The sequence below is a fragment of the Dermacentor andersoni genome, chromosome 3 (assembly GCF_023375885.2).
Source record: "Dermacentor andersoni chromosome 3, qqDerAnde1_hic_scaffold, whole genome shotgun sequence".
NCBI lineage: Eukaryota > Metazoa > Arthropoda > Arachnida > Ixodida > Ixodidae > Dermacentor > Dermacentor andersoni.
The window spans coordinates 205,800,909-205,925,800 of NC_092816.1; the positions used below are offsets into that span (position 1 = coordinate 205,800,909).

General features: G+C 47.8%; 2 protein-coding genes across 8 annotated transcripts; one reads left to right on the top strand and one right to left on the bottom strand.

The window, feature by feature from the left end:
* Positions 1-5,424: 5,424 nt before the first annotated feature.
* Positions 5,425-73,127, top strand: LOC126524342 (uncharacterized). 7 transcript variants are annotated; one of them, XM_050172672.3, is made up of 8 exons: positions 5,425-5,495; positions 16,641-16,785; positions 17,814-17,972; positions 28,469-28,689; positions 39,002-39,201; positions 43,988-44,094; positions 61,935-62,020; positions 73,037-73,127. In XM_050172672.3, the coding sequence occupies exons 1-7, from the start codon at positions 5,491-5,493 to the stop codon at positions 62,010-62,012; spliced, it is 915 nt and encodes a 304-aa protein (XP_050028629.2). In that variant the 5' UTR covers positions 5,425-5,490; the 3' UTR covers positions 62,013-62,020; positions 73,037-73,127. The 7 variants fall into 7 exon arrangements, 5 of the variants coding, with proteins under 5 accessions (XP_050028629.2, XP_072143504.1, XP_072143506.1 ...); XM_072287403.1 differs by lacking the exon at positions 61,935-62,020 and adding an exon at positions 66,321-66,421; XM_072287405.1 differs by lacking the exon at positions 73,037-73,127 and adding an exon at positions 66,321-66,410.
* LOC126524343 (uncharacterized) lies at positions 72,862-97,639 on the bottom strand. The gene is made up of 4 exons (XM_050172673.3): positions 97,431-97,639; positions 93,735-94,103; positions 74,269-74,437; positions 72,862-73,178 (listed from the first exon to the last, which is right to left on the bottom strand). Exons 1-3 carry the CDS (start codon positions 97,560-97,562, stop codon positions 74,333-74,335), a joined length of 606 nt encoding a protein of 201 aa, XP_050028630.2. The 5' UTR covers positions 97,563-97,639; the 3' UTR covers positions 72,862-73,178; positions 74,269-74,332.
* Between the last annotated feature and the right edge of the window lie 27,253 nt (positions 97,640-124,892).

The window sequence follows — 124,892 nt, forward strand, 5'->3', positions numbered from 1 at the left end:
ACCCACGGTGTGTGACCCTTGCCCAGTTGCCACACTTACTGGGCTTCTGCTTGCTCATAGTGGCGCGAAATGCACGTCTGAAATTTGTTCATCGTCAAAAGGCGCCCCTATTTTGCAAAGTCCCTTGGTTGCAAAAGAATTGCGAGGAATTCTTCTATGCATGCTACGTCGATCGTCAATGCTGGCGCGCATCACTTCTGCGTTTACGAGCAATTCTTTGTGAGTAGTGTCTCGACGTGGTGTTCAAGGCCAAATAGGCATCGACCTTTATGTATATATTATAGGGATATTACTCAATTTCGCGCGTGCGCACCTGACCCTTCTCTGGATCGCACAGCGCCGGCCGAGCGGCAGTGGCTCGCCAGCACCTTCGCAGCAGCCCATCAGTGTGACCCCTAACCCGCGGTTCGCAGTGAGTTGCGACCACGGCGGGTTCAGGCCAGGGGGACAGGGTGAGTCTTGATTTAAGGTGTTTATTCACCTTAAGATACATACACCAACAGAACAACAACAGCAAGTACAAATACAAAACAAAACCACAGCGGTGGAGCGTTACGCACTTCTGAGGCGAAAGAAACCGCACAATGTTGGAAACCACAAAAAAGGCTGATAAGGGTTCAGCTCACACAGAGTGGATCCAGGCTCGGGCCCTGCGGCTGATAGTCGCTCACGAAGGCTGAGTGCTGCAGGGGGACGGCGTATGGCGGTCTCGGCGGCTGAATTGAAATGCGGCCAGTCGCAAGCTCCTCAGCCGAAAGACAAAAACGAATCGGGGGAATGGTGCTTTTTCCCGAGCGGCGGAGAGGGAGTCTCCCTAGTCTCCCCGATTCCAAGAAAGGGAAAGGAGGGAACGGGCTGTCCTGGCCGCGGCGTCGCGGCCAGGCGCGAAGAGCAGCGGGAATGACGAACGTGCCCTCTCCCCGTTACCCTCCGCGAGGGAGCGCGTGATTATCGCGGGTAACCGCGTGGCCGCTCCGGAGATATCGGGATGCGCGTGCGATCCCACATCATCATCATCATCATCATCATCATCAGCCTGGTTACGCCCACTGCAGGGCAAAGGCCTCTCCCATACTTCTCCAACTAGCCCGGTCATGTACTAATTGTGGCCATGTTGTCCCTGCAAACTTCTTAATCTCATCCGCCCACCTAACTTTCTGCCGCCCTCTGCTACGCTTCCCTTCCCTTGGAATCCATTCCGTAACTCTTAATGGCCATCGGTTATCTTCCCTCCTCATTACGTGTCCTGCCCATGCCCCATTTCTTTTTCTTAATTTCAACTAAGATATCATTAACTCGCGTTTGTTCCCCCACCCAATCTCCTCTTTTCTTATCCCTTAACGTTACACACCTATCCTTCTTTCCATAGCTCGTTGCATCGTCCTCAATTTAAGTAGAACCCTTTTCGTAAGCCTCCAGGTTTCTGCCCCGTACGTGAGTACTGGTAAGACACAGCTGTTATAAACTTTTCTCTTGAGGGATAATGGTAACCTGCTGTTCATGATCTGAGAATGCCTGCCAAACGCACCCCAGCCCATTCTTATTCTTCTGATTATTTCAGTCTCATGATTCGGATCGACAGTCACTATCTGTCCTAAGTAAATGTATTCCCTTACCACTTCCAGTGCCTCACTACCTATCGTAAACTGCTGTTCTCTTCCGAGACTGTTAAACATTACTTTAGTTTTCTGCAGATTAATTTTTAGACCCACCCTTCTGCTTTGCCTCTCCAGGTCAATGAGCATGCATTGCAGTTGATCCCCTGAGTTACTAAGCAAGGCAATATCATCAGCGAATCGCAAGTTACTAAGGTATTCTCCATTAACTCTTATCCCCAATTCTTCTCAATCGAGGTCTCTGAATACCTCCTGTAAGCACGCTGTGAATAACATTGGAGAGATCGTATCTCCCTGCCTGACGCCTTTCTTTATAGGGATTTTGTTGCTTTCTTTCTGGAGGACTACGGTGGCTGTGGAGCCGCTGTAGATATCTTTCAGTATTTTTACATACGGCTCGTCTACACCCTGATTCCGCAATGCCTCCATGACTGCTGAGGTTTCGACTGAATCAAACGCTTTCTCGTAATAAATGAAAGCTATATATAAAGGTTGGCTATACTCCGCACATTTTTCTATCACCTGATTGATAGTGTGAATGTGGTCTATTGTTGAGTAGCCTTTACGGAATCCTGCCTGGTCCTTTGGTTGACGGAAGTCTAAGGTGTTCCTGATTCTATTTGCAATTACCTTAGTAAATACTTTGTAGGCAACGGACAGTAAGCTGATCGGTCTATAATTTTTCAAGTCTTTGGCGTCCCCTTTCTTATGGATTAGGATTATGTTAGCCTTTTTCCAAGATTCCGGTACGCTCGAAGTCATGAGGCATTGCGTATACAGGGTGGCTAGCTTTTCTAGAACAATCTGCCCGCCATCCCTCAACAAATCTGCTGTTACCTGATCCTCCCTAGCTGCCTTCCCCCTTTGCATAGCTCCCAAGGCTTTCTTTACTTCTTCCGGCGTTACCTGTGGGATTTCGAACTCCTCTAGACTATTCTCTCTTCCATTATCGTCGTGGGTGCCACTGGTACTGTGTAAATCTCTATAGAACTCCTCAGCCACTTGAACTATCTCATCCATATTAGTAATGATATTGCCGGCTTTGTCTCTTAATGCATACATCTGATTCTTGCGAATTTCTAGTTTCTTCTTCACTGCTTTTAGGCTTCCTCCGTTCCTGAGAGCATGTTCAATTCTATCCATATTATACTTCCTTGAGTGAGCTGTCTTACGCTTGTTGATTAACTTCGAAAGTTCTGCCAGTTCTATTCTAGCTGTAGGGTTAGAGGATTTCATACATTGGCGTTTCTTGATCAGATCTTTCGTGTCCTGCGATAGCTTACTGGTATCCGGTCTAGCGGAGTTACCACCGACTTCTATTGCACACTCCTTAATGATGCCCACAAGATTGTCATTCATTGCTTCAACACTAAGGTCCTCTTCCTGAGGTAAAGCCGAATACCTGTTCTGTAGCTTGATCTGAAATTCCTCTATTTTCCCTCTTACCGCTAACTCATTTATCGGCTTCTTATGTACCAGTTTCTTCCGTTCCCTCCGCAGGTCTAGGCGAATTCGAGTTCTTACCATCCTATGGTCACTGTAGCGCACCTTGCTGAGCACGTCCACATCTTGTATGATGCCAGGGTTAGCGCAGAGTATGAAGTCTATTTCATTTCTAGTCTTGCCGTTCGGGCTCCTCCACGTCCACTTCCGACTATCCCGCTTGCGGAAGAAGGTATTCATTATCCGCATATTATTCTGTTCCGCAAACTCTACTACTAGCTCTCCCCTGCTATTCCTAGTGCCTATGCCATATTCCCCCACTGCCTTGTCTCCAGACTGCTTCTTGCCTACCTTGGCATTGAAGTCGCCCATCAGTACAGTGTATTTTGTCTTTACTTTACCCATCCCCGATTCCACGTCTTGATAGAAGCTTTCGACTTCCTGGTCATCATGACTGGATGTAGGGGCGTAGACCTGTACAACATTCATTTTGTACCTCTTGTTAAGTTTCACAAGACCTGCCACCCTCTCGTTAATGCTATAGAATTCCTGTATGTTACCAGCTATATTCTTATTAATCAGGAATCCGACTCCTAATTCTCGTCTCTCCGCTAAGCCCCGGTAGCACAGGACGTGCCTGCTTTTTAGCACTGTATATACTTCTTTTGGCCTCCTAACTTCACTGAGCCCTATTATATCCCATTTACTGCCCTCTAATTCCTCCAATAGCACTGCTAGACTCGCCTCACTAGATAACGTTCTAGCGTTAAACGTTGCCAGGTTCATATTCTAATGGCGCCCTGTCCGGATACATTGTAATATACGGGCCTCAATATGGGCCTCCAAACAATATATACATAAAGAAAACGCTGTCACGACTGAAACGAGCACCAGTGTATGACGCGCGCTGCTATACACGTATCCATGTCGGCACCATGCTGTCGGTGCAGTGCCACCACGACTCTTCGAAACCGCCAATCTATAGCAGGCGACATGTGGTGCCGTTTCGTGGATGCAGTACAGTTACTTGAAGTCTCTGTATCGTCGTAACGGCAACGTTATTCGTACTCGTTGATATCACACAGTACTACACTGCACACCAGACGGCCACAAGGAACCACAGTGGTCCACCCGCTGCCTGCAGGCGCGTGTAAGCGCCGACAGTGGTTTTCGAAATTAAAACGTGGGTCTAAATCAAATGCCCTATCTACATAGACGTAGTGTATATAACATGAAAACGATATTAGGATTTGATGTCTTTTCTATTAAGCAGCTTTTCTTTTTGTGGTAACGTCATCCTGCGTGGCAGCAACGGAATAAACTTGGATACTTCCGCTGACATGTGAATGCACCCAGATTCGGCCTTCATATTAATGATGAAAACGAGTGCTTATTATTTGAAAAGTATTTAATATTCAATTCAGTTGAATTTTACTATACGGCACTATACGATTCGGTCTCGAAAACAACTGTCCGCATATCCCTAGAGAAGAGAAAGCAAGGAGAGCAAAGGCAGGGAGGTCAACCACACGAGCGTCCGGTTTGCTATCCTACACGGGGGTTAAGGGAAAGGGGGCGTGCCACGCGATAGCTTCGCTTAAGGTCTGTTGTGAAAACCTTCTTAAGCCCACGTCACGAAGTCATCAGGCCGGTTCTTGCAGAGGCCAGTCATCCTAAGCAAGATCTACCGGAAGTATTGTGCCTATGGGGAAGCCCATGACAAGCGATACACATCCACGTTATGTGAAAGCGTCGTACACTGGAGCGAAGCTATATCGTCGTCCTGGCTAAAGCTCTTCCACTTGCAAGTGACAGCAGGTGTGATGGCTGCTGCAGCCCGAATCTCCTTGACGGAAACTCTGCGCATTCTTGAGGCTACGGGTCACGAGCTTGGTGAGTGTGAATGAGCGCTGGAGAACAACGCCCCGCAGATATACAATGCGGGACACAAGGGTCTGTCGCATCATACGTCACACCTTCGATGCTGTCCGAAGTCGAATTCAGCGCAAGCATCTCGCTTTCCGAACGTTCGCTTCGCCTGCTCCGCCACTGAGTGGGCCGTGTTCAGTTCGCGCTTTCGTCTCACTGTGCTGACAACCGCTGGGCGAACGTTCGGAAAGCGAAATGCTTGCGCGATCTCGTCCCAGAAGCACGTGCCTGCGCCCTCGGCTATTCTCGGGGCTCCCATACATGGTCGGCACTCCGCGCTGTCTTGGCGGCAGTTGGGCTTCCCTCCAGTTTGCCGCGTCTTTAAGGGAACGGGAGTGTACCGTGCATAAAAGAGAAAGAGCTCTTTGTCGAGAGGCTATTTCACCCTCAACTCTTATCTGCGCTTATGAACGCGCCTCGTCTTGCAGCCGCTATCAGCCTTTGACCGCGTGTCGCCGGGAGCAGAGACTCTAGAAACAAGCGCCCAGTGCAGCGGACCTTCATGCTGTGAGTAGAGCCGCCTCGTTCCAGTACGTTCTACTCGATCGCGCCGCGCGTGGTGGCTACCAAACGCCTGAGAGACATTAGCCGCGATTTTCATCGACAGCCTCGGACGGAAAATTTCCGTACGATCCGTAGCCGCTAGAAAACTCGTTGCAGGATCGAGCATTATGCGGTAAAATAAAATAGAATGCTTAGCACTATATTGATAAGCGTGGCAAGTGATGAGCTTTGTGGACAACGTAGCACGGAAACGACCAAGAAGAATGTTACGCAGTGCTGTCATGGACGGCGTATAGAGAGCTTGAGGAAACAGTGATAAGTGCCCTTCAAAAGGCGCGCAAGGCCTCTCGGATTCTCCCTCCAAGTCGGTTCATCTTCTGTCTTTGCGATTGTGAGGAAACAGGTTACTTTGAGGCACAAGGGAAGGAGGGCGCATAGAAAGGCTTTGTTCGACGAGCCCCTGTTGTGTTTTATGAACGGCTACTGACTACGGAAATGCATAAGCGGAACAGGAAAATGGCCTGACGCGCGCGCGCGTGCTTGAAAAGAGGAACGATGAAATTAGATTCTGGGGTTTTGCGAGCCATAAACACGATCATTATGAGGCACACCGTAGTGCTGGAGTTCGGATTAATTTCGACCAAGTGGGGCTCTTCGATGTGTACACAGGTACATGGGCGTTTTCTTGCATTTCGCCCCCATGGCGCATAATGCGGCCGCCGTGGCCTGGATTTTAACCCTCAGCAGCGCAACGCCAAAGCCATCACGGCGGAGAGTAGGAACGACGAGACAATGTTGTCGGTGCTATGGGAACGTCCAGCCAGTATATAGGAACATCTAGCCAATAACCAGCATGAAAAAGCGCCAAGATTTTAATACGCGCTTTTTAAGCATCACATAGTTTCAGTTATCGTCTAATGTTCTTTATATCGCGTGCATTTATGGTCGTAAGAATAAATATGACATTCACGGCACAGCAAGTACAGCTACAAAATCTGCTTTACGTGGCCACACTATCAGGAGCAGCTGAATGTTTCGAGCAACTCCTAAAAGCAAAATGAAAGTCACTTGTTTGGGAGCCTTATCACTGCAAGTGTAGTACTCACGGACGTTTCCACCCTCTTCCGTATTCGTTTCTTTGTTTTCGTGCCTCTGCTTTATCTCTCCGCTATTCTTTCCGTCTTTTATTTCCCCTTGCACTTTTCCCAGTGCGGGGTAGCAAACCAGAATCTCCCTGCCTATCCAACCACGTTTATAAATAAATAAATATATATATATATATATATATATATATATATATATATATATATATACGGGTCATAGAAAAGGAAATATTTGTGCAAAGATTCAATGAACTAAATTTGGTACTTGCGTATAAGTTCTCGGAGAAGTGTTAACGCAAAGATAAAAAAAAATGCAATGCCCTCATGAGAACGCCCACCGCATACACTAAAACGAAATAGGATGTAGATTCTGACGTTCCAATTTCAATACGGGCCTCCGGTTTATCACGTCGCATTATGTTTTATTTGGCGAGCGCAATAATTATAGCCTTACATTTTATTTGAATGTAGCTTTTGGAGTGGGAAGATATAATAATAACGCAGTTATATCAATAACGGGGGCAACAGGACCCCTTACTGCCTTTCAGAGGGGAGTCCATCATGTATTAAGAAGAGGCAGGAACGTACATGCAGGCGGAGCGTGACAGAGGTGCGCATAAGTTGACTTTTCAGTCGGCAGGCGAGCGAAGTCAGTGGAAGAAGGAGAAGGTGCGGAGGCGTCTGTCGGGGTGTGCGCGAGCAGCTGTGCACTCCCGTGGATCAGGGCTCAGCAGCGAACCGCGAGGATGGCAAGTTGAGAAGCGGGGCGGCCCCCCGCCGAAATGCATGGAAACGGATAAGTCGTTATTCTCGGCAACCACTACAACGTGTTGCAGTTCATTGTTGCAGTTTAAGGGAAAAGTTAAACTAGTGACTGCTCGAAGCGGAATTCTCATTTAGGCAGTAAATTTTTTAAATAAAAATTGCTAAATATTGCAACATTTCGAAAAACAATCTTATCAGGTGTACAAACTTGTAACTAAGGGACGAAAAATGAAATCACAATTTTGTAAACTGCAGCTAATATTACATCTAAAGCGGACAAAATTGATGTACCATACACCACTATGAAGTATATGATTATGTTGTGAGCATGAGTTTAGCAACGCACTTGCAAACATTGTAACGAGTTCACGTAAGCTGTATAGTGTCACGTAGTAGTAACAGTGAATAATACAGTGGCAAATCTATAGATGACGGAACTTTTGTTGGACGGACTTGTGCCCACAGAAGCAAGTTTCACTCAAAGCACAGCGATAGCGGTGAACACGGTCGGTAATTGTCGAAATCTGATCTGCCAGTCAACCGCATCGGCTTTTATACATTAGACATCGAAGGCTCCAAAGTAATCGCTGATTACCACTTGTGTTCCAGAAAGTTCTGCACAATTCGCGTCGCACATGTAATCAGATAACACAAGATTCGGTGACAACAGACAGCAGATAGAACCATCGGTAACGTTTGAGAAACTTCCAAATAGCGGCGCGTTCCGCGCTAAGCGATAACATTTGTTAGACGGTGAAAAGCAGTCACCCGGAAAAGATAAACAAGTGCACGTGTCAATGGCCCCTCTCAGAAAGCATCGTCCCGATGCTGCAAACATAACAGCAGAACTAAAAAGAAAAGGACACTTGTTAAACAAAAGTAAAAATAATAATAAAGACGACATAGTAATAAAACAACAAAGAAACAGAGCCCGAAGTGACACAGTGCAAAAAGGAAAGTCCAAAATTTAGCTATGCAAAGTCCCAAAGTTCGTCAGCACTGGTAGAACGGCTTAAGTCGCACAACATGGACTATTTCAGGTCGTGAGCGGCGCCGCTGTGATAGCGAAATGCCGTCTGGCACGACCTTATAGTCCAGTGCGCCGGGTCGGATGATCTTGTAGGGTGCGAAAGAGCGGCGCAAAAGCTTCACACTAAGTCCTCGTCGGCGTATCGGAGTCCCAACCCAAACACGGTCCCCAGGTTCGTATTCCACGTATCGTCGTCGAATATTGTGGTGCCGGCTATTGGTCCTCTGCTGATTCTTGATGCGCAGCCGGGCGAGTGGTCGGGCTTCTTCGGCGTGCTGGAGACAGGCGGCGACGTCGAGATTCTCTTCGTCAATGACGTGTGGCAGCATGGCGTCGAGAGTCGTCGCGGGGTTCCTGCCGCACACCAGCTTGAACGGCGCCATTTGAGTTTTCTTGCAGTGCTGTGTTGTACGTGAAGGTTAGGTACGGCAGAACGGCATCCCACGTCTTGTGCTCGCCGTCGACGTACATCGCTAGCATGTCGGCGAGGGTTTTGTTCAGGCGCTCCATAAGACCATTCGTCGGCGGGTGGTAGGCAGTCGTCCTGCTGTGGCTTGTCTGGCTCTATTGCAGGCTGCCTTTGCGTAGCAGAGCTCAGCAAAGGCAGCCTGGCGACGTGCATTCACCTTTAAATTACAGGCCAATTTCTCTAAGTGTGCCATGCAAAATTCTAGAGCATATAATATACTCTAATCTCAACTTCCTAGAAACAAATTCATTTTTTTCATCTCGTCAGCATGGGTTCCGTAAATCGTTTTCCTGTGATACTCAACTTATTTCATTTACACATGACATCTGTGCCGCGTTGGATAATGGATTTCACATTGACACCATCTTCTTAGACTTTTATAAAGCATTTGATCTCGTCTCTCACCAATTAGATTGTCTAAAATTAAATACACTTAACATTGACCGTAACATTATCTCATGGATTGAACACTTCTTATCCAATAGAACACAATTTGTCTCAGCTAACAATTTTGACGGTTTACGTTGTCCTGTCAGTTCCGGGGTGCCGCAAGGTTCCGTTTTCGGACCCTTGCTTTTTCTCATTTATATTAATGATTTGTCTAACTGTGTAGCGTCCTCCATAAGGTTATTTTTAGACGATTGTGTCATTTACACAGTAATATCATCAAATTCTGACACTCTAAAACTACAGTCTGATCTACACAAGGTAACTAACTGGTGCGACACTTGGAAAATGCGACTTAACAGCCAAAAGTGCAAACTAATGAGGAATTCCTGCAATACTGCTTCGTCTAACCTATCTAACTATCACTTGAAGAACTCTGTATTCGAAGTCATTTCCTATAAATACTTAGGCGTCCACATAACATCTAATTTTTCCTAGCAAACACACATAAACCACATCACTAACAATGCTAACCGTACGCTTGGTTACCTCCGTCGCAATTTCTCTATGGCACCCGCTAACTTAAAGCTACTTCTATACAAAACACTAATACGTCCTAAGCTTGAATATGCCTCTTCTGTATGGGACCCTGGCTTGGATTACTTAACAAATGCAATAGAATCTATACAAAATCGTAGCGCGCGTTTCATTCTTACTAACTATTCTCGGACATCAAGCGTAACGTCTATGAAGGCTACTTTAAACCTCCCTCTCCTCTCATCCCGTCGGAAGTTAGCACGCTTATCACTGCTGCACAAAATTTATTATTACAATCCGGAATTAAAAAGTGAACTTTTGTCCGAACATGCATATATATCATCTCGTACTGACCATCGGCATAAATTGAGCGTTCCACACTGTCGCACGAACCGATTTTTTTTTATTCATTTATTCCTAAAATGTAGCAATGAATGGAATCATCTGCCCGCCTCAATTGTTAACATAACCGATGCATCTGCTTTTAGAACTACTATTGAAGAATACTTCTGTTAATCTGCACTTTCTAATATTTTTCTTGTTATTATTATACCCTGTTTTCTGCACGTGCTCCACCCGCCGTGGTTGCTCAGTGGCTATGGTGTTGGGCTGCTGAGCACGAGGTCGCGGGATCGAATCCCGGCCGCGGCGGCCGCATTTCGATGGGGGCGAAATGCGAAAACACCCGTGTGCTTAGATTTAGGTGCACGTTAAAGAACCTCAGGTGGTCGAAATTTCCGGAGTCCTCCACTACGGCGTGCCTCATAATCAGAAAGTGGTTTTGGCGCGTAAAACCGTATAATTTAATTTTTAATCTGCACATGCTCTGTATTTAGTTCCACTCCCTTCTGTAACGCCTTCGGGCCTTGAAGGTACAATAAATGAAATGAAATGAAAGGCGATTCCTCTGTTGGTGATGAGGACTTCTGGGTCACCACGTCGCAGCAGGATGTACTCGACAAATAATTTCCCCACTTCGGCTGCGCTACCTTCGGCAGAGCTTTCGTTTCAGTGAACCGGAGGAGGTAGTCCGTCGGCACGACGATCTACTTATTTCCGGATGTTGACGTCGGAAAGGGTCCCAACAAGTCCATCCCGATCGGCTATAATGGTCGGTAAGGAGGCTCGATCGGCTGTAGTAATCCCGCTGGCCTTTTCGGTGGTGTCTTGCATCGCTGACACTCTCGACATGTCTTGACGTAACGGGCGACGTCAGCGGTCAGGCGCGGCCAATAACACTTTCCTTGTATCCTCAATAGCATCCTGGAGAATCCGAGGTGCCGAGCTGTGGAATCGTCATGTAGGGAGTACAGTACTTATGGACGTAGTGCTGAGGGAACAACAACGAGGTAGTTGGCGCGGACTGGTGAGAAGTTCTTCTTTAGGAATAGATTGTTTTGGAGCAAGAACGAAGATGATCCTCGCTTAAATGCCTTATGGACAACGTTAGTGTTCCCTCCCAAATACTCGCCGAGGCCTTTTAGCTCCGGGTCTGCTCGTTGCTGTTCAGCGAAGTCGCGTGCATATTATTCCAAGGAAGGCGTCGTAATCCTCGTTGTTTTGTGGCGGCGGATCAATGGGGTCACGTGATAGTCAGTCGGCATCAGAATGCTTTCGTCCGGACTTGAATATTACAGTGATGTCATATTCTTGCAGTCTGAAGCTCCACCGCACCAGGCGGCCTGAAGGGTCTGTAGGAAAGGACATTTCTGTCAGATTTATTGTCGCAGAGCGTTCAGCCGTCCTAACCTGGCGCACTCAAGGTGACAAGCCTAACATCCGTATTCTCCCGGTCGCGAGCCCATCTGCCTCTGCCTCTTCATCGATGCGCCGCACGAGCACGATTTCCGACATTATCCCCGGCCAACAATTTCACTTGCACAGTTACAGAGGACAAAAAGTTGAACAGGTCTCGTGAGCTCTGTGTTGTCTGCTAGACGGACTTTGCATGCTGGGGCGTACCCATCGCTCCCCTTAAAGATTTTAACAACTTTACCTAATTTCCGAAACGTAATGAGTACTTTGTTATCTCTAACAATGACAAGGTCATCATTCTTTGGCAGGTGGAAACACCTTGTACAGGACCTGAATAAAGTCTTTTACTCCTCCTCCTCCTCCATCCTCCTCCTCCAGCAGTGGGGAGTGCGTGGGCGTTAGCGGTGGCGGTGACCTCAAGCACACCCTTACCTTTTATCTTCACGCCCGTCTCCCCGAACGCTCCCACTCAGCTCGGGCCGTCTTCCCTTTTGTTCCTTGCGAGGGTTCAGACTTGGCGGCTCTTCTATGGCGCACCCACTAAGCCGCACTTCTTTCCACGCCTGGGTGTCTCCTGTGCCCGCTCATCACGGAACCGACTCGCGTCCTTCGTTTCCGGTCATTGGCCGATACAGCAGCCTGTGAAATTCCTGCGCTTTGCGGTACTCGCATAAACTGGAAAACACAACAACTGCAACTCCATAACCTCAAGCTGACTCTTAGATTTAAATATGTGCCGTAAAGTAAATCATTGAAAAGTGAATTAGCGTAAATATTTTAAATATCTAATGAATCATTTTGATTTCTCGTAGAACTCTTGCTAATACCCATGGTTCTTCTGTTACTGAATCCGAATGTGCTGAGTTATTAAATGATTCATTCTCAACAGTTTTTACTCTTGAGGATATTACTACATGCCCTAACATTGATGTTGTTTTCCGTGTAAATGTGACTGAAATAATAATTGACGAAGCTCGCATTTTATCTTTACTTGGAAAATTTAAAACTTAATCTGCATCTGATCATAATGCCTTCAACAACAAAATACTTAAACATATTTCTTCTGGTATCTATCGTTGCCTGGTAGCCATCTTTTCTCTATCATTATCGTCAGGCACCATTCCTCAGGACTGGCTAATAGCAAAAGTAGCGCCCATATTTAAATCAGGGGATCACTCGTCCGCACTTAACTACAGACCTATATCTTTAACCAGTACCATCTGTAAACTTTTGGAACACAATATACACTCACAAGTGATTAAATATTTAGAGGAACACAATATCATCTACAAATACCAGCACGGATTTCGTAAGGGCTTCTCATATGAAACAACTTGCAGGATTTACTCAGGATTTACACTCATCATTGGACGCCGGCATCCAAACTGACGCCATACTCTTTGACTTCTCAAAAGCATTCCATCGAGTTCCTCACCACCGGCTCTTACTACAGCTTAGACAGCTTAATATTCACCCACTTGTTCTGGCGTGGGTACAAGCGTTCCTCTCTAGTAGACAACAGTTCACGTCGGTCAATAACTTTGACTCTCCTTTCGTCCCAGTCTCATCCGGTGTTCCTCAAGGAAGTGTGCTCGTTCCATTGCTTTTCCTAATTTATATTGTTACGTAGGAAGACGCCGACGAAACGTTATATACAAGAATATTTACAAGGCAATACGCTGCACTTGGCCTAGAGGCAACAGCTCGCGCTAGCCTCTAATCGTCGTCGTCGTCTTCACCCTGCTCTCCTCTTTGTCATCGCGAATACTGTTCCGTAGCAATATTAATGACTTACCCTCCTGCGTCAAATCTAGAGTTAGGCTATTCGCTGACGTTTGTGTTATGTACAGCAACATCTCCTCTGAAGCTCGCCGCCAATCTCTGCAATCTGACCTTGACTCCTTAACCTCGTGGTGCACAACGTTGCTAATGATACTAAATCCTTCAAAAACTAAGTTGATGTCTTTCGCTAAAAAAGCTTCTCTCATTCCAACGCCTTACTTGCTAAATAATACTGCAATGGAACTTACGACCACGTACAAATCTTTTGGAGTTAATATCTTGGAGTTCTCTTGGAGTTAACTTTTAGTGTGGCCTGTATTGGCATTACCATATTAATGTCACCCTTGCTTCAGCAAACCGCTCACTTGGGTTTCTTAAACGTAACCTGAAACAGACCCCATCACACTTACCTAAACTGGCTGATATCACTTTGATCCGTCCTAAAATACAATATTCCTCAGCCATTTGAGATCCCGATCATGACTACTATATTAAAAACATACATCGAAGCCCTGCAGAACCGTGCTGTGCGTTTTATTTTTTCGGATTGCTCACGTCACACCAGCGCCACTTCATTGAAAAATCGTGCTGAAGTGCATGTGTTATCATGTCGCCGTAAAATAGCTCGCTTATCACTTCTTCATAAGCTCTACCATCACGCATCACTTCGCGAAGACTTCTTTGGGCCACCCCCTGCCATCACACTTTTAAAATCGAATGCTTCACGTGTCGCACACTAACCTATGCCAGATCGTTCATACCGCGCACCATAACCGAGTGCAATAACTTCCCATGACACATCGTAACCGTCACCGACATACATGAATTCCAGAAACTTCTAATCATTAATGAAAGTGCGTAAACCTTTCATGTGTCATGTCACCCCCCTCCCCTTTTTTTACGCTACAAATGGCGTTAAAAATGTTCTTGTCTTCTGAAGAACATGCATATCTTTATGGTTTTTGTTTCTATTTTTATTGCGGTGTTTGACCTTTACGTTTTAAGTAGACGTGTTGTGTTGTTTTCTGATTTGTTATACATTAAGGGCCTGAGTGCTTTATATGAACCAATTACCCTCCATTCTTGTGTGCTTGTGATTCGTATTCTCTTTTTGTACACTTCTGATTATTATTAGTACTACGACAATCTTATTGGCCTTGTATGATTACTATTTGTGATTATAGTTTATCTGTTCCCGTTTTTTTTCGCTTTTTCTTGACCTATTACTCATTTATTACATCTGTATGCGTTACTGCACGCCCCACTCCTCCCTAAGTAGTGCCCTCCTGCGAGAGGACCTTTAGGGGTATTCTGAATAAATAAACAAATAAATATATAAATAAATAAATGAATAAATAAACTAATGGCTGCCTTATCGAGCAATTTAGATCAAGGGTTAGAATTTTGCTATCTGCCAGAGGCAACAGAGGCAATTTTTTTAAAATTTTGGACCTTCTAAAGAGAAACACCCGGTACATTGGGTCGTAAGCCACTTAATCACGATACCCTGCTGACCTATACACAACGCCTAATGGTGGAATAGATAGTCCATTGAAATCGAGTGGTATAGACTGAACCGGCAGGTGTTGTCTAGGTAAAAGTTGTTACCCACGCAGAAGAATATTCGTACACTTTCCTTTAGCACGATTGTCTACAAGATGACTCATGTGACGATTATTCGCTCCGTTCATTAAGTGTATAATGTTTCACGCAGGGCATTGGTTCGAGTAGTCCACGTGATTTTCGTGTCAATGATAGTACGTGATATCATTGAACATCGCTTTTCTTGCATATGCCATCCTACTGACGTGCCGCTTCGCATTATGGTCAAGGTTACCGTCCGTCGCACGCATGCATTTGCTCACATAAACTGCAGGTTAAGCAAACACGCCAGCGATGACAGTACGTCGCTTCGACTTAGTGCTGAATGGAGAATATGAGCAATATAGTATGATATAATATGACATAATGCTGAGGCTAACAGTCCGGGAGATAACGGAGAAGTGTCCAACAGTCAAAACTTGAGCTAATTAGAAACGTTTAGGGATTTTTCGTTGTTTCATCTCGCATGGAGAATTATAGCCTCAAAAATGCTTGTAAACATAATAATCCACAGTCCTATGAACGAAGGAAAGCTGAAACTAGAAAAATTAACCACATCAATAAAAAACTTGGCAGTTGTCAGGGGCGGAAAACCACACTTTTATCTGCTAGCACCCAATAGATTGTCATGACGAGTATCAGGCTATTGCGCGCACAGAGAAACATAACCTCGCAGACGTTAAGTTCGCAGCATAGCACCCTATTGCACAACAGCAGCGCGCGCCCAATACAACGATGCACTAAAACTTCTCAATGCACTTTGACATGACAAATCAGAGCGCCCGCCAAAGATGGAATCACGCGCCAACCTCGGCTATTAGTTGTGTCTTCGGGCCGATCAACCGCAACTGCACGATCCAACGCTTACCCGCGCCAGCTCGAGCGGCGCAGATAGACATAACTACATTTGTAAGGCTGTCCCTTTATCGTAAAAATGTCTTCTTATGCCGACAGCCGCGACGGTTGCGTAAGTTTTGTGTACCGACTTACGTTTACTATTGGCACGAGTACTCAAGTTTGCACCTGTGTTACCATTATATATACGTCTTTGTCGACTACAGCGCTCGTCTTTGCAGCGGAGGGTATCGCCACCTTTCTGACCTTACGAACGGTGTTATCTTTGTAAATACACCCTTTTCGTAAAATCATTCTTACGCCGAAATTTGTTCGTAAGTTCACATAATAAGTTCCGCCCTCAGTTTTTTCCATTTATTCCAGCGCAGAGAAAGCAGAAAAAGGAAACAAGACACATTAAAATTTCTACATACAGTTACCCTTACCATTCTCTACTATGCAGCGTACGATTCTAGAAGCGACAATGACGATGACAAGAAGACGGCAGCACAGTTTTTGGCCAATCCACCAGAGTGGGTTCTGGCTGGTCCTCCCCCCCCCCCCCCCCCCACACACACACACACTACAGTGTGCCTCACCTGATATCGTGGTTCTGGCACGTAAAACCCCATCCTTTTTTAAAGCTGTTGTGCTCGAGTCCATCTCCGCTGTAATACCTTGTGCAATGCAAGCGGTCGCCTCGTGGACACGGTGGGAGAGTGCACAGAGGGAACGTTGCTACGCAGCAAGGTGGGGCAAATTTGAGTGGGAATAGCTCAGCAGATAATAAATTTAAGGTTTTGAAGCTCCAACGTTCCTACATTTCTTGCAACACTCGGTAGCCTCGCACACTGCGGTTCACGTTATTTCCTCTTCCCTCGCAGACGACATGGACCTGGCCGGCTGGGCCATGGGGAAGGCAGGATAGTGCTGGTCTTCGAGAGCACCGATGACTCTGAGCCTGAGAGAAGTGGCGACGATGCCCCATTCACTTGGAGCGAGGCAACCAAGAGCGTCTGCTGCTATCCGGTGAGGTTGCTAATGAGACATATTTAGCGACATCGGGAATCATCGGCCCGCAGGCCGTCAATTTGTACTAATCGTTTTTACATAGAAAATACCGAAGCTTATTGCGTGGAGTCGGATGTGTTTCGATGCTGTGGTAGCGGTTGGTTGGATTTTGGAGAGGAGATGGCGAGTGGCGAGCAGGGGGAAGCGAGGAGAGGATGAAGGGAGTGGAAGACGCACTAACGCTCGCCGACTGGTTGGAGCACGCCATGACGTTTCACGGTTACAGAGCGACGCTTTTTGTACATGTTGGCGAATGCGGCGGCGTCGTGAAACCTCAGCGTTGTCATCCAATCAGCGAGTGGACACAGCAGACAGCACGAACACTCGGCGGGTGGCGCGAAGCAATGGCTGATGGTCGGCTGCGGTGAAGGAATGGAAGCGAATGCTTTGCCTACAGCGATTGCCACAGTGCGTGGGAGCTCAGGGACATTTAGTATATAATGGAAAGCAATAGAATTTCAATAGTTTCCGACCCTCCAGCCGACGAAGCTTTCAAATACGGTTGACCTCACGCCGCGGTGACTTGCGGGTACGTCACTGCGCTGCTGAACACGAGGTCACGGTTCGATGCCCAGCGGCGGCGACCGCGTTCCGATGGGGGCGAAATGCAAGAACGCTCGTGTACCGCGCAGTGGATGCACGTTAAAGAACGCCAGCTGTTCAAACTCAATCTCGAGTCCCCCTCAGCGGCTTGTTGCTTAATCAGACCGTGGTTATGGCTCGTAAAGCTCCAGAATTTGTAATTCTTTTTGAAGTACGGTTAGCATAAGTTACACGATAAATACATCCCTCCGTTTAAATTGAAGTTAGGACATCTACAGTACACTAATATAGAGTCTTCCAAACAACACGAAATTGTGATGTGTCCCTAAAATATGATAGAACACCATAACGCTCTCTTTGCATTCTTAGAAATAAGAGAGAGCCTATCGCTTTCCACTATGTGAGGGAAACAGGGTCTCTGACAAACGGCACTCTTGTGACAGCTGAAGGTCTTCCTGCCGAGGGAAGCTGGCCGGCCGAGCTGCCGCTGGGTCTACCCGGTCGTGTTTGGCGGTGGCCTAGTGAGTGGAGACGCCACCCACATTGACGTCACTGCGACCGTCGGAACATGCGTGCTGCTCACGAGCCAGTCGTATCCTAAGGTGAGATCGCCAGGCGTTCGTTCGTGGACTTCATATAGGGACAATGGTGTCCCGACTGGAAGGACATTGAGGGAATCGATTTTCATCACTCCCCAAGCTAGGGCAAGCATTGATGGTGCTTTAACTTTATTTGACAATGTTATGAGGAATGTGCAGGAAAGCCAGACGCTGTACTTAGAGAAATGTACTATGCAGTCAGTGAAAGCGCTTTGTGACACAGCATAATTTATAGGGCAGCGCGGTCTGTAGTATACATATCGCTTTCACTCTGGGTGAAATGTGTGAATAAATCGTGCAATGTGTGCGACTGATTCATGTGTGAGTCGTTCTCATCTTTGTCTATGGTGTATGGTGCAGCCAGCTTTCACATTTTGTATCCGTATGTGAGAATTATCCACTCTGTGTATCTTACATGTGCGCGTGTGCTCCACAAACAATGTGGGAAATGTACGTCTTCAGGTAATTGAGACGCGATGTCTGTTTACTAGCGCTTTGTTAGACTATAAACAATTTTCAAAATTGTCTGTGGCAGGTAGCATAATGGCATCCTTGATGTGGAATGCTCAAGAAAGGTGGGCATTACTTCCACGAGAAATTGAAATGCGCAGTTTGACTAACTAGCCAAAAATCACTCATTTGCCTTTTTTTAATAACTCCTTTACGGCGCATGTGAGACTTTACGAATTCTAGCCGGCGAGTTCGGAAGACGTATCCACTTAGAAGGAATTTGAGGATGACATCACTTTCGAGACATTCATTCCCAAAGTGTTGGATGAAATATACGGGCGTTCCATTTACTAATATGCTTCAATGCATGAAAGGGCGTTTTGTGAAAGACGTAGGTGAAACAATGGTGCCTGTTTACCAAAACTCTGCTAGCTCACCACCTTGAGACCAGTGCCATTCTCATAATTTATGCTTTGCGAACTCACTGGCTACCATACTGAGATGGTTGGTGCTCCTGCGCTTGCGCTCCTTGTGGAAACGGACACGTTTTGCCATGGTCATAGTGGTTGGAAATCCCTTTGTCTTGCTTCCCGAATCATCACGTCATTTATTTACCCTATACATGTCGAATGCAATGGTGCCGTAGCCGAGCAAGCATAAAGCTTCTGCAAAATATTGCAAGCTTGTAGACCTCATAGCTCTTGATTAGCACCAATATGAGTTTTATACATCATATCTACTATGCCATAGTAACCGCTCTCAAAAACAACTATCCCAGCTCGGGTGAACAAACGTACTGCCGATGTACGGCTACCTGAACGCCATGCGCGACGCTAACGTTAGCTTCGATTGGGTCATTCGTGGCGCGCGCACAGCGCCATGCGCAACGCGACACAAGCATGATAAAGCAATGGCTTCTTTCCTCCGACCAACGATACGAAAATATGGGGCGTGGACAGCACGGTTACGAAGGTATAAGCGATATATAAGTAGGTAATGTCGGAAGATTTGCGAGCCTTACCTGTCGAAGAGGGTAGCATGTAGAACATGCGAAATAAATGTACTTACAGTCAGCATTATTAATAGCAGCCTGCATAATATTATCAACTTTATTGCTGAGCACTCTTTACCCCCAGATCGTGGTAAATATGCGTGAAGGAATCATCATATTCACCTGTCATAGAAAATATATTGTAAAAAGACGGGTACAAACAAAAGAGCAAGTGCCGATTGTTTGTAAGGATTGTTCAGAAAGGTGCACAAAAGTCTATATTTGACGCCCAAACTTACAACTGAAAAATAAATTACACTTTTAAGATTGGAATTTAATGCTAGACGACAGCCACACTGCTGGCTTACAAGGCACGAGGACTACGAAATGCAGCATTTTGATTACGGTCACTGAAATGAGGTATTGCTATGGCATATGTGTCACCTAGGCAGTCAAACGATACTGCCAGCAAGCCGTATCAGAAAGCGTCGAACAAAAGGTAAGCAATCTGAAAAATAGCGGATACCCTGACAGCATGCAAGCACATACTCGTACATTTGAAAAAAAAAAGTCCCGGTTACGACCCAGAGGCGAAGCATCATTTGCAATAACAAATTAGTGGACAGCTATAAGAAGTAAGGATAGTAGTTTTATCGGCCATATAAACTTGTAAGCATAGGCGTACTATGCTGGCGGATAACTTTCTGTGGTAATGAAGGGAAAGCTACGGGCGCGTGGCTCCTGCAAATGCGCTAGGGCGCCAGGTAGTCCGGCAGCGTTTGAGACTGATTTTGGTCGCTCGGAAATGGACGAAGCTTCCATATGCGATGGTTTCGCCTTTTTCCAGACGTGGAATGAAAAAGCCGCAAAATAAGTAAACCTTTACACTCATTGGTGTGTTCTATGTTGTAGAACTGTTGCTAATATCGCGTTTATGTTTTGTCTTCCCCAACCTAAATTAACGCGGACTAAAACGTTTAACTATCTTCAGAAGCGCTCTCACTTGAGCGAGCTTTGCCTACGTAGCTTTCCCTTGATGGTTACAGAAAGTTGTCCTCGAGTATAACTAAATCAACAAGCATGGTGTGGCGCGTGCACAAACCATCATAAATACAGGGCACTTGATGACCGCGAAAACGCTGCAGAGAGAAAACGGGGCAGCAGCAGCGGGCTAATTGACCTTTGTGCTGGCATCAACGAGCACTGCGCCTTGAAAACACAGCGCGGCGCGGACTCTGTACCCGTCCTAGATGGCTTTCAAAATACAGTGGCCCGGCCGGGCGCCAGCGGCCGCCTGGGCCACCAGGAGTTGTACTCCGGGTGGCCCAGGCCTCCCCCTCCGGATCCTCCCCCCGAAGCCTTGCGCGCGACGGAGGGCGGCGGGATTATTCCCTGCTTTCCGCCATTACGTGCGCGACATTGAGCCGCCACCCTCGCACGCTTTAACTCGCACGTACAGCATATGGCGCCCGGCTACGCTTTTATCGCCCGTGGAATTTATACGGAACCTCACGGCGTCGCCGACGACAAGAAAGCTCCTGGAGTGTCCATATAATTGCTTTCTCACTAAAATACTGCAGGAAAATACTATTAATACTATTGCGATACGAAATATGTAGACACTTCTAGCGTATTTTCACCATCGTTATCGCTGTTTCCGTGAGGCTCCGCATATATCTAGGGATATGTATGCTATATGCCATGCTATGCTATATAACATGGTGTATATACGGGTTATATTGCCACACTATTGTACCACTAAGGATGCTGATACCAGGTCTTACATTCTTACCAAAATTATTACTCATAATTTTGAGAATGGTGGCCTGAAGACAAACGTCGTGAAAGACAACACTGGTAGCGCATTCCGTTTATCTAAGATCACGCGCCCAATCTGAGTATACAAGGAAGAATGCTGCGCGGGATTTCACATTCTTTAGAGCAGCCAAATATTTTTATGAAGAAAAGGAACGGACGCAGCACACCCTACGAATTAAAATGGGGCGTACCGCAAGGAAACGTGCTAAGGCCGACACATTTCACCTTAGTCTGTGAAGTATATTGCCTTCAAATGTTAATGTTTCTATTTATGCAGACATTTGCGTTTGGGCATCAGGCATGACCTGTCCTTAACAACAAGGAATACTCCAAGAAGGTATCGACATTACGACACGTTCGCCAGAGCAGCATGGATCTGTCGGATGAGAGTTTGCTCTTCACAAGAAACTGTGTTGACATTGTTCTCCTCAACGTCGACCAGACCTCTATTTCGGTTAGAAATCGTAGTTTTCTTGGAAAAATACTTGACAGATCACTATCGTGGAATGGTCACATACGGTCCTTTGAGAAGCGTGTTACCTTCGCATTAAATCTGCTTTGATGTATAACCAGTATCTAATGGGAAGGCAGGTCTGCATCTCGGATGAGATTGCATGTTGCACTTATTCGCCAAGCTATTGCCGACTCCTTGCCTGTCGCTCATAATCTGCCTAATTCTCATGAACGCCCACCAAGAAATATAATAGCCACAAGTCTCAGGATATGCTTTGGAGTGCCTTGTTCGACGTTGCATAGCAGAAGATTGGACGATGGCATAGCAGAAGCGAGGGAACTACCTACCCAGGCTCTTCGCGTACAAGATACGTGTTGCCATTTTATCTGTCTGCATTCACGACAGGAAAATTATGTACTCAGAGGCAATCCTATACTGAGCCATGGCAGTAACTGTTATGTGGTGCGAGCCCTACAGAGTTAATTTCCCCAAGATACCATACAATATGAGTAGGCGTCATTCATCTTTTTCGGAGGCTGACAACGAACGGCAGATGACGCCTTCAGTGATACTGAAAGTTCCTGCCATATAAAGGAAACCACCTAATACATTAGAGGCAACATTTCTGACGCTACTGCAGATGAGTGGATTGCAAGAAAACCATACATTTTAGTCGCAGATGCGTCAGCGACCGGTGACAGTTCGAACGCTTCATTTACATCCCGGCATGTGAGGTAAAGAAATGCTACCATCTGTCCCAGTAAGCCTCATCTACATCAGCAGAACAATTTGGAATCTAGAACCTGTGGCATTTCTGGCCGAAAGTACACGCACTCAAAATTCGGTAATCTGTTCAGACTACAAAGAAGCCCTGGATACACTATTACAATGCTATTTTTATGGTTATAACCCCTCGCTTTGTTGCGAAATTAAGAAAGCATTAGCCCTTGCTTCTTATCCCGGTCATCAGATTCGTTTGCAATGGATTACAAGCCGCACTGAAATAACGGTAAGTGAAGTAGCGGACCGATTGGCTGCTGTGGGGCATATGTTGAATCAACCCCCAACTATATAATTCGCTGTGTCCGACGCCGAAACAGTGCTTCAGGCACTTAGATGCAGATTATCAAAGAGCACGTGGTTTGGTGAATCGAGAAAATTATATTTTTTTGTACAACATTCACTATTTATTACGCTTTTCAAGAAATCTTAAGGTAGAGCGGGCTTTAGACACACTCTTGCATCATGTACGTCTCAGTATGGCATACACACCCCGTTCTTTTTATGTTGCATACGGTAAAGACCCTCTTGAGACTGCGTACATTCTGGCACTCCGGAAAACATTGTAGGATATGTCATCATCTAATGTAGACAGTTACACCAAAATTCGGAGACACTTCGTGATGGTCATCACGCCTTAGACAGACGTCCTTTATCAGTAATAATATTGGTTTGTTTCCTGGCGCTTGCCTATAAACAAAGACAAGCTATAAAAGCCCTGAGCGATTATCTTGTAGGCTGTCATCTCATTAGTTCCTTGTGAATACTGCTATTGTGTGACAGACATTATTAAAAAATTATGGGGTTTTACGTGCCAAAACCACTTTCTGATTATGAGGCACGCCGTAGTGGAGGACTCCGGAAATTTCGACCACGCGGGGTTCTTTAACGTCCACCTAAATCTAAGCATACGCGTATTTTCTCATTTGACATACATTATGCCTTGCAACAGTGTCATGGTGACTTTGTAGTACCATATGACATTTCTTGTGCTTTGTTTTGCTTTCTGTTATTTTATGTCATTTTATTATCCTGGCAACCCTATCGCGCCACAGGCTTCTTGTGCACTCTGCTTTGAACTGGTGCATTTAGTCAGAGGCAGTGAAATTGTGCTTGTAACAGGACATACGCCGAGTCTGTATTATGCATGACTATGTATTCCATCTGTCGTAGCGGCCGGGATTTGATGCAAGAATTTTCTATATTTGTGGTGTATTTAGGGAGTCTCACTTTGTGCGATGGTGAAATTATTATTATTTTCTGAATTGCATTGAATTGCGGGGTTTTACGAGCGAAAACCACTTTTTCATTATGAGGCATGCCGCAGTGGCGGACTCCGGAATAATTTTGACCAGCAGGGGATCATTAACGTGCTCCCAATGCATGGGACGTGGTGGCCGCGGCCGGGATTGGATCTACCAACGTCGTGCTTAGCAGCGCAACACCATAGCCGCTAATCCACCGTGGCGGGTTACTGTTTTCTGGTGTAGTTCTTTATTATATGTGTGTTTTAGCTACGATTTCGGGATAGCGGGCTCATCAGTGGCCAAACTTACCACATTGTCGCAGTTTTCATAAAAAAAAAAAAAACGGTAAATATCTCATTCATGGCCGTTCATTGTAAGGCATTTCATTACCCGGGGCCCTATAACGTAATACCATTCCAACATGTTTTTATTCCAATCTCCTGACGTCAAATTTGCGTAACCACCGACGCAAGCCTAGGTCCGTGACCCGCAGTGTTGTCTGAACAGACCGATCAAATCCTCTCCTCGTTTACAAGAGGTCACTTTTGTTTGCTTTAAGAACGAATAACTTTGCCTACAGTGAGCGGCTTGCCTTATCTAATTCGCTGACAAGAGGCAAGGAGCACACTCAAGTGGAGAGGGAGTCGATGGGGCCGAGCCAGTGAATTGAAAATTGATAACCGAATGAAAAGTGTGGGGCCGGCGTCTGCGATTGGTACGTTTTCCCTCACTTGGCTTGAGGTGGCTGGTAGAAAATCGCGGCGGCATGCAAAGGAAGTTTAAGAATATCGCTAAAACGGATCCTCAGCAAAGAAGAGTTGGCAGAGCGAGATTGCAAACATGCCGAAAGTGCTTGAAAACGTTACATGGTCACGCGAAAAGGCTTATTGTACGCAAATGAGCCCATGCAGGTGCGAGTGGCCAGTGCCTCAAGAATCGGTGGCAGCTATCTTTTATTCCTTTCGGAACGGGTGAGCCTGCGGCTATTGAGAAAAAGAAACCAGTTTTGTTCGCCATATTAACGCATTTTTAACGCGTACACATTACTTTGACGCGTTGAGTTTTTGCGGTCTTGTGACGTCGCGTGACAGGCAGGTGAAATGGCTGCAGCCCGAAAACTTTTGACCAATAGCCAAGGGACCATGGCTAAAAGGGGCCGATTCAGAAATAACAGTTCTTTTCTTTGGTCCAATGATGCATATTCAGTGTGTACGCGTCATATTAGATGGGAAGCTATCGCGGTTTTCGTGACGTCGCGTGAAAGAAAGGCGAAGTGTGGGTGATTAAAAATTTTTTGACGAATCGCGGAGGGCTGATTGCCAAACTGGAATAGAAAAGTTTGGAATAGATTTACGTTATAGTGCCCCTGCTATACTAAAGGTTCGTTTAGCTTACAACATATGCGTATTGCCTGCATATTCGTTTTTGTTTTATTGCGATAGCAATTTAAGGACGTTCGAGGCGCATTTGCGTCGCCGCTGTTGTCGTATACCCTCCTGCCAGTGACGGCGCATGCGCGGTTCACGCGTGCGAGATTAGAAGGCCTCCAGAAACTCGAAGTGCGTTTGACTACAAAAGCGGACGAGCCAAGTGGAGTAACCGTTACGCTGCGCTCCCCGGAGCCTGAGCGACCTCAAATTGAACTAGTCTAAAACACGATATCACGTTCTGGTCTCCGCTGCTTTAATGATTCAATAAACTTCATTGCAAGATCGTGAAGGCCAGTTGTGCCTCGAAAGTGGAGCCCTTATTCCGGGGCTCCCACAGGCCGCAGCCTCCGCCTCGACATGGTCGACCAGTTATTGCTAGACAGCCGCTCCTCCCAGGAAGTGAGGGTGTGCTTCGGAAAGGGAGGGACGTCGGGAATGTCTTGGCAAAGCTAGAGCACATGCAGTAGGGCGAGGCGGTCGCCGCAGTACTCGGTTGGACCATTCATCTGGACCACGGGAGGGGTAAAATAGGAGTAGAAAAGGGGTGTGGGGAAATTATTCTTCTGTAGTTGTCGCCAACAGACAGCCTGTCGGCGAATAAGGGATGGTGAGGGGTAGTGTAGCCGAGTTGAACGTAGCTCAGCAAGCTGGGATGTCTACAAGACCTCCACGCCGGACGTATTTCTCGATGGTGGAAGCTGCTTTCTGCTGCCGGGTTCCGATGTGCTCGAGGGAGCCTGTCGTTCGAACGACTATGGTCTCTTTGCGCTCTTTTGGTAGGGTGCCGGATTCCTATACTTCAATAGAGTAAGTCTTAAGTTGATTGGTGCCAGAATCAGAGAGGTTACAGAGCAACGAATACCGGATCCGATCGGGAACAGGGAGTATGTTACGATGAATTTAGGCGAGCACTGCGCGAATCTCAGTGACAGTGATAGGCATGTAAGATAAGCCATTGTGTTGGGAGGACCCGTATAGTCCGCGTAACGTGGCGTGCCTGGTGGTGGGAAATAACGCTGTCCTAACTGTGCAAGGCACTCGGAGTCTGGAGTGTTAGTTGTGTGGAGAAGTTTTCTTATGATTCTGGATTTCTCGGAATTTGCTTAGCTGGTCTTTGCCACATGAACGAGTAGAGAATAGGTACGCACAGTACTGAGTTTGCCATTTATTTGGTTACAAAGTGAGTGCGAAGTTTTGACTGGTGAGTATCTCAGCGCAACGGGCTGCCTTAGCAGAGAGCTGTGCGTGCACAACCTCGGCATCCTGTTATAGCGATGGCTGCGCCATCGTTCATTTAAGCTACGGCGTGCAGCCCATGAGTGAACAAGGGGGCATCTATGTCTGGTACATTCGGAGTTGTGGTGATAGCGCGTAAGTGAACATCTAGCCGGGGTTTGCTGTGTCTGTACGCAATAGGTGAGCCTGTTGGGTGCGGAAGTGGCGCAAGAGGATGCGCGGAAGGAAGGCCAGTCCGATAGTCGAATCTGGCACGCCGCTGTCGCAAAGTCGGCTAATGTATTAAGTATAGTATTAATGCAGTTAGACATGACTGAGTGGTCACTACCTAACTGCTCGTCAAAGTTGTGCCAGGTGCAGGAGTGGCGACCATGATAAAGGCTAAGATCTGGGCACGCATCCAGGAGAAACGTTTGGGCCAAGACGAGTTGGTGTCGATGGATCAGTAGGTAGTGAGATTGTGCTCCTGGATCAAAGTGCGGAGCTTGCGGCCTTTGGGTGTTTCATGAGGATATCCCCAAGTGGTATGAGGGCGTTGAAATTACACTCAGTAAGTGTGGCTCTACCCTTACACCACGCTGCTTCAAACAATGTGTCGAAATGTGTATGGCGTTTTTGAGGGCGGCCATAGACATTGAGCAGGCGGAAAGGTTGTGTGTTGCGTTTGCGGGCGCTGGTGTGAAGAAGTCCAAGCATGACACGTGGAAGGTCTTGGTGATCCAATGTAAAGTCGACCACCGCATGTATACGCCTACTAGCGTAGCCACGAGGTGGTCCTGATTGGGATCTTTATGTGCAGCATAAAGTGGATACGGAGGAAAACTAGGAAGGGTGTGGGGTTCCTGAATAGATGCTTGCATGGATGCTGTGCGCACACACATTATCTTTCCCGCTGAGCAGCTGTGCACATATCACACCGTGGTGAAAGTAAAGCTAAATATATGCATTCTTTGGACTCTGACCGACGGGTTTCCTTGCCTATCATCTCGTGCACTGTGGATTGTAAATGATCCGAGCGCTGTTTTAAGAAAGAACTGGCATACAGTCTCCCTGTCGTGAACCTTCCAGGTATGACCGGGACATCCTTGGGTGCGGCACCTGCTACGCCGCTGGCACGTTCCACATAGCACCAACGTTCTGACACCATTAAATACAGCGCTAGACCTTGCTATGGCGTTCAATGCTTCGCCTATGGGCGAAACTGACCATTTTCTTCTGCTAGAAGTTCTACGCTAACTTTCTATTTCAAAGTGTGAAAAATAAAATATACAATATTCCGAGGCAGTTTTTCTCGAACATTCTCGTTCGATTTGATTCGTATATTTTAGTATCCAAAGCGCCTACTAGGAAGTAAAATAACACTGAAGAAGTAAAATAAATTTATCACAATAAAGACGCGTGCATAAACGTTCAATCAATACTGTTCGCAAACATTGACATACAGTTCGCTAAAGATTATGTGTGCTTGAAAACCACCATAGACGTCCGGTTCGTTCGCCACTACCGATGTTGTCAACGATTATTATTTGGCATGGCGTTCAATGCTGTTATATTTTTACATTTTTTTACCGTCTTCACAAGACCAGGTCATTCTTCTTGACTTGGAATATTTGCGACGCTTCTGACATCACCTACTTATCGGCATATAGTTATGCTCTTGCCTCGAACACAATAGTTGTTAGATTGCGCTTTCGTGCCTTTGTCTGTGTCCGTTGTTCCTCTTGTTTTTCGATGTGAAAACCAAAACTTTAAACTATTAAAAAAAGAAAGAAAATACGTTTGAGTGATGAGTATGCAGTGGTCACATGGACTCACAAATTACTTATGTGTGGTGGAGAAGAATCAGGGGAATCAAAAGGGCTCTACCATAACTGGAACATGAACTCGGTATGTGTAACAGTGCACATTCAGGTAGAACTTCAGTGCAACCTCTTACCAGTGCCTGCGCTCTCAACGTTTTGGCTGTGTCAATTTCGCCCCACTCACGGTTGCAATGACTTATTCAGCTCTAGTCTGTCAGTAAACGCAGGCGGTAATTGTAAACGGTGCCCGATGTCATGCGTTACTGGCGTTACACACTCGTTCGCCACCAGGTCTACCAGTCGAAGCCCGGGGAGTCGTCGGTGCAGCACTGTACCTACACTGTGCAAGATGGCGCTTTGCTCTGTGTGCTACCCGACATCACGGCGTGCTTTGCGGACGCCTGCTTTGACCAAACACAAACAGCGCATCTCTCGGCCGCGGCCAACGTCGTCCTGCTCGACTGGTACCTCGCTGGACGCGTGGCCAACGGCGAACGGTGGGCACTGACCAGGTACGTTCACCCGCTTCGAAGCGGTGCAGAGGTGGCACACACGGCACGTGAAATGGGTCGCTGCAATGATTGAAGTAGGGCAGTATTCGTAAGGAACATTTGAGCCCAGCCCGAGTTTTACTAGTCGGTATGTAAATGGAACTTCCTGCTCGGTTTATTTGTTGTATCGTGTGCGCCAGGCTTTTAATATCCAAATGTGTTATATGTATATGTATATATATATATATATATAAGGACATAGCGTCGAATTTCTGTGGTGACACCCATCCTGTAGTTCTAGCACTCGCAGTGACTAGCAGAGTGTATATAGTCGTGTTGCACTACTTTGACAATAACGGCGCAAAGAATCGCAAGGCCAAAGGAAGGTTTTCGTGACGCGTACACGTCAAAAACGCCTGGCCCTAGAAAATGGTTGACAGGGCTATGCCCTTGGACACGCGTTGGAATCCGCAACACGAAGGCAGGGATGCCCGCAAAGGACTCTGCAATGAGCTTGATTATGGTTTTATTCTCAGCGTGTCCACTAAAGAAACCGGAAATGAATGTTGTTCGTATGTGGGCATGTACGATACTAAGACATCATAGTCATGATCTATTCGAGGCGATCATCTCAAAGAGGGACTTGGTCCACAATATTTACCGCGCTCTACTTGGCCAAACCCCCGTTACGGATACGAGCCATACTTTGGAAATCCTAATCATCATTAACACGCGGCCATCATCTAAAACAGCTAGTTGGTAGTTGGTGGCAGGATATACACCGCCGGCTTCTTGGTCAGTTATCTGTAGTGAATAGGAGCCATAGCTTGGAAATCATGATCCTCATCTACAGTTGACGGCCATCCGAAAGAGTAGTTGGTGTTGGCACGAGCGTAGTACTGTGCGTCTTTGGCTTAATCCATGGTTTCACGTTTCTTAGAGACAAAGGGAGGATGTGGAGGGCCGTACCCTTGACAGCACTGAAGGAATCCGAAGAGAGAGAGAGAGAAAGGTGCAAGGAAAGGCAGGGAAGTTAACTAGACTGACTGGCTTATCTGGCTTATCTAACTAACTTGTCTGCCCTGTGCATTACCTGGCCGGCCAACCCGTATCTTTTTTTCTCTCAACGTAAACTTACAGGCAACCCCCGTTTGCTTTCTTAGCGATCGCGGCTCAATCTCGCGCGTGCAAGGCAGGAAAGTGTAAGCACGCCGTTTTAACGCGACAGCGTTAAGGAGCTTGTGTCGCAGAAAAGCCGGTGTCGTCGGCGTCGGCATCAGCGGCGTTGGACGTGAGCGATAAATCCCAGAAGGCACTTCATAAATAAAAAACATCTTGCAAGATGGGCTGGTGGGAATCGAACCAGGGTCTCCGGAGTGTGAGAAGGAGACGCTACCACTCAGCCACGAGTTCGTTCCTTCAAAACGGGACAAAATCGCCTCTGGTGAATGCGGTGTTGCCTTAGAAACGGGCCGTAGAAAGTTATACTGCGGTGTATATCGGTAATTATGACCATGTAACTTACCGAAGTCGCAGTTTCACGAGTAGCGAAGTACGTTTACGCTACATTTCTTCTGTGCTCTGCACACACGCAGAGCCATCTTGCGGCAAACACGGAAGACCCCCTCCTCGCAATGTACGGCGCTGCCCCGATACGTGGCGCGCCCCTCGCCCCATGATTGCGTCCGCCTTCATGGCGCGTCGGGGCCCGGCTCTCTGGGCCGATCGCGACGTTTGGCTGGCGTAGCGCGTTTGAGTAGGCGGTGCGAACTGGGTGCGATAACGCTATCGCGTTCCACTCTTGAAGGTGAAGCTTAAGCGTCCTCCAATTTTTCCGTCGCGCTTTAGGAACCGGCGGAAGGGGAAGTAAGGGGAAGGGGCTTTATACTTCGGCCACAACTACGTATCGTGCGACCACGCGCCGTCGCGCGGTCGCACGGACTTTGCCGTGAAAGAGCTCTGCTCCGGGGCAGAGTCTAGGTGGGCCGACGGCTCGTAGCTTTGCATGTGCTGTGTTCAGGCCGCTCTGTTTGCGTTGAAGCGATAGACAGCACGAAGGTCACTTCGCTCGCTGCTGCTGCCGCGCTTCGTCACGCCAGCGTTTTGACAGCGTGTGTCCACGCTCATCGAGTGAGATGTGTTTATCTCTGCCTGTGCACGCGTGACGCCATACTTGTTAATTTAGTTAGTAAGCGAGTGTTTACAAGTTTACACGACCAAAAAAATTCTATTGGGGCGAGAACTTATGGAGTCGCCACCTGTCGGAAGCGCCTCCCTTGGGAAGTATAAGAGATCACGCGGCGCGTTGATCACATCGCAATAATAATAATAATAATAATAATAATAATAATAATAATAATAATAATAATAATAATAATAATAATAATAATAATAATAATAAGCCTGGTTACGCCAACTGCAGGGCAAAGGTCTCTCCCATACTTCTCCAACTACCTCGGTAATGTATTAATTGTGGCGACGTTGTCCCTGCAAACTTCTTTCCGCTGAACTTTCTGCCGCCCCCTGCTACGCTTCCCTTCCCTTGGAACCCAGTCCGTAACCCTTAATGACCATCGGTTATTTTCCTTCCTCATTACATGTCCTGCCCATGCCCCATTTCTTTTTCTTGATTTCAACTAAGATATCATTAGGTCACGTTTGTTCCCTCCCCCAATCTGCTCTTTTCTTATCCCTTAACGTTACACCCATCATTCTTCTTTTCACAGCTCATTGTGTCGTCCTCAATTTAAGTAGAACCCTTTTCGTAAGCCTCCAGGTTTCTGCCCCTTACGTGAGTCCTGGTAAGACACAGCTGTCATACACTTTTCTTATGAGGGATAATGGCTACCTGCTGTTCATGATCTGAGAATGCCTGCCAAACGCACTCCAGCCCATTCTTATTCTTCTGATTATTTCGCTCTCATGATCCGGATCCGCGGTCACCACCTGTCCTAAGTAGATGTACTCCCTTACCACTTCCAGTGCCTTGCTACCTATCGCAAACTACTGTTCTCTTCCGAGACTGTTAAACATTAGTTTTCTGCAGGTTTATTTTTAGACCCACCCTTCTGCTTTGCCTCTCCAGGTCAGTGAGCATGCATTGCAGTTGGTCCCCTGAGTTACTAAGCAAGGCAATATCATCAGCGAATCGCAAGTTACTAAGGTATTCTCCATTAGCTCTTATCCCCAATTCTTCCCAATCCAGGTCTCTGAATGCCTCCTCTAAACACGCTGTGAATAGCATTGGAGAGATGGTATCTCCCTGCCTGACTCCTTTCTTTATTGGAATTTTGTTCCTTTCTTTATGGAGGGCTATTCTGGCTGTGGAGCCGCTATAGATATCTTTCAGTATGTTTACAGACGGCTCGTCTACACCCAAATTCCGTAATACCTGCATGACTGCTGACGTTCCGACTGACTCAAACGCTTTCTCGTAATAATGAAAGGTATATATGGTGGTTGGTTATATTCTGCACATTTCTCTGTCACCTGATTGTTAGTGTGAATATGGTCCATTGTTGAGTAGCCTTTACGAAATATGGCCTGGTCCTTTGGTTGACAGAAGTCTAAGGTGTTCCTGATTCTATTTGCGATTAGCTTAGTAAATACTTTGCTGGCAACGGACAGTAAGCTGATCGGTCTACAATTTTTCATGTTTTTGGCGTCCCCTTTCTTATGGATTAGGATTATGTTAGCGTTTGACGTTGTAGTTCTGCGGAAACACGTAAGGTGGAGACAAGTAATGAATAAAGGGAAAATCTGCCCTTCGACTTCGCCCTGCCATCTGCTAGCCGCCTGCTTAGCTCAGATGGCAGATCGGCGGCCCCGGAAAGGCGGTGGACTCGGGTTCGAGCCTCGGACCAGGACGAATTTTTCTTCAACTATGAGGCTTATCTTTCGAGGAACCCGTATGGGTTTCCGTTCATCCAAGGCGTGAGGTCATGAGGCATTGCGTATACAGGGTGGCCAGTTTCTCTAGAACAATCTGCCCACCATCCTTCAACAAATCTGCTGTTACCTGATCCTCCCCAGCTGCCTTCCCCCTTTACATAGCTCCCAAGGCTTTCTTTACTTCTTCCGGCGTTACTTGTGGGATTTCAAATTCCTCTAAACTATTCTCTCTTCCATTATCGTCGTGGGTGCCACTGGTACTGTATAAAGCTCTATAGAACTCCTCACCCATGTGAACTATCTCATCCATATTAGTAATGATATTGCCGGCTTTGTCTCTTAACGCATACATCTGATTCTTTCTATTCCTAGTTTCTTCTTGACTGCCTTTAGGCTTCCTTCGTTCCTGAGAGCATGTTCAATTCTATCCATATTATACTTCCTTATTTCAGCTGTCTTACGCTTGTTGATTAACTTGGAAAGTTCTGCCAGTTCCATTCTAGCTGTAGGGTTAGAGGCTTTTATACATTGGCGTTTCTTGACCAGATCTTTCGTCTCCTGCGACAGCTTACCGGTATCCTGTCTAACGAAGTTACCACCAACTTTTATTTCACACTCTTTAATGATGCCCATAAGATTGTCGTTCATTGCTTCAACACTAAGGTCCTCTTCCTGAGGTAAAGCCGAATACCTGTTCTGTAGCTTGATCCGGAATTCGTCCATTTTCCCTCTTACCGCTAACTCATTGATAGGCTTCTTATGTACCAGTTTCTTTAGTTCCCGCCTCAAGTCTAGGCTAATTCTATTTCTTACCATCTTATGGTCACTGTAGCGCACCTTGCCGAGCACGTCTACATCTTGTATGATGCCACGGTTAGTGCGGAGTATGAAGTCTATTTCATTTCTAGTCTCGCCATTCGGGCTCCTCCACGTCCACTTTCGGCTATCCCGCTTGCGGAAGAAGGTATTCATTATCCGCATATTATTCTGTTTTCAAACTCTCCTAATAGCTCTTCCCTGCTATTCCTAGAGCCTATGCCATATTCCCCGACTGACTTGTCTCCAGCCTTCTTCTTGCCTACCCTGGCATTGAAGTCGCCCGTCAGCATAGTGTATTTTGTTTTGACTTTAGCCATCGCTGATTCCACGTCTTCATAGAAGCTTTCGACTTCCTGGTCATCATGACTAGATGACTAGCAGATATTACGATGACTAGCAGACATTACGACCTTCAATTTGTACCTCTGATTAAGCTTCACAACAAGACCTGCCACCCTCTCGGTAATGCTATAGAATTGCTGTATATTACCAGCTGTATTCTTAGGAATCCGACTCGGCTCCGAGTTGTCATCTCTCCACTAAGCACCGGTAGCACAGGACGTGCCCGCTTTTTAGCACTATATATGCTTCTTTTGTCCTTCTAACTTCACTGAGCCTTATTATATCCCATTTACTGCCCACTAATTCCTCCAATAGCACTGCTAGACTCGTCTCACTAGATAACGTTCTAGTGTTAAACGTTGCCAGGTTCACATTCCAATGTTAATTTAGTTAGTAAGCGAGTGTTTACAAGCTTATACGACCAAAAAAATTCTATTGGGGGCGAGAACTTATGGAGTCGCCTCCCTTGCGTAGTGTAAGGGATCACGCCGCGCGCTCCCCACAGGTTTGGCTTGATGCGCTCAAAAAAAGCACCACGCGGCAGCCCATCTGGAGATTTGTGTAAGTACTTCCAAAAAGAGGGAAGTTCTTTTGCTGTCAAAATAATACTCTTTGGCAAACTGAAAGCCCAGAATTGTTTACAGACGCTATCTCTTTACGGAATGCGTACAGTGAACGCCACTGCGCGCGGTCGCCGTGATGGAGTCTCCCGAACCAGCTTTTTGCGTGAAAGGTAGGCAAACGCTGAGAGCAAACTATGTGAAATATGTTCTTGTAGTGTCTGGAGAACCAAGTGCAGCATAACAGAATGAAGCCTCAATGCAGCGATCGCTGAGGGAAAACAGTGGAAGGATGATGATGACTTGGCAATGAAGGAATTACCAGAACGAATGAAGGCGATGAAATGATGACGGCGCAATTACGATGACGGAATTACGATTACAATACGACAATGCCGGCCTGTTTGTCTAAGAGCTCACGTCAGCGCTTACGTTAGATCACCTGCCACCAGGGCCGCCCCAGTTTTCAATATATCCCGTGCTTGTGTGTATTATATACGGTACCAGCCAATTGTGCGAGACAACACCGCCAAATATGCATTGTTACGGATGTAGAATGGATTTATTTAGAGTGAAAAGGGTAGAGGAGACATGGGACGCTCTGAAACAGCCGATCACCCTCGCGCCACTTCATCTTCCTGTTTCGCGCTCCGCCAGTGCGGCGTTACGTTTTCCTCCGGGGCAGACGAAGCTCACCGAGCAAGTCAGAGTGCGCGGTGATGGTATAATTTCAATCGTGCGACGTGCATAACTTGAGTCTTGCATGAACGGTGGTCATTAACCATCACTTTAGCGATGACATAGGTTACTTCACTCAAGCATTTGAGAATGACGAACGGGCCTAAATACTTTGAGAGAATCCTTTGGAACCGAACCGCTGTCCACAGCCATGCGAAGTCAGCGGTGGCGAATCTGACGGGCAAATGTTGTGCGTCGTAGCGTGTTTTAGCATGAACATGCGACGATAGGGTTCTGAGCCGGGCAAGTCAAGGTGCTTCTTCGGCACGACAAAATATATGCGCGACAGAAGCATCGTCATTAGGCGAAAAAGGAAACGTGGTGTCGAGAAAACTTTGAGGATGGCGAGCGTAGAGGAGAAAGGAAGCTGCGTATCCTGTGATTTCATATTTGGCTGTGTTGAAGGCATACGTGATGGACAGTAATACGGCGTCCCAGTTCTTATGATCCGTTGAGACATACTTTGAAAGCATGTTGACGAGGGTAGGATTGGTGCGCTCAGTTAGACCGTTGGTTTGCGGATAGTAAGGCGTGGAATAGCGATATTGAGTTCCACAAAGGCATAGCCACTCTTCCCCGACGTTAGCGGTCAACTGCCGACCTAGATAAATTATCACCACACGAGGAGCTCCATGGCGGAGGATAATTGAATGCAGAAACATCGGATGCTGTAGCTGAGACAAGTACCATTGTTTAACGTGTTACATACTCAACGCACACGATTATCCAGCGGCAGCCAGGGGAAGATTTGGGGAAGGGACCGAGCAAATCTATCCCCACTTTCTCAAAAGGTGAAGTCAGCGTTCTAACCGGTTGCTGAGTTCCTTCAGGAGCTGTAGTCGGTTGTTTATGACGTTGGCAGACATCCCAGCTGGCAACATACTGCTTGGTTGCATTCCACGGTTGAGGCCAGTAGAAACGTTGTCGGAATCGGTGAAGCGTTCGAGCGAATCCAAGGTGACCGGATCAGTTCGTCGTGCACGGCCCGAAGTACAGCAAGACGCAGGCATTTGGGGGCGAGGAGTAGCAGTGGAGTACCGTTGTTTGAATAATTCTTGTGGTAAAGAAGGCCGTCACGAATCACAGATGGCGTAGCCCGTTAAGATCTGTAGGCAATGACTTGTTCATCATACATCGCAAGTGATACGAATAGTTAGGGAATCGTCGACTGATGCCTGAAGACGCTACAGCTGTTCGTACATCAGTTGTGGCTTGCTCCTGAAATGTTGCCAATTTAAGTTCGACTGGCAGGGTAACAGGCTCCGTAGAAGCGTCTACTGTCCACAAGAAAGCGCGCCTGTCGATGGCTTGAACAAGAGGTCGAGGGACCAACACATTCATCTTAATCGCGTTGTTATACCTGGCTCGACAAGAGCGCTGCATGATCCCATTTGGACACGTGAAGAACTCACGGGAACAAACATGGCTGTCCGACCAGGCAGTAACACATCTTCAGACAGCGAAAAGACGCCAAATTGATCGGTCTGCAAATCATCAAGTATGGCAATGGCAACGTGTTCCTTAGCAAAATCTTCCAGTCCCGCAATGAAGTGTAGCGCTGCATTCGCGTAGGAAATCTATGCCTAAAATAAGATCATGAGTGGCGTGCACCAATTCAGTGAACTCAGCTCTAAAGCTCTGTGCCCTGATTGCGACCAAAACCGAAAAAAGACCAACAGGGTGGAACATTTCGCCTCCAACGGCACGGAAAGTTTTTTTGCGATCCCACGCGAACATAACTTTCTGTCCTAAGCGATCGTTGAAGCGAAGGCTCGTAAATGAAATAGCGACACCCGTATCGACGAGAGCAGTAGTATTTACTCCGTGTGTGTAAATGCTACTGCTCTGGTCTATACGGGTGTCACTATTTCATTTATGAGCCTTTGCTTCATGAGCCTTCGCTTCCCCGACGTTCACCTGGCTTGATACTACTGATACTACTGCTCTGGTCTATACGGGTGTCACTATTTCATTTATAAGCCTTTGCTTTATGAGCAAAGGCTCACACACAAACACACACACACACACACACACACACACACACACACACACACACACACACACACACACACACACACACACACACACACACACACACACACACACACACACACACACACACACACACACACACACACACACACACACACACACACACACACACACACACACACACACACACACACACACACACACACACGCGCACACGCGCACACACACACACACACGTCGGCGGCGCGTAAGGCTGGTACGACCACTGTTTCCGCAGAGGATGGACTCCAAATGGCGCGGGCGCGTCTTCGTGCACACGAGCTGTGTACGCCGAAAAACGTGGCGCTCTTTGCCGGTGGCGGCGGCGGCGACAAAAGCACGCAATATGTCCTCGGGAACCGCAGGCGTAGCAAGCGGGTAGGTCGCGGTTGAAGCTAAATGGAGCAGGTACGCGTGGCGCCGGGTATGATCCCGCGAGAGCATGTCGTGGCATCGGGTATTCCGCAGGAACACTTCGTGGTGTTGAGTAGGGCTCCGTATTGTCACGACGGACTGATGAGGACTGGCGGCGACTGAGATTCGCCAGGAGAGATCGAAAACACGTGTTATTTAAGAGTGGTTCTTCAGAAGGCAGTCGGCGCTCGATGCGACGTTCTAGCTACCAGGATGGTGGTTCGGGAATGCACTCGTCAAACGCGTACTGATTAGCAGAACCTACTCCCTGAAGTCGTGCTAGCTCATCGTGAAGCACTCGACGCACGATCGAGGCGATGTCATCGCAAGCAGCGGCGTCCATACTTGCAACTGTGGGGACGTTGTCCAAGCACCCGAACTTGGGTAAGGTCCTTCGGGTCTTCAGAGCTTCCAACGCGCGACATTGCTGCCTGAATTCGGAAAGAGTGTTCAGGTTTTCTGTCGCCATTAAAAAATTGTAAACGTCTTCAGCGATGCTTTTTAACAGATGTCCTACTTTTTATTCATCCGGCATATTCGCGTTCACAATTCCGCATAGCTCCAATATTTCTTCAATATACGTTGTACACGTTTCACCAGGCAATTGGGCTGTGCGCGAAAGCGTGTGTTCCGCTTCCTTCTTTTTGCAATTCGAATCGCCAAAGCAGATTTTCAATTTCTGGACAAAAGTTTCCCAAGTGGCCAGTAGACGTTCATGATTGTCGAACTAAAGTAGAGCTGTACCGGCAAGAAAAAGTGCAACTTCCACAAGCTGCGCTGACGTACTCCCCCCGTTATGCCAGCTTACTCTTTCGTAGTGTCTCAGCCAGTCATCCACGTCTTCATCTGTTATACCTGAGGATATGCGTGCTTCCGGCGTCTAGTAGCTAGGTTGCCTTGGTCTCTGGCTGGCTTGAACGATGCTTTCTTCGATGGTGTTCATTGACCGGCGTGCTTGGGCGTCGGCAATGCTTGTTGGCTCTGGTGGTAGTTGAGCCAGGCGTCTGTTTCTGCAAGATCTGTAGGCCTGGGTTGTGCAGGGCGTCCAGTACGCAGCACTTCCACCACTTGTTACGGATGTAGAACGTATTTATTTACAGTGAAAAGGGCAGGAAAGACATGGGACGGTCTGAAACAGCCGATCACCCAAAACCCTCGCGCCGCTTCTTCTTCCTCTCCCACGCTCCTCCATTGCGGCGTTACAATATTCACAACTGTATCCGCCTAGAGAATGACCGACCCATCAGCAGCCAGCAGCCACAACAAACCTGGGAGGACCGGCAAAGAAAGATTCGTTCACAAACACGACGTCATTACGTCTCGCGCACGGAAAGCCTACGAGCCATGCTTTCAGGCAACAATAACAAAGAATGCCATTGGCCTTGGGGACATCGCGGTATACCTCGCATATGCTAACAATGATTTCAGTCTACTGTGTGGTATTGAATGGAATTTGTCGGCTCTGAGAAACTGGTTTCCTTTATATGGAGCTTCCGTACTGTGTTGCCTAAGCTTGCTGTTCCTTTGCATGACCAAAGGCTGGCGTCGACAATCACTGTCCACGTGGAAAGCGAGCTGGTTCTCCGTGAAGCCGTCGACATGGCTACCATCGCGGGCTTGTCTCTCCAGCAGTCCATGGGCTCCTACGATGTCACTGGCGTCTGCGTGTTACTGGGTCCTTACTTGGCGCCACTAGCGGCTAGCATCTGCACGCAGCTCGAGAGGCGCGAACAGTACGGTGAGAGAACACCCAGCACTTGTCGCGGTTCATGAAACTGTCGTGTGTGGAATGCCTTATTGGTTGCTTGCAGTGAAATCGTGTAGAAGCTTATTGTGAGTCCGATGAAAATAAACGTAGATAGATAGACAGATAGGATAGATATACAGATAGTAGACAGACAGAAAGACAGATAGGATCTGACGCGTTGAATGCGGAATGTTTGCATCAGTCTCGTCGTTCTTGAAGCGAAGCTTTCTTTGTCTCATTCTTCGACTTTACCACTACTCCTGCTGCTACTGTCGCTGTCTTGCACGTCACGTCTGGAGGGGGTTCAGAGCGTATGTATACACGGCACGAGCCTGGGAGACAGGGAAGCCAACGCGAGAAACTCGTTTGGACCTCTTCATCGTGTCGCCACAATACCACTTCGACGGCTATAATTACTCGTGGCGCCCCGCAGCACCACTGAAGAAACTGCAACACTTGCCTTTGTGCCAACGTGCAACAGTCCGGAGGGGAGGTAGGTAGAATGCTAGAGAGGAGGTAGCGAGAGGAAGCATCCAATAGGTAGAACCGACGCAGTCACTAAACGAATGAATAGCAGCCTTACCACTCTTCGCTCGCAGCCAGCACCAATGGGGGAGGGCGGAGAAGGGAAAGTGCGACGTAAAAAGACAAGGAAACTCTAATACTAGACATGGCAGAAGTTGCGGAGGAATTGCATAAATTTATAGTCAAGGTATGCTACGGTACATTTCTACTACTCCAGAAAAATAAACACGGTGCAAATTTATGAAGCTGATAATTGGCGCAGGGCGTGTGGACGCAAAGCCGCATTGAAGCTCCGTATAGTATGTAGACCTCAGCGACCGGCCGTGAAATCAGCACTGCTGTGCCCGCCGCAGTATCTCTGTGACAGCAATGGCGTTTCTAGAGGTCATGGGTTCGCTCCCGACCACGGCAGCCACATTTTGAGGTCGGCGAAATAAAAAACACTCGTGTATTGAGACTTAGGTGCACGCTAAAGAATCCCGGGAGATCAAAACTGAAACGGAGCGCCCTACTGCCACGTGCCTCAGATTGTGGGCTTCGCACATAATGCCCCATAATTTAATTAATGTTGAGCACATATGTCCCGCTGCGTTTCACCGTGTGAGGCAATCACAGTGCTAGGCTTCTCGAAGGTTAGGAACAATGGCGCACAAAACGCCTCAGGCAAACAAGTCTCGCTGTGTTAATTAAGTTAAATTAAATTATGTGGCTTTACGCGCCAGAACCACTTCCTGATTACGAGGTACGCCGTAGTGGAGGACCACCTGGAGTTCGTTAACGTACATCTAAATCAAAGCACGCGGGTGTTTTCGCCCCCATCGAAATGTGGCCGCCGTGGCCGGGATTCGATCCCGCTACCTCGTGATCAGCAGCCCAACACCATAGCGACTGAGCAACTACGGCGGGTAAGTCTCGCTGTGTGTTCTGTGCATGCCGACAAACAGCATTGGTGCACGCAAGGCAAGGCCTAACGTCAACACACCACTCTAGTATTGCACTAAACGCTGAGAACCTAAACGTTCGCTGTAAACCGCCAATTACCGTCAATTAATGCAAACAGCCAGCAAAGCTCCGCTTACATCGATTGTCACAGTGCATGAGACTCACATAATTTTCTCTGTGTTTTACTTGCATGCGCCACGCTTACGTTCTTCAAAAATGAGGTGAATAGCTCGAAAGCATGTCCTGATAAGTAAATATCAGGTTGTTTCATTTTGTCCAGCGTCACTTAAAGACCGGAATCTTAGACAAAATGAAATTTTTTTCCCCTGCGTCCATATCGTGCCTATTTAGCAACTAAACAGAAACTCTGAGTATAGAAATATTTAGAGGTGCTTTGATTCTGCCTATAAATGCATATTCGCACGTCGGAGCCTAGATTGGAATTTCGAGCCTAAAAATCCATTTTTACGTTTTTTTCGACCTAGCCTTACTTTTGTAGGACGTATACGGGGTGACCATTTTAAAGTTCTGCGGAATTTCTAGATATCGCCTGTGGCAGATTGCATAACTCTTGTTCTTGAGCTGGGTTATTCAAAAAGGTGGACATTACGAGCAGGGAAGTCAAAACACATTTTCACATAATTAAAAAAAACACTAAGTTTCTAATAAGTTATTTTCCGACACATCTTCCAATTTACGCTCTGTAGCAGGTGAGTTTGCATGGCGAATCCACTTAAAATGGACCTCCATGTTGGCACCAGTTTTGAGATATTATGTCCCATGATAAAAGCACAGGGAATGCGGGAGATGGAAATTCAAGACAATGAGCAAAACGAGAACAAGGTGAAAGCAGGAGCCAACGTTTCGACAAGCGGATTTGTCTTCTTCAAGGCGACGTATGCTTCCCTCGCCGCAGTATATATAGGTGGTGTTAGACGAAATGTCAGACAAAATGCATGCGCGTTCCACAGTTACTTTTGCTCCTCAATGCATAAAAGAGCGTTTTTGTTAAAAAAGTAAGTGGAACAACACTGCATTTTTAGGGCGAGTTTGAGTGCGCATATCGCCAAAGTTATGCGATTGAGGAAACTTCGAAATTCAGTGTGAATACGACTTGCAACGTCACCAGCTACGATTCATAAATTGCAAAATGTGCCGTAAAATAAATAATGAGGAAGTTACTTAGATCTTGTTTTAAGTAATTGGATATGTGTTTCAATTCGTCGTGCAAGTAATGTCCGCCTCACTGAATAATACAGTTGGACAATAGAATTACGTTATCTGCAACAGGCAATATTTTGACCAACTACGGAATTCCGCAGTGTGCACCCAATGCACGATACACGGGGCGTGCAATCGTGGACTGCGGTATTCTAGAAGAGATTACTTACTTGGGCTTGTTCGTAAGGTGCTTTTTCATTTAAGTGGCGTAGAAACATAGCCCTGTGTGCCACGGGCTTTGTTTATTTGTTCGGTGTTACAGGTAAGCGTTGTTGTTGGCAATTGGGGAGCTGCAGAACGCTCATTGATACTCACATGTTTCACTTGTTCTGCGGTTTAGATTTTTTTCAGAAGCAGGAAAAAAGGAGACGGAGCCACTTAAGCTTGCGTTCCACAACGAACAATCTTGAAACGCAATCTTGTATTTAATGTGCTTGCATAAAATAAAATTAAGTAAAAAAATAAAGTCTTCACATGTCATTTCTGTCCCGTCACTCTCGGTTGCCTTTTAGAATAAGGTAAGGTAAAGGTTGCAGATTCGTAAAAAAAGAATGAAACCGCTAGTGCAGGGTTTTCTTTCGAATAACGATTATCCTAAAGCATGAAATAAGGTCTATGCTGTGGATATGTAATAAGTGGCTTATTTCTGGGACGTGTGCTACTGTCGATCCTTTGAAATGCGTAAATATTTCTATGCTTACCCAACGAGAAAAACGGGCCATTCATTCGTCTGTGACGTAAGGCGATCGCTATCAAGACAGAGCGCGCAGCAGCAGCGAGCGAATTCACCTTGGGGCTGCCTTTCCCTTTAACGCGAACTAAGCGGCGGGACGACAGCGAAGCTATCAGCATTCGTTGCACTCGGCCCCAGTCACAGGTTGCTTTTGATTGCTTTCAAGGTAGGGCCCGCGCGGCCGCGCCATACGCAGCCGCAGCCAGAGCAGAAAGTCTCCCCTGCTTCCCTCAGACTGGAGCCTTGCACGCCATGGAGGAAGCCGGCGTGCTACTTGCCCTCGTTCCTCGCTTGCACGGCCGCGCCATACGCAGCCGCAGCCAGAGTAGAAAGACTCCCCTACTTCCCCCAGACTGGAACCTTGCACGCGATGGAGGAAGACGGCGCGCTACTTGCCCTCGTTCCTCCCTTGCGCGGCCGCGCCATACGCAGCCGCAGCCAGAGTAGAAAGGCTCCCCTACCTCCCCCAGACTGGAGCCTTGCACGCGATGGAGGGAGACGGCGTGCTACTTGCCCTCGTTCCTCCCTTGCGCGGCCGCGCCATACGCAGCCGCAGCCAGAGTAGAAAGACTCCCCTACCTCCCCCAGACTGGAGCCTTGCACGCGATGGAGGAAGACGGCGCGCTACTTGCCCTCGTTCCTCCCTTGCGCGGCCGCGCCATACGCAGCCGCAGCCAGAGTAGGAAGACTCCCCTACTTCCCCCAGACTGGAACCTTGCACGCGATGGAGGAAGACGGCGCGCTACTTGCCCTCGTTCCTCCCTTGCGCGGCCGCGCCATACGCAGCCGCAGCCAGAGTAGGAAGTCTCCCCTACCTACGCCAGACTGGAGCCTTGCACGCAATAGATGAAGACGGCACGCTAGTTGGCCTCGTTCCCTCCTTGCACAGCCGCGCCATACGCAGTCGCTGCCGCAGTACGGTTTGTCACGGTTGATAATGGTTCGACGCGGAAGAGCAGCAACGTCTTACAATGATCGGAACGTCATGAAAGCACCTGGCAGCGCCACCTGAAGTAGTTTGTTTTCGTCACCAATTCACCTTGCGCCGCCGTCCGCAGCCTTTCGTGTCGCTGCGGCGCTTTCGTTTGTACTGGTCAGATCAAGTTTCAAAGGATTGATAATGACACTGGGCTGCGTGGAGATGAACAAGTGCAACAATGCTTGCGCATATACTTGGAGAACTCCCAGAGGAGCTTCTGCCTGAATTTTAATGTTAGTGATTGGAGTACAGCGAGGAATAACAAAGAAATCTCTTTCATATGAGTCGCAGGGTGCGTATTCACGCGGCTATATAACTGAGAGCACGGGGCCGCAATAATCTCCGGCTGCGTCACCTTGGGCGCGTGCATTTCGCAGGCGTGCAGCCGAGCCGCTCTTTTGTCGCAGCCTGCAGCCCGCTCCGCTCCGATGATGGAAAGCTGAGGGGATGCGTAATGAGGATTCTGTGCTTGTCATCGCAACAGGTAACGTGCCAGCTTCCCCCATTGGGCAGTGCTGTTTCGCAAGGATGTGCGACGAACGCTTAGATGCATAGTTCTGGGCGACTTGAGAGTATGCGTAGTACTGAACAAAAATACATTCTAACGAATACGTATGTATTATATTCAGAAGCTCAGAACAAATATGCGTTTGTTTTCGAAGACTAGTCAAGGTCCTCTTGACCAGCTTCGCAGTCTGCTTTCTTTAGAGCTGTACATGACAAAATTTTTTACCTACCACAGAAACCGGATGGTTCTAAACTCAATGAATGAAGTGTTTCATTTTGAAAGCTTTTGATCAGTTTCATCATACATATTTATTATAATTTATACACGCCCACGCCAAAGTGTTGCTTTCGACTGCCTGCTTGTGTGCAAAAATGCTGCTCTGTGGAGACGTTGAGAAAAAATCAGGTCCCTCCAAAGTGAAATGAGCACTGAATTACTAGCACTAGCGGCATTTCAGTGGGAACGGCCAACTCCTGCTGGTTTTCGACTCACGGGTGTGTTCGATTGAAAAAAAAATCTTTAAATAACCTAATGGTAAATCCCCGCCATTACCGTCACTAGAAGACTCGATCGCCTCTGTCAAAATTATGACGGCATGGGAAATCATCAAATTAACAAACCTCGAGGATCGAGTCCACGATCGAGCGTAATCATCTATGGCGCCGTCGAACAACACACCGAATATCAAGATACGCTAAAAGTAAAGGTTGTCTCTGAGGTATTACAAAAGCGACAAAGCATGAAATTCAAATCGGTCACTTGTATTCGTGGTCTTGGCCGACTGGGAAAGCGCCAGCTGTAATGGAGTACTTCGAGAACCTCGCACAAAATCAAGCTATAAGGCAAGATTCCAAGGAAAGAAGGTTGCAAAATGATTACAGCCATTCCACACTACGCAAGCGCGAGCTTCTACGGGAAAGTGTCAGGGCTGACCGAGAGAGGACAAGGCAGGCGTCACTCATTCGCGAAAGGCTGAATATTAAGGGAATCACCTAAATTTTGAATCGCGCGAACAGTGAGCGCATTGTTTTGGCTTCTCGGATGGCTGCGGCAGACTGAGGCGATACATCTGTTACACACAAAAAATTGCGCGTTTTAAATCGAAACGCGCAGCGTGTTATAAACGAAGGGGAGTAATTAGAATTTTTTTTTTTATCAGTCACTTGATTCTGATTTTGTTGTAATACCACCCTCACACCAAATATTCCGGTGAGACAGATGCAATGGGTGCTGTGGTGTAGGTGTGGTACTAAAATACCCGCTAGACGGCTTTGAAATTTAAACGAAATAGCAGATCAGGAAAGTCTGGCTGTAAAAGTAAATTGTTGGGGTCAAATCTTCACCATGTGCGCTAATTATAGACTAACACTCTCTCCGCCTGAATATTTAGAAGAGTTGTATGTCCATTTGTAGTTATATAAGGATGACCATACTATTAATGTGAAAGCATTATATGTCGCATGTGGCGGTAAAGCCGACGTTGTCTGCAGCGAGTGGTACCAAAGATCAATGTGACGTCTTTAGCGTGTTGTATTACGTCGATAGTAATAAAGAAGACAGTATATGGTATAACAGCGCTAATTAGTAGTAACTAGTAACTAGGAGAAATTCATGTGAATTGAAGTAAAATAAAGTGAAATAAATTGAATTAAGGTGAATTAGAGTCAGGTAAAGGAAGGAATGTTAGGACAAGTAAGAGTAAGGGGAGGTAAGTTGGAGTAAAGTGTATTAGGGTGAAGTGAAGTCAATGAAGGTGAAGTAAAGTGGATGAAGGTGGAATAATATAGGCTAAGGTGGATTAGGGGTGGTACAAATTAGAAAACGGTGGATTGAAGTGGATTAAGGTCGATTAAGGTAGACTTGGGAAGGGCAGCGGACAATGCATGACTTCACGTATCATGTATTTAACCAATTAATTAGCGAAGTCATAGTGCTTTCACAATCAAATCACGTAAAGATACATAAGTGACTGTCCATTTTTTCTTGCTGGAACTTTTAATCTTCCCCTTGTTGACTGGAATGATGCTGATTGCGGGTGTGATGCCAATGTAAATTCACTACTTGTGTCATGGTGATCTGTGACCTGATGCAAACTGTTACTGAGTTTACGAGAGAAGCCGCCAAAGCCGGTTCTGTATTAGATCTGATGTTTAATAATTTTATTATTGCTGGGCACAGAGTCCATATTAAAGATGCATCTCAGACCATGATACTGTATGCTTGTCCATTCTTCTTGGTATTCTAAACGCGCATTAAACAAGCCACCAAAATTATGAAGGACAACTCCCAAGCCGATGCTGAAAAAGTTTTAGATCGCCTTTGGTCTCCGTGGGATGAGCTTCCTGATGATGTCGCTTCTTTCCGGAACAAGTTTAAAATTTCTGTTCGTTACTATATTAATAGTTATCTATCCAACACGCGCGTTCGAAAAAGCAAAGGCAATCTATGGATGACTAGAGATATCATTCACCTCCATCCCAGATTAAAACGTCAACAAAGAAAACCTAAGGTTTACGTGGAATTGTAGTGGCTTAAAGAAGTGAACTATAGCGCCAAAACTGTCCGATGATAAGGCCACATATTTTTGACATTCTCTTCGCAACATCTTTCAATAATAGTCTTGAGATATTCTGGCGCTATATAAATGACTCTGGCGAGAAAGTTAACCAGAGTTTGGTAATTGGCTGCGTCATAACGAATTGAAGCGAGATGGCGAACCGGTTTAATCTCTACTTTCACTCCGTCTTTTCACCAAACCACCATACCATCACACTCATCTCTTGTCTTTTAACTCTTTCGGCAAATTTTATAAGCTATGAAGGAATACCTAATATTATACTTACCCTGAAAAATAAAAGTTCCGTTGGGCCAGATGAAATTCGCAAATGCCTTTCTGCGCCGCTATGCCGAACAAATCGGGCATATCATAACCCACCTGTTGAGATTATTTTTTGCTGAAGGCTTCCTTCCAAGTGATTGGCTTGTATCTCGTGTAGGTCCTGTGTTTAAGAAAGGTGATCGACTGTATGCTTCTAACTACCGTCCAATTTCATAACATCCTCTGCCTCCAAGCTTATGTAACATTTGGTTTCCGATTAAATTGTATAATTTCTAGATCAAAAAGTATTTCTCAATTCCAACATGGTTTCAGGAAACGTTTGTCTACCACCACCCCACTGCCCCCAACTATTCAAGAATTGGCCCTAGGAATTCATGAAATCGAACCAATTGATGTTGTATGTTTAGATATCTGTAAGGTAGTTGATCGCGTTTTACTTAGAGCAAACTTATACTACAACTGCAGAACACTGCTCTTTCTAAAACTCTTGTCAAATGGACTCATTTTTACTTCTCTAATTGATTTCAGTTTGTTGAAATGCAGGGATGCTTATCTGGGGTCCCCCGGATATCATTTGCAATTACCTAGGGGAGTGCTCTTGGCTCTGTACTGTTCATCATCTATATAGATGATATTAGCACGCCAATCTTCACATTAGTTGGCTTCAGGTTATTTGCATTCCCTTTGAAATTGTCACTACCCCTGGAAACCAAGAATGCTTTCAGACTAGCATTAACGTCGTTCTAAAGTGGTGCCAGGTTTGGTCGATGGAATTAAGCTACACCAAACTTGCTGTCCTCCAGATCTTTAACTAGAAAAATACTCTGTCATCTGATTATAAACTTATCAAACATTTACTAACCTAAGTCCATGGGATTAAATATTTAGGAGTTACTATCACTTATAATCTGACATGGTTGAGTCACAATAATAATATATGTGTGTCCGCTTCGAGAAATCTTGGGCTTCTTCGACAGAAACTAAACGCAGTCCCATCTCATATAAAAAAAGAGAACCAGCTGGGAAAGCCCCAACTAGCACAGCTTGGGATGCGTACCAAAGAAAACATTTGCAAACTTGAAATGATTCAAAGGAAGGCAGTTCGTTTTATTCTTAACTTCCATCATGGCAAGGATTCACCGACTCAGCTCATCACTAACATTTTATTTTTAGATAGGAAGACAGCCGAGTCCAGAAAAAAAATTTGGTGGTTTCTCTGTAATGAATTTAATATTAGCCCTATTTCATATTTACGCCCTCTTTTACCATCACCAACACGGCACGCTCCTAATCTTAAGACAGCGCCATAGTTTGCTAGCACTGCGCTTTTTCAGTATTTGTTTTTCTCTCGCACTATCGCATAAAGGAACGCCTTGCCGAAACGTCTGGTAAGGATTGATGATGCGAAAGCACTTGAAAGTGTCATTGAGCTCTTTGCCTTTATACTGATCATGTAGTCAATGTGTTGCCGAAATTGTCTTCTCTCTAGGGTTACAACATTCTTTTTTCTTTTTTCACATATCTGAATTTTGTTTTGCACTATGTTATTTTGTAGTACCGTGTGCGCCCACCTGCGTAGTCCTCGGACTGCAGCGTGTCTTAAGTAAATAAATAAAGTGAAATAAATAAATAAGAAAAACAATCGTTAGTTTGCGTAATGTTTATAGAGGGTAGTAATATAGCACATTTGTACTCGCTTATAAGTGAGGTGCCGGAAACAATTTCTACGATTCCAGGTTCATTTCGGTCCTTCCAATAATATAAAAATGATAGGAAGTTCCTATCGTGCAAGTAAGCTGTCTTCTTTAAAAAATCATTTAGTATGTCATTTAGTATGTACCCGCCGCGTTTGCTTAGTGGCTATGGTGTTGGGCTGCTAAGCACGAGGTCGCAGGATCTAATCCCGGCAACGGCGGCCGCATTTCGATGGGGACGAAATGCGAAAACACCGGTGTACTTAGATTAAACTGCAGATTAAAAAAACCCCAGGTAGTCCAAATTTCCGGATGCCCTCACTACGGCGCGCCTCATAATCAGATCATAGTTTTCGCACGTAAAACCCTATAATTTATTTACCTTTTTATATAGCATCCAGTAAGGCATATGTAGAAAAACTGCATTAATAAACCAAAGTAAAATATTACTCTGTGCCCCGAAAAAATTTAATTATGGATATTCTTGTTCAGTTCTAAAAAGCACCGAATCATTTACTTCACCAAATAGCTTTTTTTGTGTGGAACAGAAGATATGGAATAACGTGGAATAGCCTTGATTACCTTAATGTATCATACCTTTCCCATAGGAAGAAACAAAAAGTTGGGGCAGTGAAACAACGACGTAACAAAAAAGTGGCGTAACAAGATAGATGGGACCGTTGCCAACCTTGAAGATACAATAATTGAGTCTGGGTTTTAAGTACATGGCTTACGCATGTGGGTGACTATGTCAGAGTAAAAAAAAAATAGGGTTGTTTTACATGAGGTATGCTTTGATGGCTTGGTTCGAGTTCTATCCTTCCACTTTGGCGATCTTTTCCAAACTTGGAAAATATGCATGTCTGCGACAAAAATGTTATCACAGGTGGCACGAATGACATGGGTGTCACGGGTAAAAACAAACTCGCAGACAGGTTTTAGGATGGAGGAGACCGCGGAACTAATCGTTGGGGTGCATCTTGCCGGCGTCCCAGACTTGTCGGTTGCGGTCGTAAGTTTCTGCTTTCCGCCGATCAGCATAGGCCCTCAGAGGCTCTCGGTAACTCTGACGTGCCTAGGTGGCCGGTGGCACATGAGAGTTGTCTTCAAATGCACAGGGATGGCACACATGAGCGTCGTCAGCAACTTTAACCACTTGCCGTATGACCGAAGCGGTGCCGTGATGGGCTGGGACGGACACACTAGCGATAGTGGTAACATTATTCAAGCATCGGAACTTCTGGTACAAACCTTCTCGTTTCCAGCCCTTCAAACGCCCAGCAGTGCTCCTTGAAACCAGACAGAATGCTAAGATCTTCTTTCTTTGTAAGGACATTATAAACATCTGCAGTGATTCATTTAAGATGTACTAAGTTGTCTTCGCCGGGCGTGGTGGCACTGACGATTCCGCATAGATTGAAAACAGCCTCTATGTAGGTTGTACACGTTTCGTGAGGTCACTGAGCTCTTCGGGAAAGCGTGTGCTTAGCCTTCTTCTTCTTAGAGATGGCGTCCCCAAAGCACTTTGTGAATTCCTCTGGAAAATTATCCCAGCTTGTCAATACGTTCTCGTCGTTTTCAAACCAGAGGAGTGCGATTCCAAAGAAAAAAAAAGACCATGTTATTGAGCTCCTTCGCAGTGCTCCAATGGTTGTGGCGACTTTTTTTCAATACTTCAGTCAGTCGTCGACGTATTCGTTCGCCTGCCCCGAAAATGTGGGTGGCTCTCACGCTGCCTCCAATAGCCAGCCTGCCCCGCACGGTGGTTGTCTGGTTCGACGCCGGTGGGGTCGTCATTGCCTTCTCCGAAATTGTCCATGTACGCTGCTTGGGGTTGTAATCAGGCCAAGCGTCTACTCCGTCGCCCAGTCGGTAGAGCTAGGTCGTCCAGGATCGTCCAGGATGGACGCCGTACCTCCACCAAGGATGTTACGAAAGCTATTTATTTACAGATAGATAGATAGAATGAACTTTATTACCCAACGGATAAGGTGATCTACCCGCCCTCCGACTCGCAGCGCAGGGGGCGGGTGCCGCCGCCTCAGATGCAGGCCAGGAGGTCTGGGTCCCAGTAGCCTCTTCAGCCAGTTGGACGAGCCGGAGCTGGAGTTCAGAGTCCGAGCTATGCAGCAGGGTCTCCCAGGTGTATCTACCACCTATGTTGCGCGTTCCCCCGGGAGAGTACGGGCACTCCAATATTATGTGGTCGAGGGTGCCTCTCGCTCCACAAAGAGTACACCTGTCGCTCCTGGCCTCGGGGAACATGTGGTTCGCCATAACCGAGTGCGAATACATATGAGTTCGCAGTCGTCTCCACGCGACTGCTTGTCAGTTGTTTAATTTCGGGTCTGGCGGGGATACCAGTCTACGATCCAATCTATAATGCTGCGTGACGTCCCCACATTTCACCATGCGCTCTCCGCTCCCTCGGTCATCGAGGGGCCCCGTAGCAGCTCGGCGGTAGAGATATCGAACTAGCTCGCGGGCCGCCTCGTTGCCGCGGACGGCTTCATGCGCCGGAGTACAAATTATTTGAATTTTTCTGTTTAACTTTCGCTAGCCTTGGAGTCTGGTCGCTAGGGGCGTGATCCTTCCCTTGCTAAAATTTTGTATGGCAATTTTGCTGTCACTGATTACAAATTTCGCGTCCGTTCCAGCGCCAGCTAACGCGATCGCAGTTTCCTCGGCAACTTCTATGCTCCGCCCGCGCAGAGTGGCAGCTGCCACAGGATTGCCCTGGGCGCTGACGGCCGTTGCCACTTTAAACCACCGCCACCTCCTGCCGCGTGTACATAGGCCACCTCACGTTCCGAGATTTCACCGAATCTAATTTGTAATGGTTCGCTTCGTTTTTGGCTCCTGTTTTTGCTATGTTCAGGGTGCATGTTTTTTGGCAGGGGGGGGGGGGGGGGATAATCAGATTTTTTCTCACTTCCCTATCTACTTTCACCTTTTGGGTGGGGCCTCTGTTCAGATTTATTCCAACTTTGGTGAATATGGCTCTTCCTGTCCTCGTGGTGCTAAGTCTCTCCATTTGTGAGGTTCGCACCGCTTCCGTCCGTCCTGCCCATGTGTTGTGCACCCCTACAGCCATCAGTCTCCCTCTAGATATGCACATGGGCAGTCCCAGCGCTCTTTTTACGCATTTTCTCATTAGAGAATCAATGTTTTCTTTTTCCACCGCTTGTAACTCGAGATATGGCGTGATGTAGCTGACCCGGCTGGAGATGTACGCCTGTATTAGTTTAATCAAATTTTTCCCCTTTAACCCTTGGCCTTTGCTGGCCACCCGCCTAATTAGGCTCAGGGTTTGAACCGCGTGATTAAGCAGCCTCTTGGCGGTCTCGCCATTATGGTCGTGTGACTGGAGAATCGGGCCCAAGATTCTGATTTGGTCCACTATTGGTACCGCCTTACCCGCCACATTAATTTTCATCTCCGACGGTGCCTTGCACGTTAAGTGCTTGGGATTGTATATAAGCAATTGTGATTTCCGCGGCGAGCACGCTTGACCTCTCTCGGCGGCGTAATCGACTATGATGTCGGTGGTGGCCTGGAGTAGGCTTTCGATGGCCGAATCACTTCCCCGGTTGACTCAGAGGGGGATATATCCGTATATATACTAAATTTTAATTCGTCGAGCTTTGCCAATTGCTCGGGGAGTTCCCTCATAGCCACGTTGTAGAGTAGGGGAGGCAGCACTGATCCCTGGGGCGTACCCTTAGTCCCTAGCTCAATTGTGGGGGATTCCAGCGTTTGGAACTTCATGCAGGCAGTTCGTCCTGTCGGGAAGTCCCTGATGTACCGATATGTCCTGGTACCTACATTAATCTTGTTCAGCCTTTCCAGGACCGCCTCATGCTTTACCTTGTCGAAAGCCTTCGTGAGGTCCAGCCCCAGAAGTACTTTTGCATCTTTAGACCTTGAGTCTATTAATCATCTTTGATTTGGAACATGATGTCCTGCGTACACAAGTGAGGTCGGAACCCGACCATCTCATGTGTCCACAGATCGCCCTGCTCCATGAAGCCCGTCAGTCTGGTCTGGACGACGTGCCCCATCAGTTTCTGGACGCATGAAGTTAAGGAAATTGACCGTAAGTTTACCAATTGCGGAGGCTTTCTGGGTTTCGGTAATAAAGTAATGCTTGCCGTCTTCCACTATTGTAGGAACTCGCCTTTATCCCAACATTCCTGCATGTACTCCGTTAGATACCTAAAGGAGACATCGTCTAAGTTCCTGATCATTTTGTTCGTTATCCCGTCAGGGCCCGGAGCTCACTTCATTTGAAATCTTACAATCTCTGCCCTCACTTCCGCTTCTGTGATGGGAGCGCACAAAGCCTCGTTAGGCGATCCACCATAGTCGGGAAGTGGGGTTCGCGATGTTTCCTCCACGTACGTCTCAATTAATTTGTTCATTAAATAATTATCGTTCCCTTCGAACGCGTGCCTCGCTTTTACCAATCTTATTCCGGATTGAGTCTTCGAGTTTTCGGGGTCCAACAAGTGCCGGAGGATGCTCCACGTCATGGAGAGGTTCATGCTCCCCTCCATTTCATGACACTTGTTGCCCCAATTTCGCTCCCATAATTTGAAAGTATAATCTTTGATTTCTTTATTATGCCTCGCAATCCTCCTTCTGAGTTGCGGTTCAATTTCTGTTGTTTTGAGCCGACGGTCCATGCTTTGCTTAGCTTCCAACATATTGACGCGTGTATTCTATGCAGACGACGACGACGACGACGACGATGGGAGCACTAACGGACTCCGCCTAGTGGGTCGGAGTGAGATTGGGTGATGACGAAGAAGACGTGTCTCAGTTCTGTTTGTTTTTTGAACAAATTGTCCTGTTGTTCGTGAAGAAGTTCTCCCTGTGTTCTGTCCGCGTTGTACCGTGACACTGGTGGAGGTGCTGGGTGCTGACCACGTCTGATGCGTCGGAGTCCTTCTGGGAGTCCGTCAGTGCTCCCATCGTCGTCGTCGTCTGCATAGAATACACGCGTCAATATGCAGAAGATGGCTGTCTGCAATCTCCCAGGTGTTATGCCCTTCAAGCGTTTTTGTCACCTCTATAACATCAGACTTGAGCGCCGTCGGCCATTCCTTGATGTTTCTGATGGGCCCCAGTTCCAGCGCCCTCCTGACATCTCTAAACTCATCCCACTCAACGACGGCCGGCGCGCGAGCCCTGCGCGTTTTCAGGCTTTCTTTCAGTATGGAAACAATTATGTAGTGGTCGCTGCCGAAATTTCGATCCGAATTATGTCATTCTAGATCTTTCACGTTTTTCGAGAATGTCAGATCTGGAGATGTATCCCTACTAACGCTATTGCCTGAGTGGAACGGGGTCCAGGAGGAATCCACAGGGAAGGACCGGCCGGCTTGGAGTACAGCCGAGCTCACGTGCCCTCGCTCTACTTCTTTCTCTGGCTCAGTCGTGCAGTGCTGCGAGTGAGTGAGTGAGTGAAAAACTTTATCAGCTCTAGATTCGCTGGTCTTCTGCGGTCTTCAGATGGAATCGTCCATCTTCTAGCACAACGGTCGGTTGCCCTTAGTCCAGGGCTCCGCTGGATGCTGCTGCCAGTTGTGCTCGCCGAATCAGACCTTCTTGGTCGACCTGGCGATCGCTGGAGAGCACTCCCTCCCATTGCTCCGCACTCGGGTTTAGTATAACGGGTACCACGTCTATCTTCTGGCATGCCCACGTTATGTGATACAGCGTGGGTGTTTCGTGGCACCAGGGGCATTTGTCATTGTATTGTGTGGGATAAATTTTGCTGAGTACGTTTAGGTTCGGGTACGAGCCCGTTTGTAGCTGCCTCCACGCGACAGAGTCCTCTCTGCTAAGGGAGTTGTGCGGTGGTGGATACCGCTTTCTGCAGCCCTTGTAGTAATTTAGTATCGCGGAATAGTCTTGGGGTGCAGGTTCGGTGTCTTATTACCGAGTCTACGTTGGATGCTCGGTAATAAGTGTACCCTCGAGCTATCATGTCCGCCTCTTGGTTCCCTGCCACTCCCGTGTGTCCCGGCGTCCATACTATCGTATGCCTAATTGGTTCTTCTTTTGTTTGTCGTTGTGTTATGTGGTCTCCGGAGCGGAGTATGCGGAGTGCTCCGTGCCCTATTCTGCCGCGTAGGTAGTTGCGGCACGCTGTTTGCGAGTCTGTAAGGATTGTTAGAGACCGTTTAGACCGATATCCCTCCGCTGCCGCTAGAGCGACGGCCGCTTCTTCAGCCTCGACTATCGTACAGCCTTGTAGTGATGCGCTGGTGATCTCGCGTAGGTTCGAATCAATCACCGTTGCTACCGCGTTGCTGTTGCTCTGCCCCGCTGCTCTGGCCTATGTGGCTGCGTCCACATATACCGTCGTTTCTTGGGGTGCTAGTGTCTTTTGTAGGTATTCAGCCCTCGCTTCTCTGCGTGCTTTTTGTAGATTGGGATCCATGTACCGGGGTATTGGTGCTACCTTTAGTGCGTTGCGATACTCATCCAGAATTGTTTCGGTCCTCTGTATCTCTTGAAGTTGATCGGCGCAGCCTATTTTCTTCAGGAGCTCCCTGCCAGATGGGGTCTGCTGTAGTCTGCGTTGTTGGGGGACTAGTTGCGCCTCTTTCAATTCGTCGAAGGTGTTGTGTAGTCCTAAGGCTAGGAGCTTTTCGGTTGAGGTGTTGTGAAGAAGGGGGAGTGCGGTTTTGTAGGCTTTGCGTAGAATCGCGTCCGCCTGTTGTACCTCACTCTAGATGGGATTGTAGTATGGGAGGCTGTATGCCACTCGGCTGACGACCAAGCTTCTGACCAGCTTGAGTGTGTCCTCCTCTCGCATGCCGTGGCGTCTGTGTGAGATGCGCGTGATCATGCGGGCCACTTGTAGGGTGGATGCCTTGAGTAGGGCGAGGGTGTGGGTGCAGCGTTGGTTTGACTGTATCCGCATCCCCAGGATTCTGATGAGCGTCTTTTCCGGTATCGGCTTCCCCTCGAGGTAGACGTTGAGCTTTAACTCGTCGCTGGTGGGGACTGTGCGGTTTTGCTTTCCTCTCCAAACTCTCAGGAGCTCGGACTTCTCAGTGGAGCAGGCTAGCCCTCTTGCTCTGACGTAGTCCTCTACGCAAGTGGCTGCCTCTTGTAACTTCTCTTCTTTCTGTCTGAGCGAGCCTGTGTTAACCCAGATGGTGATGTCGTCGGCATACATGGCATGGTGTATGCCGTCGATTTCTTTTAACTGTTTTGCCAAGCCAATCATTGCTATGTTGAAAAGCGTGGGCGAGATGACGGACCCTTGAGGCGTCCCTTTGTTTGGAGTAAGGAACTTCTCTGATCGGAGCCCTCCGAGGCCAATCGTTGCCGTTCTGTTTGAAAGGAAGGCTTTGACGTAGCCGTAGACTCTCCTCCCGCAGTTCAGGTCGTTCATGCCGGTGAGGATAGCTTCGAGGCTTACATGGTCAAAAGCCCCCTTGATATCCAATGCCATTATTATATTCTTCCCGCTCCTGGGGACGTTCCCGAGTACTTCTTCTTTGATTTGAAGTAGTACGTCTTGGGTCGATAATTTTGCTCTGAATCCAAACATGTTGTAGGGATACAGTTCGTTGTCCTCCTCGTACTGTTGTAGTCTCAGCGTCACCACTCGCTCGTACAGTTTTCCCAGGCACGATGTGAGCGAGATCGGTCTGAGGTTCTCAATTTGCAGTTTCTTGCCCGGTTTAGGAATCATCACTACCTCCGCATGCTTCCACTCCTCGGGGACGGTCTCAGCTTCCCAGTCTTTGTTGAGAAAGTCGGTTAATTCTGCGACTAACTCTTCACTGAGGTTGCGGATGAGTGCGTTATTTATCTTGTCTGCACCCACGGCCGTGTTTCAGGTTGTGCTTCGAATCGCTGCGTAGACCTCTTCTCGCGTGATGGGTCTGTCCAGGTTAACGTTTTCTCTTCCTCGGTAGCGCTCTGCGTAAGCTGCCGGGTTTGTGTCCCCGTAGCATTTAACGCGGACCTTCTCCAGGAGTTCCGAGTCTGGTCCCTCGAACTGGTGGATGAACCGGTAGATGGTTTTGTTTTTTTCCGTCTTGGTCTTGGTCGGATCAATGAGAGCCTTGAGGATATGCCACGTCCTCGCTGTGTTCAAAGTCCCGATGAGGGAGTCGCTGAATTGCTGCCAATTTTGCCTTGCCAATTGCGCCGCGTACTCCTCTGCTTTCGCTGTGACTTCTGCGATCTTTATCTTTAGCTTCCTGTTGTATTTTTGTTTCTTCCACCTCTTCGTGAGCCCGCGTCTAGCTTCCCACAGCTTGAGCAGTCTGGCGTCTACCTCGGGCGTCTGCGTCGTTCGCGCGATTTCTTTGGTGTACTTGCGCTGTTGGTCAATGAGCATTTTCCCCCACTCTTCTATCGATTGGATCCCGTTCTCGGCGAGATTCCTATCGCATGCCTCTCGAAAAGCACTCCAGTCCGTAATTTTTGCCGATCCCAGCTGATGCCTTAGCCTGTCCGAAGTTACTTGCGTCTTGAGTATGTAGTGGTCACTACCCAGGTTCTCTAACAGGTTCTCCCACACTGCTTGTTCCCCTCCTCGTATGAACGTGAGGTCGGGGCAGGTGTCGGTACTAACGCTGTTTCTGATTCTGGTAGGAGTGTCTGGGTCTGTGAGGAGGTTGCAGTCGGTGTTCTCTGCTGCCTCCGCTAGCGTTTTGCCTTTTGGGTTTGCTGTTCGGTATCCCCAGCTTTTGTCCATGGCGTTAAAGTCTCCTAGGATGATTAGCGTGCTGTCTTTCGCTAGTTTGCGTGCGCCATGGAAAAGCTCGTAGAATTTTGCCTTCCTCTGTTTCGGGGGGCTCTATGCATTTACAATAAATATACTGCCCCTCTTTCTTTTCTTCTTTGGTATAATTTCTACAATCACGTGCTCTACGTCGGTGTCGGCTATCCTGTCGTGGCTTATGGTGATGAGTGCCTTGCTGACTAGGGTTGCCGTTCTTCCTTTCTCTTGTCTCGTAACACGTGTATCCTGCGAATGTTGGTGTCGTGCCCGTCTCCTTAAGCGATATGATGTCGGGCGGTGTTTGTTGTATGTGAATGTATTGTTGGAGGAGGCCCTGCTTCTTACGGTAGCCTCTGCAGTTCCATTGCCATATATCTAAGGTTTCCTGCTTGCTTAAAGTTGTACTGGCCATGTTTAAACCTCGGTGTTCTTTGCGGATGTGTCGGCGAGGGATGCACGCGCGGGGCGGTGGTAGGCCTTCTCTCTAATGTTCTCGGTAAACTTCTGCTTGCGGATGCTGCTTCGGAGCTCTGTGACTTGTAATTGCACTTGCTGCATTTGTTGCTGCTGTTGCTGCATCATCTGCTGCATCATTTGCTAAACGTGGCGAAATCCTCGTTGCATGCTTGCCATGGGGCTTGGGTTTGTACGGTCTGTGGCTGCGGAGGGCTGTTCGACCTAAGGTCTCGCACTGCCTTCGTTAGCTCTGCTATTTGGCGTTCTAGATCTTTCTGCCTAGCGCGTGATAGTCCTAATTCGCGTCTCAGCGCTATTTTCTCCGCGTCCTCCTGTCTAGGCTGTTCGCGGTTGCTGTTTGTGTTGTTCTTTTCGTTAGCTACCCCACCCTAGTTCGGAGTAAACCAAGGGTTTTCGGCTCCCCAGCTCACCTTGACGCCGCCGCTCTTTCGGGTAGGCTCCTTCTTCGTCTTCTTCCTCTGCTGCTGCTGCTGCAGCTGGCTCCTTCCCTTAATGGCCAGGGGCGGCAGGGGCGGGAAGGACCGTGACCGGCTCTGTGAACGGCTCCGCGACGCCCGGCATCTCGAACGGCTCCGCGGTCTCCCCCTCCGAGCTGAACCATCTCGGCTTCTTGCCGCGGTCGTCCCGGCTGCGACGTCTGCTCTCGCGTCCGCCGCCGTTGTTGCCGCCGTTGGCCTTGCCTCGCACGTCCCTGGCTTTCTTTAGTCGGTCTTGGCACTCCCGCGATCCGGTAGCGTGGTTGCCTCCGCAGATCAGGCATCTCGGGGTACACTGGTGATCCTTTGGCGGGTTCTGCATCCCGCACTGTTTGCAAGCCTTGGCGTCAGGTGTGGGGCTCACGTCGGAGCGGTGACCTTGTTGGCAGCAAACGTAGCAGATTTGTCTTGTGGGCCAGTACGGGTAGCACTTGTACTCGGCTCCGCAGTAGATGACGTGTTTCGGCGTGATGGGTCCGTTAAAGGTGATGACGGCCGTCTTGGTCTTGCCTAGTCTTCGGGGGCTGTGGATGGTGACACCCTGTGTGCGCGTCCACAAGTCGGTTTTCAGTTCCTCCGGTGTCGATCTGGGGTCCACTCCGTGTATCACGCCACGCCGGGTGTTTTCCGGTGCGGCCACGTAAGCGTTCACGTCATATGAGCGTCCCTCGATCGTGAGGCTAGTGATGCGCCTCGCGAGCTGGGCGGCCTCCTCGTTCGGCGTGCTCACGATTATTATGTTGGACCCTGTGCGGAGCCTCGTGATCAGGTCTCTTCCCTCGAACTTGTTGCTGCATACCACGGCTACGGCCCGGGCCACTTGAAATTGCTGGAGCGACTTGACTACGAGTCCCTTCGGTCGCAAGATAATCTTGAAATCGTCTCTGGGGAGCGGGGGTAGCCTCTGCCTAGGCTGCCGCTGCGCTCCTTTCCCGTCTTTTGTCAGCGCGCCGGAAGCTGGCGCGCCAGCTGTCGGCGGTGGGGCCGGGGAATTCCCGGCGCTGGCGGCGTTCCGTCCGTTCTTCCTCTGTCAATTCTTTTGGCGTTTGGTCATAACCAATTCCCAATTTGCTTCGTCTTCTTTGTGAGTGTCTTGCTGCTCCTGCATGGCGGAGTCCTCGATCTCCCGGTCCGCCAAATTCTCGGAGTCGGAGGCGCCGAGGTGGTCGTCGTCCATCTCTTGTGCTTCTAGCAAATTCTGGGCTAGTCTACTCGTCGATGGCTCAAAGTTTGGATATTTCGTGGAGCGGGAGTCGGGTCCAGGCTGCATCGCTATCGCTGAGCGGGCCTGGCTGCCCGCAAACGCCCGTAATTGTGCTAAACCTCGGTAGGCTTAGCGGCGAGCATTTCCCGTCAAAGTCCGGTAATTTGCCAAAAAAATGGTCCTACCGTCTTGAAATCGGTATCTGGGTGATCCAGCTTGTGAGCTCTCTCAGATCAAACCCAAAAGTTGGCGGCCCGGTGGGTCGAGATAGTCCGTGAGGGTCGGAATCTACGGAGCCCATGCGACGAACGACCGCACTGCTCCAAGTGCTGCGACAATATTTTAGGCGCGCTTGTACATTGAAAAAGTAGTTTTCGCCCCACGAAATCCTTTGCTGCTGCACAAGCACAATACAGGGATCGCCAAAAAAAGATCTTCAGCGAATGCACACAAACACACACAAAAAAGAAAAGACTGGATAAACTGTTGGGAAAATAGTTTCTTACATTAACGCGTACTTTTGGCAAGCAGTAGCTCTAGTTGTCCTCACGTTCTTCAGTGTTGGCTAAATTTAGGAAAAAACTTGTACGAAAGTGAGGTTATCGGTGTTTCCAATTGTTCACTAACCAGATATTGCATAAAAGATCGGCAGTCATGTATTTGGTGAACTGTTTTTTGCCATACTAAGAACGATGCAGCAATAAATAATTTCCGAAAGAGTTTCTTTTTATTTTGTTTATGTTACACTGGCTGAAGCTCTTACGTAAAAGTATCATAGACGCGTCGTTTGTTCGCTATTTTAACGCGAGAGCGTTAAGAGCCCCGCTTCGCAAAACAAATCCGGTGTCGTTGTCGGCGCAGTTGTCCGTGAGCGAAAATTCTTCTATGTATTTACGTATATGTGAATGCCACGCATTTCTATATGGCATGTGGTATATGCGGGTTATATTACCGCACCACTCTATCACTAAAGTTGCTCGTACCTCGCCTTACATTCTTGAAAAAGTTATTCTTCGGAATTTTGAGTATGGCAGCCCATAAACAAATGTCATGAAACAAAAGACCGCCAGCGCATGCCTTTTATGTTAAATCTTGTCAGACTGAAATATTAAAAGTGCGAAACAGTAACAGAAACCTGAAAATGATGTAATTTCATTAGCGTGGCTCTGCACAGTCTTCAGGATCGGCCCACGCATCAGGCCGAGTTTCTACCAGAAAGCTCGCCTTCGTGCATAGCGTTCGACTCCAGCGTTTCCCGGTAAACATTGGGGTTACATAAGCTGCAGTTGGCGGGAAGCGTGAGGAACAGTCAAGGATCTTTGAATGCTATTGCGTTCCCCCCTTAAAAGCGAAGCTTAAGCGCTCTCCAAATTTTTTGTACGGTGTTCGTGACGCAGTAAAGTACTTCATGCTTTGCCGACTGCTTTCTTAATCAATAAGCCTCTCTAAAATGCTTTACCAGGAACATACATATTCGCTAATTTTCGGGAAGACCGCCAAAGTAGAAGCATAGAATTTGAACAAAGCGACCGAAGTGTGCTTCACACACGCAGAACCCATATTTTAATACTCTAATACAGCTGCACGTGATGTAGTCAGCAAGCGGCCGTATTACTTTGCCGCACCGCGGTGGCCTTTATGATAGTTTCGGTCTGTTAACACTGCAGGAACGCCATACCAGACATCGTCCTACCACTCTGCATCGAGATCGTGGGTCTGTATTGAGAGGCTTGCGCGCACCTTGTGCCTCGCGACGCAAAGCGCGGCATACGGAACAGTGGCGATGGTTCAACTTATAAGAGCTGAAATTTCGAAGGTCTAACTTTCGGCAGGCGCAGCTCGCAAAATGATTTTCCCGTAGAAAATACTAAGGCAAACTGTGACGCTGGTGTCTGTAGTAGCTGTAAGCGAGGGGATTCAGCCAGTATGGTAATGATCATTGGTATGCGTAGACTTCCCTGAACTTTGTCCTTGTAGCAACAAACGGCATTGCGGCTGCGCAAGCTGATCATTTCCAGCAAAATATTGCGCTTTAAGTACGACAAATCGCAATGACTATGAATGTGCGTAAATTCTTATTGCCTTCTAAATTAGAAAAAAAATATGACTGCTTCAAAATTTGGGCGATACGGGCAGACAACGCGTAGTACATTAAGCCACAAAAGTGTCTGAAGCCACAAGCACAAAGTTAAAGAAATCTGAAAGATCTACAAAACAGCTGAAGGACCGAAGCTCCAGAGTTTCCTCTACTAATGTCATTAGGGAACTGTGTGGATGTCGGTACTGGCGCTTACTTTTATAACACGCACACGTAGTACAATCTGCCTGATCCTGCGGGGCCAAAACATTTTCCTGTCTCTCTTATTTCCAGGCCTACTCAAAGATTGGGGAGCTTCTTGAGCCGCTCTTCTTCGTGCTTGGTGGAAATCCCTTTGCACTGAAACACTGAGACTACTGGTGAGCATTAGAGTTGCGGTGTGACAACTCCGGAGCTGGAATGATTGCAGAATAATTCCACACTTTTGAACACTCGGAATGACATGAGAATGTAATGAAGGCACCGGTCAGACAGTTGAAATGTGAAAGGATTGGGAGCCCACGATTACAGAATGGAGCTGGAATGGAATGAACGCATAGTCCTGGAATGGTAAATGCTGATTTTCAGCGAGACAACCTAACTGGTAAATTTTATGTTTCGACTAAACTAGACTTGGCCAATGTACTGTATTTTTTTACCGGTTCTGTCAGTATTCACCTATGGGTGACTCAGCGCCTCCCCTATTTTTTCAATGCCAGCCAGATGCGGCTGATTGGACCGTTCATCATGCTCTCCTATCTTCCTTTCCTTCTCTCCCCCGTCGGTTAGCGTTAGCGCCTGCTTTACGGTCGTGGGGGAGAGTACCATCTGGGTGGCGCCTCACGACGGAAGTCGAAGGAAGACTGACAGGTGCGTGATAACCTGATAGACGCAAGGACGGAGCGTCTTCTCCACCGGAATGCCAGTGGCGCGCGTTCAGACGAACGCGTGACGCAAGCAGTCGTACCTAGTCGTACCATCTGGCTGACGTCACATCTCTGGAGCTCAATGAACGAACCAACGGCTCAGATTGTGGGGCGATCGATTGCACTGGCATTGAAAAAATAGAGGAGGCGATGAGTGACTACGTCTGCCGAGGTAATTATAAACGACGCGGTAATCTGTGCGTGCATTCTACATTTCTGAAGACCCGGAAAGCTTTCTGGCTTACGAGGTTGAAGTGCGTTTAATGTGTGTAACTTCTAGCTGTCAAGAATTGTTCGGCTTAGCTAAGCACGCTTGGCCTACAACTCAAAGATAGTGACCACGAATGACGTCCCAAATGGTTGCGGCCTGCGCGAGTCCAGGGTAATTTGAAATGCGTACCACATTTTTTTGCACTGTATAGAGTATTCAGTGTGCATGATAATAGGAAGTCAGAGAGATATACTGAAAAAATAAATGGTGCTCGGTAATAATATGCCAGCGGATGTGAAAGAAGAAGAGTATCGCCCTGCAATACATATCAATGCGTTTTGTTTTTACGTTAATGGTAAATTGAGAGAATATTCTAGCTGGGCGTCTCATATGCACACCAGTGTTAGACTATTTAGTAGTTTCATTTACTCCCCCCCCCCATATACAAACAGTATCAGAAGAAATAATATCAAAAGCTTCCGCTTTAAGAAACTGGAAGGCAGGCAGTGTTTATATCACAGCGTACGATAAGACCGTCAACAACCCAACACGTGTTCATCTAAGGTGAAGCTAACTTATGCGGTCATGGCTGGCCAGCTGTAGACTACTATTTAAAAGACTGGTTCACCATAACATCAGACATTAGCGTCAGGTGTGTCGCCGTGCTAAATTGAAGACAACCTAAGTAAAAATGGCGAAGCATAATTTCACTTCTGAAGGCATCCATCTTTATGAGCTGATTTTGAAGTAGCCGTGAGAGTGACTGAGTCTTCGCCCTGTTTCTTTCCTCTTTTTTCAAGTGTGAACTAGGGAAGAGCTTCGGTAGAGGATACCGCATGACAGGATGTCATCACGAATTTATATGTTTCAGAGATATTTCGATAGAAAGAACGGAATATATGTTAAATTCACGTCACATATTGGTGACTTCTAACCACCGCAGCTAAAATATTGCTACGGAACAGCCGCCACAGTGTGGCTGCACTGAGGAGGACGAAGACGACGTGTTTGCCGGTTTGATATAGCGTCGCCATTTTGGCCTCCGTGAGCTTACCTGTAAATAAATTGTAAATAGTATTCGGCTTCAGCTTCACGTAACATTATATTGGTGGAGGGGGACGTTCCCCGTACCCGTCATGGAGCTTCGCAGCGGTCGCAACGGCGACAATGCAACTTCGGCTCCTGCTGGCGGCACTTCATCTGCGCAAGCGTCTCCGCCTGCAGCCCCGACCTACGTCACCGTTTCCCCACCTCGGGATCCTGGTGTTTTCAACGGAGTCGGCAGTTCTGATGTTGACGACTGGCTCCGCTTATACGAACGTGTCAGCACCAGTCACAGGTGGGATTCGACTGTTATGCTTGCCAACGTACTTTTCTACCTCGACGGAGCTCCATTGGCGTGGTTTCAGACTCACGAAGAGGAGATCTCGAGCTGGGATCCCTTCAAAGACAAGCTACGAGACCTTTTTGGCAATCCGTTTGGTCGACAAGTCAACGTCAAGAAAGCCCTTGCCACACGTGTGCAGACGTCGACCGAGTCCTACATGTCGTACATTCTCGACGTGTTGGCCCTTTGTGCCAAGGCTGACCCGAACATGACTGAGGAGGATAAGGTTAATCACGTCCTCAAAGGCATTGCTGGCGACGCCTTCAATTTACTGGTGTTTACGAACGTCACCAGCATCGATACCATCCTCAAGGAGTGCCGCCGTCTCGCGCATGCTAAAAGCCGCCGGGTATCCCAGCACATCACGCGACTTCCCAACACAGCTGCTACGTCATCCTGTGACGACCTCTTCCACCAGCCGTCGCGATGTGACATGTGGTAGGCAAATTGCACATATGCATAGGTCACGGTCCACCATCATCGTCATCTGCACTCCTTTCCCTTCTTTCCTTTTTCCTACGTACGGTAGCACGCCAGACATAAAGCTCCTCCAGCCGACATCGCTTTGTCTCTCACATTAATCCTTTGTTAACGAGTGCTGCCTATTGGCAACTTGCCAGTAACACTTTTTTTTTTCTTGCCCAGTTTTAGTATTGAGTACGAAGTTCCTGGCTAACTGTCTTCATCCAACACTGAATGATAGGCAGAAAGCGTCATTTGTTGATTTAGAGCAGGAACGCTAGATGAGGAAGAAGCTTGGCACGCGATTCACTGTCTTTTGAAAGCAAGGCGGTCAGGGGGGACAGGCCGACGCAAGATGCAGTGGTGTCACGCATGTGATCTAAGGACATTTTTTTATATGATGAGAACGGTCCATACAAATTAAAAACGAAGCCATAGGTGGCTTGGGGTGAAGCCCACTTCTAGTTTCTTGCCGGGGGTTTCGCACCTAGTGCTGAAAATATTTCCGCAAAATATTTCTTTATGTGTTTTGCACACATTTATAAAAAATTAACGTCTTTGCTTGGTATTTATAGGTCTCATTTGCCCTTCTGAAACGGTTGACCATTGTGCCGTGTCTCGTAGAACGTGCACGAGAAAGCGCATGCATAAACTGGCGTGTGCATGCTCACATACACCGGAGGCATCAAGGGCGTGCGCTCTCTCGCGAGAGCTTTGTGGCGCTCGAAGGTTTTCGTACTTCGTGGTGGTCGCCCTGTCGCGTTTCTCCGACGCCTTGGCCGAGGGCGGCTGGGCGCGTTCGTCGCCTCGTTCCGCTGCGTCATGGAGTTTCGTCTTGCCTGTTTACCAAAGCTTCCGTTACGGCGACTCCTACAGTGTGTGGGATCTGTATGATTATTTATTAGTGTAATTGTCTCTATGGAGACCCCAAGCAGCATAGCTGCCCTAATGTGAAGGTCGCGGAAAAGAAGCGACGACATAGCTTATGCAAATGCAGCCTTGTTTCCTTGGGGGTGCATGCTCAAAAAATGTCAGATGTGGCTTTGCGCATTACCAAGTCGCTTTCAGCATTGCTGGAAGTACCGTTTTTCCATGCGCCTGCAGATTTGTTGATGATTTGATGTATTATTTGTGATTGGTCATCTTATTTTTTTCTTTCCTCTTTACATCTACTCTTTCTATCCTAAACTTTGTTTGTATTCACTCCTTCCTGGTCAGTAGGCAGGCGATGTTCCTTTCTCGGTGGCACTTGCCAGCCTGCTCCCTCCGTATTTCGAATACTACTACTACTACTACTACTACTACAACTACTACTACTACTACTACTACTACTACTACTACTACTACTACTACTACTACTACTACTACTACTACTAATAATAATAATAATAATAATAATATGTCAGGGATGTTCTATTTAATATAGCCGTCTTTCTGTCAGTCGCACTTGTATTCGTTTGTGTTTCACTGCCATACTCGTAGACGCGTACCAGCTAGCCTGACCGCAGTGATTATTTTAGGATTTGAATTACACACCTTCTTTCTACCTCTTTCACGGCGTTTTGCTTAAGGCAGTTCTAATAAACCAACAACAATGTCGCGACTCTCTCAGTCTGGCAATTCCAGCAGTCTGGCCTCCGTGCTACTTAATCAATTTGTTCTCCGATTCTCCGATTCTCCGATTCTGCGTACAGTGTGTGCTGCCGCCCCAACTAACCTGGATGAAGCGGTGCAAGAAGATCAAGTCAGAGTACACCCTACCAGCAACACTGCGCTGATCAGCACCCCATCCAGGGTAAGAGCTGAAGCTTATTATAACATCAAATGCCTTAACATTGAGCAACAGGAATGTGCCGGTTTTGCATACGCACCGGCCCCAGAAAACTCAGTGAAAAGCGTTATCTATTACGCTTACTCGGACGAGACTGAAGCCGACATATTCAAGGAAATATGCACGAGAAATCCAGGATTGGAAATCGCTGGAGCAAGAAGGATAGGATCCTCTCGCCATATTGTGGTGACATTTGCCGGACAAACATTACCCAAGCACGTCCGCTTTGGGCTACAATCTTTAATGTGCATCCATTCCGCGAACGGATTGAAGCCTGCTTTAACTGTCACCGGATTGGCCATCGCTCCGATGGCCAATCAACGGTGTGACAACGATGTCACCATTGCGGCGACGAAGAACATGAGACGCCGCCATGGGGAACTGTGGCAGCGTGCAAAGCGCGTTGCATCATCTGCCGCGGCGGTCACCCTACCGGCGCTCCCAGCTGTCGCTATCGCTTCTATCCACCTGCGCAGCCAGCCGGGGAAGGAAAAAGAGGAAGCGCGATCACGTCGACGACAGCAGGGCCACCGGCGAGTGGCGCACAAAACACATCTGGCGCCGGCACAGAGAGCGGAACGAGCTACCGAGACGCCGTGCGGCACGGCCGCCCTTCCGTGCGTTCCGATCAGCGCGAAGCTTCAAATAGTAGGAGTGGCAGCAGGCAGCGCAGCCGCAGCAACAGCCAGTCTCGCAACCACTCCAACTCCAAACAACGCAGTGACCAGGCGGTATCGCGGAAGGTCGCCTGGTCAGCCAATCCCGAGCCCAACCCCACGCCCGCACGACCTCAACAGGATGCAAACCAGGTGAGGGAGCTCGCTGAAGAGATTAGAGCACTGAGACAACAACTAGAGGCAGCCAATGCCAAAATCAGGGCCCTAGAAAGTAGGCAGCCAATTCGAGGCGCCTCTACGACGCCGGCTGCACGCGAAATAGTGGCCTGTGTTTGGAAAGCTGAACTCGAATCGATGGACGCAGAACCGTCAAACAAACGCAAAGCGCCAGTGCGGGACACACCGAAGGAGTCCGAAGCCTCAAACCCTGCGGACAGAGTAGATAAGTTAGAAGGAGCAATTGCTCAGCTAGCTGAGACAGTCTCGAATCACATAAAGTCTACCGCAGAATTTCAGCAGATGGTAGCCCATGAGCTTACCAGGATAGGCGCTGTGTATAGAGCCGAATGTACACAGGGCCTTACACAAAGCCCGGAACACGAACAACTTGCCACCACAGCCACCAAAGTGCTCAGCACTAAGGGCTTTAAAATGACATCTGTATTGCCGGTAAGGGTAGAACCGTAGACCAAAAAAGATGGCTGAAACTATTAAGATTATACAATAGAATTGCAGATCCTTTAAGCAAAAGCGTGCAGCACTGCAGTTCCAACTCGCTAGCTTTGATCCCAAGGTAGATGTTGTAGCCTTACAGGAAACAGGCGCGCAAGTCAAAATTACTGGGTAAACCACGTTCAATGAATTAACTGAAGCCGACAACAAACCTTCTACGGCAGTTGCGATACAACGCAACCTTACCGCAATGCAAATTGATCTGGAGGAAGACAAAATTCCTTACACGTTTGTACACCTACTGCCTAGAAAAAAGGAACACAGATGTGTATTCATCCTTAACTTGTACAGCTCCCCGAAAGATAAAAGGAACAGTTATTTCCCTCCTGAAGAAAAGCATGTAAAGCCGCAGAGAAGGAACAACTGGTTGTTGTAGGAGATTTTAACGCTCCACACACAGTCTGGGGATACCAAACCTGCACTAGGAAGTGCAATGCGCTATATTCAGTGACAAGTGACTTAGAACTTACACTCATCACTGACCCAGATAGGCCCACGCGTATCGGCAACAGTGTAAGCAGGAATACCACACCCGACTTATGCTTCGTCAAAAATGCCAAAGGGGCTCTTTGGGATAACACCGAAACTAGTCTTGGGAGCAATCACTATCTCGTTATCACTATCCCTTCCAAAGGGCATAAAAGGAAAATGAAGCTAACTCCACATACCAAATGGGATGTATTCCGATACGTAAGAAACCGCGAACAGCTCACCGATATAGCAGACCTCACTGCGTGGATGAATGAGCTTATCCAGGATGTGGACAATGCCACAACCATGGCACCGATAGAAGAGGAAGGCCCCGTGCCAGACTCAAAACTCCTAGGTCTATGGGAAAAGCACCAAGACCTTCAGCAGAGAGGGCTAAAGAGTAAGATCAACCGCACGCTGCGCCACGAACTTGCCGCCCTAGAGAAAGAGATTCAGGACTACTCTAGCGAGCTCAGCACTATGCAATGGAACCAATTATGCGACAGCATGAATGGCCAGTTAAGCAAAAAGAACCCCTGGACCCTGCTTAAACACATGCTAGATCCACAACACTCTAAAAGTGCTGCTCATGAAAGCATTCAGAAAATCGTACACAGTTTCCCGGGAACAGACTCTGAATTCGTAAACCTCTTGATCGGGCAATATCTTAATACAGAACGTGAGCCGGGTGCATATATAGAGTACAGGGGAGACGAAAACACAACATTAGACGAAGACATCACCGAGGCCGAAGTTCGCGCCGCTCTCAGCTGCCTACGCACGACATCATCAGCCGGTAAGGATAAGATCACCAACAACATGCTCAGGTGACCCTACCATAACAATGATGACCAAGCTTTTTAATCAGCACTTTCAAAACGGTACACTCCCGCATGAGTGGAAGCACGCTAGCGTGGCCTTCATTCCTAAACCGGGCAAGTCACTCAGTCTAGAGAACCTCAGACCCATATCCCTTACCTTTTGTCTTGGTAAGGCTATGGAGCATGTAGTTCTCAATAGGCTGGTTGACTATGCCGAAACCAACAACCTCTTCCCAGAGACAATGATCGGCTTTCACCCGCCGAGGTTGCTCAGTGGCTATGGTGTTAGGCTGCTGAGGACGAGGTCGCGGGATCGAATCCCGGCCACGGCGGCCGCATTTCGATGAGGGCGAAATGCGAAAGTGCGCGTTAAAGAACCCCAGGTGGTCAAAATTTCCGGAGTCCTCCACTACGCCATGCCTCATAATCAGAAAGTGGTTCTGGCACGTAAAACCCCATATTTAAAAAATGATCGGCTTTCGACCCAAACTGTGCACCCAAGACATACTGTGGCAAGTACAAAATGATGTCCTTAACCCAGCGCCTATACGCGTAACTCGAACAGTGTTAGCATTAGACATACACAAAGCGTTTGACAATGTCTCCCATCGAGCCATTCCAGAAAACATATCCGACATGAACGTAGGTAACCACATTACCACATTCCTCAAGAGATGTACTGCCACCGTAAACATAGGCGATATTGAAAGCAAAACCATAGAGCTCAGCACTAGAGGTACACCTTAGGGAGCAGTACTTTCTCCGTTCCTCTTTAATACCACCATGAGTGGCTTATCCCGACAGCTCAAAGAGATTCCTCATATCAGGCACTCCATCTACGCCGATGACGTAAGGATCTGGACGTGCACTGTCGGATGGAGAAATTTCAGAATCACTGCAGGCAGCGGCTGACGCAGTGCAGAAACACGCTCGCAACAATGGCCTCAGCTGTTCATCGAAAAAAATCAGAATTGCTTATAGTCCGGAACAAGAATCCCGCAAATCCGGCTGCCAATATTCCCGCACACATTCAGGTGCAGGTAGCTGGACAACCGGGCCCACCCGTTCCTAAAATCAAAGTGTTAGGATTGTGGATCCAGCAAAACACGCACAACCAAGAAGCCGTAGCATGACTCCAAACTACAGCTGGGCAATTACAGAACCTTCTTAGGAGGGTCTCCAACCGACGGCACGGAGTTAAGGAGAAAGTTGCCTGCAGGCTAATCCAGGCATTTTTCCTGAGCCGAGTGGCATATGTCTGCCCTTACCTGCATCTCAGAAAGAGGGATTTGGAACGAATTAACGGTCTAATCCGAACGTTATTCAAACAGGCTCTTGGGCTACCAAAATGGACTAAACGGAGGCACTCTTGAGTCTTGGGGTGCATAATAACGTTGAGGAAATCATGGAGGCCCAGAAATGGGCTCAAACAGTTCGATTATCCGGCACACACGCGAAACAGCGGATCCTCGACACCTTAGGGTATCGCCCAGCCTTAGACATCCCGCAACGACAGCGGATACCTAACACTATCCGGACCAAGATCGTTATCCCCCGCTTCCGAAAAACATGAGCACTGAAAACAGCGGTAGACGCAAAGCTAGGGCGGCGGCACTCTGGCAATGCTACAACAACCATCCCGCCATATACGTGGATGCTGCTCGTACCAGTGATGGTCGACACACCACAGCCGTCACTAATGGCGACGGACACACCATCAGCTGTGCGACGGTAAACACATCTTCCATTGTGGAGGCGGAAGAGGTCGCCATCGCCATGGGCACCTCCATTCCGGGCACCAAGATTATTGTATCCGACTCGAAAACAGCGATTCGTAACTACACCTCAGGTTTCATTTCCCCTCGAGCATTCAGAATCATCAACAAAAACCTCAATCAATTGAAGTTGGTGAGGGTGCCCGTTCATGCGGGCAACCCTGGCAATGAGGCCGCCCACCTAGCCACCCGAGCAGCTAGTAACCGGGAGGTGGGCTTGCCCGACGGGGTTGACCAACATGAAGGTATCCACACCTATAACGAAATGACCGTTTATTACCGCGAATCCAGGCGAATATATCCATCCCAGCACGAGACACTGACAAGAATACAGGCCACTAACCTCAGGAGAGTACAGAGTAGACCTGTACTTAGTCCAAAAAGGCTAGCTGCAATGACCGGTGGTGAATATCCACCAAACTGCAAACATTGTAACTGCCCCCTGGCGGACCAAAATCACATCTTGTGGGGATGCCAAAAGAACCCTCCCCCGAGAGAACGCTTTAGGCGAGCTTCCTCACATGACGAGTGGGCGATGCAGACGAAAACTTCCAACCCGCAAGGCCAGATACGGTTGGCGGAATGGTCCGATAGCGTCGCGGCAAAGCAGACGCCACGCAAGCCCACACCGCTGGGAAAGAAACCTCCCCTCAAACTTGACAAATAAAAGTTTTCTCTCTCTCTCTCTCCGATTTACTGATTGTCTTTCATCTTATGGACTCTTTGACTGTTCTGAATGAAGCTTTCCATAAATCAGCCTCCTATCTTGCTCGTGGATCACCATTTAAAAGCCCAAAACCTTTCGTTGTCACTTGGAGGGCTTCTTTAGAACTGAACTAATCCTTTCTTTGCTCTGCCTGCGCAACAAAAGAAATCATTGACAATCTGGTCTCTGTTATAACCTGGCTTGGAACAAAGCACGAATACCTCCAACTGTTGAATCAGCTTAACACAGCCGACGTTAGTTTTCCCCGAAAACAATTGTCTCAGCTTGCCGGATACCCGGAGCCTCACAAGAAATAGAAACAATCTATCTATTATTATCTATTATTTAGCGAATACTGCGAAAGTCGGCGATGGAAGACGGGGTAAAAGAGGCAATAATTGCTTCTCTATAGAGAACTGTACAAGCTGAAGCGTCGTCTATTTATTTTACTTCATCAGATTATTTAATCTTAACAAAAAAATGTGGGACATTGCGTGTTTTTTATCTTTTACTATATATATATTACGAGGCGCAATGGTAGCTCGGAAGAACAATGCGGTTATCTGCAGGACCGAATGAATGAATCCGCTGCAACGAAATGTATATTCGGTCTGTTAGGGGACATCGCGAATTTCTCGGAGTTAATCTGAAGATTTATTTTGTCTAATAATTTGGGAAAGAAAACCGAGAAGGTAGATATGGTAATTAAGGAAAATTGTCTGGTCGGAAAGAGGCACGGTGTTGTGGAAAGATGAAAGGCGGCAGGAATGCAATATGCGTTTACTAGGTTCACGCACGCGGACATTGCCCCATACTCGAATACATTCGCTCAGGGCAGCAATTTGCAAAAAAAAAAAAACAAAAAAAAAAACAAACAAACCTAAATGTGCCTTCTATTGCTTCAAGGATCGCCAAGTGGTTAGACCGATGCTCGGGCACTGTTTGAGTGGACAGTCGACGGTCGTCTGCAGATCCCAGTCCATTGGGCACAGGGATTTTCGTTACAGGTCAAATCGAGGGCAGCCGCACAACGTCACCAGAACTCTCATCGCAGCCGCTGACACCCAATACATCACTTTGAGTCAAGCCAATATGTTTTGAATGTGCTTTGGTTAAAGCCATGTTTAGCCAGAGCCGACACAAAAGACGCGTTTGGGGCATCTAGGTTAATAAAAACTGCGCTGTGAAGGACGGCTTAGTGCAGTGCAGAAAATTAAGGAACAGGTTTGTTCCCCTGTGGTTCTTTTTTTTTAATATGTAGAAGAAGCGAAGCCAACCCCTGTGCCTGTTCGTGTGCTGATTTTATTGAAATGCGGTCGGGGTGGTCGCGTTCGGAACAGGCCACCTCGCGGTTAGCAGCGCGACGCTGCTGACGGGTCATCGCGACACGCGGTGAAAAGAGCGAACGACAGGATGGTGGCTGGAATGTTTTGGTTTAATAATGCTTCATGTCGCAGGGCAGCGCCGTACAACGCCGTGTTGAACGTCGGCCGCCGGGCTTCCATGCGGAGAAGTTGGATGGGTGCCGGCGGATGGTGGTGGCCGGCCTCTCGGTGCAGCAACGAAGTGGAGCGGTACAAAAAGCGGTCGAAAGAATCGCTGAAAAGAGGCGACAGTTGCACACACCGCCTTTAGAAACAAAAAACAAAAAACAAACAAACAAGTAAATAAATAAGTAAATACATAAATAAAGAAACGCTGAGATGGGTCAAATGTGCAAAATAGAGGACTGAGACCTGTTTTCCGTGCAGGCCGATATTTTTCAAGTCCGAAAGAGTGCATCACACTAAGTTCACTTGTGTCGTGATTAAGTTCGACACTAAAGGCAGGTGGAAAACCGTAGTATAATCACACATTTCACACAAGAATTTTCCAGGAGCTTACGTTTAGTGACTAAAGAGGGGAAGGAATATACCTAAACGTCTGCGTGTTGTATCTTGCATGCATTCACGTAACAACGTTTCCCAAAGAAACATTTGGAATTTCGAACAGCAGCAGTTCAACACTACTTTAGGTAATGCTTGACAGCCTCTGAAGAATGTTATACGAGATGGATGTTAAGAAAACAGCGCAGAGGTCTGTAATTTGCCATTTTTCGCCATACGAAAGTATTGAAAGCGGAAGTTTCCTAGCAGACAAAATGAAGCTTCATCATCGCCTAAAGTTGAATAATCTGAATGTTAACGACTGTGGAAAATAGTTTTCGGAGCCGCCTTTATCTTCATCCACCCTTGTTATACACGTATCCACTGATTCATTCGTCAAAGCCAAAATACTCTGACGATGACAAATCACGTACAATATGAAATAAGGAGATCCTAACTATATATTAACAATATTCTGAAGCGCATTGTGGCAGTCTGTGCGTGTTTTAAGAATTTGGCCAATCTGCACACCGTGCACAAGTCGGAATTTCCCTCTGTATAGAGTTTCTTTTTTTTCTTTACATTATTGGACAGCTTTCTCTTTTCCGGCTGACTATCTTCAATTCGGCTCGCCACTGAAGTTGAGCGCCCATTCACCGAGACAGCTCAGTGACTGCCTCCGCCGCTCTTTCCGTCTTCAACGATTGCGAAGGAGAAGCCTGTCAGGATTTAGTGCGGCTTTGCAGACCCTCTTCAGCTATAGCTATTGATCGCTGCTCTATAATGAAGCCCCGAAAACAGCAGCACCGCCTGCGTCCACCCACCAGCGGAGGGTATGTACAGCCGAGGCGGCGGCCCCGCGATGCCGCCCCGGCACTCGGCCGTGTCCTACGATGTGGCCACCTGGTCCGCAGGGGGCGCCCCGGTCGTGGTCGTCGTCGTCGTCCCTTCCGGTGCCGCCGTCGAGCTGCCTCCCGAGTCAGTCGTGGAGCCCTGCGAATCAATCAATCAATCAATCAATCAATCAATCAATCAATCAATCAATCAATCAATCAATCAATCAATCAATCAATCAATCAATCAATCAATCAATCAATCAATCAATCACTCAATCAATCAATCAATCAATCAATCAATCAAATTCAATCAGATTGATCTATTACGACTACAAAACTAGTAAGAAGGATGAAAGTAATAGAATTGACCGGAATACAGCGCATGCCCGTGGGCCCAAGTAATTGCACGAAAATGTCCCCCAAAGCTTGTTTCAGCCCACCCGCTATTGGAACAGCCACTGCATGCCGATTGTGACAACTTACTTTTCAGTTCCTCGGTCACCACTCCGACTCTCTGCCGAGGAATCACTGGAACACACGTCCATCTATTTTTAAAGCGAAGCGGCTCGCTTCACTGAAATGCGCTGCTTTCTTGCACCGGCTAGGATTAACGCTTTCGAGTTCGTTCCTTTCGCTGACGCGAGTACTGTTTCTCTCCGTGCATATTTCTCGCTTCATTAGTCTGCGACCTTTGTCCTCGTGCCCCGATTACCCTCGCTCCCTCTTGAAGAGCGAGTACTCGCTTCCACTGACCTCGCGATCTTGACCGCTTGCCTTAGTCTGACCTCGTCCACATTGCTGGAAAGGTCAGACGCGCGTTGTGGTCCGGCTTCATGTGTGCGTCAACATAGAAATTCCGCTCCGTATGGCACCTCTTCACAAGATGTATAATGTATACCTATAAATTTCACCTAAGCGATAAATCACCGGCCAAACCTAATTAAATCAAGTTCAAGCTTACAACCGACAGGTTCACCATTCATTTACGCTACTAATACATTTACAGGTACACATAGCGCCAACAGACAAGGACACAGGCAAGCCTCGGACAGGGCACATTTGTGTTTACTTCTTAGAGATGGCGTCGTTCCTACGTACCCTTATTTTCACCGTAGCGAAAGCTGAAATTATACAGCGAATACTAAGATTTAAACGATACCCACCATAACCAAGCTCAACCTGAGAAGATAAACTTGAAACAAGGGCAACGCCTCCGGTCAAGAACGAAGGCGCATGGTCTTTGCTGTATGCGCAGCTAACAAAGCCTAAACAATGTCTAATCAAATCAAACACGTATGGCAATGTTAGCGTTAAATTTTCTGGCTGCTGTTTGGGTGAGGTAGGAAACAAAAACTATAAGTTTCGAAAATGAAGTGTAATATTGTGTGCAGCGAAAAATCACAAATAAGGCAAATGGCAGTGGGCCGTTGCCGGCCACGTGCCTTTACTTCTATTGCGACGGGCGGTGCACCGGCTGCACCACTAGAGTATCGGGGGTACGAGGCGCAAGTTTGGAAAGGGCTCCTGCAAAAAGCAGTTCCGCTAGTTAGCAGCGGCAGAAAATGCACACGATCACCTTATAGCTTTATTACACGTCCTTGTAAATGTCACCCATGCGAAAAAGGGCGTGCTCTTTTAGTTTCTTTATTGAAATAAACTTGTGAACCAGTGAACGGAGACTCAGTCTAGAGTGGGCGAGTGTAGAGGTTCAGGCTCAGATGCGCATAGAATAGGAAGACTAAGTAAAAGATAACCGAAATGAATGAAAAATGAGTTTAATTCGTACGCAAACACAATGCCTGCGAGGTATTGCACAGGAGCCGGCCTGATAACATCGCTCGCTACAACCCTCGGCATGACGGGGACAACGCATAGCTCAAGTGCGGCCTAGAAGACGACGGCGCTGGAAGATTGCCTGCTGTGTCAAAATTAATCCAGAGTCCTCCACTACGGCGTGCCTCAAAATAATAAGATCGCGGTGGTGGCACGTTTTCTGAGTCTATTTTGGTAATAAATCGGAAATAACTTTTCCTGTTTGCATCTTTCTTATTCAACAATATCTATTGAGCACAGGATGTCCTAATGTCGTCCGAGATGTGCCTGTCCGGAGAAATTAGTCTGAATTCGTGCATTCAAACATTTGCCAGCGCAGCCGTCCAGGACATAGAGTTTCCCCCAAAAATTATTGAGGGTAACTGTGGCGCTAGTGTGCACGGGAGCGGCAGGCACGAGTGTGACTGCTTGCTTGCTTGCTTCATATATTATGGCGCGTACCCACAACAGCAGCTTTGGAAAGAAGGCGGCGGTTAAACGGGTTGGGGGAGAGGAAACTTGAGAGAAAATGTTTATGTCAGGGTGAAGTTGGTGGCCAGTATGCGCAGATTCACCGTAACTTCGTCCTTATTGCTTCAAACCTATTTGTGAATTTAGCAATTGTTGGTCATGAAAACGTATTCACTTGTGAATGCGATGATTCGCAATGAATATGCATGTCATCGGGGTCTTATTGCCCTCTGAATTGAGAAAATCAAGGCTGCTTAGAAATTTGGGGCAATAAAGGTAGATAAAGAGCAATAAACAAAGCCATAAAACGTCTGAAGCAACGAGCGTATAAGCCAGACATATCCACGCAGTGCTAACCGCCACTCGCAATGCCAGAGTGGTCCCCTCCAGTAATTTGAGTAGGAAGACCTACTCTGAAAGAGTTGAAGTGGGGTTAGTTGGTTTTCCGTAATTTAACAGGTGACTTAGCGCAATAACAACCGCAGACACAAGAAAGGTGGACAAAGACCAGCGCTACTTACAACCAAAGCACTTGTCTTTGTTCATCTTTCTCCTGTCTATGTTTGTTTTTATTGCGCTAAGTTACTCGTTCAATTACAAAGCTCTGCGGTCCAGGCAAAGAGACCTCCCGCAAAAATGGTGCTCGTACTGCGAACACTCTCCGTCTTCTGGAAGCATCGCGGGCGCCGCACTTGTGCGTCCACGCACTGCTCTCGCAACGAGAACGCAGTTACCCGGTTATGGTCTCGTTCAGGCACCGGTTCGCGTGGTCGGCAAGATCGGAGCATTGACCCGAAATCGAGTCTAACTGTGCCGACCGGGTTGGCCTTCTTGCCGTGGTTACGCCAGTGAAGTGCGTTCCAGTTTGGTAATGGCGGCCGCGAGATTCCATTGTCTGCGCTTGCCGAATGCTGTGCGGCCCTAATGATGCGCCCGTGCGGCCGCTGCCGTCGCTGCGCCGCTTGCAGTGCGCTTTACTGTGGCCGGCGTGACTTCGCAGAGCGCACTTGCCGAGGCCGTTCACTCCTGGGTGCCAAGCGAAGAGTGTTCAACTCCTGCGGGTGGCGAACTCGTTCAGCTGGGCGGTGGTTTTCTGGCGAGGACGCGCACTTTACATTTGTTTAAATCTGTACTCTATACTCGTCGTCAGCCACTCAATAAAGAAGCAATTATTTATCCAGTCCTTTCAAGATTGTCCAAGAGCACGAGAAGCTAGGTAGCGAGACCTGTGGCTTAATAATTTAATTTCCATTGGACCAACTGTGAAAACTTCATACGTTCCAACTATTTACGGGGATGTCAAACGATGTCTTGCGTTTTGCAACACACTCAGTTAATGTGTACATTGTTGTTTCTGGCCGTTCTACATGTTATGATTTCCAATATTCAGCCTGTACCAAACCGTGAATTTTTCCATGAATATGATTGTTGAACTTTCCAGATGGACAAAATTTCCGACGTCCGTCTTTTTTATCTTTGCTTTTATTCAACTTATATGTGCATATCAGTTGGGAGAGCTGAACCACAACTAAATCAAGGAAAGAAATATTCTCGTACCAAATGGGATGTTAGTTAAAAAGGTAATAGCTTGAAAGACAATTTTTTTTACGCCGGTTTCTTGGTGACTTTGTTGCTGCACAACTAAAATTTTCATTTTACTTCATATCGGTTCGCCAGTTTCTATTTTTCACCACGGATATAACTGACGCAAAGGTGTATGTGCATCTGTAACAGCTGCGTCTACTGAATTCGCAGATAATTCTGAAACCAACAGCCATTCGTGTGGATGCTTATTCCGAAAGCATATCATAAGGCAGAGCCATTCTTTTGCCTGTAAGCGGCCCCTTATTGTCGTTATGTTCTTACGAAGGCAGATATTGGCACCCGTGCTTCGTGGTCTCAAATTTCTGAGGAATCATTTAACAGACCTTGCAAAATTTACATTCGTAAGATTTAACTACTCGCGCTCCCGTGCTGTAAAGAAGCCATATTACTGGAACACGGTGAGTATTCCTAGCCAAGTACTTGCAGGATTTTACACGCGAGGGTTTTGGCATTTATTCTGAGGTGCCCGAATAGGTTTATATTTAAAGCTTCGTGGTACATTTTAAATTCTGAAAGAATTCGCCATTCAATGAAAGTTTTCGCACCTTGCGAATTTAAGCAAAACTTAAGCACTGGTGCTTGGCCATACACTGTTCGTTTGGTGAAATTAACTCATTTGCGAATTCATTACATAATCTTAAAGTAAGCCAATGACAAATTACTGCTACTCTTAGACCCTGAGTCACTTAGCCTAAGTTGTAAACAGAAACATTCGAGGGACACAAAGTTTCGGGAAAGTCTGTTGGCTCCCTCAACAGAGACAGCCAGAACAACTTGGCCATAATTTTGAGTGATACGAGCACGTGGCTACGGCAACCTAGCGCGCGAATCGCAGCTTGTAACGTGTGTCTCTAATATTAAACGGAGGCCTTTGTGCCACTTTGGTTGCTACAATATCGCGCTGCAATAAACCACTGGTGATTATAGGTGACACTTGCAGGTGAATGTTTCCTGGCTAGCCTGCCGTCGGCAGTGCGTGTCCACTGTGCAGACGCTTGAACAATAACGCAGAGTGCTTTGTTTTTTTCTTCTCGCGTCACCTCTAACGCTTGGCTGCAGCATGGCGGCCTGTTGCAGCCACGGCGCCATCGGTGTCGCGCGACTGTCATAAGCGCTGCCGAAGGCGCATGCGCAGAAGAAAATAGTATTAATATAAACGGGAGCGGCTCAGAGTTTGAGCAGAAGTACAATTCACCCGGGAGATAAGAAGTAAATTTTAAGGCATTTTTCCTTTCTCTCTCTCTTGTATGCGGGTATGGGTGTGTCTCCTGTACGTATAATACCAATATATATTCCCTAAAAAATGTAGATTCGGTAGAACTATAGAAGCTGACTATCCTCTCCCACTCTAAGAGCACGTCAGGTCTGCCCTCGCCCGCGGAACTGCCGCGTGACGGGCAGCGCGAGGCACTTTGTGTGCATTCGCGGGCTTCTTTCACGCTCGAAAAAAAAAAAAAAGAAATAAAATAGAACACTTTTATGTAGCACGTCTTTTGTGCTCCTGTACAATTTTCCCATTGACACGTTTCATCTAATTGTATTATTTGAGAATTAGGCGGAATGAAATATATAATCGGAGTATCTCCAAGCGACGCGAAACAACATTAAATTGGTTCTGTCCAACTACGTGGAAGTTGCTTATTTTTATAGTTTGGCTCAAGTTACGTGGGATACCCTGTATAGATTATACCGGGTGTTTCAGCGAACACTTTGAAAAATATTTAAAGGTTGCCTGCAGCAGATAGCACAATTTTAGTTCATAGTGTGGTCTACTCGAAGTGGCGGAGATTAGTTGCGCAACAAGTTGAAATGCATAATCCGCTAATTAACAAAAATTTACTAGTTATGTTTTAATTACCATATGGCCCATATTGCAAGAGAGAGAAAAGGATGCATAGAAAGGCAAGGAGGTTAACCAGAGGTAGTTCCGGTTGGCTATCCTGCACGGGGGAAGGGTGAAGGGGAATAATGAGAGAAAGAGAGCGGAAGGGGAGAAGGAGAGAAAGAGAGCGGAAGGGGAGAAGGAGAGAAAAAGAGAGGAGCACGAACAAACCGCGTACACTACAGAGCGGTAGCGGGCGGCGTTCTTACAGTCTATCGTGAAGCCCCACAGACCGCAGGAATCTTAACGACGCGAATGCGAGTAAGGCCTTTAGCGTGGATGTGCTGTGGATGTACTGACCTAAAGCTTTGTGTTCTGATAGTGGACGATTGTCCAACTGGTCCAGTACTCTGCACAGCACTTTTCTCTGGACACAATATCGCGGGCAGACACAGATAATAGGTGCGAGTGTCTCATCGATGTGGCACGTGGCGCACGAGGGGCTGTTGGCCATTCCAATTAGGAAAGCATACGAGTTCGTAAATGCAACGCCTAGCCACAGACAGTACAGCATGGTCTGTTCACGTCGTGGTAGCCCAGGCGGTACGTGCATCCGTATGTCCGGATACAACAAACGCAAACGACACATGGTGAAAACGTACGGGTCCCACAGAGGCAAAGTACATTCACGGGACATCAGTCGCAACCCAGCCGCAGCGTCTGTTCGCGAAAACGGAATCATGACACATTGATTACTTTCATGCGCAGATCGGGCGATTTCATTGGCGTGGTCATTCCCGCTGATGCTGCAATGTTCTGGAAGCCATTGAAATATTATGTTGTGTCCCTTGTCATGGCTGCGATGATGCGTGTGTTGAATTTCTGAGGCCAGTTGCTCATTGGGTCCGTGGCGCATTGGGCTTTGCATGCACTGAAGGGCTGCCTTGGAGTCACTAAAGACTGTCCATTGTTGCGGGGGTTCCTGATTAATGAAATCAAGTGCAGCTTGGAGTGCTGCAAGTTCAGCACTCGTCGATGTGGTCACACATGAAGTTTTTAATTTGGTTTCTCCAGATTTGGCCAGGATGATGACTGCAGCAGCTGAGCTGTTGAGTTTTACCGAACCATCTGTGTAGACATGTTGCTGGAATCTGTGCACATTGTGAATGTGTTCCAAAGTTGCTTGTTTCAAAGCTTGCAACGGCGCTCCAGCTTTCTTTCTGATTCCTGGAATTGTCAAATGCACTGGCGGTCGGTGCAGACACCACAATGGTTTTGATAATCGTGTAGCCGGCGTAAATTCTGATGGCAAGTAGGACTGATGTCTTAAAACACTTTCGGCAAAAGTTGAATGCCGCCTGTTCGCTGACAAGCAAGCAAGATGGTGTGAAGGAATTCGAGTCAGGTGTCGGATGTGTGCTCTCAGGACATCTGTATCTATATAGACTGTCAAATGAGTGTCTCCGGCAATGGCCACTGTTCGCAATCGATGACGTAGTTTTGGGGAGACCGAGACAAGTTCTGAGTGCTTGTGCTTGCACACTCTGATGTTTGCGGATATTTGTAGGGCAAGTATTTCCTAGTACAGGTAAGCTGTACCGCAGGAAGCCCAAAAACAGTGCTTTATAATGTTGCAACATTGATGGTACTGTAGCGCCTTAGGACTTCCGGCCGAGAAATGTAAAGTCCACGATGGCGGCCAAACGCTTTGTCATGTATGAGACGTGAGGGCACCAAGACAAGTCCCTATCAATGATGACGCCAAGAAAGCAGTGCGTTCGTCTGTATCGTACAGTTTGGTCATTAATGCGCAAAGCATACTGGAGCATACGGGGGCATCGCTTTGCGAGTAAAAGCAACGAGCGCACATTTCTCAGGCGAAAGCTCCAGGCCTTGCCTTCTTAGGTATGTTGACAGGGCCATTGAAGCCTTCTGAAGTAGTGCGCGGACTTGCACACGTGTCACTCCTGAAGCCCATATGCAAATGTCGTCTGCATATATGGAGAGCTGAACGATTTGCGGTAACAAATCGGCGACATCAACGAGCACCAGGTTGAACAAGGTCAGGCTGAGTATACTCCGCCTTGCGGTACACTACGACTGGTATCGCTCGGTGGCGTTGGTCCGTCTTCAGCCAAAATAAAGAAAGATCTTCCATTCAAATAGCTGCGTATCCAGCGAAAGGCGTGTCCACCAATCCCTACAGCTTCTAAGGCGTCCAGAATCGCATGATGATGGACATCGCCGTACGCACCTTTAACGTCAAGGAATAAGACCTCAGTGTTTCGCCTCAGATGTTTCTGGTGCTGTACATATGTTACAAGGTCAATAACGCTATCTATTGAGGAGCGTCCGCATCGGAAGCCAGCCATTACCTCTGGATAGATGCTCTGAAATTCCAAGTACCATTCTAACCGTGTAAGGATCATTCTCTCCATTACCTTGCTGACACAGCTGGCCAGTGCTATCGGACGGTAAGATAACAAATCCAGTGGAGACTTGCCAGGCTTGAAGAGTGGAAGAAGCCGACTGGATTTGCGCGTGGTAGGGCCCAGGCCGTCACGCCATGATGCGTTGTATAGGCCAAGAAGCCCATATTGCAATTTACCAATTATAGCCGCGGAGTACTTGGAACAAATTTTCACGATGACACCACTTTCTAGATATTAACTCTCCAACTCTGCAGAGAAATGCACTCTCGTTCCGCTAAATTTCTTATCAAAACGTTGTTTCATACATTGAAGCACAAAAGTAACTGGAGCACCAATGCATTTCTGCGCAAAGTTCGGGAAGTAATATCTCGAAACTGGTGTCATCCTGAGAATCCATTCGAAGTAGATCCACCTTGCGAACTTCACGGCTAGAATATGTAAATTGCAATATGAGCCATAAGGTAACTAGTTAAAAACTTAATTATGGGATGTTTGTTAATTATCTGATTATGCATTTCAATTTGTTGCGCAAGTAATGTCGGCCACTTCGAGTACACCAGCTATTGAACTAAAATTGTGCTACCTTCCGCAGGCAACCTTCAAAAAATTTTGAGAGTGTTCGCTGAAGCACCCGGTATACATTTAACTTCCTTTCCAAAAACACACCGAGTTGTGAGTCAGCGCTTGTGTGTTACCTTCGGCTTGTGTCTCGTTTCTTGTGTGCGCGCTGCCGTTTCATAATGAATAGCTACCGACTAGCCCAACTTTCAGTACTTTCGTCATTCCGCTACACTTCGTAGAAACTGAAGGCTCTAAAAATTTTTGTGACGGTTTTCTTTGCTCACAAACGGTGATCGTCATGCGCCTAGCGCACACTGCGCTTATGCGCTGGGTGCTTTCTGTCAGGAATTGATACGACTTGAAAGCACGGAGGACCCAAGGAAGGAAACACGCGCATAATTAGACTGCGCTTATTGTTAGGGAATAATGCGAGCCCCAAATGGTGCTACTCTTTCGTAGACTGTGATAGTGTAGGCCGGTCCTGTTACTCTGTCATGTATGCGCAATGCACTCCACTGACGAACTTTATGAAAACGCGGTGTCCGTCTCGCAAAAAAAAAAAAAAACAAAATCGCAATTGCGAGTAACCGCGAGCCGACTTCCAAGCTTTGCTCTCCTTGCCTTCACGCAGCCACAACTTTTCCACAAAAGGAGAAAAGGCTCTTCACTTCACCTATGAAATGCATGCATACGATTCGTAACTATCTCGTTCTTAAGTAACCCTATAAAGCATTACCACAATAAAAAAAGACGAGAAATGTGAATGAAAGCCCTCTTCCTCTCCCGGTTCACGTGTCTTGCAGTTTTGTCGCACTTACATGCGCTATAGTATTGCTCTAACGTGTATCAGGTTAACTTTAGGCAATCAGTAGAACAAAAACATTATTGTACTTGGGTAATTCGGCTATAGCTACACCACTGCTTCATTGGATGCCGTCAGATTTGCTCGGATGGTTCCAATCGTTACAGCTTCCCTCACTGGCGCTACTCCGTGCTCTACCCGCTTGGCGAAGGTGCTGTAAAACAGTGCAACTAAGGATCATGAAACCATGATGTGAATCTTCGTTAGGTCATGATATTCCTATTAGTTAGGCACCTTGCAGTTTGCATCGGCAACAGGCTACTAGCGTACGTATAGAACGCCTTTCCTTGCAGGTAGGTTAACGGCAGTTTTTGGACGGTTCTTTAGTTATTCCACTGAGGCGCACTGTGGTAGAGATTGATTTATAAATAAATAAATAAATAAATAAATAAATAAATAAATAAATAAAACCAAATGTGCAAGAACCAATAAAGAAATCCTAGCCGAATAAAGGTGGAAGACGGTGTTCTAGGGTCCATGGGGATCTGGTATGGAGCTAAATAAGCAGTCCGCTTTTTTTTTCTCTTTCTTGCGCTGCGAGATGATATGGAGGACTGCACTTTCTTGCTTTGCTCCACAACAGAGACCGTGCGGCGGATTCGAGCCAAGAGAGAACGCCGACTCGCTATGGCATTTGTGCGATTGCAGGTGCGACTCTCGGCCCTTAAAGCTGTCACATACACGCCGAAGCCCGAAGGCGTCGTTTTCTGACCACCTTCTCCTAGCGGACAGTAAAAAAAAAGAAGTATCAAAGAGCGCGGGAACAAGGCGACAGTAACCGATTAGGGGACAGGTATTCGGTGTCAGTTGCTTTCACCGAAGCGATGTCCCGCAGAGCGGAGGAAGGCCCGCGAGGGGGGTGGGGTAGCAGGCGGTGAGGCGTTCAACGCGGCAGAGCAAGACGCCCGCGTGTTTGTTTTTCCTGCTCGACACGGGGAACTGGTTTCCTATCGGGCACGCCGGCCCCTGCCATCGGCAGCCGCCGCTGCCAATCTCGGCTCGCTCGAAATAGGCGCGGGCCCGTTTTCCGCGTGCACCGCCTCGACGACGACGCGGGCCGCGCGGTCGAGGAAGACGGGCCTTTGTGATGCGCCTGTCGCGAGAGTTACGCGCCCAGTCGCTGGGAGCAGCACGCGCCGCCGCTTCGCACGTCGTTCTGTCGGCCGCTCACTCACGGGGAATCCCCGCTTGCTTTCTGGCCCTCCAGAGCTTCGATTGGGCGCTTCTTTGTTCGCGCTTGCACCGAAACCAATATTTGCTCGCAGGCGCTGAAAACGTCCGAGGCATGCGACCGCCGTGTCGTTGAACCGTCTTGACCCACGAGACCTCTTCCTGGTCTTTCGAGGAATGCGCACAAAATGTTTTCTTGCCTCTTGTGGTGGCCCGAGCTCAAGAACGGTAGGAAAGACGGGTGCCACTCTCCGAAGGCAGCACCTGTACAGTTGCCAGCTGTATGAAGGTAGCCAATTAAGAACTAAGTGAACTGGCACAGAGCATCCCAAAACTGCCAGCTTTCGTGAAAAGTGAACAAGACGAACTGGCTTAGTAAGCATTTTATAGAATATATTCTGCACTGTGACTTTCCTGTAAAGGCTAGCTACTTTCTTACTGGCAAGGAGATGTTAGTGCAAAAGGTTTCCACGCTGGGGATGACATTCCAATTACCGGTGACTACATCTGAATTTCGTGGCATAGCGTATAGCCAGGAAGGGGGGGGGGGGAGATGGCGCAGAGACATTCTGAAAGGGCTGTCACGCTATAACTGCAGAGAACTAACGAAACTGGACCATGCCTATGACGGTGAGAATGACAGCACAGCCGCAGGCGGGCAACAAATGCCGTTTTCGTTGGTGCTATAGACCCTATATAGACCCTTAGGCTTATATTACTGTTGGTAAATGCTGTAGCACTTAAGCGATGGGGTGGGCTAAGAGAAACACACGTGGTGATATATTTTTTGCTCGAAATGCTGCTCCACATTCCGTAGCATGACCAGAAGCCGCGGCTGAGCACGAGGTGGTGAGTGAGGTGCCTGGCTGGCTCATTCCAATGGAAGCGCCTCCGTGTGCAGGCTGCCCGTCATATATCTCCGGGCGGTCGAAATTAGCACGAAGCTCTCAAACAGCGCCGTTTCTTACAGCCCGCGAGTCGCTGTGGAAACTTGGGTATCATAATGTGGTACGATTTTTTAAAACTTTATCAGTCGTGCATAACGACTACGTACGTGGAGAACAAAGAGAGAATAACAAAGTTTGCGAGCTTCGATTTAAAGTACTCATACGGCCGGCGAAACATAGCAGGTTAGAATTACTCTCTGGTAGGGCGTGACGCATCGTAACACAGATAGATTTTAAGGTGCGTAATGTCCCGAATGCGCATTACATTTTCGTCATACAACGCTACGCTTCAGGGTTAACCGTTGAAAGATTGCTGTGTGTGCTCCGCACTTACTATACTTATATGGTTACGCGAATGAAGCAGCAATTATTCTGAAGACTATTTAGAAGCTCCATTGACAAGGACAATTGCAGCGCTGACCATTGTAGCTGGCAGTTTGAGCAAGGGTGAGTTCGTCATTGCCTTCCTCAGGGCGATCGTGCTCGCCTTTCAGGAGAAGCACGTAGCAGCACCGACGCTACGGCATGTAACAAGAACCAGCACCATGCCGATGGAGGTGCATATATGTGCAACAATGTTGACGAAAGCTTTTAGCGCAATAAAAAGCGGGCGAAGCTTCCGCTGCCTCGGTTGGCAAGGAACACCACGTGCGCGATGCATGCAACGTTACCAGTCAGCCTTGTGCGTGCTGACAACGCTGATGGCCTTGTAATTTGCGCATGGGGTGAGGTGGGACGCTTGCGTGCGGTATGTATTGTGCACATTCTGACTTTACGTACAGTTTCGCCCACGCTTTTACCAGAAATGTCGGGCTATGTTTGTTTTATGGCATCTTTGATACCTTCAACTCTTCAGTCTTTTACCTCATTGGCGGTTAGTATTTTCACATTTCTTACGGTATCATCGACAAATGACACTAGTTCGATTTGTCGAGAATACTATTAATGAACGCCTGTCCCGTGCACAGTGTATTCTGAAATCTCGGCAAAGGTTGCAGATTCAGCCGCGCCTTCGTCTTCAGTCAATGATACGAGACCCTCCCTTCTGGGTAGCTGGCCCTTGCCTGCAATGCCGCATTGATACTAAATTTTCGCATTTGTGCACCTATCAACACCTCAGCCATATCTATATTTTGAAATATGAAACTTTATTTGTTAATAAAGGGAACATCAGACATCCACCCACTCGTAGCACTTGCTACAACGGAAACTAAGACGGGCTCCTTGAAAGAAAAGCCTCGCAGTTGAAAAAAATAAAAAATAAGTTCTGGTTACAAATAAATCTGAGACTGGAAAGGGAACAACGCATTGTAGTAGTTTCGGCATTGCCCACGTTTAAATTTTTGCTGATACTACAAATGGGAAATGATATCTAACCTCTAAAATTTCAGCGCAGTTTCTTCGGAAATCCTCATTCCAATATCCCGCCCTCTTTGTCCTACTCCTGGGAGAGATGCTCAGCGCATGAGTTGTGCCCATCACCATGACCAGTGCAGGCGGACCACATAAAGTAGGTTAACGGGTTCAATGAACAGCAACACATGCGGGGAGCTTGTATTCTGACAGCCACGACTCTGACTGGGAATCGTAATAAAAAAATCGGTGCGTTTGCGCTAAGTTGCGGGAAAATCTGGCAAATGTGGGCAGATTTACAAAGGCTTAGTGGTTACCTTTGTTCCCTGCGTAAAAAATTGCTGTCATTACTGAAATCAAAACACACTTGTATAAATAATTACAAATCTAAAATGGTCACTGACTTTCAGCACGCCCTTTGTGCGCAAGCAACATAGCACAATAACAATAATCTAAGTGCTTGGCTAAACTATATATTTAGTGTGTCCCTTTATCGTCATCATGAACTCTTGACGAATCGCAAGCATTAAAGAGGCGTTCCCACCGCGCTTGTTGTCAGCATTCAATCTGAGTTGGTTAGTGTATTAATCTTTGTTACGAGCGTTTGTTGACGCATGAATAAAAAGTAAAAAGAAATTACCGCTTCACTCGAAGTGCGAAGCAGTTACAGCTCTAGCTTCTGCAGTTTCTGGAGACTCGCGACTTGCGAACATACATACTTCTTCTTCATCTTCTTGCTTTGAAGCGTTAATTATGGCGTTTGACGTGTCAGAACCAGGACATCATTCTGAGCCGCGCTGTAATGGAAGACTCCTCAATAATTTCAACCCTCCGGGATTCTTTAAAGTGCGTATGAATATAAGCACGCGAATGTTGCTGCAAAACGGCCCTTATGAAAATGCAGCCGTGATCAAACCCGTGACCTCGAGCTTAGGAGCGTAACGCCATTGCCTCAAAGGTACAGCGGCGAGTTTCTTCTTGGCCGGTTCGCCCGTGTAGTTACACAGGTCGCAAATATGGCCACGCTTCTTAAGGATGTGACTGTAGGATGCGCAGACAGCGATGACTCGGTATTTTCATTAATTATCACTGATGAGTGAGGCGCTCAAATCTTGTGAACAGTGGTCATTTTGCTTTTCTGAACACTTACGCGAATTGTGGGTTCTGAACGAGGGCGCTGGGCGATGATGACCGTAGAGAAATTCGAGCGATTAAAGAGCGCATGTCAGCCGACGCAAGAGCTACGCCGTGACATGCGACACGCTTGTATACGAAGGTCTGCGGCGGGTCTCCATTCATTGGTTTGGCGATAAGTGCGGAGTACCAGGTCATGAGAAACTTACGGATACGCGCGAGTGAGGATATTGTTTCGGAAGGGAAAACAGAGCAGCGAGACGAGGACACACTGCACAAGCGCAGAGCTCACCTTGCTGCTCTTTATTCTCAGCAAACTGCGCGCAACACCAAGTACATCGCGCACTGCCACGATGAGGATATTAGATAGTTTTAGAATAGGGGCCCCAAAACTTCGGGACTTGGAAGAGCTTTGCGGGTGTTAGCGCTGTGGCACGCAGGAATGAAGAGTTGTAGAATAAGGCTTTGCGTTTGTGGATAGTGTCTTGCGCGTGCAGCACCGCTGCGGCGTCAATGAAAAGCTATTAAAATATTAAAATAAAATGTAGCATCTTATAATAAGAGTAATTTTGACTTTTGTTTTCGCATTTAGTTACAAAAATTACAATTTAGAGGTCATTCTGGTAACTGCAAGGAACTTGTTGAGCTTAGGTTTGAGTAACCAACTGTAGGCGCCTTCAACAGACAGGTTAAGCCGGTTAGGCCTACGAGCCACGATATCGACAATCGAATTCGGAATCAGCGTCGTGTAATCAATAAATTTTACATTACACACGTTAGTTGAAAGAGAGCGATGACAGCAGTCCCTTGTCCTGGTTTACGAGAGTCACCAGGAGTCGAGCCCAGTTTGGTGCTAGGTTAGAGCCGCCGCTTCGATGGGTGCTGCCGTGTTTCTTAGCGGTAAGCTTTCGGGGCAGCTTGTGGGGCTCCCGATAAATCACTGAAATTGCGTGCCCGACGCGAAACTCTAACGCAGTTTGCGTCTCGCGCATGCGCAATGGCTTCGACGCTTTTTCTTTGGGACCCCAAAACGAATGGGGCCCCTATTCTAAATCTCTCTATTGTTACGGGCGGACGTTCGCCTGCGGCCAGCACATAGTTCGCGGCTATTTACGGGACATAAACGATCCAATAACGGCATTTCAGTTGATTGCTGAAGAACTTCAGGTAGTTTTAGCTTGCTCATGTTGTTTCATCACCTTTGTTCAGCATGGAGTTCTTGTTCTATTTGCGTCTTGCGCACCACATTGTAGCACGCGTAAAGTGTTTGTTAGCGAGGCTGTTAGCCTCTATAGTTGGTCGGGATATTTAGTGGTGTGCTCACCTAAAAAGCTGCTGCTGGGAAAGGGGTTTTCGCTTGAGTTTTCGCGTGACAGAATTATGTGTTCTCATACGTTCAGATTACAGTATGATGCTATGATGCTTGCAGGTTATGTGTGTGTCGTAGTTGACGCATTTTACTTTGAGAAATTCACTTGCGCTAGGCAGAGGGCCTACAAGAATAAGGATGTATGCTGTGCTAACGGTACCACCACCTAGTGTCAGCAACCACTCAGACGGACTTCTAAGAACAGGTGGAAAAGAGCAATGTCTTTCAGTTTCCGCGCAACAGATTTATATTTTCTCATATGTTCGAATAACACTCCGAAACTATCATGTCTGGCTTGTGTCTAAGTCGTAATTTATGCATTATCTGACGCAATTTACTTTTAAACATTAATTTAGGTCAATAAGGCACTTTCACTTGGCAAGCGGCCAAGAAGAATCAGGATGTACGCTGCACTTCCGCACACCTGCAGGCGCGCGCGACGTTTGTCGCTTGTGGTGGTGCTGGTGGCTGTGTAACGTCCGCTGGGGTGGTGGTACTTGCCTAACGTCAGCACCAGCTTCGCTGTGCATCCACTTTCGCAGGGTGGAATGGAGGCAGATTTTTTTTTCCCTTTTCAGCTTCACATGATAGAAGAAGTGCTTACAGTGACGCAATGCCGTGGTTTTAGGGTGTTTAAATTTATTGCAGCCTGAACATGCGTTATATCAACCGTGTTTAAATGCAGAGTCAAGCGGGGAAAGCCGCGCGTATGCACGTTTAGGGGATGAGTAAAAGCACGAGCCTCGGTTTAGGCCACTTTCACGCCCCGTTGAACAAACGTCGTATATGCTAGCACTTACTGATTAAGGGAAGTTATTCGCTGTTGTGGGCGGGAGCATGACGCGCAGTTACCGCACTACGCTTTCCTGCCCATGGTTCACTGACCTAAACAGTAGGCGAAAGCTTGAGTAGTATAAGGAGAAAAGAAACGTCGAGAAATTAGTCATTCATTGTGATAGCATAGAGCATGCTGCACTAAAAGGATCTACGTATCAAGTTTTCTTTTGGTACGCGGCTTCAGTTCTCTTCTTTCTTTTTGGGCGGGGAGTGGGGAGGGGGGCAGAAACTATCTAACACGAGAGTGCCAGAAAGTGAAAAGGCTCTTTAATAATAAAAAAGAAATCTGATATCCCGTTGTTTTCATCATTACACTCGACCTTAGAGTCTTCTGATAGTACGACATCCTTGTTTTCGTGCCGTCTTCTTTTAAAAATATGGACCTAATTTCTTCTGGGTCAAATTTTCTAAGATGCATGGCGCTTGCGTGAAACTTCACACACATAAGATACGCCCAAACACTTCTTCAATTAATCACACGGCATCCGTCTTAGATTATATTCGTTGTCCTCGGATACATTCTTACAGGGCATGCTCACGTAGAATTTGGACTTGTTGACACGATCCTGCGAAAATTGCTGCATGATCTGTTCATGAGCCAACACCGCGTTTTCCCTCGTCATGATGTCTACACAACGATAGCATGGAACACCTCTGCCAACGTATGGGCTTTCTCGTGGCTGTTGCAGTGACAAGATGGCCCGGACGTTCGCTGTATGCGCTGTCCTGTTCTGGAGCACACTGAGTTGCCTGCGCGATTGATGATTAAAATAGTGCCGCAGACGGTCATGGCACATTTCTTGTTCTATGAAGTCGCTTAATCGGCATCGTTCTTAACTTGCGTTTTCTTTTTCAAAACGGTTCATCTGATCTTCCTGCGATTAGTTCGTTGGTGCAAAGGATTGCAGGTGGACGCACGGTCCAATGTTATCACTTGCCTGGCTCCCTGATCGCATCAACTCGGCGTTGGATGTCCAGTTTTGAGCTAAGAGCTCTTCCTTCACGAATAAAAAAAAATGCTTGCGTTGTGTCGACCTTGGAACGTCTACATGTTTGAAGGTCATTAACGTGTTGAGTGACAGGAAACCCTTTACGATTATTTAATATTTACTCCTCGCTCAGACATGCGGAAGTCGTGTCAAGACTATTACACACGACGTCATGTGAACACTTCCGCATTAAACCGGTCTTTTTAACTTCAAGGAACATGCGCGCAAAATGACGAACTTCGAGCACGCAATGGAGTGCGGGGGAAAAAAACAGAAAGATTGCGCGAGGGGTGCGTTGGCTTTGCCAGAACGAGAAAGCCGGAAGCGATAGAAGTCCTCCATATTTATGGGCCTGAGTTAAATAAACAGCGTCCAAGTGACGGCGGTTCGCAGGTATTCAAAACAACGGTGCGTATAAGTGCCTCTTACGCCATAAAAATGCACCGGAAGTCTTCATCTTTCCAGAATTGTCCGGAAGGTATCGCGGCGTACAACGATGGTGCGCATATCGAAGCCGGCTAGGGCCAATCAGGTGCTCTCTGAGAGGTGTTGCGTGTTGCCCTTGTCCAAAAGCTCAATCGCGTAAGTGAAAGCTGAGCAAATGTTTTGAAAAGTTGCATCATAACAAATGACTAGATAGTGTTTGTAAAGTGTAATGTAGGCATTTTTATTTTCCCCAATGCTGTCAATAAAGCGAAACACTTTTGCGGTGAAGACCTCTTCGTTAGGGTGTTTGGTTGTTCACGAATGGATCAAAACGCGAGTGGAACGAGTCTTCACATCGATGAGTGCGATTGTCATGCTTATGTCTTTTGTTAAGAAAGTGCAAGTGCAAGTGCTGGCCGCATAGAAGCAAACGGTAGCACTGTGCAAGATGCTGCACAATCGCCAAGAATAAATATTTTAGTGCCTTAATGAATGTGGTAGAAACTACAGCTGCCTCAATTTACGAGCATGACATAAAGTATGCGCACGAATCAGGGAAGCTACCAGGATAAGGCTATGAGGCGAACGTTTGGCGAGAACCGTGTTCAACGAAAAAAAGAAATATTAAAAATACACTCTTCACGATACGATCTTAGGACCTGTGGTGTTTAGTCTTCATACCGCTGACGGCCGAATCCCTTAAGTCTTGTATTCGTATCCCGCATAGTGCTCTATAAATCCTTTTTTTTCGCTCAACAGTTTGACTAACGTTACCTGAGATACACGGTATATAAACAAAGGATATCAGAACATAAGAACTAAATGGCCAAAGTACACACTTTCTGGAATTACACGAATGCCTGCAGTGCAGATCACGCGAGCCGCTAAATGGAAGGTCCCCTAAGGGCTTCTGTCATCGATGACGAGAGAGGCCGTTGACGCCATGTTTCTTGAAAATCCGTACTGAGAAAGTATCACCATGAACGATAGACTTCGGATGACTTACTTGGAACTTGGTGTTTTATGCGAGTTTGCACTTTACTCGGTCTCTCCAATCGTTCCTGCGTGGAACCTCTGTAAAACACCGGGCGCGAGGCCGTAATCGTTGGGGGATGATTTAGAGGAGCTTCGGCACCTTGAGAACGTCTGCTTGTCTATATGTCACCGATGACAGTCCAAAGCAGCCCATGGAACTTCGAAGCACTACCTTGAACTAGTTACGTCAAAACCCAGCCTTATAAGAGGTCCTATGAGATAGGCACTGGAGCAAATATTTATGAATTAAGTGTCACGTTTTGCGAGCAGGTTAGGATACAGCCTCCACGCCGTAAGAAATTGCTTCCTAGTGCTGATAAACGAACATACTGTCATAACCCGAAAAGTGATAAATAATGCGATCTGTGGCATAGAAAAGCACGAGCCCTTGAGGAAAATCCGTTTTAGGACTTGATGCCCCCTGCCCACTCTTTCCCAATTAAAAGAAAGCAAAAGGAAGATGAATAAAAAAGAAAAGAGAAACGTAAAAAAGGCTGTGTCGAATCGCACGAGAGAGACGAGAGTATACGGTGCGCGTCCCTCTCCTTGGTGCCAAATTTATAGAAGCACCGTGACGCGTGATGCTTCGTGATCTGCCGTGCAAGCGTGTTGGGCGGAGTCCTGCTCACCTGTGCGCTGTCCTGGCTGCTGTCTGCGGGCACCACGTGCGAGTTGATGTAGTAGTACTCGGGCGCGCGGCGGCACGGCAGCGCTTCGTGAGCGTAGGCGCACGTCAGGCTCAGCTGGTTGAACACGGTGTCGTTGGGGCACAGGTAGGCGGCGTGCAGCACGAACTGGTTGTTCTCCGGGTCGGCGAACGGCTCGCAGTAGTGGAACAGCGAGCAGTTTCCCGGGTCCCCGTAGTAGCCGAAAATGCGCCCCTCGCACGAGAAGCCCGTCTCGGCTCCGCCGCTGCCGCCGGTGCTGTTGACTTCGGTGGTCACCACTGCAGTCGCCACTGCCGTCACGTTCACGCTGTCCGTAGAGGCAGGCTGCGGCTGCGTGGAATAACGATTCGTTATTTCCACCGTTCACAGAAAAAAGATAATACGTGTGCGCTCTCTGCCGCCGCACTTGCTCAACCATTTGCTGCGCCATATTATAGACGCGTATTTTTGTCAGACCCTGTGGTGCGTGGCCGTGAGTGAGTGAAAGGTTGGTGTCAGACTCGATGGTTAGAGCCTTTGATACCGCAGGCTTCCCCAAAATATCTTGTATTAGAATTAGGGCAGGCCAGTTTTGCGACTCCTGTGAATGCGCTTCCACAAGCGGGTTGCCTTTTAGCTTGGCCCGACTCATCAAAATGTATTTATACTTGTTTGCAAAGTAGGCGCTGCGTCGTCCAAAAAATTTCTCACGAAGGCTCGTACATAGCCGGAGCCCAGGCCAAGGAAAACGCTGTGGGCCCTTTCTAACTTCGCTGGTCTAACCTCCAGAGATTCGTGGGCACTGTTCTTCGATGCATGTTGCGAGTACTGTCAAGGTGATAGAAGCCCTGTTGGAGGGCTTCGATGCACTCTTTGTAACGTCCGATTTCATGTAAGCTAAAGTTTCCTCCTTGTGTAGTCTTATGAAGTCATTGCACAAGCCTGGCGAAGTCCCGCTGTATATAAACATGAGTGCGAGGAGGTTATCCATAATTTTTTCCACACGTACCGACCATCGTCTGCGTAACTTTCCCTTTTTGCCCGCAGCATGCATGCGCGCACACGTTACTGATAACTGTTGGTTACGCTTCAACTCGTTTGCAGCAGGTACAGCTTTCCATGTATTTGTAACCATGTACGGCACTAACCAGCGAATCCCAAAGCGTAAAGCACTTATTCACTTGACGTGGGCGCATGCGCCTGAACAGCGTACGTGAAACCAATCGTGGCGCAAGGATTTTATTTGTACATTCACACACTGCTCGCTACAGATTGGTATTCTGAGCTCCTACAATCTATTTTTGTTGAAGTATTAAGTAGCGAGCAAGAAAATCACTAGGAACATTTGCACGTTCTATGCAACGCCTGCATTGCAACGCTAAAATAATGTTGACTGCGAGCGTGGTAGACTTTTGCATCCCGCCCATGCTGGAATACAGCCGTCATAGTCGGCATTCAAACCTAAGACTTCGCGCCACGCAAATATTCGCGTAACCACCAGGTCAATTTAATTAAAGCAACTCAGGATGCTATTGCATACGCGGCCTTAGCCCTATGCAGCCCTATCGCTTTGCCCTGCAGTTGTTGGCGTGATAGAGAAATACATGCTGACACGATAGCGAACGACTCAGAGTGCTTGTCCGTGGAGAAATGTAGCGTTGCAGTGTTTTGACGTACGACTTCGTAAATGTGCCATTTATGGACAGGTGCTGAACACAGCACAGTCTAGCCAGCTACAGCTACCTGTCAAATTGCAGTAATGATCCTGTAAATTCTGGACAGGAGTCAGAGGTTGAAGCATTGCAGTATCAATTATGTGACCTTCAGTCATAGTTCAGAACAGGCTATAGCTATTGCGCATTTCAGAGACTCTTTGAACAATGCAATTGTAAAAGGACCGCACCGTACCACATTTATGTTAGGGTAATAAATGTGCATTGAATATATGGAAGTTGTTTGCCTGCGTGCGCTGAATTTCGCAGACGACTTCACCTTGTGTTCACTCACTAATAACAGTATCTTTATTTTTTTTAAAACACGAGAATTTTAACTTGACCAGCAGTCTGAAAAATTTGCCTGATTTCGCTGAAGAAATGTTAACGGTGGCTTGCTAAGTTTATCTCGTACGTCTTCTGATCGACCTTTCAGTAGGTTAGTAACACGCACGAGTGGTACGTGCACAAGTTTCAACAAGATGCGGCGTATTTTGCCAAACAGCTTGGTGAGAATGTGAAGTAGGAACATTCCGTGAAGTGTAATAACGTCTCTCTCTCTTTCTTCGTCACTTTCCTCTCGTGGTTTCCTACGCCCAACTCAGGTACCCAAAACGTCGCGGACCATAGTTCTTAAATAGTTCATTATCTGTGAGACTCTACGATGAATCAAAGGCTGGTGAACCACTTTCCGGATTCCTGCTCACAATGTAAGGCGCAATGAAGGGCTTGCCCCGAAAAGCAAAAGATTTACGACGAAAGGCAAAGGTATGCTGCCATGACCCCGATCTACGCATGCACGAAAAAAAAAAAGAAATAAAAGAGGAACAGTTGCAGAGTTACGCTGCGAACACCACGCATGATGTTTTGAGAGTAAAATAAAAGCAGTTGTCTCGCGGAGGGAGCAATTGAAAAGGCTATATATGTGTGTATTAAAACCTATCCGATTGCAACACAACGCGAATTCTACCTTCAGGCACTTAATAGGAGGACATCCCTCATAGCCTGACCTGGACTTCTCCACGAACGACGATACTTCCACACGAATAGAGAAACGGCTGCGTTTATCACTAATACCAATTCTGTCCTCCGAGCTGCGCAACTCCTGCGAAATATCTGAGACGTTTATATCTTTGATGTAATAATATCAAACAAACTTCCAGTTATCTCGGATATAAAACGCAATTAAATATATGTTTCTTGAAACAAATAATAGAAAGTGGCTACTCCAGGATAAAACCATGAGCCTCGCAACATCACGACGGTATAAATAAACCCTGACGGTCCAAACGAGCACGCTGCCAAATTCTTCGTTTCTCCGTTCATCGATGCTATAGTGATCACCTGGGAGAAAAGGGGCCCGTGCTGGAGACATCTCGGCCTGAGACGTCAATCATCCCGAAGGCTGCGACCCCAAAACACTCGAGTGCCGGTGCACAGGAGAGGCGACCAGCGCGATCCTCGGCGTGCTCCGAACCGAGCGGCCCTTCTGGACGCCCATCGATCAGCGCTCATTGTTTCCGGGCCGGGCCTCTGGGACCGGGCGACAGATGATTCGAGAAAGTGTCCGGTGTGCCGAGTCCACATTTTTTTCTGACGTCGAGAAGAGGAGTTTCTAAACGCGGTCACCAAGCACTATCGTCGGCGCATACAGATGCAAATAAATCCACGACAGACACAGTGATAAAAAAAAAACAACCAAAAAAACCAAAAACAAGCAAAGGAAGCCTTGGAGGCAGCGAAATGTGGCTCTTCGGCGAAGCGCAACACGTCGGAGCATTCTCGCTCGAGTGCCGAGCGTGGCCGGCGGTGGAAAGCTCCGGCAACGCGTGTTCACAAAGGCTGGCGAGTGGGCGTTTGGCGCCGTTAGGTTCCGTCGAGCGCGCGCACCCGGCGCTGGCTTTTACAAAGCACGGCTGAAGAAGAGTTCGGGTCGCGGGCTAAGGAAACGTTGACGGGCACTCACCGTGGTCGGGGCTGCCCGTGCGGCAGAGACCATGAGCACGAGGACGAGCATCGCGCAAGCGGCGCACTGACCCCGATGGGTGCCAGTGACCCCGGCTGGCCGGCGGCTTCCCAGGAGGCTGGTGCTCGGCATGGCTGCCTCTCACGCGCGGTCGGAGCTGCTGCTGCTGCTGCGGGTAGCGTGTCCGCCAGAGACGCGCGACCGCCCGCCGAGACAGGCTTCTTATAGCGCGCCGACCACGTGACCGAGGAGCCCTTTCTCCGCGCCGAGGCAGCACACTAACCTACTTCGGCCTATAAGCAGGGAAGGGGACGCTGGCGGTCGGCGATCGCCGGACCCTGGAGTAGCCCCTGCGCCGGAGTCCGCGCCTTCTTCCGTCCGCACGCTATGGCGCGGCGAGCGGGAAGCTGCCCTCGCCATTCCAATTTCCTCGCTGCCCTCTTCGGGCTAGTAGGTGACGCATGGGCTAACTTCAGGGCTCCGCGATACCGTTAACAGAAAAAGAATGCTCACGGACGCAGTGCTTTTTTAGACATTGCTGGATATGACGATATGATACGCCCTTCGGTGGTAGTGTTTGCCTCCAAATTGGGACAAGGTCGTCATTTTTCCCCCGATCCGCGTGCACTGCTGATAAAAAACAGCCACATCAAAAGGGAAAACACCTACTTAGCAGAAGATCAGTGGCACTGCCCCATAAAACATATACTTCTAATATTCGACGTACGTAGGTGTTAAAGTGCTCTCGTGTACAGTTCTCGGCGAATGAAACGCCATAGTCGGACGGTATGGTGGCCGGTGATTCTTGTGCCACCGGTAAGCGCTGGGTGATCTCTGAGGGGGCCAACTGAGTCACGATGCATCAAAATGACTCTGGTTTTCGTGTGACAGAAAAGAACAGGTACATCAGCTCAATGGCTCCAGCGTACAACGGTGGGAAAAAGAGAAGGGCCGGCCGTCATGCTGTCTGAGTTCGGTCGCTGAGCACTGCATGTGCTCCTGTTGATGTTGCGCGTGTGTTAAGCAACTATTCCCGGCATGTTATTCAGCTTTCTCATTGTTAAAAAAGTGTCGTGAGCGACCTTCCCAGGTACCGGATGAGGGCACGGCCATACCAAAAACGCAGGGCGCTCACATTTATCTTGGAACCCGACAGGCTAAGATCGTGTAATCTTGAAACACAAGCTTACTGTTGCTCCGCCGATTTTCATTATTCTATCGTAATTTCGAAGCGTTTATTTTATACATTTTGAATCCTTGTGAAAGGCTGTAGGACTGCGTTTTGGTGCGGCTAATCCTCTACATGATTTGGCTACAAAGAGAAATGCACTCGTCTGCCATGGAAAGCAAGGACGCAGGTACACAATTTTGGGATGCGTGCATTGTGCAGTGCTTTGTCGCCAGTAATACAGCTGAGAGAGCCGTATTGCCTAAGAATAGTTGATCTCATTTACCATACCTCTAATAGTAGGAAAAACGACGTGATGCTGACGGCAGGTATTTTTGACGGCAGGTAATTTTCTTAAGATCATGTCCATTTAACACAGAATATAGTCGAATAGAAAACTTCCTTGAGATTAGGGGACCTACGTCTCGCGATGTTGCCCTCTTGACAAAACAGAGGCCAACCGATAACCTGTGCTCCATCAATGTCATGTAGCCTTGGACAATCGCGGGCGTCTTGGATCGCGCTAGGGAAAAAGAGCGTGACTTTGCGTTCCTCGCAAGGAACAACGATAGACGCATGACATACTTGGCAAGTTGGATGGGTTCGCAGACTTGCAAGGGGACAGAAAATGGCGCTAAGAAAAACGGTAACTCAGAAACGAAATGGATGTAAATTAAATTATGGTGTTTTATGTTGCAAAGCCGCGATTTAATTTTAGGCACGCCGTGGGGGGCGGGGGGGGGGGACTCCAGAATAATTTGGAACATCAGGGATTCTTTAACGTGCACCTAAATCTAAGTACACGGGTGTTTTCGCATTTCGCGCCCATCGAGATGCGGCCGCCGTGGCCGGGATTCGTACCCGCGACCTCGTGCTTAGCAGCCCAACAGCACAGTCACTAAGCAACCGCGGCGGATTGGAGAAATGGATGTATAACAAGCGCTGACTACAAACCAATATTTAGTGAGGATCAGACAAGTATTTCACGCGCCTTCTCGCAGCAATAACGCATGAGGAAATCAAGACAAAGAGAGATAGAGAGAGAGAGTTTACTTACAGAAAGGCCGACAGGCCCGCCTGCGCTGCAGCTTGCTCTGACCTGCTGCTCTAAATCGGGGGAAAGGCACGCCGAAAAAGTGCCAGGAAATCTAGAATTGCAAACAACAGATTACTTTGCACAGCACAGGCACATATCTTAGTCCTAACTAGCACTGACGAGTAACACCGTGATCGGATAATAAAACAGACAGCATCCCCCTCCCCGTTTCCTCCACCCCACTGAAATAACTAAGTGCAAGTGTTATACAAGCACAAGTGATTTCCCATCTAGTGCTTAGGTAGGCGATCTCATTGTAAAGCAAGCGCAGGGAAGAGTTACTCACTCATATGGCACGCTGCCTCTGCATATCGGAACTTTCAATCACCCCGCTAGATAACTATAGTCTCTGTCACGAAGCAGAAGTGATGTGTATGGACGAAACACGCGCTCATCTGCTGAAACACGTCGGAAACCTGTGAGGGTGTGATGCGATGGTGGATGGAAACATTAAGAATTACAAGCTTGGTGCAGAAATTGAAGGGAATAGCACGAAAAAAATAAAAGACGACAAACTCGCAGTGTCAGATATGCGCAGCGCACATGCAAAATACTACTTAATTGGGCGCGTAGTTTTTCATGACCGAAAGAGGAGATAAATCAAAATGTAGCACTAAGCAAATCAAAAGGCTTCTTATGTGTAAAAGAGCAAACTGCAATGTGGACGCACGCACAGAATACAGTATCTGGTTGCTTAGCGCGTGGTCTCACCGAAATAAATCATGAGTGTAATTGTATTTAGAACCCAAAAAGTGGTGAAATCAGCCTTCAGCGCTAAGTATCACCTCATCCCCGAACAAAGCTAAATATATGGTCCTAGCTAAATCATGGCTGTTTTCTTTAATTGAGATAAATGCAAACAGAACAGTTGTCGCCGTTCGCCTCTGACCGCTGCTTACTTTAATTTGGTTAATGGTATCGGAAAAAAAAACGAGAAGTTCTTGTATTTGGTGATGTAGAGATAAAACAGAAAAATGTGTAACAGCACTAGAACTAATCTTGTCTATCGAAAAATTCTCGCTGTAAGAAAATGCGCGAATATCTGGTGTACACAAGTTTCAGACGCAAGGAAGAGACACAGACAGACGATGCAGTAGAGCCCTTATTTGTCGTGCATCACGGCGTGTTCAAGAGAGCGTTGAAGTGATTTCACTGATTTCGTAGTAATACTTTTGATGGCCATGGACCTAACATTTTAGCAAGTGACAGTTCGGTGTGAATAAAACAAACGCAGTTCGTGTAAGAGGCGTTATCTGTGCGGAATGTGCTTAGGACAGTCGAAGAAGAGGTGTTACAGATCCTGGTGCGACTATGTTGAATAAGATGCACGCTATATTCCAAATAAGGTATGCTTTACGTAAACAATCTTTGCTGCATCATGTGTTTACGTCGATGCGACAAAACCACGATTTTGTTTGTGGCACGTTTGTGTGGCATTTTGTTTAGCAGCGTCGAGCGAGTAACCTCGCTCGACGCTGCTAGCAAGTTTTGGGCGCGTGAATAAGCGTATGGTTTCGGTTGGGAAGTTATCCTAACAGTGAAACGGCGCGTGCGATTACAGCTAGAAGCTTTATGTGGAAAAAAAGAAAGCACAGACGGTGTGGCGTCGAGCATAATACCAGATGTATTTGGCATAGCCCTGTCAATTCGCTGCTTGGTTCCACCCAGCCGCCACTATGCCGCGCACGCACACAGTGTTCGGTCGGCAGAGTGATAGCAGAGGGAACTAGGCTCTGCAGTCATTCACTTGCGAAGGTAACTCCACTGCACTCGTACGCTTGCAAAACGAAAAACAATAAAAAAAAAATTTAAACGCTCATTGAAAGCTCCCACAATCCACCCACTTCTCAGCGGGGCCGCGTGTCAACTGTCAGCAGAGCGCGCCGTGGAATACGTCACGCAGCGCTCCATTGTCACCCGATTCTTCGGACCGGTTCGCAGGGAAAGGACAGAAAAAAGCTCGGTCGTTTGCAGCGCATTTCAATGGAGCACTTTCCCGTTGCAGTCAGGTTGCGTGTTCCTTTTTCCTTCGACTTTCGATGAAAACCGCCTTTAAGGTTCATCTCTCTCTCTCTATTTCTAAGTAAAAACGAAAGAGGTTAAAGGAAGGATAGAGAAATCGAAATAAAGAGTGTCTTATTGTGGACATCTCCTATAGCTGTCAGAATGAAAGCTAAACTAAAAAATTATGCGGATGCCACGTTCTGTGGGAGTGTACGTAAGCGAAGGTTTGTATGCCGTTTGCTTTGATTGACGGTACTTCGTGGCTATGTTGAAGGTGAATGTGTAATTTATTCAGCGTTTAGTTTCATACGAGAACGGAGAGTTGATGTTAAACGTTACCTCGCGTGCACCACTGCTGTTTGCCTGCGTCGTACACAGAACACACAGGGAGACGTGTTTGCTAGAGGCGTTGTTGTGCGCCATTGTTCGTAATCTCTCAGGAAGAAGAAGACCACAGTGCCAACACCGGCTCGCGTCGGACTCGGTATAGTTTCGTGAGTTTTTGATGGTGTTTTCAACAGAAAACGCATCGAAACGCTTCCACCAGCTTCCTAACGTTATAAGGACCGCATCGACACCATCCTCGTTGAAATCTGACAACCGAGGGCCCCAGGAGGATTCTTGAAAGTTTCGTCACCACGGGTGAGCCGCTAACCCTAACCGGCGGCGGCAGCCGCTCGCTTTGCCGACGGGGATTCCCGCGACGGCATTTGGCCTAACCATGGTGAACGAAGCGACTACGATCGTTGACCCCTTCCATACAACTTCCGGAGGACACGAAGAAGAACGCATGGACCAGACTACCGAACCGGTGAGCCAAGAAACTCTGTACCATAACACCGTGAGAGAAGATCTCAATTGGCAATCAGTACGAACACAAAAGCAACGTAAGCTAGAAGCCTTGGAGAGGCGACACGGTAGTGTAAAGCCCCAAGACCCCCAACTACCACTAAGACATCAACAACGCGGAGAGTCGGTAGACCTCCATCACTTCCGAAAAATGACTACAAAATAATAATTCGCCCAAATTAAGGACTACCATTAAGAAACGTGTTCACTCATACACTTGCACGAGCGATCATCGACGCGTGCCACAACGAGTTCACGGATGACAAATTCATTCTGAGAATCAACCCGGGCTCCAACATAGCCATCCTATCGACCCAGTGTGAAGAGGTCACCGAAAAAGCAAGATACAACCACACCTTAACACTCAGCGGCAGAAATCACGCAGTGCGCGCATACACCGCCCAAGGTGAAGGCACCCTCAGAGGAGTGGTACATGGAATACCGTAGCACACAACCCCCGAAACCCTCATGGCCCACCTCAGAGTAAGAACACAAGGCGTGGAATTCCTTACAGCCAGGATGATCGGTGCCACTCAAAGAGCAGCGCTGACCTTTATTGGTCCCTATCTACCACGATTTTTGTACTACTACGGAGGTGAACTCCGTTGCTACCAATTTAGACCGACGCTCCAACTCTGCAAGATCTGCAGGGAAAAGGGCCACCGTACCGACGTGTGCCCAAACCCGGACAGAAGAGATCGTGCGGACTGCTTAATCCAGCCGACGGACACAAATGCGAGATAAACTGCGCCTCGTGCGGGGAGGCTCACCCAACCGGTGACCACGCGTGCAAGCAGCGACTCAAACCGGCTCGACTCCGACCCAGACCATCGTCAGCCCGGATGAAGTCGAACGCCCCACGATGGTTCGCCTCGGAAGACGAAGAGACCTGCAGGGCGGACACTCGCGGCCGGCCGCTCAATACCGAGGAACGTTGCCGCTCCCAATCCCGCTCCCGCTCCCGGTCAGCGAGCCGCAAGCATCGGGCACCACCGACACCCAAAAGGAACCCGTCGCCTCCGGCAAGGAAGCAGAAGCCTTCACACGCGGTAAGCTGGGTGGAAGTCGTCTCCAGAATACCAGAGAGTCATTGAGGAAAATAGAGAGCAAAGACAGCGTCTAACCGACTACGAGCACAAAATCGAAACTTTAATGAAAAGAGTGGCCATGCTTGAATCGGCACACGCTGCGACCTGTGAGCGATCGCCACAATCTCAATTACCACAGCTAAGCATTCTCACCGGACATCCGCCACTACAAACACAACCGCCCCCCTCCCCCCAAACAACACAGCCAAAGCAGCCTCAGGCGCACTCACCGTCAGAGAGCAACCTGGTAACCCAGGACCAATTGCAACAAACACTGCAACAATCACAACAACAAATAATACAACAAATACAGCAACAATTTAACAGTTTTTCGTGGAATTCCAAGAATAAAGAAAATACGTTAATGAATCCCTAACCAAGGAACCCAAGTGTAAACGAAAAAGTAGTAAAATACGCTCTCAGACAGATGACGGTAGCATGCTAACTTCCGACACAGACAGCACAATACCGTCTAAGTCCCATCATGGCCCGTAAACCTCAAATGGAAAGCGAAAGCATCACGATCTGGTCTTGGAACTGTAGGTACATTAAAAGCAAGCACGCATCCCTCTCTCTATACGTACAGGCGGCGCTAGTACCCCCGGATATTATCTGCCTGCAAGAGGCGGGCGAGCAACCTAAGCCAATTATTGGGTATAAAATAGAGTACGACCCCAGCTACCGTAGGGTGGCCACGCTCGTCCGCAAAGATTTGGCAACAACCCTGACAGTGTACCCCGGTGAGGAAATCCCACATCTCATCACCACGATATGGCCTGTCAAGAGGGGGAGACCTAAACAAGTCGTACGCAACGTATACAGTCCCCCCCCCTCCCCACCCCCCGCGACAGAAAGGCTGACTTCGCGTCATTGTTCCGGCACCTACAGGGAATGCTGGGACACCGCGATCGCCTAATTATAATTGGAGATTTCAATGCAAAGCACAAAACGTGGGGCTACTCGAAAGGAGACACCAAGGGCACCAAGCTCCTAGAAGCCATAGAGCACCACGAATACACACTAATTACTGCACCAGGTACGCCTACTCGAATAGAAAACAGCGCCAGCAGGGACACGACCCCTGATATCACCATCACCAACGATACCGTGGGAACAAGCTGGAGGGTCCTAGACGACTCGATGGGTAGTGATCGCTACATTATCGAAATCACCAGCGCCTCGGCCAAACTACGCCGACCTCTAGGGAAGGCCAAAATTACAAATTGGCCTAAGTTTAGGGAGAGGCAACAGCTCCATTTAGATACAAGGCCGCCCTTCCCGGAACATCAAGGCCGCTTAACCACGATCAAGGAGTGGGCCCAATGCATCAAAGAACTATATGACGCCAACACTGAAGTGTACCAAACCGATACCGACACGCTGGCAATCGAAAACCATCTTATGGGAAGCATGCAGAGGCCTCACAAAATGATGGCGCAAACAGAAGCTAAATGGCAAACTTAGACTTAGGATATCAAACATCACTAAACAGGCCAGCAATTATGCCCTGAAGGTTCACAGGGACAATTGGCGCAAGTTCGGCGATTCGTTTAAAGGCACGCTAAACACCATAAAGACGTGGAACATACTTCGCAGCATCATTGATCCTTCAAATACCAAAACAGAAACAAACACAACCCTACAAAACCTCGATGGCGAATATCCGGGAACCCGGGATGAACTCACACAGGAGCTCCAGCAAACATACACGGGAATCCGGACAGGGCATCCGAAACCATACCCTCAATATCCGGGACCTCCGAACGAGATACTTGATGCACCCATCACGTATGCGGAGGTATACGCAGCAGCAAAGAGCTTCAAGAAAAACACGGCACCGGGTCCCCACGGGGTCACCAACGCCATCTTGAGAAGCCTAAGCGATGAAACCCTGCGAGCTTTTACAAAGCAGCTGAACGAAGAAATATGGACACCGGGTAGAACATTACCCGAGGAATGGACTACAGCTCACATAGACCTTATACCCAAACCGGGAAAACCGCTCAGGCTCGATCAATTAAGACCGATCTCGCTCACGTCTTGCCTGGGCAAGCTTCTTGAACGAATAGTACTCACTCGAATAGAACAACACATGGAAGAACATGGACTACACCCCAATTGCATGTACGGATTTCGGAAAGGCATGTCAGCACAGGATGCCTTCCTCCTCCTCAAGGAAGTGGTCCTCAACCCACAACCAGGCAGCAACAACGACATACTCCTAGCCCTGGACGTGGAAAAAGCATTTGATAATATAGCACACGAAACCATCCTAGATTGCCTCGCCGCCATAGTATGCGCAGAGCGAGTATACCATTATACCGTGGCTTTTCTCAGCCACCGCAAAGCCCGCATCGGCATAGCAGGCCTACAATCAGACATATATGATCTACCGCAGAAGGGTACTCCACAAGGCTCAATAATATCTGAATCCTCTTCAACATCGGACTTGGAAAACTTGCTTTACAATTGGAAAACATCCCAAAAATCGGATGTGCCTTCTATGCCGACGATATCACCCTATGGGCAACCAAGGGTTCATACGGCGACAGAGAAAACACATTACTCACAGCTATCGGACACATCGAGTCATACCTAACCACAGCAGGAATGAGGTGTGCCCCACACAAGTCGGAGTACCTTCAAGTCCAGCCCAAGCAAACTAAGGAACATCGAGCCCCGCCAATACATATCGAGATTGCCGGGCAACCTATAAAGCGCGTCCCGACCGCACGCTTACTAGGTATACACGTCCAGGAGAACAACGGCATAAAGGTAGCCCCAGGAAAATTAATTCACCTTATAAGAAGCATCGCATCACTCATCGACAGAGTAGTGCGCAGCAAAGATTGTTTCACAGAGGACGAAACCTTAAGACTGGTACAAGCCCTCGTCATCAGCCGTGTCACGTATGCACTCCCGTATCCAGTCAAGCGCAAAAGCGAGACAGAGCGCATGGACACTCTTATAAGAACGGCGTACAAAACGGCCTTACAGCTACCGTCATGCACAAGCACAAAGAAATTACTAGCACTAGACGTATACAACACCTTTGAGGAGCTAACAAATGCCACGCTTATAGCGCAGAGGGAGCGCCTCAACAAGACTCAACAAGGAAGGCACCTTCTTCAACGGTTAGGGTACCCGCTGACACCTCAGTACTGCAAAGAAGAAACACAACTCTTGGCTAACCACATTAGAGAGAACATTGTAGTAGACCCTATACCCAAGAACATGCACTCCACCCACAATCAAGAGAGAAGAGCAGCGCGTGCCCGCATGTTGCACAAACACTGTTTCAGAGACCCAGATACATACTACACGGACGCTAGCCCGTATCCCTCGTCGCCATGTTGGGGGCCCAAATACACACTCGCCGTAGTCAATCAGGGGAACCTGGTGGCCTCTGCCTCCATCCGCGCCACATGCAGCGCAGCAGCAGAAGCAGCAGCGATAGCTCTCGCATTTTGCGACGCCGAGAGCAAGGGAAGGTCCGCCCGCGTCCTTACGGACTCACAAGCGGCGTGTCGTTTTTACATGAATGGAACACTCCCTATACAAGCCATTCGAATCCTGGGTCGCTCACTAGAATGGGCCCACGGTATCGTGTGGTGCCCCGGACACGAAGACCTGCGGGACAACGAAGAAGCGGACTGCGCAGCTCGAGGTCTCACTAGCCGAGCGGCAGGCCACACCGTTCTTCAGCCCCCGACACACCGACGAGCGACCCACGAAATATTAACGACAAGTCAACAAATACTGCAGGACCAACGTCTCGGAAGAACACAATACGCTCCCCCACACAAAGCTCCCAATAAACTCCAGGCAAGGGACTGGCGCCGCCTGCAAACTAACACATACCCACACTTGTCTCGTCTACACGCAATCTCCCCAGACAGTTATACGCCCTGGACATGTCCCTGGTGTAGCAACCACACAGCGACAGTCGCGCACATAACACACGAATGTACCGATCGTCCGGGCGACGCAATTTCGCCACGAGTCACAACACACACACTCACTACGTGGTCTTGGGAGGAGAAACTCTCAGAACTGGACCTGGGAAGCCGACTGGCGACCCTCGACCAAGCCCGGCGAGCCGCGATCGCCAGTGGAGCCCTGTCAGAGAGAACCACCCAGGAATAAACCGCGCAACGGTTTCTGCAATAATAACGTTCCTCCTCCTCGTTCTCCTCCTCCTCCACCTCCTCGTAATCTCTGCGAAGATTGAGTATTATCATTGCCTCACATGGCACATCGCATCGTGGCAGCAGTGTGAAATTTTTATTGTAATATGGGGCGGTACGTGCCAAAACTACATTCGGATATGAGGCACGTCGTTTTGGCGAACTCCGGATTACTTTTTACGCCCTGCGGTTCTTTAATCAAGGTAGTCTAGCGTTTCTTTATTTCGCTCCAGCCGAAATGGGGTGGCGCGGTCGGGCTTGAACTGGCAGCTTCGAGCAATGTCGTAGCCGTCAAGCTACCCCTGCGGGCACATAAGTGTTGGTTTGACGTGCGACCGCTTCCGTAGTGTCGCCTAGACTCTGTGGTGTTTTTAAAGGCAACTAAGGCGTATTTTGACCATATTAAGATATTGTAATTTTCAAATGATATCTGCGCGTCCTCAACAGGCAAGCACTCTCCGTGTATCTCGAAAACACTGTGCCAAACGAGATCAAGGATGTCAGGATAAATACTAGGCGAAACATCCTGGCAATCGATGTGATGAACCCGAGCGCGCTGACCATACTACAACATGTAACGCAGCTGGGAAACATCAAGGTCCGATCCATCATGCCAACGAATGGTGCCACAATAACAGGAGTCATCTATGACATTGACAATGAAATTCCTAATGCAGACCTCCCAGTTCTTATAAAGCCAGCAAGTGAACGCAACGTCATTGTGCATGTTTGTCGCCTCGGCAACACACGTTGTGTGAGACTAACGTTCAAAGGCGACTGCCTTCCACCCTACGTGAAGGTCGGCCACTTTCGCCACCAGGTTCGACCATTTATTCCAAGACCAATGCAATGCTTCAATTGTCAGAAGATTGGCCATGTGAAGGGTGTCTGCAGAAATTCTGCCGTGTGCCCTCGATGTGCCGAACCCCACTCAGAAGACAACTGCAGCGCAATCAAGTTGAAGTGTCCTAACTGTCGGGGTGATCACTGCGCCTCTTCCAAAGACTGTCCCCAGATCAAGAAAGAGATCACCATTCTTAAACAAATGGTGAGAGACAACTCTACCCACAAAGAGGCTGCTGTGAAAGTACGGCGAAGACGACGTCACCGTCGAAGGTCTTCACGACGGCAAACATCAAGTTTTCCGGAACAGTCAACTCGTCAAGCAGCATCACCAGCGGAAGTTTCCAGCCCTCCGAACACCGATGTTGGAAGGGAGAAAACTGCCAGATCTCTCTCCACAAAGGAATGGCCGCCACTTCCACGTACACGACCACCAGAAGAGCCGCAGAAGAAGCCGCCCCCAGTACAGCAAGGTGCTGTATCCGAGGAGTCACGGAAAACAGATGAGCAAGTGATAGCACTCATTAGGCCTTTAATGAATGTCATTCGCGTGTTGCTAAGCAACATGCACACACCGTCTGCCAGAAGTGCGCTTCAAGTACTGGACGCTCTGAGTCCGGTGCTTGCAACCCTTGAGTAGATCATGGCTCCACAGCCACGGTCTTTTAGGGAAGAGGTCCGACAAGCAGCTATTTTTCAGTGGAATGCGCGCGGACTCAGAGCGCGCCTTTCGGATTTCCGTCGCTTCGTGTACGCCAATATGTTTCCCATTATCGTCATTTGCGAGCCGAACTAATCGAACACAATCAGGCTTTCTGGATATGAATTATTTATGTCGTCAACTGTTTATGAAAACAGTAAGGTTTTGGTATGTATTCGCCGTGACCTCACCTACACTCATCAGCCTGTACCACCTAATGACAATAATCAATATATATGCCTAAACGTAAGGAAAAAGAATTTGACCTTTACTTTTGTCGGCGCCTACCTATCTCCGTCAAGTCGATTTGATTACAAAAGACTGCAAGACATCCTTTCCTCAACCTCCAATCCCTGGGTCATCACTGGAGATTTCAACGCCCATCATACACTCTGGGGAAGTCCGATGATCAACGCAAGAGGCAGAGTTCTGGTATCTTTCGCCTCCAGTAATGACCTTTGGCTGCTGAATGATGGCAGTCCTACCTTCTTACGTGGCTCCACCTACAGCAGCTGTCTTGACTTGGCTTTCGTCTCACGAAGCCTTGTTAGACGTGCAGGGTGGTTTGCGGACATAGAGACGCGCGGAAGCGACCATATCCCCACGTACATCAAGATCAGAGGATTGTCCCCTTCCAAAATACGGGATACGATCCAGAGAGTGGACTGGCCTAAATTTCAGTCTATTATGGAAGACCACTGCGACGCCAATCCATCTTTCGACTTGGAAGAGGCAATCAAGAGCGCGGTGCAAGACACTATGCGCACTCTCACATGCTTTTCGAAACTGAACGAATTTGATGTGGAACTAGAACGACTTCGAGCAATCCGACGACGTGCTGAACGAAGATACCGACGTACGAAAACAATGGACGATTTACGGACCGCCAGGCGCACACAAAAGAAGATACAGCGCCGGTTAGACAAGCTCGAATCGCAACGTTGGACTGCCTTCTGTGAGTCGCTAGATCCGCGCAAGCCTTTATCGCAACTATGGAGAACGGTGCGCGGTCTCCGGACACTCCCCGTACAGCGATTCCCATTCAAGGCGCTTGCCCTCTCTCAAAAGAGATCGGAGATTGACGTGGCAGAGGATTTCTGCGCCAGATTATCCGGCCAACTCACAGCTACCAACATTCCATCGCCTTCGAGCAGCTGTCCGCCACCACGTGATCACCGGTTGGATCTACCATTCTCGATCCACGAACTTAAGGCAGCATTAGCTTTGTGTAGCCGCACATCAGCGCCAGGGCCTGACGGAATTTCCTACCGAGCTCTGTGTCACCTGGGGGAGCGAGCGAGAGGAGTTCTTCTTGAGGTGTACAATGAATCTTGGAGAAATGGCACGCTACCAACAACCTGGAAGACAAGTCGCCTTGTTCCACTGCTGAAGCCTGGCAAGTCGCCGTTGGAGCTTTCATCATATCGCCCGATCGCTTTGGCGAGCTGTGTGGGCAAAGTGATGGAGAGGATGGTCCTAGGACGCCTGGAGTGGTACTTGGAGTACCACAACACCTACCCAGATGCCATGGCGGGCTTCCGACGTGGTCGATCATCGATCGATAACGTCGTCGACCTGGTCACCTACATTCAACATGAGAAATGCCGTAAGCGTCTCTGCGCTTCCTTATTCCTCGACGTTAAAGGGGCGTATGACAACGTTACGCATGAAGCCATCCTCTCTGCTCTCGCAGAGGTAGGAGTGGGTGGTCGGATGTTTAAATGGATACGGAGTTATTTATCCATGCGATCCTTTTTTGTAAACACCGAAGAAGGCCATACTTGTCTACATTATAGCTCCCGCGGCGTCCCCCAGGGCGGTGTACTTAGCCCTGTGTTATTTAATCTAACACTAATTGCTCGCCTTGAGCACGTGCCAACTGCAGTCAGGCTATCAATGTACGCGGATGACATCTGCATATGGACGTCTGCAGTAACACGCCTACAGTTGCGAGCGAGAATTCAGAGAGCCGCCACACAAACTGTTCTCTACCTTCGTAATCGAGGCCTGGAAATTTCCTCAGAGAAATGCGCACTAGTGCCATTTACGCGCAAACCCATGGCCAACTACAATGTAACGATAAATGGCCAAATAATACGACGGGTCCGATCGTACAAGTTCCTAGGTGTCATAATCGACAGGGACTTGTCATGGAGCCCACACGTGTCATACGTAAAAAAACGGTTGACAGGCATCTGTCACCTCTTCAAGTTTTTCGCTGGCAAGACCTGGGGAATGTCGCCAAGTGCGATGTTGCAACTGTACAGGGTGCTTTTCCTAGGATTTCTGCGATACAGCTTGCCAGCAATAAACAACACAGGTAAAACAAATCTACGCACAATACAAAGTCTTCAGGGTCAAGTGCTCCGGATTTGTCTAGGCCTGCCTCAGAGTGCTTCAACAGTGGCTACGATAGCCATCGCTGGAGATCACCTTGTCAGGACCCACATTGAAATTGAAGTACTCAGGACCCATATAAGGCATCTGACCAGGACTCCCCGTCACCACTTGGCCTCCCTAACAGCGGACAGACCACACACATCTTTCAGCCGGACGATAACCGCACATGATGAATCCTTGCCAGCTTGTTTCACCCCGGCTGCGAGACCTTCGATTCCTCCATGGTGCCTCGCTCAGCCAAAAATCAACCTCACGATACCTGGTATCTCGAAAAAAGCTGATCTATCATCGCCAGCCCTTAGACAGCTCACGCTACTACATTTGTACGAGAATTACCGTGATTCTACGCATATTTACACTGATGGATCTGTCCTTCCAAGTAGCTCCGCGGCGGCAATCGTCATACCAGCGAAAGCTACAACAATCAAATTTAAGACGACCAACGCGACAACATCGACGGCAGCAGAGCTCGCAGCGCTCTTTACTGCCCTTCATCACATTGGTGATGAACCACCACATAAATGGACAATATTCTGCGATTCGAAGGCGGCACTGCAGTCTCTACTGTCACCTTTACGACGCGGACCACACGAACAACTAATATTCCATATTACAGAGACGTTGCAACATATAAGTGAAGCAGGCCATGAGATAACCTTTCAGTGGCTTCCAAGTCACTGCGGGATTATCGGCAATGAACGGGCGGATCACGCTGCCCGCTCAGCCCATACTGAGGAGCGCCACGTCCCAATTCCTCATTCTAGAACTGACGCAGCACGGAAGCTCCGCCTACTTGCTCGGCAGTGCACCGCGTCGCAATGGAATGAGCCACATTTAAGAAACACGCGACTGTACTCACTTGATCCAACACTAAGTCTTCGAGCGCCATCACAGCTTCGCCGTAGAGACGCCACGCTTCTATATCGACTTTGGTTGGGCGTTGCCTTTACTAAAGCCTATGCATTCCGCATAGGGATGACCGACAGCCCAACCTGTGACCACTGCGGCCATGAAGAATCAATTGGCCATATATTGTGTGCCTGCCCGCAGTACAGTACACAGAGGGCACGCCTTCGCCACGAACTTGACCAACTGGACGACCAAGCGTTATCCGAAAAAGGAATTCTACAACATCGAAAAGACCTACCGTCACAGAAGAAGGCCGTGCAAGCGCTATTGCGCTTTTTGCGATCTACCGGCCTGTGTGAACGACTTTAACTGGAACGCCTTTCGTGTGTGTGTGCCTCCATGTGTGCGTGTTTTTTTTTTTTTCCTTTTTTTTTGCGTTTTCCTCTCTGTCATCTTTCTAACCCCTATCCCCCATCCCCAGTGTAGGGTAGCAAACCGGAGACTCATATCTGGTTAACCTCCCTGCCTTTCCTCTTTATTCTCTCTCTCTCTCTCTCAAATGATATCCACAGTCCTGTTACCGGCAGAGAGAGAGAGAAGGGCAAAGGAAAGACAGGGGGGTTAACCAGAGATTATCTCCGGTTTGCTACCCTGTACTGGGGAGGGGCAAAGAGATGAGATAGGTGAGAGAAAGAGAAAAAGATATAAAAAAGAAAAAAATACATCACACACACAAACACGTACACACGGTACACACGAAATGTTTCCGTGGGCACTGCTGTCACGCAGCCTGCAAAGGCGTTTCTAGTGTTATGCACTGTCACCGTACAATCCTACGTCACACAATGTACAGTTCCTATTTGTCAGAAAGACGCACGTCTTTTAAGTACCGCAGCAGCCCCTTCATAGCAGATCGCGCTGGTGTTCGCGTAGGCCAGTTTCCAAGGGTGTTGTTTTCTGTCGTTGGGCGCTTGTCCAGTTTGTCTAGGTTGGCTGATAGGACGGCTCTTTGCGGGTCGAAACGAGGGCACTCACAAAGACGGTGCGCGATTGTTTCATTGCACCCGCAGAAGTCACAAAGTGGGCTGTTGGCCATTTCGATAAGAAAGGAGTACGCATTTGAAAATGCTACTCCAAGCCATAGACGGACTAGAAGGGTGCCGTTACGTCGTGGAACCTCGGGCGGAATACGGAGCTGTAAATTAGGGTCCAGAGTGTGAAGGCGTGCACTTGTGAACTCCGATGAATTTCATTGAGCTAATGTCAGGTCACGCGCAAGTGCGGAAAGTTTTTTTCGCTGCATCGGCTCTCGAAAGAGGAATGGCAACGCAACTGACGCCATGATCGGCAGATCGGGCAGTTGCGTCTGCTCGATGATTGCCATGTAAGCCACAGTGACTAGGCAGCCACCGATATATTATATCATATCCTTCGTTAGCTATGCGATGGTGGATTTCTCTGATCTGTGCGACGCGCTGCTCATGTGATCCGTGGCGCAGTGCTGAGAGTTCACTCTAAAGGGCTGCCTTGGAATCACAGAAGACTGACCATGCATGGGATGGTTCCTCCTGAATGAAATACAGAGCCGCACGCAGGGCTACCAGTTCAGCAGCTGTTGTTGACGATACATGTCACGTTTTTAGCTGTATTTTGACGGATCTTGTTATCACGACAGCGGCAGCTGAACTTGCAAATGTGACAGCCATCGATATAACTGTTTACGCGGCCACTGTGCACCTATAGTAAAGCTGCTAATGTGGCCTGTTTCAGGGCAAACGAAGGCATGTTAGCTTTCTTTGTGATTTCTGGGATGGTGAGGCATATTTCAGGTTTGTGCAGGCACCATAAAGACAAGGATGGTCTTGCAGCAGGCTGTTAAGAACGGCCCAGCTGAGGTGCAAGTTTTGCCAACCAGTTGCGACAGTGGCGTCAACTTTCTTGGAACGCCACCGATACGCTCTAGCCTCGTCGCCATTGTGACTAAATGCGATCAGCGAACCAACTATTGTTACTGAGCCCGCCACCACCGCCCTGGTCTGCCACGAGCGGGGCAGACCAATAATCAATAAATGAGGTACCAAAACCGAAACGAGTTGCTGCTTCGTGTGTCATCACGATGAGTTGATGCCACATCCTCCACTACCGTAACCTAAACACGTAGAACTCGTGATAAACTCGCCGTACACGCGGTGCTACCGCCAGGAAAGCGAAGCTGATGATGTATGTCTCCTCATGACACTGACGACACGGGATGTTTTTACGGCTATTTTGAACTAGACAGCGGCCATTGCAGCGACGGTTTCAGCGACAGTATGAGCGCTGAAGGATCGCCATTCGCTTCTGAACAGCCGCCGCCGCGCGAGGCAGCTGACGTGCCCAAGCTCAACGCATTGTGCTGGCGCAATATCAAGAGAAGTGCCACTTATCACGTCTGTCAGAACGGTGATTGTCGGCTGTCATCTCGTATAAAAAAGAGCCAGATGGTGGTTTGTTTTTTACCTTTCCCAACCTCTCCCCCGGTATGTGAACAGCGAGAGTGACAAGGCTGTTATTCACTGGTTTCAAAGGCTGTGCTGGTTCTACCCATTCTCTGCCTCCTCCCCTACTCCTCTCTGCAGTTATGTCTACCTTCCCTCAGGACTTGCACGTTAGCAGAAAGGTAAGCGCTGCATAAGAGAACTTCTTGTGGGGCAAGTTGGCATCCATTCATTAGAATCGTTGTCCTTTCTTGTGTGCTGTGTGTTGTTCTTGGGCGCCTTAAAATAATTTTAGGCGACGCAGTTTCTGCAATGCTTTTTAGTGGGGTCACGGGTATTTACATATGTCAAGAGACAAATGTGGCGACACCCGTGGAGCTCCTGATGGCATTGTGCACATGCGACATGATGGAAAAGTCAAACGAGTTTCTCGCGTCGAATTTTCTCTCTGCCAAGCTCCTACCATGTAGATACACAAACTGGACTCAGTCTCGTTAACCTCCCTGCCTTTTCTTCCTTTCCTCTCTCTCTCTGAGTTGAGCGGCGAGGTCGGAGCTCTTGAGTGTCTCCTCCCACTCTTCTTCCGAGGTGAGATGATCGTGGTTTCATAACGACGGCCACCGCCAGAGCATGTGTTCGAAAGTGCAGAAGTGATCTCCATGATCCGGACAATCAGGCTCGAACGAGTCTGCGTACCTTCTGACCCTGGCAGGGTTGGGATATTAGCCGGCCTGCAGCATGCGAAGGGTGGAAGACTGAGGCCTGGAGAGCTTGGTGTGGGGCGGGGGATAGACCCTCCTGCTTTGTAATCTCGTTGAACGTGTGGAGCGAGTCCTTGTGGAGCACTGCATCCGCGCCCGCGAGTGGCGTTTCCCCGGCGCGGTAGGTGACATCCCACGCGCGGGCGTGGGCCAGCTCGTTGGAGTTGGGAACGACGGGGGAGACCCGAGGCCCCAGAATAGAAAAGGTAACATTTTTATTTTAAAATCTCGAGTTCTTACCCAGCTATTCATTGCACCGAACGACATGAGCGATGCGAAAGTCCTTGAAGCTGGCAATAGCTCCCGTCTCAGGTAGAATACGCAAACGACTAGAGAAATCGGAGCAGTTTGAGTTGTTTTTAATGGCAGATCTCACTGCCAAATACACGTTTCATTATCTTCAACTACTTCTCAAAAGAGGCACTGCATCAGTAGTTGCGGTCCTTCCGCCAAACAAGGGTTGTACAAGAATGACACCAGTAGGCGGTTAAGGCCCTTGGGAACAATGCCTGCTTAGAGAAAGAATGCTTTGTGATTGCGTATATGCCTAGCTTGGTGTGTTTCTCTGGTTAGAGGCTGCGTAAAAAGGCTGCTACGATCAGGTAAACCTCAGCACTTCGTGATTACTGCGGGCGGGAAGAATTCATTTGTGTGACCTATGCTGTGCGGCATTTTACTGCGGACGCTAGCAAGGGTCGTTATCATTGGCTATCAGAATTAATTCTGCACTGAGCAAGCGAAAATGGGCTTCGGGAACGATGATTCCGCTGCTTCAGAGCTAGTGCCCTCGTAAACACCTTATCTATATGGTTGATTTGTCATACATAGTTTAAGAAGCTTGACCAGTAATACCACTGATTATCAGGTTACTCATCTGTTGCGACCGTGTTCTGACTATGACTGTCAGCTTCGCGGCAGCCGAGCGCTAAACAAGAACGAACATGCCACCAAGTGCATGCCCATATAAGAAATAGAATGCATTGGAAAAAGTGATAGATGACTAATCACAAAGATTCAGTATCGAGGAAAACACACGGAAGTGCCTGATAAAGGAAATCTAACTATAGAATGTTTATTGCGCATATGCAGAATATTCTCAATATAACTCTTGTACTTCAAGTTTGGCATGCCTGTAACACCTTTTATTTGGGCAGACACACACTTTGAAAGCGTGTCTGCCTGCTTTTCGCGTTTCGCGTTTCGAGCGTTTCGAGGCCGACTTTTGCTGACTGCGCTGGAGTGCACACGATTTCTTTCTCACCAGCAGAGTATTCTCCCGTACAGTTAGCAGCCTGTAACGTTCATGTCATTAAAGCAGTGCTTGGGCATGTCGTTATAACATGATGAGGCTTACAGCGCATGAAAAGGCGAAGACACAGAAAGGCGTCAGTGTTTATTTGAAAACAACAGTGTTTATTTCGAGTTGTGACAATTCCTCAGGTGACACATGTATGTGGTTCTCTTATTTGAAAGAAACACTGTTGTAAGTCAGCGCCTGCGGGTACGACGTCCTTCCCTGTCCTGGCCTTTTCGTGCCCTGTAAGCCTGTTCACGTCATTTCTTTTTCCCGAGTCAACAACCAAGAAACAAGTCAGTCACCACAAGATCGATTCTCGGGCATCGCAAGAACTCTTTGTGATTCGCTTCCCTCTGTGTTTTTCGCGCTGTAAGCTGCGCGTCAAAGAATCAGGTTAGCGTAAGCAACAGGTATGACGTTACACCTGTGAATATATTGTGTTGGTACTTGCCCGTTCTGACATGCCTACTTGCTGGGTTCTCTATTCCATTGCAGGGAACGACTGATTCAGGACACCAGACCCACAACTCGGCTCTACCGACAGGTTACCGGCCATCGGAACAGATCACCGACAGGTACGGACAATCACAGATACTGGTCGTAAACCATGTTATTGATCGCGCTGTCAAATTTCTTTCGAGGCCAAACGTTTTCTGTTTTAGTGGGTCTCTAAAGTTGAGATTCTGCCTATTTTCGTGTGGCCACTACTCCTTAAGTGGAAACTTTAGCTAGGGGCCAACTCCAGTTTTCCTAATTAAATGCCTTCAGGACTTGAAAATGTTCTCACACTACTACGCCAAATTAACGAAATTTGTTGCATTTAAGAGATACAGTTAACTTCTAGCAATTGTAGGAAGTTGAATTCTTCTTTAAGTTCATTTTCAATTTCGCAATAAAAGCTAATTATTATCAATAAATGAAGGTAAAAATTGCACTATACCTCAGTGCCAGAGCGTCATTGTTACGTCACAAATTTCAAAGTTTTTTTTGTATTTGGACCGCGTTTGCTCAGTAATGGTTGTCGGAACTTCCGATGTTCAATCTGAGGAGAAAGTGTAGTCAATTTGAGAGACAGCCAATCAACTAGACCCTACGAGACGCCGTGAAAATCCACGAGATCGTGCCTAGGTGATGTGGGAACTTCAAGACTTCAATCATTCTTTAGTTAATGTCCCTTTGTCAGCTTTAGATGTCCTGATAGGTACAGGTGACAGTACTGCAACATCCTTATTTTATGCCTAGTTACAGTGATGCTAGCGTCATATTAGAGCTTGTTTTTATCGTAATTTGCGCAATTTTCAACAGTGCTTGTGAAACATGGTATGACCTAAACGAAAAATATGCTTCGTCACTTTTGTTTAACATATTTTCTATATTTTCATATAACACACACAAACACAAACACACACACACACACACAGAGAGAGAGAGAGAGAAAGGTTTGTAACGCGCGATGCCCAACAGAAACCCCTTCAGAGTTTACCGTGCATTTTCAGCGAAGCGTCAATCAAGGTGTCAAAAACGTTCCACGTTAGTATCATTCTGAACTTTTCTTGAATACTTCGGCAAAATAACATATGTGTTTCGTTGTTACTCTTCAAATTCATGGGCTGCGTCCTTTTCTGACGTGTCACGCACACTCTTATCTTGATTTATCCTGAGACAAATAAAAAAAAAATCTGTAGGGCTGCAGTGTGGTGTTTGGCGGTGGCGAATGGCCAATTTGTACTTCAGACCCGCGGTCGGGCTTCTGCGCCCTGGCGTCTGTTGCGGTGCAGGAGAGCAATCGCGCCGAAAGAACAGGTCGTAAAAGTGGTAGCGTTCTTGCGCGACCGTGGTTGAACTTAAACTCATGACCCGCCGTGGTTGCTCAGTGGCTATGGTGTTGGGCTGCTGAGCACGAAGTCGCGGGATCTAATCCCGGCCACGGCGGCCGCATTTCGATGGGGGCGAAATGCGAAAACACCCGTGTACTTAGATTTAGGTGCACGTTAAAGAACCTCAGGTGGTCGGAATTTCCGGAGTCCTCCACTAATGCGTGCCTCATAATCAGAAAGTGGTTTTGGCATGTAAAACCCCATAATTTAATTTTTTTTAACTTAAACTCATGGTGAATACGTGGAAAATACGTAGCGAGTGTTTAAATATTCTTCTCCTTTAGTAACTATGATGATGAAAAAAATTATAAAAGAAAATAATCCGGGCTATCTTGTGTCTCTTTTGTGATGTGTCCAGGTGAATTAGAGATCTTGAAATTATCGACATGCTTGTAAATAAGGAACAATGCTCCGAAATGAAACCAGCTACTTTATTTTTCGATGCTCCCTATTTGCTTGTAAGGTACAATTGACGTGGACTCCATATCCATCGGGTTACACGTTAGATACATGACAAAGGGGAACAAAGGAATGTGTTCACCATTTCAACAAGAAGTGGCGCCAGCGAAATTGTATTTCGTACTAAAGCAAAGTTGCGAAGTATCCCGTATTGAAGTGGCCCCACTGGCTTAGACGCATACGACGACGTGGAATTAGGAGGCACGCGAGATGCAAGAAGGGCCTGCTCACTGAACGCACTACATTCTGAGGGGTCACAATTGGAACCGCAATTTAGATGATGCGCAGCGCGGCGCAGGGCCATTTCCTCGTATGTCACCGAGCGCGCCTCGGCCCTAAACGGATCTCACGATTGTTCTCGGCCGCCCTGTCACGAGCTCCGGAGACCCGAATGTCCCGGCAGACACGAACGTCACGAGCACCTGCGCAGCAATGCATGCGCACTTAATACCTGCAGCCAATTTGGATGGATGTGGTCTCGTAACCCACCTGCATTGTATACGTCGCACTTGCAGATCCGCTTCTTAGTCCATTGCTGGGAGGGGGGTGATGGTTGTGCTCTTTTCTAAGATGTGTAATATACGTTTTGTATGAATTATCTCGCGGTTTATTCATGGGTGAGTATGTTTTCTTTCCATTTAATGATCGGATGAGGAACATAGCTTTAAATGCAGTATTCAATGACCGCATGGACCAACTGCCAAGATGGCTCAACAGAATCAACGCCTGCGTCAATAGAGCTATCTAAGTTGTGAATAGTTGCTACGGGATCAGCCAGTCTACAGTCTCTAAATATAATACGCTCGAGTGCCTTGCGTTACGCAGCGATACACGATGACGATATAATATTCATTACGTGAAATTGCGGGTTCCATTGCATAAATAAACATTACTATGCTCGAAAATAGAACTATCACGTGTTGGTTCTCATTCAATATGTTCTATATTCTGGAGGAACACAATATCCTAGATGTTGTAACTAGAAGGTGGCGAAACACAAAAGAAAAAAGAAAGAGTTCCTGGTAGGTAACTTCAAGTCGCCTTTATTATAATGGTTTCTTCCAGAAATATTTAAAACATAATAAAACATTTTAGCGAGAAAGAAATCAGATGAACCGGGAGCGTGGTACAGGGCACAAATAATGAAACATAGCTTGCAACAATGCTTTTAAAAGTAAACTGTACTGTTTTTCAATCGGCTCCCCGAGAGACCTGCCAATACGTTATTTGCTATAACAGCTACAGTTCCACTTCCTAAACACTTATCCTGCCTACACATCATGTAACTCGGTCGAATAACTTTATCTTCCGAATTAGATTCATTCAACCAAATATCCTTGACAACAAAGATATGCAGTTCGTGCAAAAGTATGAGACCCCCTAGCTTTTCTTTTTTATTAAAAGTGTTCCAAGCATTAGAGATAGCAAACGCTTTTGCGGAACTTTAATAGGTAACTTTGGCACGCATACCTACCCGACGTTTGCTTGTATTCGCGAATTATTATTAATATTACTAGAGTTATTTTTATTTTTATTATTATTGTTATTATTATAATTATTATTCGCTAATTATTAGGCTTCTTAATATAGGCATGACTGTGCAGAGCTCTCCATGCCTCTCTGCCGCCAATTTTCGACACTTGTCACTTGCAATGGACGGCTGGGGGGACAAAGGTAAGCAGGATAAACGCATGCAGGAGGTAGTTTGAGTAACCACTCTTTCAATAAACGAGTTCAGCGCAAGTTCGTGGCAGGATGCACTCCTGCTTACGCGCTGAGCACGAGGTCGCGGGATCGAATCCCGACCACGGCGGCCGCATTTTGATGGGGGCGAAATGCGAAAACACCCGTGTACTTAGATTTAGGTGCACGTTAAGGAACCCCAGGTGGTCGAAATCTCCAGAGTCCTCCACTACGGCGTGCCTCATAATCAGAAAGTGGTTTTGGCACGTAAAAACCAATAATTAATTTTTTTTCCTACTTACGCAACATGTAACTTGCGTGCCATACACAGAGAAAACATGGCCTTGAAATCCACAGTGGTATGAAGTAGCTTCTTGCAGCGCTTGCTGTTGCTGCAAAATAGACCTACAGTTTGTCGCAACCTTTGTTACAAAATTCTAATTAAGAAGGTAGAAGCTTGGGATATATTTGTTGCGAAAGGATTGTATGCCCCGTTGTTCGAAAATCCGGCGTCGTCGGCGTCGCCAACAAGCAATGGTACCAAATATAGTCGGCGGTGCAAAGTGGAAAAACACGTCAAGAATGCTTGGATTGCGTAATATTTCTCAGGGAGGTTCTCGCAAACGAAATAAATCTAGAGATTTGAAAAGAAAATTTCGCTGTGTGTGTGAATCGAGCTCGGGCCGCCAGTGTGCGAGACGAGCGCGCTGCCCCGACGCCACGGGGGCTCCAGGGTTCTAGTTGACTAAAGCTGTGTAGAGTGCATGCGGCATTGCACACGTCACTTCGAAAGGTGTGGCCTAGTGAGCGCGTGATTGGGCACGTGATGGCGCATCCAATGAGGAGGAGGTGGTGCCACGTCATTAGTGCATAAAATGGGTGCATAAAAATTTGCAGGACTTTAAGCTTCGCCTTTAAGAGTGGAACGCGATAGCAAAGATCACTGATTCATTCTGACGCTTCCAGGAAACTGCAGCTTATGTAACCATAATGTTTACAGGGGAAACGCTGGCGGCAAGCGCTATGCACGTGGGCTGCGATGTACGAATGGATGGATGGATGGATGCGATGAGCGTCCCTTTTGAAACTGAGCGGTGAGTTGCGCCACTGAGCTCTTCTTAATATATTGCCTAATGTCCTGTATATTGTCACGTGGTGGTGACGTTGAATAACACAGTAGAAATACTGTGAACGACAAAGCTAACTTTTATTGGGCGAACCTGTGCCCACAAAACAGGCTACACTTATAGCACTACGATAGCGGCGTACACGCTCGGCGATCGTCGAAAATCTGATCAGTGGGTCAAGCGCGTCGGCTTTTAAAGAACAGTCGTCGAATGTTCCAGACTAATCGTCCGGACCCGCGTGCCTTCTACAAAATTCTACACCATTCGCGTCAGGTGATGAAATCAGATAACATAAGGTTCGGCGACAACAGACACCGGATAGAAGCATCGATAACTTTCCAGAAACTTCGGATACATGCAGGCGCGTCCCACGCTGTGCGATTACATTTGTTAGGCGGCGAAACGTGGTTGCCCGATAAAGTACACGTGTCAATATTGTTACGGGGATGTTGGGAGTATAGATAGACTGTATTTACAATATATATATACAAGCAGAGTCAACGTGGTTAAGATGGCTGACCAGCAACAACACGCAGCAGCCAGAGTCTCGCGATCTTCTTCCTTTCCTTTCTCTGGGGGTCCTTCCGTAACAGGACCCCCAGGCGCTGAAGCGCTGTCTGGGCGCTTGCTCAGCTAAGAACTGCGAGCGAAGTACGGCAAGAGCCGCGAAACGTGCATGATGTCAACAGGCGTCGGACTTGAGGATGGATCAAACTGTAACGGTGAAATCTCATAATTGACGTCGCTAACTTGACGTAGGACTTCATAAGGCCCTGTGTAGCGAGAGAGAAGCTTCTGGGAGAGGCGGGTCCGATGACATGGTGACCAAAGGAGCACCAAGCATCTGGGGCGAACTTGACATCGCGATGGCATGGGTCGTAACGCTCTTTTTGCATATGCTACGAGGCTAATAAGCGAGATCGGCAGACTGACGATTGACGCACCATGTGAGCGCAATCGACGATTTCACGAGCGTACTCAGTTGCAACACGTGGCACAGAGGGTAGGATGGTGGCAAACAGCAATGTGGGATCGCGACCATACAAAAGATAAAAGTGTGAATATCCTGCGGTGTCATGTCGGGACGAGTTATACGCGAATGTCACGTAGGCCACCCTAGCGTCCCAGTCACGGTGATCGTTGCAGACGTACATCGACAGCACCTCTGTGAGTGCTCGGTTGAGACGTTCCAACGTAAGACCTTTCGTTTGCGTGTGGTTGGTGGTGGACAGCTCGTGCTCAGTGGCACAAGAGCTGAAGAGATTGTCGACAACTCGAGACAAAAACGGGCGGCCGCGGTCTGTAAGTAGCTGTCCAGGTGCACCGCGGTGGAGAATGATGTCCTGGAGAAGAAAATTGGCGACGTCAGTTGGGCAAATAAACGGCAACGCCTTTGTTATCGTGCAGCGTGTCGCATAATCTGCAGTGACGGCGGTCCACTTATTCCCACTTGTTGTCGTCGAAAAAAGGCCAACCACGTCAAGGCCTACGCGAAAGAAAGGTATAGAGGGAACTTCAATTGGAGTCGTCCGACAGGTGGCAGGGGAGGATTCTTTCGGCGCTGACGCAATTCGCAAGTTGCGACATAACGACGCACAGAGCGATAGAGACCCGGCCAGAAGAACCGGTGTCGTACATGGTCGTATGTACACAAAACTCCAAGGTATCCTGCCGTCGGCGCGTCCTGAAGCTGTTCGAGAGCGACGGATTGCAGATGACGAGGAAGAACAAGGAGCAACTCAGGGCCGTCACGGTTGACATTGCGGTGGTAGAGGGTGTTGTCGTGCAGCACGAACATGCTGCACATGCCGTCGCTGCTGCTAGATTGCACTCCGGCAATGATGGGCTGTAAGGATTCGTCGCGTTGTTGTTCAGCTCGCATGTCGATTATGTCACTAAAAGCCATCACGCAGGTCACCGGATCATGTGCAACAGGATCAGGAAGATCCACGGTGTGACGATAAAAGCAGTCAGCATCGTTGTGGAGACGACCAGACTTGCAATGGACAAAAAATGAAAATTCCTGGAGCCACAGAGCCCAGCGACCAAGCCATCCTGTCATGTCCCGGAGAGGAGACAGTCAACAGAGTGGTCCGTAACGACTGAAAATGTGTGGCCGCACAAATATGACCGGAACTTAGCGACAGCCTAAACTAAAGCCAAGCACTCCCGCTTGGTGATGGAGTAATTTCTCTAGGAAGGTGACAGCAGGCAGCTGGCGTAGGTTATCCCGCACTCGGTACCATTCCGCTGTTGGCGAAAACAGCGCCAATGCCGTGGCTGCTTGCGTCAATGTGCACTTCGGTCATTGCAGGTATATCAAAGTGAGGAAGTATGGAAAGGGTGGTCAGAAACCCGTTGAGAGAGACTAACGCATGATCCTCTTCTGGGCTGCATGAGAACGGTGTGTTTTTTAGAAGATCTGTCAAAGGCCGAGCGATATCGGCGAAACTTTTGATGAAACGGCGATAGTAAGAACCCTCGCCGACGAAGCAGCGCACGTCAGAAGCAGAACATGGCAGAGGGAAACGGCGTATGGCGCGAACTTTTTCCGAATCTGATTGTACACCGGATGCGTCAGCGAGGTGTCCGAACGC

Coding starts and splice junctions, on each gene's coding strand:
- LOC126524342 (XM_072287403.1), top strand. Junction 16,786..17,813: donor AGAGCGTCTGCTGCTATCCG/GTGAGGTTGCTA, acceptor CTCTTGTGACAG/CTGAAGGTCTTCCTGCCGAG. Junction 28,690..39,001: donor GAACGGTGGGCACTGACCAG/GTACGTTCACCC, acceptor GCATGACCAAAG/GCTGGCGTCGACAATCACTG.
- LOC126524343 (XM_050172673.3), bottom strand. CDS start 97,562: ATGCCGAGCACCAGCCTCCTGGGAAGCCGCCGGCCAGCCGGGGTCACT. Junction 94,104..97,430: donor CACGGGCAGCCCCGACCACG/GTGAGTGCCCGT, acceptor TATTCCACGCAG/CCGCAGCCTGCCTCTACGGA. Junction 74,438..93,734: donor GCAGCCAGGACAGCGCACAG/GTGAGCAGGACT, acceptor ATTGATTCGCAG/GGCTCCACGACTGACTCGGG.